Below are 131,660 nucleotides of genomic sequence, written 5' to 3'. Positions count from 1 at the left end.
AAACGCATATTTGTCCAATAAACAGCTCCTAACAACTGCTCGAGGACTAATTAGTCAAAATGGGAATTAATTAGTTTGATATACTCTGTGTTGTTGATGTTATATATACACCAATGAGACTTAGAGACAGGTGTAAAGTGAAAGTGACTTCGATTTGATTCATCACATAACATACAAAACCACATCATTTCAAACTAAAGTCTTTATTTGAGTTGAATGTTTCCTGTTAAAGCATTAGAAAGCAAGCAGCTTTTAATTAGCAAAGTGTAATCTGCTGTATTCCAGGAGAGACAGCATTAGACTGCTCCCCTGTTGCCCTCTGCCATGTTAACGGTAGTAAGTGTGAGGGTGCAGCTGACATTCTTGCCTCCATTGTTGAGCTGTCAGAGAGCTTTAGGCCTTTAAGCCCCTCGCAGAGACACAAACTTGGATGCATTCCTCTTGTGCCTTTTCCAGAGCGAAAAAGCAGCAAGGATATACAAAAATAAAAAAACTAAATCTGTGCCTTAAAATAAACACAGAAAGTAGTAATAGGTTAGAAATATGAAAATATAATGAAACACAATATGGTCTGTTATATTGGACCTCATGGTAAGCTATTTCCAAAGGAGCCATTTTGGCAGAATTAAATGACAAACTAGCTGAGTCTTTCCATGCAGACTCCAGCTAAAAAAAAAGAGTACGTAAAATATCCCGTTAAGATGCATACACATGTATGAGGTGGTCTAAAAAAACTAAAATACACATTCTTGGTTGCAGTGGTATAAGGAGAGTGAATAGTACGAATAAGAAATACAATCTGCTAGACATGTAGTCTATCACTTATTCTAGAGATGCTTAATTAATGTGCCTGCAAATTGTGCAGGCATATTGATTAGCATTAGAAATATAAACATTCTTGGAAGCTTTAAGAATATAATCAGCCATTGGGGTAAAGGTATCATGGCTAATAAGCAAAGCTTTGTGACCGGCTGAACTCTGAGAGCAATATTCTCCATTTCCAGCTTGGCTCTGTGTTTGCTAACATGGTAAACTGGGATTATTTTGTATGTAAGGAGATTGACGGTTGAAGCCCTCTGTATGTGTTTATGTGGTTGACTGTTGGTATACATGCATGTCTCATGGCTATCTCCGGTGTCTCCGGCGACTAGAACATGTGGTTTTGAAACTGTTGCATGCAATTCCCTTTGTCTTTCACCGAAGTAATGGCAACAATGTCAGCGTCACTGATAGATTCATCTTGTAACAAACATGAGATGATCACAAAAATATGAAAGATGAAGCTTTATCATAAAATGCCGCAATGCTCTCCCACATCAAATACATGTTGAGCAAGCACTGAGAAATATGTTACATTTTTGTTGTCACATGTATGGACAGAAAAGACACAGGTTGGGCATCAAACTGTTCGGGCTCATTGTAATTAACTTAAAACTATGCATACTGGTAACAATATTCTTATATTTTTTGTTATTTCTGAGCTTTAGGAACAATTGAGGAACTGAATTGCACATTTTAGGAATATTAGCTTTGTTATTTGCACTTAAAACACTTCCATATTTTATGTCTGCGTGCTGAACCTGGAGATCTGCATGCGCTTCTTTTAGTGTGAACTCATCTACTCAATTTCCTCTTAACACTTCCTCCTTTATCTCCAAAGAATGAGCCCAGCGACCAAATTACCCCAACAGATTGTAAACTGTGCCGCTTTGATTGAACTGTGAGCTTAATCTGAGCCTACATCTTCAATTGGGTGAAAAAGAGATGAGAGAGCTTAACTTTGGCTCACTCTGTCAGTCTAAAACAACTACCACTGTGTGTGACATTTCAAACACATATTTGAAAGTAAAATCAACGTAGAATTGATCTAGGTGTAACGTGTTGAGCTGGCTCTACATATCTGCCACAGGCCATTATCAACGCTTCGAAATGTAAGAAAACTTGTTCATTCAAAGAAAATTGCATCTTATTGGTTCAAATAGTGGATAAACAAATGGAAGCACATTTCTGCCACTAGAAAACATATTTATGAGCAAATAAGTCATAGTTGTGAGAAAAAAAGTCTTATTAATAAGAAAAAAAAGAGGAATGAATTGAACACTTTTTTCCAAGTGGCATTAATGGGCTTCCAATACTAACCGGAAATTCGGGAATTATGTTATTTTTTTCAGACCATGCTCTGTTTACTTTATTCCTTGAGAATTGTTGGATAATTTAACATTTACCATTTTTAAACCACGAAGAATTTCACACTTTTTACAGGTGGTAGATACAATCAGCGACGATGGTCGCACTATAAGACATTGCTTCATTTTAAAGGGTCGAACAAACATCTGCGACCAATGTGCTCAAATATTATGATGCTACTGGGAGGAATTTTTCGTCCTTTAATCGAACATTTTTCTTCATTTGCAGCCTGAGCTGCCAGTTCATCCCAACTTCTGAATACTTAAATCTTTGTTTTTCTTTTCATATACCAACAGTGATGAAACGGAAAAGACCCTATGCCTGTCACCACAGAAATGAGTGAGTCATCCTCTTTTCACTCAGTGAAGCTGGTGTCATTGGCCCATTCTCTGTCCGGGCTTGGGCTGGATGCTGCCAACGGAGGCGCTATCACCCCTCCTGACAATGACGAGCCGCCTGTTCCGGTACGGTCTCCTCACATCCTGAAGCTTTAACATCCTGCTGCAATATGTCAGCTCAGGTTTCCCCTCCCTGAGCCGACACACACGGAGCATTATCTAATTGTCATGCTCTTACATCATATACTCTCTAAATTCTCTACTTGTAACCTTCATTGCTGACCTCATTAATTCCCTGTGTGTGTTTGTGTAGGAGTCTGGCATCGATCTAGGCCCTGGGCTTTATTTTGCCGATGGCAAGAGAAAAGTGGACTACGTCCTGTGCTACAAATACAAAAAAAGGCGGGCGTCCAAGGCACGCCTTTCTGTTGTATCCAATGGGAGTATACCATTTCCGATAGCGGGCCGATGGGAAACGGAAGCAGAGTCTGGGGAGGCAGGTGCACCTGCAGGAGATGTGGAGGAGTCAAAGCTGTCCGAGGAGGAAAAGGCTGTAATGAGGGAGGAGTTTGAGGCAGGTTTACTGGATGCTGGACTACAGCTACAGCGCGATAAAGAGGTGTGTATCTGCTTTCACCATGATTACTTTTTCATCTGCTGTACACTCCTATAGACAGTTATGGGCCAGATTATAGGGCCTTATTAGAGAGTGATCCACTACTCGGAGGTGTGTGTGCTGACACTTGAATGCACATTAGGCGAGATTGGTAGGTTTCATTTTGATTGAATGGGTAGAAGGGGGGCACTCACTGTACACCCTGTGCTGTATCAGTATGTGTGTCTGTGTGTGGTAAAATACGATTTGGCTAACGTTTTGGGAGAAGAACAGTGAAGGAAACATTTGAATGTTTAGTGTTGCTGATGGTCATACGCTCAGTTGTGTTGTTTCCTGTGGGCTAAAACATGAGGGAGTTTTCCTCATAAAGTGCAGTTTATTTAGTCTTGTCTCACTTTGCGGCCAAACTGGAAATATTCTTCCTCATAGTGGTAAAAAAAATGCTGATTTTTGTTTTTATTTATATTTTTTCTTAACTTTAGCATTAACATTTTTTATAATTAGAATGAGAGTATTTTGACAGTAGTGCAGATTTAGATTTGAATGCTACCACCATATTAGACATTAGACATTAGAGGTGTAGCAGGAGTTGTTTTAACCTGTGCAGTTGTATCTGCCTTGCACTAAGCTTGTAAATCAGTGGTCTGGAAGAAGCTAATAAGCTAGTCACTGTTCACATGATCAAAATTGATAACTGGCTACATTATGGTGGCTTTCAGGTACCTATCCGAACATTATCTGCACTCATTTTCTATACTCTGGATGTTTGGGAGGTGCTGGGTTTGAAATAATGGGATTCAATACCAACTAGCCTCATTACAACACAAAGCAGCATAATTACAGGTTTAGGAAAAGCTCACCTGGCTGCCTCAGGACTAGCAGGGGCAATTACATGCAAAAGACAAAGGGAGTCAAGAAGACAGATACACAGTTAATCTGTCCAGATAGGCCTGTAATCCAAATCTAATTTGCCATGTACACAGTGGTTAAAGTTTAAAATATCATGATAATGTTAATGTGTGTGTTTACTTGCAGAGGGCAAATGGCCTAGGGTTTATTCGGCTGCATATCCCATGGCCAATACTCAGCCGAGAAGCCGAGCTTCAGAAGATCAAAGTTGCTGTGAAAAAGGTCGGCAGCCTTTTTTCACACCCTGGTCTTTAATATTCTATATTATACAATATTCTTTTCATATTTGCATGACATTAATTTGGGTGCACATTACAATCCCAGTTAAAGACTAATGAGTTGTATGTCAGAAAGCTGTGACATGACATGTATAGTAACAGATATGTGTATTGCGGTAAATACAACATAGTGTGACTGAGTAATTGATCCATGTATGTTTTCATTGAGCAGAAGTGTGAATTGCGGAAACGGATGGGCATTGCTGGAATATGGGATTCCATAATGGGCAAAGTCAACACACCGTTTCAACCGGACGTCCCTAACTTTGACATCCACAGAGACTCACAGACACGTGTCCACTTCAAAACCCTCAAACACCCTTTTATCAGAGACAAGCTCTACCTGTGAGTACCTGGACTGTGATGCTCACATGCACACATGTAGTGGAGTGGTATCGAAAAACTAACCCGCCTTAGGAGTCGCCCTTGGCCGGGGACACACATGCCTTTCAGTCCAGTCATCATCAGTGATTTAGATAACACCCTCATATCTAAATCACCTGCAGGCTGTGTGCTTTCATCATAACATGGTGGAGCTTTTACGAACATTTTTACTGTAGTAGTGTTAACTTTCTTAGGTTGACCAAAACTATTTAATTTAACAAACACACAAACAGAAAACACTTTCATTGGCAAATGTAAAAGAGCTAACAATGATCCCACTACAATCCATACATTTGGGGAACCGGTCTATTGTTAATATTGAACGGTTATTGTCATTTCTTGCAGGTACGACATCAAGTCAACCGAAACTGTATTTGATAATGCAACACGCAGCAGAATGGTGAGTCCAGAAACAAATATCTTCTCATTTTATATCGAGAGAAATATGTTGCGTATGTATTTGAGCTCACACACAATTTGGACTTTGCTTTGTTTGTGTCTAGGTCGCTGAAATTATTTCACGTATTACCTGCAGACAAACTTGCCAAACCACTGGTGAGGTCTAACTTGCTGTGGTGGTGTTATTATGTCAGATTTCATGTTTCCGTATGCTATCAGTCACAAAACTGAACGTGTCCATGACACTGTGTGGCATTTCCTCTTTGTGTCATAAGGCATCAACTCATTATTGGCTCGGGGTGTCTACGACTCTGCCTTCCCTCTGCATGATGTGAGTATAACAGGAGAAGAACCGTCACTGGACAATGTGAACATATATTTCTGTGTGCTACATCTGATGTAGGCTACATAGAGGACTTTGTTGGGTCATACAGGACAGGTTAGTCAATATATCTGCAGTATGGACGTTTATACAAGTGGGGGGAAAAGGAGAGAATCTGAATAATCGTAATAGAAAAATACTGTTCCCAGCCCTTAGCTGCCATTTTGATTATGCATAAAACATGGCATACTGTTAGGCAGTCTATCGCTCTATAAAGAGCTGGTAACTTTTTTTTTTCTTTAGGGGTCGTTCACAAGGAGAGGACGGAAAGATCAGCGAAATGACAGACAGGTGAGATGAGTGTTTTCAAACTACCCGTTTACTAATATTAGTGGAGTCATTGGAGGTGATGCCAGTCACTCTTTTAAGGCAGGAACAGATGACGCTATTAAAAGCCAGATTTTTGTCCTGATTTGGGCATGACAACTGATGATTAGTTTGTTCTGATGATGATAAAAGATGGTAATTCTGGTTCTGCTGCATAGATTTTGATGTTTTCAAAAAAAAGAAAAACTGTTCATTGTGGTCTGACATAGGACTCCAAACCTAAATCAGTGAAGCACAAATGTGTCTTCTCAAAGGAATGACATCTGAGTGTGCATTGTCAAATTAAATGTAATTGTAGATCTGGTTAAAATTGATATCAGCCCGGTTCCTTGTAAATATACAAAATTCAAAACTATGCTGTTTGTCCCAAAAACATTACATAGACACGACGTGTCAAATATTTGATTGTTAACTGTCATTAACTTGTGTTTTTCTCTCATGTCCTGTGCTCGGATGTCCTTCAGCTCCTTCATGAAGAATGGGCTAACTATGGAGTCATGCATAAATACCAGCCTGTGGACCTGATCAGGTACTAAGCAAAATGTGAATAAAAGTCAAAAATATGAATCTGTAAACCTGCGAATCCAGACAGCTAGTTGATACGATGGCTTTATTTGAACAGGAAGTACTTTGGAGAGCAGATTGGTTTGTATTTTGCCTGGCTGGGTGTTTACACTCAGCTCCTCATCCCTCCCTCTGTACTGGGCATCATTGTCTTCCTGTACGGCATATTCACTGTGGATGCCAATGTGCCAAGGTAAGCAGATAAAAAAACTCTTCATACTTGTGTATGATTATCAAAAGTACATTATATTGTCTATAGACATGTGTTTATATTATTTTCTTCGTGTTTTTCAGCCAGGAGACATGCGATGACAACCTGAACATCACCATGTGTCCACTGTGTGATGGAGTGTGTGACTACTGGCATCTGAGTACGGTGTGCTCACTGGCCCGAGCGACATACCTCTTTGACAATGGAGCCACTGTCCTCTTCGCCATTTTCATGTCTCTTTGGGGTAACTAAACATCCTAACACACTTTCCTGATCATGTTTACGAGGAGTGACAGTGAGAGTATGATTGGACACTATGAGAGTCACTGGTTCTAATCGCTGTATTTATAGGTATGTAGATATCAACATCATGCTGCTACCCTGCATGTTAATGTACGTTAGGTCAACTTTGAGGTGGCTCATGTTTGTGTGAATTCTAGTGGAGTGTATTTTCTGCATCTTCTTGTGTGTTTTTCATTTTAATATTTTAATATTGCTTCTCTGTATCGTCTTGTAGCTGCCTGTTTCCTTGAGCACTGGAAAAGGCGACAGATGTGTCTGAAACATATGTGGGACCTGACTAGCTTGGAGGATGAGGAGGTACCAAAATAGATTCAAGAATACTGTAATGAGCAATAAACACACACAGATTCATTTAGAATAGGTGCAGTCAGAGCCTTCACTTGCTTTGTCATGAATATGTATCCTTGTGTCTATCTTTCTGTTTGTTAAATGCCAAGTCAGTCAGAGTGAGAGTGTTAACCTCAAGGCCCGGGTCAATCATGACAACAGTTGTGGTTTGCCTTGCAGGTTATTATAACGTGTCAGAACTGTGCCCTCCCCCTAACACACACACATACACACATACACACATACACGTGGCCACCAATGCATTAACCCTTATCCCTGTAAGGGGCTGTAATGGTATTGGTCTGTTCTTAAAGCAGTGCACTTGCTGATGACACAGCAGGGTCACAACATAAACTCTCTCTCTCTCTCTCTGTGTCTCTGTTTTATGTATTTCTGTCTCTGATGCCTGAAGGAGCGAGTACAGGTGGGCAAGTTTCTGTACCTATTAAAGTACCCACAATCTGGTTTAAGAAGCTGTATTATATTTGTTTGTTTTTTTAGAAATTCCAAAAAATGTCAATGAGGAGACCCCGTTTACTCTTAACGGTGGTGAATAGTGTCTTCTAATGAGGAAACCGTAATCAACAACGTTTTTATGTGTTTGGACAGAATATCCAATCAAAATCAGTCTGCTCCTTTTGAAAATATTTTCAAGTTAAAGTCACTAAAAAAAACTTGAATCAGTCCCGGATCTAAAACTGCAAACTATCATGCAACAGCCATGAAACATGTCAGAGAATATAGCTGCGTTGAGTGGGTTTGTAGCTTTAGATTGATTTGGGACAGTAAAATGTGTAGCTGTAACTGGTGACAGGATCCCCCATACTGTGAAGTTGTGATATTAAGGATGTTTTTCTTGCCGTATGTGATCCCTTGTTTTAACATCTGCATGTGTTTAAACGTGTGCATGTGTGTGGTACAGGAGGAGCTGAGGCCTGAATATGAAGAAGTTCTACAGGAGAAGAAAGCTAAGATGAAAGCACAGTCTAAGAAGAAGGTATTGTGTCTGAGTGTGTGTTTTTGTGTGTTTCAGATACAATTGTATGATAGAACTGGTTGAAATTGACAGGTTTTTACTGACAGTTGTTTCTCACTCTGTTGCAGTTGACTCAAGCTGAGGATGGTGTGGATAGAGAAACAGACCAGATGCTGGCCTCGCAGGTATCACTGCACTGCTGTGATGGGACATTATGTGGACAGAGATGCTATTGGAGAGGGCAGGGCTGTTACTCTGAAGTGATTTACACTTGCTTCATAGCGAATGCTATCACAGATCTCACTTCTTCAATTATATAACACTCAGTGAAGGTAAACAACTTTAGCTATACATCAAATATTACAGCCTGTGTACGTTTTTTAGAGATAGAAGAGCTATTGCAGACTACCTCCGTCTGCCTGTATTTATGTTGTTGCACAAAAAGAAAACACCTCCACCTGTAGTGGGTGGTTGAGTCCAAAGCTGCTTACCTTCCTGAGATTAGCCCAGATTACTGATGGAAGCGAGAAAAGGGAGGAGGGAGAGGAAGAAGGGGAGGGTACTTCTGTCCTCTCAGATGGCAAACATGCTCCTGCCAGACAGAAAATATAACATGTGTGCAGGACATTCGCTCAGCATTACTGCACATCACATTCTACACATGCATTAAGCAATATACCATTGTGTGTGTGTGTGTGTGTGTGTGTGTGTGTTTTTGTCTGTGTGCCCAAGTAATATGCATGTTTTTCTTGACAGAGAGAACCAGAGTCACTGGACATTGAGGATCATCTGTCAGGTTATCTCATCAATGTGTCCACCTTACTACTCCTGGTACTGCATTTAAACTATTTTAATGCTTTCACATCACATTTTTCTTTTAATTTTTTTATGGACATACCAGGCATTCAACAGAAACCAGCAGATTTCCCTTCTGTTGTCATAATATCTGTGATTTTACCTATACATCATTTTCTATTTATCTATATAATGTCCTCACTGTTTCCCATATTGTATCCGTTAGTTTCTCATAAATCTAGTGTCAACAGTAGTGACCCTAAACTACAACTAGCAACATTGTTTTATTCTGGGAAACAATTCCAGACATTAAAAACCATTAAAACAAATATTAGATTGGAAAAAATAACTGAAAGATAAAACATTTATTAAAATAGATACAGAAAAGAAAAAAAGATATTTATACAAACCAATTATTAAAAATATAATATCATCATAAAGAATTGTCATTAAAGAAAGCAAATATTCTTCAACACCAGAGTCACTTTTTACTCGTGTGTGTGTTCAGATCTTCGTAACCTTCTCAGCTGTGTTTGGGGTGGCAGTTTATCGCATCTGCATGTTAAGCGTTTGGTCCGTGAACCCCGATCCTGAAGCCAAGGCCAGCGTGAGGATGACCGTCACCACCACAGGCATCGTCCTGAACATGCTGGTCGTTCTGGTGTTGGAGGAGGTCTATGGAGCGATCGCGGTGTGGCTGACTGAACTGGGTATAGCATTTAATGACGAGGACTCACAATGTTATACAACTTATGTTCCACTGGAGACAGAATGTGGCAACATATTGGTAGAGTTCAGTAGCATAAAAGGCCATGTTACTGATTTAGGAATCACCAGCCTCGTTGAAAGTCCCTCACTGTGATTGTAACATACTATTATGAGCAGGTCTGCTTAACGTGATGTGTTTACGTTTGTTGTGTCTTCTTCCCGATAGAACTTCCAAAAACAAAGGAAGAGTTTGAAGAGAAGCTGATCTTTAAGTCTTTCTTCCTCAAGTCCATGAACGCCTTTGCACCTATTTTCTATGTGGCCTTCTTCAAGGGCAGGTGTGTGTCTCTTTTAAAGTCTCACTTCCCTCCGTTGTCTTTCTTTACTTTTTATCATGTGACTTGGTCCTCTCTTCATTCAGGTTTAGTGGGCGGCCTGGCGATTATGTTTACGTCTTTGGAGACTACCGCATGGAGGAGGTGAGCTCAATTAAACACATTAGTGGTTGCTGTTTACGTCTAGGAAAGGTGCACCCATGACTTGTACACGTGTGTTTTTTTCTCTACAGTGTGCTCCGCCAGGCTGCCTCATCGAGTTGTGCATCCAGCTCAGCATGATCATGCTCGGAAAGCAGCTCATCCAAAACAATGTGTTCGAGGTTCTCATACCGTATGTATATACTGTACATATAAAGATATTGTTTGCTTCTACGAGCATACACTTCTCACAAAAGATTTACCAAAGTTCATATATTTGCTCTGACTCCATCCTCTGCTTCTTCTTTTTTTTTGCAGTAAGCTGAAAAAGATGTACAGAACAATACAGGAAGAAAAAGTAAAAAAAAGAGCGGCAGAAAAAGAGGAGAATAATACAGAAGAGAAGAGACCGAAGCAACAATTTGACAAAGATTTCGCTCTTGAGCCCTATGAAGGCGTGACCCCAGAGTACATGGAGATGAGTGAGTCTCTTTTAGTTTCACTCTATTATTTACTGAGCCACCCACTGCTGCATTCACTTGACATGATTGTTTAACTATGTGTGTGTATTGATATTTACAGTCATCCAGTATGGGTTCGTGTCTCTGTTCGTGGCCTCCTTCCCGCTGGCGCCAGCGTTCGCTCTGCTCAACAATGTCATTGAGATTCGCCTCGATGCTGCAAAATTTGTGACTGAGCTCCGACGGCCAGATCCTGTGAGGTGTAAAGACATAGGTACAGATGACACATGAGAGTGTGTCCACTCTGTCAGTCTCTGTGTGAATGTGAATCAAACTATCCTGGAGCTTTTAATCACTTTCTTTTCCTTTACTCCACCCTGTACCTTCGTTTTTTTTTGTCTTTTTGTCTCCATGTCTGTCTGTCTGTCACTTTTACACAAATACACACACACACACACACACACACACACACACACACACACACACACACACACACACACACACACACTTCCCTTTCCCTCTCTGTCTTTTTTCATGCACATGCTTTCTCCAGGGATTTGGTACAACATTCTCTGTGGAATCAGCAAGTTCTCTGTCATTACCAATGTAAGTGTGTGAATGAGTGAGTGAGTATATGTTTATTGTGCCTTTGACTTCTGGTTGAGTGTCCTACTAAAGTGAGGTGCACAACAATGTACTTCTTGGATCCTTACCATGTGTTTTCAACAAACTCTGTTTCTCACCAAAACACATTGTGTGTATCTTAACGTTAACAAATGTATTTCCTTTCTAGTTTTGGGAATAATTTGCTTGAATGAATTTACGTTCATGTTTCTAGCTGGCAGTGTTCTTCCCCTTTGCCTTTGTTGGTGCAATGGTACACTCATTTACACATTACCTAAGCCACCTGTCTGTCACTGGAGTCGGAGAAAACCGGTGGTAGGAATGTGTTTCACGTCACAAAAAGGGGACTACTCATAACTAGAGACCATCTTGCGATGGGATCCCACCAGCGGGGTAAGGGGGAGGGGCAAATAGACTTTTATCACAGCAGAAATGTTAGACTTGTCATAGGAGGAATGGAACAGGTTTATTTAATAACATTAGTGATGGCTTTAATCCACCTAGGGGAGGTCATGTGGTGCATGCTGGCTCACCGGAACAGCTTACCAGGACAGTTACTGTCAATTTAACATTAACAGTCATTTTCACCTGTACTTTTCTTACTATTGAGATGCCCCTCCCACTGTCCTCGCCAACCTCAGCAGGCCGCTGACTAGGGAGGGTCGTTGATTAAGCTCACTTGGGCCTTTCAGGCTATAAAAGCTGCAGGTGCTCATTGTCTCTCTCCCTTGCTGCAGTAGACATCCAACCAGCATAACAGTTGTTTGGTTTTGAACCTTCAACACCCCCACAGCACACACACCCATGCAGGCGTTGCCAATCTGCACACTCCATTGTTTATTTGAGTTACCCTTAGTTTAATACACTATGTTTGATTTTAGGTATGACTTTGTGAGGACTCCTTTTTTGACACATTTCCTGAACCAGTTTGTGACAATATGATATGTAAAAATGTCTGCTGTGAAAAACGTCTACGGCCCCTTCCTCACTTCCCACCCCCTTACTTCCAGTGCCCACGCTCGGACCAAGCCTATATTTAAACTCAACCCTCAGTTAGATTTCATCTACACATCTGCTCAAGATTCGTGACTGCATTTTGTACAGGTGCAATGCATTCACAGCCACAGAATTTGTCCACAGACATAGAAGTACCTGGCAAAGTACTCAAACCACCTCTGTGGTAGTTCCCGCTACAGTAGAGGTCTCCAGGACCGCACTATGCCACGATGACAGGGCTGAAAACAATACAAGCGCCGCAGTCACGGCTGGTCTGTCTCAATAATTCTGGGTACAACGTCATCTGGCTGAGGCTGTGAGCTGTTTCCTGTTGTATAAAACTGTTTATTTTGGTTCGATCTCTCAGTACAAAAGTATTATCAAAATTAATCTAGTTGTTGGAGGTAGATAATACTGATAATAATGTAAAAATATTTATATGAATAAAGTTTTGGCCTGAAGTTGAATAAAGTAGTTGATATAGCAGTAACTGGTACACAGTGATGTATCATAATACAGTGTTGCCATTTCCACTCCTTGTTTGTCTTCTCAGGCGTTTGTCATCTCCTTCACGTCAGAGTTTGTTCCACGCATGGTTTACCAGTACATGTACAGTGTAAATGGCACCATGAATGGCTACACAGAGCACTCACTGTCCTACTTTAATGTCAGCAACTTCTCCCCGGGCAGTGCGTCCACCACCACCCTCATCACCGGAGTCTCTATGTGCAGGTCAGAGTGACTCTTTTAACCCTGACCGACCTGGATTTTCCTTAAAATCCTCGAGGCCAGCGGCTTGACTCTTACTTTACCTAAATCCTAAACTTTTTTTTACTGTTTAGGTTTAGATTTTACTGAGGCAAATCTCCCTAAGAATTATAAAATGTTTCTCTTGTTGCGTTAACGTGTTCCTTCAGTTAGTCTAGATTCCTCCTTGCAAAGTTACTGTATGTGTTTTTTTAAGGTATAAGGACTACAGAGACCCACCTTGGGACCCAGATGCCTACACCTTCTCTAAACAGTACTGGTCGGTCCTGGCTGCAAAATTGGCCTTCGTCATATTCTTCCAGGTATGGATATAATGTTTACAATTGTGCTTATGTTAAAGTCCGTCTAAAAAGTGGTCTCAGATCAAGTTTTTCCCTCTCAAATCCATGTATACCATTGCACCCATTAGATATATAGCTATCTTTAATGGCAGGTGTGCACCCTATAGCAAAGGCCTTTTTTCTATCTTCACTCATTCTTCACCATTGTCTTGTTTTTATTGCTGGCACAGATATAATATTATAAACAAGGAGGTATGCACCAAACCAACTTTTACTCACCTTGATCCGATGCTTTCTTTTTTCCCAAATTCACCTGTATAGCTCACTGTGTGGAACTCAATGAGATCATTTTTACGTCAGCTACCATGAGGTCAGGGATTGCTAAGTCTGAAGCCTGCCATGACTAAATTAGTGTAATAAGGTCAATACCACCCCGATACCAAGCCAGTGGCACGGTGCATCACTGTAGACTGGCAGATCATAAAGACTGTTTTTCCTCCTCAGAAGCTAATTAAATCTATTATACTTAGAAATAAGTTTCCTATTATAAAAAAAGATGGTTTATTATGTAAATAGAGCAGCATTCACTCAAAGAATACTCTTTCATTGTGCTTATACATTGCAAGAAAAACGTTTAATTTCCCCTTTAGAACCTCGCCATGTTCCTCAGCATGTTGGTGGCCTGGATGATACCAGACGTACCGCGATCTCTGCGGGAACAGCTGAAGAAAGAGAACATGATGCTGATGGAGTTTCTGCTGAATCAAGACCAAGAAGCACGTGCCAAATCTCACTCCCCAAAACGCTCCATCCGCTGCTCTAACACCAACATAGACATTGTGGTGGAGGCACCACCGGAAGAAATAGAGGAGCAACAAGTGGAGGAGGAAAGCGTTGAGATCAATCTGGATGAACAGAGGAGGAGGAGTGACAGTGATCCAGAGGTTGGGAAGTCAATCGAAGAAGTTGAAGAAAATGGACAGGAAAAGGGAGGAGGAGATGGAGAGGATGAGGGTGGAGAGGTTGAAGGGGAAGAAAAGGAAAAAGATGGAGAAGTAAATAAAGAGGATGGAAAGGGAGATAACGAGCAAGAGGGAGGAGAAGAAAAAGAGGAAGTAGATCAAAGAAAAGAAGAAGAAAAGGAAGTTGATGATAAAGCAGTTGAGATGGAGGATTTTACTGTCGATCTGGACAAACTCATGAGCGAGCTGGGCCTGTTAGGTGAGAGGAGAAAACCTTATGTATCTGTTGTCTTCTTTTTTTGGTCGTGTTTGTGTCTAGAGATTCATTGTTCTTCTTCTTTCATTTCTTTTCACGTAGATGAAGAACTCCCATCGTGCGCAGCCAGAGATACAGAGTTTCCCCGCTCAGAGTCCAAACAGGAATACCAGAAAGACCAGGAGCCTCTGTCACATCCATCATCTCAAAGAAGCTCATCTCAGAGTCTGAAGGGCTCCAGAGCAGAAATGACATCAGATTGCGACACGAGGCTCTTCTCACTTATTGCTCCTCCTCCCAGAGAGCAAGGCTCAAGGGGAAAGGCCCGCTGTTCCACCCTGCCTTCCCGCCACAAAGGGCCTGATGCTTGCTACAGCCTGCCACGGCCAAGCCACTCCACCAGCCTCACGAGGTTCCGGCAGGCGCCAACACTTATTCCCCTGGTTCCTCTGGGCTCTTCATTATCAGCCTCATCCTCAACCAAACCGTTCCCTCATCCACACACACCTGTGTCACCATCATCTCCGCATCCCACACAGTCCCCATCAGCCCAACAGCCCGAAGCCCCCAGTGAACTATTCGCGCTGAAAGGCCCTCCGCCTCAGCAGCCACGCTCCAGGGGCAAAGCCCGGTGCTCCACCCTACCACCCCGACACAGAGCCCCTGGTCCTGAGGAGCCTTCCATCAAGCCTAGCCATTCCACCAGCTTTACAAAGCTGCACCCCACCTTCCCCCAGTGAACTGAAAAACGCCAGTATGAGGAGGAGCTGGAAGACAAGTGGACAAGGGACAAATTGTGGCAGAGGGAGGGGGAGGACTATCCAGATTAGCTTCTCCCGTCTGTGCCTGGAGACCTCCGTCAGACCTTCCTATTTGCATATATAATACTTGGGGTCTGAAGAGAGACCATCCAGATCGACTGAACGTCCATTTGATCCTCTTAATCTTCATGGAGATGTTTGTACCACTCAGTGGTTTAGGGGCTGACACTGACAAGGAGACTACTTGACAATTCAGAGAAAGACTCTGAAACTCTCCCTTCCATGCTCAAAAACTATACCACTTGAACTTCAACCTCTTCTTTTTCCGTATTTCTTTTGATTGTTTTTCATGGTTTGTTTTCACAGCTCAATAGCTACTGCTCCTCTGTTTATCACCCCCACACATGCAGCAGTGCTGCCTTTTAGACCAGACAGCTAGTATCAACACTTATGCTTGTAGCTCTACTGTTTATTTTGAGATGTTTTGATATATAAAAATGTAAAATTATAATAAAAGAAGGACATATTTTTGATATCTGCTTTTCTCTCTGAAATCTCAAGGTCATGGTTTGTCATGTTGCATTATTGCCACGAGAGCTTTGATTACTGACAGCAGGCGAAATTGGAAGTATTTTATTTTTTGCAGCTTATGTGAAGAATTTACACATATTCAGAGAATTTAAGAGATGCCAATTTACATCATTTATTTACAGAGAACGTAAGCTGAATAAAGTTCTCAATACGAGACTAACAGCAACACACCATTCATAACGTCACTAGTAAATCCTAATTTGGAGGCGATGACAGTCTATTGTGTTGTCTCTGTTGCCCCCCTCTGGTGTGTAGTGAAACACTGAGAATTTAATATGGATGCTCAGTGATGTGTTGCTTTACTTTTGTATCCCTCTTTCATTTTCAGTGTTCTCCTGCTTAAATATTAAAAAAAACACAATTACGAATTGTAATTAATCAGTAATATTTCCCCATAGAACCGGAAAATAGTTAAATGTAACCAAGGTTATTTTTTTTTTCATTGGTATGTTTATCCAGGCAGCTATTTATACAGAGTGGTGTTTCACTCTCTCTCTCTCTCTCTCTCTCTCTCTCTCTTTGTGCATGAAAGTTCCCTTTTCTCCTCACTCCATAACCTGCACTGGCTCCGCCCCTCCCCTGTCCCACCACTGAATGGGGCCTTTGTAGGGGCTTCCCAGCATTCCAAGGGGAATTATTGCAGGTGAGGGTATCTATCCCACACTTAAAAGACTGCTGCTACAAGAGCAAGTAAGGGCAGTCCAGCGATGAGCTTACTTTACCTTGAAGGACTTGCTGCAACATTGAGGGTGTGATCACAAGAGCAGACAGAGTGGGAGGGAAGGATCCCATTGTTTCTATCCAGGTGAGCGACCACCGGCATGCCGGCAAAAATCAACATGCTCACTGGAGCCTGTCGCCTCACACACCATGAGGTGCACTGTGTACAGATTAAGGGAAGCATGAGCTCATGAGTAAATATTTGCCTTTTTCTTTACTTTTTATGCTGTCTTTGAAGAATGGCTCCAGACAAGCTGCGAGAGTGAACATATGGGATCTATTAAGGGCTGTTATCTGATGTGGATTACATGAAGTGCAGTACATGAACTGTATAAGTCACAGACTGGCTTCCCACAGGCAGGTCCCTGTATACGTCTCACAGTGGGCATACTGAAGGTGAGTGTGTGTGTTTCAGTGTGTGCACATGGGCATGTGCATACATTTGTATTCTGTAAACATGCTACAAAGGACTGAATATTAAATCACTTTGTAAGTATGGAACTGGAGATTTTCAGTTTAGGTTTTCTTTCACACAATATAATTCACTTGAATGGACTTTGTCACACACACTCTGTCTGTGTCCACCATCTTCCTCAGCTTCCCTCTCTTCGGTTGGTGCTTAAAGACAAAACTGCCTGCAGGTATGTATGCTTGTTTTCTGATGCTGACTTATTAACTAACATTGAGGTTCAGGGACACACTGATATGAGTAATACAGCATCCCAGTGGTTAAATCTGGGCATCAGAGGAATTATGTAGAATTATTTATAACCTTGATTTCACATTTTGATGGTAGTTTTCTAACCGTTCAAATGACATGTTTTTATCTGCACTCTGTTATGGGCAGAGTCCAGAAAAAGGACTTTACTTCTCTTTTAATCTTTCTTCCTTTAAATTGCTCCTCACCCTTCTTTATCTTCCTTGCCCTTTGATATCTGTTGTACTCCATCTCCAAATTACTCACTTCCTTTGTGACTGCATGTCCTAAGTGTAAGTGTAAGTGTACTGAAAGAGACCAGAAGTGGCCACAGCTGAAAATTGGCGCTGTAGATTCAAGGCAAAGATAGTGGTGCACTTTTGGCTGTGAATCCACGTGGACCAGATCCCTACTGTAGCTATGTCCAGTTTATGAATGTGTTCATGAATGCACACTCCGGCTGACAATGTTGTATGCTATTTCCAATCCAGTCTTAATCGTTGACAATTCAAACATTTTTTGTAGTGAGTGAACTCATGTTCTCTCTTAGAAATGAGTGGACAACGCTTACTTTAATTATATTACATTGCAGAAAATGTGATTTCAAAACCTGAATATGAAACAATATATTAATCATGGTTCTGCAATTTATAGTATCTGTGGAGTGTATTCTGTGTTTTCCAGCAGCATGTTGCAGACAGTCAGTGAGTGGCTGTGGTGGGAGCGTCTGTGGCTGCCAGCAAACGTCTCCTGGTCTGATCTGGAAGACAGTGAAGGTCGCGTCTACGCTAAAGCCTCTCAACTTCACGCTGCTCTGCCCTGCGCCCTCTGCCTGCTCCTCGTCAGATACCTGTTTGAGAGGCGAGAATATGCAAGCGTATTGTTTCAGAGTACTGGGATTGTGTTGCAAATACTGTGTGGAGCAATGATGGAACTCTAAAGGCCAGACAATACAGGATGACATTTACTGTAATGTTGCTTGTGTGCTGTTGCAGGTACCTGGCCACACCACTGGCTAATGTTTGGGGAATCAGGGACAGTGTACGTCTGACAGCAGAGCCAAACCCCTTCCTAGAAAACTACTTCTGCAGCCAAGCAAGAGCTCCATTGCAGGTATGTTACAAGGAGCATTTCCCTGAAAAACATAGGTGCTTTGTTGTTCACATGCAGTAATCCTAATCAACAGTCACACATATGGTATATAAGATTTTGGTTACATGACTTTGTATGGTATTATCAATGAATGAAGTTGTTCTCTTGGTAAGGAAATAAAAGTCATCAGAGGGTAAATTTGAATGCTGGTATATAACACATTCTGTGCATCCTAGAGTGGAAAGAGTGTAACAGCTGAATTGTTTCCCTTGTGTCTCAGGCTGATGTGAGGTCTCTGTGTAAGAAGACCAGCTGGTCGGAAAGGAGAGTTCAAGTCTGGTTCAAGAGAAGGAGGAACCAGGAGCGTCCAGGGCTTCGCAAGAGGTTCTGCGAGGCCAGGTTTGTGTTTGATTGTGCACTGACATAAGAACAAGTGTCTATGTGTAAATATGTAACATTATCGTCATTGTCTGTCAACAGTTGGAGATGTGTGTTTTATTTGTTTGCATTTGTCTGCGGAGTCCTCGCTCTCTATGATGTAAGTAGCTTTGGCTCGTTCGTATGTTTTACCACTATTTCTATTAGAGGATTTGTCTCTTGTGTCAGTACATTTTTTTCCATCCTTTCCTGCTTTGGGATAGTTCTCTCTCTTTATTTTATCTTTCTGTCTCTCTATTCGCTCTGATTTCACTGTAATGTGCAGTCTGTGAACCTGCTTGTCTCTCTCCTTATCTCATATCTTTTTGTGCTTCAGGGTTATTCTCACACACTGACAGTTGACACGGGAGAGAATCATGCATGAGCTCGTTGGCTAACATTTACCCTTTTTCAAGGCTACCCCCCCCCTCACATTTATTCCCCTCTCTGTTTTTGTTGGCTGAAGAAACCTTGGCTTTATAATCTGAAGGAGGTTTGGGCAGGCTTCCCTAAACAGGTAAGTGTTGTTGCCATTGCCATTGCACAAGGGTGGCTTGTACAATATTACAGTATACAAACATCTAAGTGCGTGTGCTGTGTGTCCATGCAGTCCATGCTGCCGTCTCAGTACTTTTATTACCTCTTGGAAATGGGCTTCTACCTTTCCCTGCTCCTCAGCCTCACATTTGATGTGAAACGGAAGGTGAGCGAACGAAGTGAAGAACTGCACATGAACCAAACCATGTATTTCCGTTTAATGTTATTAAGATGCAAAACATTCTGGATGTCTTTGTGTCGTATGCACACTGCTGTATTTGTGTAGGACTTTAAAGAGCAGGTGATCCATCACATAGCCACACTGACTCTTCTGAGTTTCTCTTGGATTTCAAACTACATTCGTATTGGAACCCTTGTGATGGCAGTTCATGACTCTGCTGACATACTGCTAGAGGTCAGTGCTGGTTTTTACACATTTATCACTTGATTCAACTAAAACTCACTGGAAAACATGCCTTCAGCGACTTAACGACAGACCATAAACTATACCTTTTGAAAAGTGAACATGATTGTTTTCCCTGTTTTTATCTCACAGGGTGCAAAGGTTTTCAACTATGCCAAGAGGCACCAGACTGCTAATGCCATGTTTGTGGTGTTTACAGTTCTCTTCATGCTGACAAGACTTGTCATTTTTCCTTTCTGGTAAGTGTGGGAAATGGAAGGATGATGCATGGAGACGATCTTGGAGTAATGTGTTGAAAACATCATGTTTGCATATCTTCTACAGGCTGATCCACTGTACATGGGTGTACCCACTGGAGGAGTTTGCTCCTTTCTTTGGCTACTACTTCTTCAATGTGATGTTATTGGTTCTTCAGATACTGCACCTCTACTGGGCTGTTCTTATATCCCGGATGGCTTACAAGTTTATCTTTAGCAAGGTGTGTGTACAGGTGTTTCTATGTTTATAATCATTTATGTGAAGGAAATGCATGAATGTATGAGTCTTTTCAACCTCTTCTCTCTGGCTCATCTTCATCCTGTAGCTGGAAGGCGACGACAGGAGTGATGAAGAGGAGGATGACAGTGACTCACTGAAAGACAGACACCACAAACTGAGTCACATAAATGGCTCTGGAGCCAGAGGCAGGGCCAATGGTCACTGACACAGACAGACAGACAGAGAGAAAAGAGGAAAATGGACAGCAGGACTGATTGCTCCTCGACTCATTCATTCTCCGTTGCAGCAGTTTGAATCTAATTGCATACAAATAAAGAGTATTTAATTCAGCAGAATATGTCATTTCCAAAGAACTGTAAATGATTATACACACATAAACTGATTTCTGCATGGTTTTGGAATTCACTGAAATCAGAACATTTAACAATTTATTCTACTTCTTTTTAAATAGAGGGAGACTCCTTTCATATGTTTTGTTTTGTTTCATTTTTGTATGTTGTTGGAGATAGGTGATAATGATGACATGTTAATCCCACATGTTTGGGTATGTGCTTGTGTGGCGGGGCACATCAATGCAAAGCCAAAGCACAACAGCTCGTCCTGCTCGCATGGGACACAGAATGATCTCACTGGCTCTGGGTATCAGTTGTTGGACTAGCACGCCCTCTCGCGACAATACGCGACAACTGACAGAAGACGACTGGTCATCAGTTACCATAGAAACCACCATACACATGCTAATTCTACGTTCATTGGGGCAAACACCAAAAGTAGGTTAACGTATTATATTATTAGCATACGAATAGTTGTCAGCATTATTTTCCAGCATGACTCATTCGGGAAGTTATAGCTGCAAAGTGAAGACGGGAAACTGGTTTGAGGACGTGCTCTGCGAGGTTTGTTCAAAATATAGCTAGCTAATAGCTAATAGCTAGCTCTCAACTTTTAGCTAGCGTAGCTAACGTTTAATCTACGTAACATAACGCCACGTAACAGTCGTTCATCTCAGCTAACATCATAGTAATGCATCCACAGTGTGTCTACTTACAGGACAAAGAAGACCACGTGACACAGGCAACAATTACTTTGTATGTATTTATAAGCAACAATATAACATGAACAATGTTCTTTAAATACAACGTGCAGCCTTGTAGCCGTCGGGTGTATCGTAAGCTATTTGTTTGTTTGTATATGCAGGTTATTCAGTGATATATGTTGATGTTTTTCCAGGATGCAAAGAAAAAAGAGAGGGGTGAGCTTGTTGCCCAGAAAGTAGACTTCCTCAAAGAGAACATTTTGAGACCGGTAAAAATAATCTATGCTAATTATATACCACCTTCAATGACAACGATAATATCACAATGCTGGTGTGGATGCCAATGATAATGTTGTTTTGTTCACGTGTCTAGGTGAATCTCACTGTGACAGTTGATGGGAGATTGCACTTTGGGAATGTTGTGATGCTGGTGAACATGGGAGGAGAAAAGAGGGAGTGCAGTGCAGTGAGCATTAACGCAGACATTAACAGTGTGAGGAGGAGCCCTTCGCCTGGCATTCAGGCCCCATGTGAAGTCAGTGCAGGGAAAGGTATCCAGGCCTGCGTGCGCACCGCCTTCATCATCACCAGGTACACGCACAAAGACACTTACAACTACATCAACACACATGGCAATATGTTAACCCTCCCGTCAGTGTATGATGAGGCAGGTGCCGCTTGAAAGTTCGGCAGTAGTATATGCCATACGAAATCACAGACAGACAGTGGTGAGATGGTGACATCTGATGGCCGCTTTTGATATTACAGTATAAGAAAGTTACTCATGAAAACTAAAGAAAAACAATGAGTATGCAACTGTGTTCAGCCTAGATTTTTGATGAATTGACATGCTTACAACCAATTAAATATAAATCTATCTCACGAATAACACTCCCAGATGTAAACCTGTAATGCTGCTTCTCTGACTACAGTGTTGATGGCAGTCCTGAAGGGTCGACTCTGCATTTCGAGCAAAGTTTTGCTCTAAAAACAACAAGTGGCTTTGCTGGTGGTGTAAGTGAACTAACATTCACACACACACACACACACACACACACACACACACACACACACACACACACACACACACACACACACACACACACACACACACACGTACGTATTTAACTCACTTTGTGTTTACACATTTCTCTTCCTTTCTCTCCACAGCTTTACCTGACGAGTGACATGAAACGTCTTGAAAAGGTAGATTAATTTTTAACATTAATTAATTATTGAAGACCATTGAGTAGAATACATTACACTGAAAAAAGTGTAACAAAGCTGAGCTGCGGAAATCTTACGTGCATAAAGCGCAGAATGCAGCTGTTGTGTTTGTCCTTTTCACTGGATTTTCAGCCATTGTCAGTCTCATATTATTATGACTTCCTTTAAAGTGTGCCAAGAAGTCCAGGCTACAAGAAGTAACATTGGATGACAGCGGTTCCTTCATGTCGTGGTGGAAGATAGTCCACTTTGAACCACAGGAGAGGCTCGAATATGAAGGTCAGCCTGTTCCAGTAAGTATTTAATGGGTCTTCAAGGTTAACTATTACACCTGTTGCAACATCAGCATTTTGTGTTCTGTTAAATCTGTAGCTGAACTGTAACTTTCCTTTTCCTCTGTGGCATTGAGAATGTCCATGCAATTGTGATAATTTGTTCTACAGGCTAATGTGAGAGTGCTGATCAAACACTGCAAGACAAACCAGGCTCTTGCTGTGCTGGGACAACATGTCATTTGGTATTTTCCATTTTTAATTCTAAAAACAAACGCCTTCAATTTGATGTCGGATGTCAATTTGGAGGTCCACTGAAGAATTGGCACAAATCATATCTAAATATGTGAGATCCACAAAGGAGATACCAGAGCAAGAAAACTGCACTGTTAATGTAAGACAGCTAACTGTAGGTACAAGCAGACAGCCTGATAGGACTTGTGTTTTTACAGTGACATGAGAAACCTAACTCTGACCCAGTCAGTTGTAGCTCGAGACGAATCAGCTTTCTTAACCCAAACAAAATATTTTATACATCTTAACAAAAATAATCAGCCCTGTCAAAATGTAACAGAAACACACCATGTAGATTCACTTGGATCGAGCTGCAGTCAGCTTTTCACAGCTACTCAAAAGACGAGGACCTCCAATATGGCAGCTAAAAGTCATGTCACAATGCCTGCATGCCATCTGTGGTTGTGTATGTAACAGCTGTGTCTCTGCAGGACCCCGTACGACAACGAGTATGAGCTGACGGCTCACACCTTCCTCAACTCGTGCAGAGGCGAGGAGGACAACAACCACTGGATCCTGTGCACCTCTCGCTCTGAAGGGAAGGAGCTCGTAATTCTCAACCACCCGCAGCCAGCGGCCCACGACGAGGAGCTCACACAGGCAAACCCTGATATCTAAATCGACAGTAACACAATTCACTCTCATGCCACAAGTACAAATACGGCAGATAGATACCACATCGTTAATAACACCTAAAGAATTTTAAAATAAAGGTTGTTTTTGTTATGTTTGGGTCACTGATTTTTTTTCTTCTTCTACAAAGAGATTCCAGGATGAACTCCAACCAGCACATAAAGGTTATATGATACACATTAGCCAGCCAGGCCGACAGGAGGCATTGTAGAAACAACCATTTGATATGTTTCCTCAAACAACACTTCTATTGTTTTGGTTGGGCCGCAGCATAAGAAATGGACTGTGATATTTGACCGTTGGAGGATTTGGGTCAATTTCACATGCATTTGGAACTTCCACTGAAATAGATTTCATTGGAGATATTGATGAGATATGGGGATGAGGCACAGGCTCTGCCATGGTGAAAGGTGCAATGACTTAACAGGGTCTTAAAAAGGGTGAAAATATACTCACTATGTAGAATACTCTCTGACCAGAGTGAGTTCTGGCCTTGATTATATCCAGGGTTACAGGAAATAACAGTAAACAACAGGTGTGGGTTTCGGCTAAGCTTCTCAGGAAGGACAAGGGACCTTGAAACTCAAAAATCAGCACCCAAGATGTGTATTTACTGTCAGATCGGGGTGAGAACCCAACTCACAAGTCTTATTAGCTATTCCTGTCGGAGCCATTTCAGTATTGTGTTCATACTCTGTCTGTATACAAAGTAATAGAGAGGGAGCTTGTTTCCCCAAAAATTAGACTCTTTGGGAATGTTGTGATGCTGGTGAACATCTGAGGAGAAAAGAGGGAGTGCAGTGCAGTGAGCATTATCGCAGACTAACACTTTGAGGAGGATTCCTTCGCCTGGCACTCAAGCCCGATGTGAAGTCAGTGCAGGAAAAGGTATTCAGGCTTATGGTCCCATTGCACTTGACCTCACGTTTTCATGGAGCTACTGATTCACTCCGTTCAGTTGCACAATAGCCGGTGCTGTGCTGATAGTGTCACCTCCCTGGCATCCAGTAATCCAGACAGCATACTGTATGTCCACGTGGTGATGAAGACCACGTTTGGTCTGTCACAGGTTAAAATATAATTATTAAACTAGGAGGCTTCCTCAACAATAGATAACGCTCTCATTTATTACGGACTATCATCCAGGGTGCGTTCAAGTACAAACGTTTGGACCGATTTGCAACGATTTCGAACAAGCTGTTTCGTTTGAGCGCAACGTTTCGCGACAGCGTCTGAAATACGTTGTCACGATTACGCTTTCGATCTGGGTGTCATCCAAACACGATTTAAAGGAGACACCGTTGCAAACTAACAACCATTTGAAATAGCACATCCAACACACCGCTATCATCTCATTTCAAACGTTTTTTTTAAACGCGTTGATGGCGCTGAACGCGCCCCGCTCGCAGGTATCACGTTTCAGATGGAGACAACGTTACAACAGTGACCAGCCGATGCTTTAACAATACCGAAGCTCACTCTCAGCAGCCGACGCGCTGAAGAAAGGACGCTGGCACCACGCAAAGGTAACGTTGCGTTATAGTCCCCACATGGGGACGAAGACTAATTGCGTCCATGTTTCATTGTGTTGTGTCTGTAGGTTAAAATTGCACATCATAGTGATTTGTGTAATTCCAATATTTCATTCATTCAACTCATTTGGCCGCGTGTTTTTTTTTAATTTCTTTTTCTCTCACTGCGGTTTACAATTTGTGTAACGTGAAACGGTAACAGTGAAGCTAGCTGACTAACGTTACCAGGATCTAGTATCCAGTTGCGTTCTTATTTATACCCTGACTGGGAATAAGCGCATATAGGTGAACCTGTTAATATGTGATACAATCTAAGATTCAATATATTGGTAATAATGTATCTATATGTGTGGCCACATGATGATGAATTATAGCTACGTCTCCATGGCGTCTGGTCTGTCCTTTAATCAGTAATGTAATGAAAAGGCGTTAATAGTGAGATAAACACGATTTATCTTGGTAACGTTAATGGTACACACATATATAACAGTCAAACATGTATGATAATTCTTATTATAGATGATAGATATAGCCTATTATCAGTGAAGGCTTCTCTCAAGGTGTGTGGTTGCATTAGGTTGATGAATTAAAGGTTAATGTGCCGGCTGAAGAGGTATCTTATTCAGGGCTCCTAAGTAACGGTAGAAGGTATTTAACCTTTTTGAATTTTACCTACACTATCCCTGCGTATTGGGGGGGGGGGGGGGGGGGGGGGGGGGACTGCACTGATACAACGTTACATTTCACAGACATGTACTTTTAAATCCACTAATGTACGTGTATTTAACAGCTGTAGTTGCATTGCAAGTGTGTCTTACAAAACACATGATTAGCTTATGAAATATAATGTTTTGCTGGAGATGAAACCATCTCAAGTAGGTAAAACATATAAATACAACAGTATTATCCAACATTTGAATACCCTGAAAGCCACAATTCTGCCTGCATAATGATGTAGACATTTACTTATATTGGTTACATTGCTATTTTACCTAATTAAATAGTATTAATATTTAAAAAATACAGCCCACTGATGTGCTTCTTAGTTTATGTTAAACATTTTAGAAAATACAACTCACCAAGTGACTTCGTAATATATCAGAATAATAATTAATATCCCTGCTGTGGGACTAACAAAGGAGTATCTTATTTCATCTATTATCTTCGATTTATAAATCAGTACACTGATTTAATGAGGAAGATTGGTATTGATTTTGCTACTACGAAGGTATAAAGGACATTTTACAATGAAAAAAACAGATAAACCAAGAACTACTAACAATAACATTATGCAACTGATGTTATCAGTCAGTCCACGGTGACACGAGCTTATAGTTCATTATCAGAGTCAAGATGACCTGATTTTGGCAACCAGGAAGAACAATGTCCTTAAAGATCTTCTGTCATTAACAAACTACAGCGCATAGAATACATTACTAACAAACTACACTACTTTGCAAATCAATTGAACAGTGGGGGATACAATGTGGCTGAAAGAACCAGTTATTTATGTTAACTGCCAACTATATTCTGTGCCAGCTCTATTTAACTGGAGAACTACTTTAAAGGAAAATAACTACTAAACTAAACCTAAAATAACTGCTGCTGAACTAAATTACGTAGCTAGTGTGAACTTACCTGAAAATTACGGGCCTAAATTTAAAGTTAAGCACTTGAAATAACTCCCAAATATGAAGATCTACATACTGTTTCAAAGCTCTGCTGCAAAATAAATTCTGGTGGAGAAAAACTGAATCTCGGTGGAAAAATACTAGATCAAATTCCCAGGAGAAGAACACAACGTCTGGGTCCTCAACGGTAGCCTCGCCCTGGGCACGTGATGCAAGTTATCTGGAGCCGGGTGATACCCTCTTTTAATCAGCTATTTGCTCGTTGTGTTCTTATGGCTTCTGGAAAAATGGCAGAGGTTATAATTTTGGATTAGTTAAAGGCAGGTGCATCCTCTGCTCTCACATCTTTCTCGGCATTGTGACAATGCAGCGCAGCAGAGGATGTGTGCGCTGCTTTCTCTTGGGCCACCCACACCCCTTTGTGAGCCCTTTTCACAGCCTTGATACGGCTTGTTTAGTCAGGATTACTCCCAGATGTGCTTATTCCGGTAATGCCATGGTTCTGTGTGAGTCTCAAGTAGCTGCCTATCAGGTGTTTTAATACTTTACTCCTGCATAAGTCTTCTCATGCTGTGCTCAATGATGGGCTTGTTGGAACTACTTTGCTGCTTACTTACATGTTCTTATTGTGTTTTATTTGTTGCATTGTCTTACCAGACAATCATGGCAGTGAATGTCCCCGGACTCGTGACCGTGGTGGTTTTTTATATCGTCATCCTGGGAATTGGGATCTGGGCATCTCGAAAATCCAAGAAAGTGGAGAAGACATGTGCCGGCACTAAGAGCGAAGTTGCCATGGTTGGTGGCCGCAACATCAATGTCCTGGTCGGGGTTTTCACCATGACAGGTAGAACTTTTTCTGAGGGGTACTCGATGTACTTATTGTGTGTGCTCTAAGCTCCTCTCGCTGTGCTACGGTCTTTGCTTGACTATTTTCTTTGCTTTTCTTTCAGCAACATGGGTTGGAGGAGGTTACATTATGGGAACTGCTGAGGCTGTTTATTCTCCTTCTCAAGGTCTCATCTGGGCTATGGGGCCTCCTGCTTATGTTATCAATTTTGTTTTGGGTAAGCAGCTAAAACAAATGAAGCCTCTGTATGATAACACACAGCAGATGGAGAGGTGAAGGCTATTGTACTGACTTATTATACCGCTCCATTGTCTGACATTTTAACAAGGTTGTTTTCTTGTTCAGTAGCACCCTGTGGTTGTATTTACAGCCTCACACACTCATGTATCACATAATGTAATTCATCTTTTCAAAATCTTAACATGCTTATATTTAACTAGTCTTGTTGTGGCCTTTCACCTGTCTCAGCATGCATTGGACTGAATGCAGGGTAGACCCAAAGTCTGCCAATCCTTTCATTACGTACGAAAATGCAGATTTTGTGCCTGCTGTTGCACTCAAATACATCAAAACAGTCAACCAACATGGCTAATGAATAATCCACATACTGTATGTATTGCGCCAAAGTGTCCCTTTATTGAATTACTTTCCTTACACTGTCAGTATTAGCCATGTAAAAGACGGAAATGCAAGGGTACATGTGCAAGGGATTGTTTAGGTTAGCGACAGAAACTATGAAGCAGCAGATACTTTAACTTCATAAGTCATGGACACAGAGTTTAAGTTGTTCTAGCCAGAGAAGGGCACACATCGTACTTATCGATACTATTATGCAACAGCATTATTTTTCCCACCAAGGCTCTTTCATAGACCCTACAGCAGATTGCTGGTCTATCTGGGCCTACAGGCAGACATTCACACGTACATATTCACACCAACAGACAATTTTTAAATGTTCCGCTTTATCTAACCTGCTTGTTGGTGGACTGTGGGAGGGAACCCCCCACCCCCAACAAAGGGAGAATTTGTACACAGGCGTTTTCCGTCAGATCCAAACCCACGACTTTCTTGCTGTGAGGTGCACAAACATGCAGCATTTCTTTCATTGTTGACTATAAAAAGTTTCCAGTGGCCAGGGTGACCTCTACAATGAGAGTGAGAAAACCAGATAATATTCACATTTTAAGGATTTTTGCAGCTAAAAAAAAAGACTTAAATGATTTATCATTTGACTAATTGATCATTCCTGCTCTGCTTTGAATCATTAGAATATTTTTGTTTAGACAAAAAAGCATTTCAAGTTATATTTCACTTCAACAGTTGTTTTTTTATTTACTCTTTACTTCTTAAGGAGGATTGTTTTTTGCAAAACCTATGAGGTCTAAGCGCTACGTGACCATGTTGGATCCCTTTCAGCATCGCTATGGCAACATGTTCACTGCTACACTGCTGCTTCCTGCTTTGGTCAGTGATATTTTGTGGGTTGCCTGCATCCTTGCTGCTCTGGGTAAGTAACACTTCACGCAAACTTAACCCTATGATTCGGCCATAATCCATCACGTTGCCTATTTGTAGAGCATCTCTGATTTAATGTTCTGTATTACTTCCAGGAGGAACAATGAGCATCATTCTTGGGCTGTCGTCCACCATCTCCATCGTTATCTCTGCTGCTGTCTCCATCATCTACACGTTTTTGGGTGGCCTCTACTCTGTGGCATATACCGACATCATCCAGCTTTCCTTCATCTTTGTCAGCCTGGTGAGAAACGGAGAAATACAGAGCGAGTGACAGCATTGACTGAGAAGAGAGAGCGAGGAGGATGGAGGGAAGGCAACAGAAATAGTGAGACTCAAACCTCTGAACCACAAGCAGTTACCATACGTCTATGGAAACAGCAATCATGGCTAGAAGTAGAGATAACTCCAAATTGTCTTTTGAGAAGTATAAAACGACCAGAAATTAATAACAAAACAAAATGTTTTTAGAATATCTTTGATGATTTATTTCACAAAAATTGGGAAACAATGGAATCTATTCATCCAACATTTTCCCAAGTGCCCACAAATGTTACCAACACTGGAACAAAAAGGGGGGCTCTATGTACTATGCATATTGAACGTGTTTACAACCTCTACTTTTAACCTCTCTGTGTTCAGTAGCCTTTTTCATGCATTTATGTCCGTCTTTACAGCGTCTGGCTAGGATAAATGGTGTGATTTGGGCAATTGCCGGCGGGTTTTGGGGTTCAGAGTGAATGCATTCAAGTTGAAGAATGTTAAGAAATGTAAGTAATTCAAAAGCTGACCTGTCACCAGTTTTGCTATAACAGCTGTTTCTTTCTGTTTCAGTGGCTCTGTATTCCTTTTTTGTTGCTCAGCCCTGCAGTTACTGACATCTCGCACACAGTCCACTTCAACCAAACAATTGGAAATGGATCAGAGAGTTCGTGGATCGGAGAGTTGAAGCTGGAAGATGCAGGAAAATGGGCGGATGAGATGCTGTTATTGGTTAGAGTTTAAATTGTATTTTGTTTCACTGTGTGTGTGTGTGATTGCAGTGGAGTTACAGGATTGAAATAACACATCCATAGATCAGAAGTGAGTCAATCCGCATAGACCCCCATTTTAAAATAACCAACTTCAAAGCAAAAATATGTTTACGGCCTGGTACTAAAAAGGTTTTGTTCACAACTGTAGGGATGTGAATATACTGCATCTCTATTGTTGGCTTCCAATACATCCCTGAAAACCTGTAATTCATCAGTGTTCCCACAAATTTTGTCTGAATTTACCAAAATGTCTCAGAATATCAATATTTTTTTGTCAGAGTTATTTATTTGAAAAAGATAATCATTCAACCATATGACCTGTCGTGTCTTTGTGTGCAGCTAATAATATCAAAATGTTCTATTCAGGTGTCTTAGTAAGCCATGTCAATGTGAGTGCTTTTCCTCCTGTGACATGCCAAAATGTGTTCCGTGATAAAAGTCAATTGAAATAGCACTTTAGTTTCAAGTTCAAGATACCTTGAGCCATTGTAGCTGCTCCTCTTTTCTCACTGTTATTCTGTGAAATCATGTGGCGCTAACTAGACTTAGAATCAAGACTGAGAAAATAGAATTTAAGGCCACAATCATCCATCCATCTATTCACTGACAAAGCTTGTGGTTTTTGTGCGTGCATGTTTTAGGCTTTAGGGGGACTGGCCTATCAAGCTCTCTACCAGAGGATCCTCTCTGCAGCCTCCTCTGCTCAGGCTCAGGTCACCTGCTTTGCTGCTGCTGGGACAGTTTTAGTTATGGGACTCCCCTCAGTAATCATTGGAGCAGTGGCGGCCTCTGCAGGTATACATGAATGTTAACACTCAGCTGCGCACGCACAGTACACACACCAAGCATGCATATATTTGACATCGGACGACATGTTCAGTTAGGTCCCCAGTACCGTGGTTAATGGCATGGGATGACTTGCATGTGTGTGTGAAAATGATGGTGGGACTTTTGCCTGCTTTCAAATATTTTGCCTCCTTCTCCCCAGTGCTTAATTTTATTTTGATGCCATCACCATAATCTTAAAAGCTTCTTCCCCTGCCGTTATTCTTTTCCTCTCGACCCTGACTGTCTCTTTCTCTACCTCTATGTCTGCTCCTCTCTCTTCCTCTCCTGTTCTCTAAGACTGGAACCAGACAGCGTATGGTCTACCCCCTCCTTTTGAACGAGGGGAGGCAGGGAAGATCCTGCCACTGGCCCTGCACTACCTCACACCCACCTGGTTGTCAGTGTTAGGCATTGGTTCTGTGGCGGCAGCAGTTATGTCCTCCATGGACTCTGTGCTGCTGTCCTCAGCATCCATGTTTACACAAAACATATACAAGGCGACTTTCAGGAAGCAGGTGTGTGCGAGTGTGTGTGTGTGTGTGTGTGTTTGGTTGAGCATTATGCAAAGGACCTGCATTTTTACTGTCCCTCTCCTCGCTGTTCTTACAGGCCTCGGAGCGGGAGCTGCATCTGGTGATCCGTATTAGCGTTGTGCTGGTGGGCCTGGCTGGATCAGGCCTGGCCTTTGTTGAAGACAGTGTGTTCGGCCTCTGGCTGATAAGCGGGGACCTCCTCTACTGCGTGATCCTCCCGCAGCTCATATGCGTGCTGCACTTAGGCTGCGCTAATAGCTACGGCGCTATCAGCGGATATTTAGTAGGAATACTGCTGCGGGGGCTGAGCGGGGAGCCGCTGCTTGGGATCCCTCCTCTCATCCTGTACCCCGGCTGGAGGGAGGTGGACGGAGTTATCGTACAGTACTTCCCCTTCAGGACTCTTGCCATGCTGTCTTCTGTGATATGTGTTATTACAGTGTCCTGGCTGGTGGAGCTAGGCTTCTGTCGCCAACTAATTCCTCAGTCCTGGGATTTACTGGGGGTGTTTGAGGAGAAAAAAGAGGCAGAGAGGGAGCAAGTACCTGTTCCTGGTGAGGAAAAGAACTGTATCCTTAATACTAAACTCTAGGCTTAACTTAAGTACAACATCAGCCAAAGTATACTCAAACCTCTTTTTATGCAAATTCCTACCAACCTTCGTCTTTGCACATTTCTTACATGTACTGTATTACACGTGTTTAATACTGAATCATATGCTTTATATGCACCAAACTGACCAGCAGTATGTGGAGAGTGATTCAGGGAGGCATTGATGTATGCTGGTTGTCTTTTTTTAACAGAAGAGGATTAAGGCCACATATGACGACCTCAAGATTCTGATCTTAATGTCAGAAGTCTGTGTTTTTTTTCCACATCGTCCTAATCCTCTTTAAATGAACCTCTTTCCTCAATTGTCACTGGTTACACAAACATTTTTGTAGTTTTTTAATTAAATCGCCTCCACTCAAACCTTTTCTGTAAATTAAGCTCAACCCAGGTGGTGTTATTTAATTGTGAAATCATTGTCGTACTTTCTATGGAGTTCTGGCTCTTTGCATTGATCAAGCACTGAGGGGACAAAGCAATCCCATTTGTGATGCAATACTTGAGACGCTGAGGTTGAGTATTCCTCACAAACAAAGAAATCTAGCAGCAAGTGCCTGCTTCTTGAAGTATTTACTATTATTTTATGTTTTAAAGGGATCGTTATTGAAGGACCATCAAGATATAGAATTTTAACTGCTATTTTTTAGATGTTTTGTGATTGCAAGTGTTCATAAAAAAATGAAACCTTATCTGTTTATTATCTTTGAATCTGATGGAATATGTGTCTTTTAATGTGTATTTGTGTGTGTGAGTGAGGGAGAAGAACACAATGACAAGTTACTTGCTCTAAGTTACATTAATGTAGGCTACATATGATAGAGTGATAGAACTTTTGCTACATCACCTTTAAATGATAATGGACCGTTTGTCACTAACAACATTGAATTATACCCCCTTATTTGCCTTTGTTGCCTCTATAGCACGGTTTTGACTTGATGTTCCAGTGGTATTTGACATTTGCTCCAACAATACAGCTGCAATGCCACCTTTGTAGCAACAGAGGGCAGCACCTAAACACTGAAAGGACCTAACCAGAGTGAATCTCAGGAGATGCTGCTAACCACAACAAAAATCCCAAACTTCAGTTTTACAATAAATAAATAGATAAATTAAAAAAGCCAGTTGGTTCAGTGTCACTCATCTATGGTGGCGCGTGCTGCTTTTACAATTTTACACCGAGGGAAGATTTAGTTTGTTTCTTACACTCACTTTACCTCAACATCATATCAGAAGACTTTCCACGGCTCTCAGTTTTATGACTCAAATCAAATAAATGTATTACCTAACCCTAAACTAACGTTATTGTTATTTTCACGACATACATTATGCCTCAAGTAGAGCATATTCGCTCCTGTCACACTTTACTTACATCTTTGCACAAAGTATTTATCAGATTTAGTAATTAAAACGCATTATATTTAAATTACAGGACTCGGCTATTATAATGTTATTTATTTTCATTTTGTTTCTGGTAATATTTTAAACGAAAGCAATACGAGAAACATACTTTAAATGTTTTTAAATGCACTGATATTTCCCAATATAGAAGATCAAAGTTAGGGATATTCACCAAGTGATTTTATTTTAATGCTATTTGTTCTGATTATGTCATAGTGAGAATACCCCTTTAACTCACCCTTTTAAGTATTAAAAGTGGGTTGAAAAAAAAAGATCCACATAATACATTCAGGTGGGTTTCAAAAGTAAGGTGACACAATGTTTCAGTCTAACAAACAAAAGCTGATGTTATCTGAAATGAACAAAATAAAAGAATAGAAATACCTGTACTGGTTTCCTTATTGTCTCCAAATGCATTACAGACATTTCAAACGCCCACCGCACTCCGTCTCAATTCTTCAGCGGCTGCATCCTTCGGAGGACCCAGCCAGGCTGGACCGAAAATGAGACGGTCTGATCTACAGAGGACTTCCTGTTTGCGTCACCAGCTGTTCCCGCCCCCGCCCTTTGTTGCTCCCATCGCCGTTGCCTGCTCAACAGGATTATATACAGTACCCTACTGTGCAAAAGTTTTAGGCAGGTGTGAAAAAATGCTGTAAACTAAGAATACTTTGAAAAATATAAATAATAATTCTTTATTTTTTATCAATTTACAAAATCAAGATCGGAGATCAACCGAGGAGCCGAGGTAACTTACGCTTATCATCCTAAATTCAAAGTCTCCAGTATTGTTTTGTCTTTATGATTATTGAACTGTTAACATCTCAGATAATGTTTCACTTGGTCTGTTTTATTACATTAGGTTAATAATCTTGGCGGAGCTAACTCTGTAACGTTAGCTAGCTCGAGCTCAATTAGCCTTAGAAAGGCTAGCTAGCTAACAGCATAGCAAGTTAAGTTAACATAAATAAAGTTAATCACCAATTACAGTCTTGAAATGTAACGTTAGTAAGCTAACTTGTGTTTACTTGTGCTATTATGGAGAGGGGACCAGAAATCGCCGACGTATGTTCAAGACGATGAACAGTTGAGGTAACGCTAACAGTAACGTTATGTGTGTGTTATCCCAGGAGCAACATTAAAACCAGATCAAACTCATTTTAGTATTGAACGTTAGTCCGTATATGGTCCATTGTCTTAACTTCATTTCTTCACCTAACGTAATTGCTCACTCATCCTCCTTCTAACCATCCCCCCTCCTCTTCCTCTTCCTCACATATGTTGAGCATTCAGAGCCTCACCTTGTCACAAACCAGTAGTAACTAAAATAGATCGAGGGGCGATGCTGATGGAGGTGTGTGCTGAGGTTGGGAGGGGTAGTGGGAGAGCCCTGCTGTCGAGTGGCACCTCCTCTAGAAGTGTGTGTGTCTGTGTGAAAAAAGAGAGGAGACACCACACACCCGGAAAGAGAGCTGCAGAATACTAAACACTAAGGGGATCTCTCCCTCTTCGCTTTTCTTTTTATACACACCGACACGCTGAAATACTATGTGCGCTTCTTCATTTAATCAATCATCCAAAACAAGAATCAAACAATTAACAGAAACAGAGATAAAAACAATTCTTCCTGTGTTTACAAAAAGAAAAGGGATGATGCAGAGCAGGGAGGTGCGGGGGAAACCTGCAGTGCAACACAGTCTGAATTATTCATCGACGTCTGAGCGGGTCGCCTCAGTCGGAGAGACCTAGGGAAAGACAAACAGGGAGGTAGGGAGAGTAGAGAGAAAAGAGGAAGAGGGGATGGCCAGCAGAGGGGGAAAAAAGGAAATAGAAGAGGAAGTAGTTGGAGATTGAAGAAGAGAGAGGGAGGAAAGAGGAGCAACGGTAAGGATGGATAAGGGGGAGAGAAGAGAAGGAGTAAAAAGGAAGGAATGGATGAGAGGTGGAGGAGAGGAAAGAGAGGAGGAGAAGAAGAGGAAAAAAGGAAGGATGCAAGCAGGGAGGGAGAGCTGAGATGGAGAGAGAGGGATGGCGCAGTGGTCTGAACTCTGTGCTGCTCCCGACACTCAATTCACATCTGAGTCTGCTGCCATCACGCACACACACACACACACACACACACACACACATACACTACACTGGCACTTATGCACTCACCTAGTACACACTGTTAACACACTTGGATGCGGTAAAGGAGAAGAGAAAGGACTACTTTCTTTAAGGATGATGATACAAAAAAATCCTCCATATTGTTAGAGCACCAAGCCCAAAAGTCTAGTTGATGTAATCTTTACTTTACAGTGTTAGAAAAAACGGCTGCCCCATGTATGAAACAAGGCAATTGGCTTCAACTAGTGATTGATTATTTCTCGATTATCTCAATCATTGTTTTGGTCTATAAAACATCAGTTAACTGTAAAAAAAAAAAAGCCCATTAAAATGTGTAAAAACCAATATTTAGCTTGATCACGTACTTAATAGATTATCAAAATGCTAATAATTGTAGCTCAATCGATCAATCCCTCTATCTATGATTACATGTAGCTGATATTACTAAAGTGAGATGAAGCAGGCTCTTTGTTTTTTGTGAAATGAGAGGAAAGCACAGAACTACGTCTGCTCGCGTTCATCTCCGTCTGTGTGTCTGATGCACTGACGCAGTGTTTGACGTTGACATGTGCAGTTTGAGACTCTGGCAATAGATTATATTCAGCCAGACGACAGTACTGTCGTACTAAATACCGCTGGTTTCGATACGTTTGTGTTTCAGCACAGATTTGTTACCGGCTCAGGTGCTGAAAAGTGATTGACGGCAAAACGGCATCTTTGCTGCAAAGTGACCGACCTCGACATAATTTGACACGTTTTAAATCACAGTAGATGTAGAGCACAACGGCAGCGATGTACTGTACCGAGCAACATGCAAGTTAGGGAATTGGTTCAGGTGTGTGCTCTGATGTGACAAAGAAACATGGAAGTAAATGGCACATGTACTGTAACTGAACTTTGACACGTGTAACACTGTGTGTGTGTCTGAGAGTCTGTTGCAAGGCATTGATATGACATTCCTTCTGCATGCTATATCTATTTTGGTGTGTGTGTGTGTGTGTGTGTGTGAGAGATGCGTCAGGGACAAAGAGTTCACACTGCAGCAGTGCTGTCTCTCTCCTTTTTCCTCTCCACCTCCTCTCCCACATCCCTCCTTCCCTTCTTCCGCATCCTTCTCCATCTCTCTCTCTCTGCCTTTCGTTTCCTTCTCCTCAGATGATCTCTCAGTATTTTTCGGTCTGTCTGGGTGTACAGTGTACGTCTCTCTCTGTCTCTCTCTCTCTCTCAGTCTCACACACAGTTTGGGGCTAATACACTGTCTGTACATTTTGTGCTGCATGTTCCAGCCTGTTTGTATATGAAGCCTGTCGCTGTGTGAAGGGAAATGTGCTCGCATTGGAGTGTCTTTTATTTGTATAATTGTAGCATTTTAGGGTTTGTCTGTTGATCTCGCAGTATCACTATTTCGCTAAATATTTGAAGCTACCTTGCACAATGCATGCAGGTTTGTTTGTGTAGCTTTCTTATTTCCATGCTCTTAGACATCTGACGATTTGTATGCATACGAGTGTCCATCCCTTTCACCCCCGCTGTTCTCCCTCATCCCCTCATTTGACCTCTCTCTCTCTCTCTCTCTCTCTCTCCCTCCCTCTCTGTCGCTTGCCAGTACATGTCAGATCCTCCCACATTGTGTGTGTAGTTTCTGCCTGTGCATGTGAGTGAGACTGTACTGATGTCTGCTTGTGATGTACAGTGTAGGACTCTGCACAGTGTGTGTCAGAGAGAGTGTGTGTGGGTGAGTATAATCTCTAACCTTATCCGGATATAGAAATCATACAAAGTAGGGTTTTCTTTTGACTTGAATGTTTGTATGTCCATACACTGTTTTTTTGTTTTTTACAAGGCAATACAACTAGAGAAAGGGTGGAGGAGGGGCAGCTCATTTAGGATGTGTGTGTGTTGTTACAGAACAGCAGAATAAAGCAGGAAGTTCTGTTCCGGCACAAAGCTTTAAGGGTTCAGATTCTTGTACTGACAGTCGCTGGGAAGAGCCTTTCTGTTCAAAACCTATTGAGGCCTGAGGTCATTCAATGCTATCAACAAGTAACTAGTAAACTGTTAGTGTAAAGTGGTAGCTATAATTCAATGAATGTGATTCTGTGTGTGCAGTGTGCGTATTAAGTCTGTCGTCGTCTAAAGAAATTCCGTCGAAAATCGTACGATCTTGTCGACTGATCTTTTTGTTGATTCAAGCGATAAATCTGTAAAGCTGAGTTCCTCCCCAAAGAATGGCACGAAAGCACCATTGGAACCAGAACAGCCAGGGCCCATTGGTGACATATCACTGGTGTTGTGTTCATGATTCCTCTCCTCTCTCTCTCTTTTCCCATCCATCACTCCATCTCTGTTTTTATCCCCCTCAGCTAAACCTCTTCCTCCATGCCTACTTGTTTCCCTTCCCAGGCTGTCGTTACTAATAAGAATTTGTTCTTGAATGGGTCTGGCTTGTTAGGCAATGGTTGCATAAAAAATTAATAACATCCTTTTGCGCGACTGAATGTGTGTTTATGAACTTGATGCTCACTGTGATAATATAATGTCTTTCATATCAATGAAAGAGGGCTGTAATTCTGTAAATGACATGAGGATAAATGACACACACACACACACACACACCATTGGATCTGCCTTTGCTAAACGGTATAAAGGCCACAGGACATAGCTTTAAGACCACATATACTGAGGCTTATCTGAGAACACGTTCAGCAAAGATCCTTCGCTATTTAAGTTAAAACTATGATCCATCCATATGAGCATCACTAATCCGAACACTGCGGTAGCCACAGTATAGCGTGACAAATAAGTGCATAAGTCGTATTACACTAAACAGCCCCTGTGGAGTGTGTTTATTTACATGTGAGTGTGTGTGTGTGTGTGTGTGTTTCATATTAGCTGTTAAATGTGCCCGTGAAGCATGCAACCTCTATGTGTAATTACATGTATCAGACGACATCCTTGCATGTGTTGTGGCCCGCTCGCATCGCCTGCGTAAAAATGTTGCATGTTTGCGTGCACACGTCGCACACCCATGAGCGCACATGGACAGGCGCCTTACCAACGTGTGTGTGTGTGTGTGTGTGTGGCTCATTACAGCGGTGCGACTGGCAGGCAGTGAGATATGAATGTCCAATCTCTTCCCTCTGCCAAGCAGACCAGCCACAGTCTGTCACTTGGTGGCAGCGGATGATGCTCAATCAGTGGTCTCCCGCAGAGTGGAGAGAAGGATATACAGCGGCTGCCACATGTAAGGAGTCGGGTAGCATTTACTGTATATCGTTTAGGGTTACATGTAGATTTGCTTTTAGTTTATTTTGGCACAAAATGTATGAAAAAGCGCGGCGGCCAAAAACACCACATTTTCTTTTAAGAAAAAAGATGACAGGAGCTGTTTCCCCCTGCTTCCAGTCTTTATCTTAAGCTAAGCTAACCGTCTGTAGCTTCATATTTACAGTACAGATATGAGAAGGGTAGCGATCTTCTAAACTAACTCTCAGACAGAAAGTGCATTTCCCAAAATGCTCAACTACTCCTTTCAGGGATCCACACCGAAAATTAGGGAAAGTTTTAGCTGCGGGTGTTTAGCATGACCACTGCTCTTTGTAATATTATGTAAGCATAAAAAACATGTCCAAACTAGTTTCTATGCGAGACACATAATTCTAGTTGGTTCCTTCTTAAATCACATACCGATAACATTCAACTTCATAAAGGGTGTAGCTGACACAAAGCTAAGAAACAGAAAAACCTTACCACAGCTACTGAATTGGTCGGTTAGTGAAAGCCAACACTAGTCCAGACCACAACACAAACTCTGCCCTCCGTGTGAAAAGCAGCTGTGTCATTACAAAGCATGTCAAACCACTGGAACAACACTTTATATTTCATGCTCCAAATCCATTGTAAATTTCACTTTTCTTAATGTTTTTTCATTCAAGCTCCTCTTTTGATGTCAGCGAACAGGTTAAAGATTTGAATGTTGCTTGACAAATTTATTGCCCGCCCATGACCCCCGGACACACACACACACACGTGCACACACACACATACACAGAGTCAGTAACCATGAAATTGCATCAACTGCCAAGACAATCAGGGGTCATCTTGATGTTGAAAGGCTTCCATGGTTACTGGGCCTGCGGATGTGCCACAAGCACACAGATACAGATTACTTGAAATACCTCAAATATTTACCTAAAAAGCTTCATATTATGCTCATAAAATGCTTTTTGCTTGTTTTTTGTGGGTTTAAGATCTTAGTCCATGTCGGGCTGATTTGTAGAGGCTGTATTATTAATATACCTTAACATTGGAGATTAATATACGTCAATTGTCCCTGGACTGTATTTTGCAAGAGTAACTATTATTGGCTTGATGGTATCCTGATTTAACCAGGCCAGAAGCTGAGTGGGTACTGTGAGTTTATAGCCGGGGACGGCTGCATGCAGTCAATCTTCTGCCAGGCTAAAGGTCAACCAAACCAGACCATCCTTCCATCCATCAGTCCGTCACTTTCCGTCTCTCCCTGGCCTCTTGGTAAACTCGCAGGATGAGAACGTCAGCGTTCAGTGGCCTTTAAGGCCCATTGCCGCTCTGCTCAGAGGACCTTATAACACCTCGGTCAAAGGTCAGTGTGTGCGTTTTTGTTTGTGGGTGTGTACGGTGGGGGGAGGGCCGCACACACACACACACACACTGTGACCGCACCTGATGGTCATGCATCCGATCAATCATCTGTGTAGGTATATTGGTTATTCTAAGAAGGCAGATGAGGTCTATCCCGTGTGGTTAACCCGCTGTGTGCATGTGTGTGTGAGGGGTAAGGTGGAAGCGTTTCATAAATGTATTGATTGGATGAAGTGTAAACACAGAGGGGCTACTGCATTATGCATGGGCCAAGTGGGTTGTGTGTGCATTTATGCATGTGTGTGTGTAAGTGTGTCAGTGAACAAATACATGTGAGTATGATTGCATGTGTCTCTATGCATACGAGTGTGCATCTGTGTGTGTGTGTGTGTGTGTGTGTGTCTCAGCACATTTTGCACTTCTACTTCATGTTTTCTTACTCGAATGGTCTTCATTATTGTTACTGAGCTGGAGTAGCAGTTGCTCTTGATTTACATCACAGGTATGAATGTACACATGTCTCCAGATGTTCGGGCTGAAGGCGTGTTTGAAGCGTCAGGCCGTGTCTCCCGCCTGTGGCGTCTCAAGGACCTTCCTGAAAGCTCAGACTCTGCTGTTTGGAGGCTACAGGGACGCGCTGCACAATCACTCAAAAGACTTATTAATATTTCTTATAACAAAAATTAAAACAGTAGGGTAAATGATTAATAGTTTGTTAAATGTATTGTTTTCTCTTTTATATGCATGTTTACCCTACATTTCTATTTGGTCATTTCTATGGACACCTCTTCATCCCTATGTGTATTTTTGGGACTCATTCTTCTCTTTTGTTGAGCCTCCATATCTCTTTTTTGCAGGAGGGTGAGATGTGGTTCAGTGAGGAGCTGTTTGTAGATCACAAGTCTGCCAGTATGAGGCAGTTTCCTACAGAGTGCCATTCATTTACAGTCCTTCAAACAGGTACACGCTGTGCTTGCTGTTATTTACTGCCCTCTGCTGGACAGATACTGCAATTATAACACTGGAGAGGGGCCCGTTGAGCAAAGCATTACAGTAAAGTGAAATGTTGCAACTGTTGTCAACAAATCTCTCTGACATCCTTTGATGCAGATGCATAGAATTACTGATTTGGGGTTGGGATGAGTTGGGATGTCAGTTGGACTAAGTCATCCTCATGTTAAAGATGATATATTATGATAACATAATATTTAAGAAATGATCCAACATTTGTTTTACTTTGAAGTTCATTGATGGCCGCCTGGATATTCTGAACAATGAGAAGGAACCAGATGATCTCTTTGAGGAGGAGATCTTTAAGTGTGAAACAGCTGCAGGTGCGTGTATGTGTCTGTGCATATGTGTGTGTGTGTGTGTGATTTCACATTACTCACTTACCACATATCCTCTTGTGTTTCTGTATGTTTATAGGAAGAAGCAAATCCTATCAACAGTTAGTTGGCCATTTAAAGGTTACCATTCCTGTTTCCTATCCCTGTGTTTCAGAGCTGTGTCATAGGAAAATAGGACACGAGCAAAATCAGAATGAGGAGGTAGCTGAGGGGAACAAGTGAAATGCAGATAAATGAAGCAAGAGAAGAAGATGGGAAAGATAAGCAGGAGGAGAACATTAAAGAGGGGACTTTAAAACAAACGTATAAAACTGGATCCCCATCACCCCAACCCCATTGAGGACAATTTGAAACCCACAGCTTCTCCTGGGCCTCGGAGTCTCATCCTTGACCCTAAACCTCCAGCAGCTCAGGACAGAAGGAGTGAAGAAGTGGTAAAGAAAGAGCTGCAGGAGATGAGACAGACCCCCTCTCCTCCCAAGGTGCTACCTGCTCTAGCACGCTTCCAGTCTCAGCATAGCCGGGGCTTTCAGGTGAAGTCCAGGACCAAGGAGCTGGCTGAACCTGAGAGACTTTGCAACATGCAAAAGTCAATCAAAGTGAACTGAAGAAGCGATTTGAAGCTTAGAGGATAAGGCTGCTGACATTTTAGTTTTTCTTGTCCTGTCTGTCCCTTACATATTGTAAGGTGGGTCAAACATATACAGTCATTTCCTGAAACAGCTGGGCACTGCAGCTTTTAAGCAAATGTTATACAAACTGGACTAGAGGGTGTGTTCGTTGGGAACTATTATCAGCCACAGATTTGGTGCACTGGTGAGTATTTACAGCAGCTGGACGGTGGAGGTGGGATTGAGTCAAAATAAACCACAGTGTGTGTGTTCATTTTAATAAAGAAGCATTTAACACAGTGCGGCTGACTGATGTGTTTTCATGGCATTTGACATTAAGAAAAACATACGGCACATTGCCAAGATTTAGCAAGTATTTGAACAGATTTGTGTTTGTCTGAATATTGTATACTTGATGAAATAACATTAAGGCAATTAGGCAGCATGGTTGAATTAAATAATGTATGTTTTGCATATTGGCTACTGTATGATGGCCCATTCATCACTGACATCTGAATATTTGTCTGCTAGTGTAATTGTGAGAGAAATGCTCCATCAGCTAAAACTGACAAATATGGATAATTATTGCATTATTGGTAAGCCGTCACATAGAATCTGAATAACTTAAAACCCAATAAAGTAAACATTTTGAACATCTAACATCCGTTCAATGACTTCAATGAACCAGGACAAGGGAGAGAAAGGGGTGTGCACATTCCTGATTTATTAACAACACCTTGTGTACAATACATACTGATTTAATTTGTATTTATTTTAGAAATTGAACTTCTCAGAGCTTGACATAAAAGTTCATTACAGTCATTATCAGTGTTATAATTAATATCCTTCAGTACTGGAAATCGTGTAAAACCATTTATTTTATATATAAATAAACAGAACACACAGTAGAGTAAAAATATAGTGACCCCTGTACAATATTTTCTACTGTTTATCTTTTTCTTTTGAGCAAAGTTTATCCGATTTAAACAGTTTCTCAACTGCTGCTGGGAAATAATGATAATGTGTGTTTGTGTACACTTGGTGGGGTGAGGTGGAGGGTGGAGGGAGGATAAAAAGAGGGTGCAGTGCAGTGACATGATCCTCATCTGGGCAAATTAGTTTGTTTATCTTGGTGATTTGGGTTAAATTAAACTCTAACTCACAGCCTCTAAGACAGTGGTTCTCAACCTGAGGCTTTGGAACCAAGATAAATCTGAGAAGTCAGAAGAAGAAAAACATTTCTGTTACACAAAACCATGTTTATTTTTTCAGACTTTTCCTTTGTGAGACACTGAAAAGGTTTCCTTCAGCAAGCACACAAAAACCTCACAAAGAAAGGACACTCATGCTCTCAGTAAGGCCGATACCTGTGATGAGGGCTTACAAGTCAGCGGTCGTACACAGGAAAGGTTGGGAACCACTTCTCTGAGAGATCCACTCTTAAAATCTTTGGACAAATAAGCAAACCTGTAATTGTGTTTAGACGGTGACAACCTTCCATTATTCTCTCCACCAGACTTGAGCGTGTAGGAGATCATGCATTAGGTCCTGTGTGCATGCGTGCTTGTATCTGTTTGTCCGTCCACCAAATCTCGCACACACTGGACCCCTCAGCCTAATATGTTTTGTGTTCATTTGTGAGTATATGTTTTAGGACCTCACATAGTTACAGTGATTCACAATTTTTGAAAAAAACTATTTTATTGACTGTTTTATACCATCATTGACGGCTGACACCTCACTTAACCGGCCACAAGGGGCTGCAAGTGATCAATGATTGCTTCAGAAGCAAACAGCATTTTCCACAAATCAGCTAGTTCCAAAAACAGGCCTCACTTTTGCAGGTCACATTTTGGCTTTTGTTTATCTAATTTTGAACTGGAGCATCTGCAGATTAATTCCATACCACACGTTATACACTATGATCCAATAAAGTTAGGCACTATACAAGATGAATAAGTCCCCATTTTTTTAAAGTTTTTATCTTTGACACCATCGTGACTCTGAGGGAGCCGAGAAGGACAAGTGAGTGAGAGTCAACTCTACTTTGTTTGGGAGAGGGAGACACACCAGGCGGAGATTTGAATTCTGCTGAATGCATTTTTCTAGTTGTGTATGTGTTTGATGGTGCCTGAAATGCATACAAATAAGAGGTTTTCTACACACTGACTACAGACTATTATTATTACTTTCATCTTCCTCTCTCCCCGCTGCTCTGCAGGAAGGTGATGTCGAGTTTGTGGTATTGCGATCTATCTATGATAAGCACAGAACTGAAAGTGATATCATATAATAATAAGCTGTAACTGGGGGTAAAAATAAATGCATGTCTCCCTCTAGTGGTGGATTTGCTCATTAAAGACAGCCTTTTCCTTCCTTTGGAGACGAACACACTTTAGAAATAGCTGAAAAAAGTGTCACTAGCATACAATCTATGATCAGTCTAGACGTTGACGAGGATGGTGGATTGTAGACAAAAGACTTATTTAAAATATGGCATGGATTTACTGAATTTAATTAGTTCCATTAATTTGGAACTTACCACGACTCTCTGTTTAATGGTTATTGAAAACTTTTTATTGTTAGACCCCTGAAGGCATCATTTTACCACTTGATTCAGTCTCTTCGAAATCAGGGATCCACTCTGGAGATTACCAACTTGCTGAAATTGTCAGGTTAGTAGTTTATCTGATTTAAATGACATTTTCCATATTGTATTATTTATACATTTTGTTGTAAAGTGGTGTATGTACACTTTGGATACACATGGATGGCAGGTAAATTCATTTCAAAACAATATAGGCTATAAAATAGCATGACATGTTTATGTAGCGTTTTTTTACAATTAATTACCTATTAATGTTGCTAATTTAGTGTTTGGACAGCAACTCCATATAAGTATGTAAGTCATACAGTGTGTAAAGTGTGGAGACACACTGAATAGTGAGACTTTTCATTTGAGCCAATTAAGGCATCTGATGAATTGACGAATGCTAGTTAAGCACACCTGGATAGGAAAAAGACATGAACTGGAGAAAAGAGTTTTGTGAATGTAACTCCATTTGCAAATGGATGAAATATATCTTTAACTTGGTTGGTAAGTAGTTTCTGGAACCCCTGAGTCGTTACTACACTTTATCTCACTGCTCGTCTTCACTAAGCCTGATCTAGATACTTTTGAACCAACCTGTATCTGTAATATATAATTGAAAAATATTAATTTGATAAACCAACACTTTTTGTATATAAAATATATTACACGACGTAATTAAATGAGACAGCAGGCACACAGCTAAAATAAACTAGACCTGCTAAAAGGTCAACTAGCTTAGCTAGCAGAGCAGCAGCAGCTGCCATCTTTGCTTTGAAAAAGAATTAAAGAAGCACAATTCCTATTTCTAATTTGGCTTTCCAGTTCACAATTCTTCTTGGTGGTCTGTATCTTCTCACCTCTGTCTCTCCTCCACAACCCTCTTTCTTCCCTGTTGTTTGGACGGCATGAGGGAAACCCTTCTCAACTACACATGTGAGAGGCGCAGCGAGTACATCAGTGATGGTGGAGCTTGTGTCTCGGCCTTCCTGCACTGCTGCGAGGAGATGAAAGCCCAGCGAGCTGACAGGAAGGAGGATAGCCTCCTACTGGCTCGCAGGAAGAGACGGGGACAGGGGATGTTGTGAAGCTCTGAGTGGTTACTATTCATGGTCATACTGAATGAAAATAGTAACATTTTATTGACACTTGTAATGGTAAAAGATATTTTAGTATCATGGGAAGTTTTGAAAGATGTTGTACAACTGATGGGAAAAGTACAGAGACACAGACAAAGAAACAAAAAAGAACACAGCAGTCCTGCAGAGGTATTTAATTAGTTCATGAAACCAGTGTCCTGACTTCAAGGTTGATCACATGCACCCACCCGAGAGGGAGAAACAGAAACACATTGTTCCCAGACTCGATATGACAGTCTAAGAAGAACCTTGAAAATGTAACTGACTCTCTGTTGAACGGATACCTACATGAACCAGATAAATCCAGATCAGAGCATTTTCCACAGACTACTGAAAACGTAGCTGTTGGTTTTTCCTTCCCTCTTGCAAGCGAATAAACGGAACAAGACAACTTTGAATCTTTGAAGACTTTATTGATTTGTGAATGACACTCTCTTCTCCCGATTCACATAGAAATCTTCCATCACACACTTTAGGTGAGGCGGATGACAACAGTTAGATGAACAGTAATGAAATAGTTTCTCGCACCAACGAGAAACCTGGCAGTTCACTGGCATTAGTCTGTCAAAAACTCACAGTGAGGATTCAGTGACTAACATCTCTAAACCTCTCCCATCCTTTACACCCCTCTCCCTCTCTCTTTCTCATTCATCTCTTGTTTTTTTGTTTTTATCCCTCTCACCTTAAAGGAATCTGGGTTGGCGATCCGTTAGAGGTAATTGTCTGGAAGAAATTCTTCGTTAATCTTAAGCTGCCGTACTTTGCTGTCCGTGGAGAGCAGGTGGAAGTTCAGGCAATCCACAACTACAGCGACGATCCTGCCACCGTAAGCCTGTGGTCCTCTGCTCTGGTGTTTCATGCCGGAGCCAATTAGACCAAGATATTGTTCTCTAAGCGATTTCAAACAAAAGTGCAAAAACAACAGTAAATATTGACAAGTGGCACTCAAAATAAAGGGGCAAGTTTACTATTCAAAATACTTTGGCTCTTCATTTGACACAGAAGTTGACAAATCCAGTTTGCATTTCTAGCCACTGGCAGATTTGGTCAACTGTAATTAAATACCTAATTAAGCTAATATTAGCTCTGTGAGTTGGTTGAAGAGGATATTGTATTGCAATGTAGAGCTAGTTAGTCCTTGTATTATAAGTATGGAAAGGAAAAATGTTCAATCAGACTTGTTTCGTTCTAATATACACATGTATGTATACATGTTTATACTCTAATAGCTTGGCTGCTTAGCTTAGCTATATTTGTAATGTAAAACTGTCTTCGGTAATGTTTGCTGGGGTTGCTGGAGTTCACCAAAAATAATAAACAGCTGCACAGAGTGGCTTAAGTTACCAAAAACACCTTCCGTCTGGAAATACAACGTATTATTTCTTAGGTAATGAGAGTAATGTTTCTGTAGGTAGTGTTACACGGACATGCTGGCTATTGCAGTTTACGTTAGAGCAGATAGACACAACGTTTAATCCATTCCTTATATCTTTGCTCTTGTGTTTTTAGTTTTAGAATGGCTGAAAAAAACAATTTGAATACTGCTTCAGCAGGTGGAACGACCTGTCGGCTCTTATTACAGGTGCTGAAACAAAATACCAAGTGCTGTTCAAGGGGAGGGGGTTTATCGAATGGTTAATTGTGCTAAAATGACTCTTTCGAAGCATGTGACACATTCAAAATGACAACATTTGCTGCCAACCCTTAGTTTAGCATTTCCATGCAGCATTAAAGCCACACTCATGCAACTACAGACCACAGAAAAGGTCAACCATTTACTTTCCTTTTGTTAATAAAGGCCTTTGAAGAAGCCAGACCTGTTGTGACACCTCCCAGCCTTTCTTTGATTGTCAAACCTTGCTATGCATTACATTTACCCACCGAAATATGAACGTGATGCAGCCTACACATGAATGCATCATTAATCATAATGCATGTATAATGTGCATTATTCTGAAATGGGCTATTCTGCAAAATGAGTAGGCCTACTTTGTGAGTATTTTTGATGCAGACACTTCCTATTTTTAATGAAGTCAAATTTGAAAGCATGACTTTGAATAATAACATGACATTTATACACTGTAGCATCGCATTTCCACGGCTGCCCAGGGACACACAGGTGGGGTTGTGCGGTGTTACTACCCGGCGTCTCCTTTGGGGTGTAGTGGGATTTGGGAATCCCTGGGTCTGAATCCAGTCCGGGTTTTCCGCCCTGCTCCCGGCCACCTTATCCGTAGCACTATGTGTCTCTGTGTGAGAGAAGCCGACTCTTGTTTACAGCAGAGATTCCACGGAGGAGCGCGGACCCACAGCCTGCGTTAACTGAGGGCGAACCGTAGGATTTCAGCTTCTGGATATACACGCAGCGGGAGTTTCTGTTGACTCTATTTTTATGAGGATAAGGACCAAACGCGAAACATACGCAAAGGGCAACTCCTTGTGGACACATTCTCCCTCCCAACCCCAGCTGAGGTCGTCTAGCAGGAGAGCTGGAGACCCATTCTCTTGCGTGGCACAAGTCTGGTGTTTTCTTTCAGCTGCAAATCCCGACTGACGGCAGAGATAAGTCCGACCCGAGGAGCTGGAAAATTGGGTTATAAAGCGACTTCTCACCGACGGCCAGGACTGCTTTGTGGGGATCGAGAGCCTGTGCTGGTTAAATGGCATAAGCAAAAAAATAAATAAGGGAAAAAAGGGGTTTCATTCATTTTTCAACCTCGCAGCCACCACCCCTGTGGATCTGGACGTGTTTTCTGCCCCATTCCTCCCCTCATACACAATCACGGGGGATCCTTGTTAGCGACTGGCGTTAATTTATTATGGTGGGAAAGGATCCCAATAATAACATTTAGTCTGATATTTGTTATATTGTTATTACCAGGCCTGATCGCACTGTACGCGCACTGCTGTTTTCAAGAGATGGAGACTGAAGATGGGGATTACCATCATTTATCCAGTAAAATCACTGGCTTGTGTGCCATAACAGCCGACGTCAAAGTATCCTGTGATTGGCAAAAATAGCAGACTGTTTTGTTTTTATTTTTTTCTTCAAAGGAATATCTTATCAAAGCGATTTTGTACACATTTATATTTTTCAGAGTAAATCCTGGAAGCCACGCATTTGCAGGCTACCATAGAGTAGCCCTTTAGGGCTACAGACATTTGTTTCCCCTCTTTTTCATATTCCTTTTTGAAGAGCTGGTGTGTATATTTTTCATTATTTTATTTCCATCCCTGCCTTTTTATTTTTTATTTTTTGAGAGGAGAATAATGTTAAAGAACATGAGATCTGACACACGGATGGGTAGCCCGACCTTGTTTTGGGGTCTGATGCTCTCTGTCTCTACTATCTGCATCTGGTCCACACATGGAGAGAGTAAGTCTTTTTTGTTATAATATTTTGTTAAAGTTTATTCGTGACACAGGGGCTGGCCTTAATACATAATGTGCTTTTTCTGACTCAGTTCAACCTCTTGTAAAGCAGTCTTTTGCTGACTAGTGGGATAAGTAATGGGTTACACTGTGTTTATTAAAACAAAAATAAGAGGAACACCTTCTCTTTTTTTTTACCTCAGGTCTTATACTCAATACTACAAACCTAATGAGCATATAGTTTACCGACGTGCGCCTTTTTACTTGCATATTAGCGGAGGACCATGTGGTAAAGCTGCCCGTCAGTAGGTTAACGCGTTCAAGCAACATCTGCCTTATTGTGCGCAATATCGCCTCATTTGATGAAGCGGTTGTTGTTTATCTAGAAACAGGTAGAGATATAGACACACGTCGCCGTAATCTTCACGTCAGACATTCAGAGAGCAGAGGATGAATCTAGGGACCAGAGCTGAAGGTTACTACGACCATGTGGCCATTTTGCATTTCGTGGTGTGGCGTCGCTGCGCATGAAAATCCTAAATCAGACACAGACCTTTGCTTCTTAAAATGCCATACATAAAAAAAACAACAACAACAACAACATGCAAACAACATATTAAAGGCGTACTTCAGCCGACTATGTTCATAAACAGTCGCCGTGATTAAACATAGCTTATTGTCGGAAGTAATGATGTTGTCCAAACCCCCTTCTCATTAAACTACATAGGCAACTACTCTGTGTGAAGCTATGTGTCGCGTTAATGAATGCAAGCCTTAACATACAGGAGCTCCATAGGCGCGTTTCCTATCCAGTCCGAACATCATGTTTTCACATGAAAAATGGCATTGTTTGAAAGAAAAACATGACATTTTAGTCTTGATACAACAGAGACACTTAGTGAAAAACAACACCAGAGGAGTAGGTGAATATTTGTTATTTTATTTTCTCTGTTAAGATTTCAGTTTGAGTGCTTTATGTACTTTACCAACCAATAACAGACTTGCACTGGTTATTTCTCATGGAATCCCCTAAAATATAGGCGCTTTTCAAAGTACTTTCTGTGTAGTCATGTTAAATGTCCTACACGTTTACCCATTTCAGTGCCCTTGCTGTAATTTCAATGTTTTGTTTTATGGCTTCAAATGTAGAATCTGCTCATCAATGCTTCAGCGAGCATCTAATCTAAAGCAATTTTAAGTAATCTTATCTAATATAGCAGCTGGAATCAAGGGGGCTTTTCTTTTGCCAATACTATAATAGAACGGCTGGGAATTAACGATTCATTGCTCAGCATATAGAGGCATATACAGCGTTTAAAAAAAAGTAACTGCTTAGTGATGATGTGAACTATTAGGCTTTTCAGATGAATCTCTCTAAATACCATGTTGGGCAAAGATAATACCAAACTAATCTGTCTTTTAAAAACGATTTAGCCAATTTTGGTATAACGTCTGTCAATAATAAAGAACATGTTTAGACTACTTCCACTTTAAAAACTTCTTCAAAGTCACATTCCCTTTGATGCAAGAGAAGTTTAATGTGTTTATTTCAATTTACAGTCATCGGACTGCTGCTCAGTAAACATCAAGACCCCTCCAGTTGCACCGGTCCACCTTGAGCCCAGAGATTGTGTGTCTGCGTAACTTGGGTGGCATGATTTGTTTTTGTGTATGTGTGTGTGCGTGTGTGTGTGTTTAGGGTATTGCGTCACTTCCGTACTAATTTGCCTGTTTCCTGAGAGGACATGTGGGATGGTGGAGACAACTTGACATGGGAAGGAGACATGTAGACTGACCTCTATTAGCATTCAAAGAGAAGAAAAAACTGTTTTTGTCCTATTAACCAGTGTTCCGACCACAGCCATGTGGGGGTGCGTTTCTGTGCACCCTCCTGAGTTAGTGAGACACCCATGAACGCAGCAGGGGCCTGGGAGACAAGTGGTTTCCCTCAGATCTTGATGCTTTGTGGTGTATAATACATCTGGCTTTTCAGAACAAAGCATTCATAGACAAAGACTGTGGTGAATATCAAGACAGGGATGGGTCTTACCAGTTTATTGCCCGGGGATGATGCTTACTTCACTGGGCTGCAGAGAGTCAGAATATATCTATCATCACTTAGTGGAAAAACACAGATATCCAAGAGCTCCATTAGGGGTTGCAAACTTTTTTTTCCTTCTCTTATTCGTTTGAATAATCTGTCCACACCAATAATATCTAATTAAGATCCCTCTTAACTCTCACCACAGTAAACTTTCCATGCCGTGGCTTCCAAGTGTATGCAGCAAACAAGTCTCTAAAAGGGAGAGAGCGCGAGGTAGATAGAGACTCGATGTTTGGAAATGTGCAAAAATACACTTGCAAGAGAAACAGACTTGGTTTTGTTGATTGGAAGAGTAGAGAGTTTGTGAACTGTTTTATTGGCTTTTGCTGTTCATACGGAGCGGTCTCCTGTACAGACCGATGCGCTCAACTTCATCACTTGGCACCACTACTATTAGGGTTATAAATAGATATGTCACCAACAACATTGGCGCAGGGGTTGTGTGAGTACAGGCACCCTCTGTGCCGTTCCATGAGGGCACACCAGTGTTCTTGTTTAGTTATTTATGAAGGGACATGTTGCTCCGGAAAACTTGAATGGCGGCATAAATAATCAAACGTCAGCAAGCATTGTGCTTGACAGGCTTCCCTCCCGCCGCTCCATTTGAGGTATAGCATGTTGCAGTACTCTCCTTATTGTGCTTTTTTTTTTAATTAAACAAATTGCACATGTAAAAGTTCACAAACAAATTAGAAACTGCAATATTGAAACAATATTCAAATACATTCAAACTAACGTGCCAGAGGGGCAAGTGGCTCAGATATGACTGCTGTAACTCTACTCCAAGGTGCCCCACTCCATCTTGTGACCGGGTCTACACGGTTACATGCACTCCCCCCACCCCTCCACCATGCGTTCCCTTCCCCTATTCCTGGCTTGGCTGGATGCAGGAATGCCTTGTATCCCCCCACCCCCCCTGCCAAGTGTAGTGAGTGTTCATAGCCCTATGGTGTGTGTACTAGTTTGTTTGTGTGCATGCATGTGAGTTTATTGTGCAGCTCTCTGTGTGTACTGCAGCAGGACTCAGCGTGACAGCCTGAGTCAGTGGCGTGCCCCTGTGTAAGGATGTGAAAGTGTGTCACTGGGCTAGTTTGTGAGAGTGCAGTCAAATGCTGTCCTGCAGCTCCTCCAGGCTGCCAGCTGAGGTTTACAATGCTTAATTAAACACTTTATTTCAAGTGGCCTGCTTTGGATTTGCTCAAACGCAGTCTCCGGCCAACCGCACATACATCATCATAGGCTGCCGATTTATTGGCCCGTGGAGCATTGTAGAATTTACGAGATGATTGCAAATGTTAGCTCTTCCAATGGATGGCACTTGGTGTATCAGTTGAAAGCTGTTCATCAAGAACTGAATGTGGATCTGTCCCGAGTGGAGAATTCATCAGCCAAAGATTAATCTCAGAGGTGTCTTCAGAATCTCGGCGAGAAACCTCTTCATTGTTTCATGTTGTCGTTGTTTCAATCGTTAGGTCATCACTTGGTTGTTTGTGTTTAATGAAGAATAAAGGAAGACTGTAAACGCTGAGGTGCAAGTTGTATTTGTATATGCATGTGATTTTCAGCATAGGTGCATGAAATATAGCAATACACTGTCATAAAGGGCTATAGCTTCAGATGAAATCTATTAATTAGGAGAACGCCTGAAATGATGCTTTATTATTCACTTTACTTTGTTTTCTTTTATGGATTTCATTCTTATACACCAGAGAGGCCATGTAGTGAACCTGGCAGAAACTTGTGTTTCTATTCACAAACAGCTGCATCACAAGCAGTGGTATGAAAAATAATTTTGGGGTGACTCCAAGAAAGGATTTTATGCTACAACGTCCCCGAGAAAGTAATACATTTATCACCACTTAAACTTAATTGATAAAGTTCCTCAATTTCCCTTCTCTTATTTTGTAAGCTTCCTGCAGCGTCCATATATCCTTGCAGACATTAACCCTAAATACAAATTACTGAGATGTGGAAAATGTGGTTGTTATAATGAATATGTTTTACTGTTCATATACAGTATAGAGTATGTTGCCTCCTGCCCTCCACCCTTATTTTGGGAGAGGGAGGGAGTCTTTGCGTGACATTTGTTGTGATGGAGAGTGTAATGTTACTGTTTGGGGTTTTGGTGAAATCTGAGCCACAGTGTTTGAAGTATGGTCCACTGAGGGGAAGTGGCCCACCAGACCGCTGGTCAGATGACTTCCAGTGTGCTGGGGATTAGGGCCAGTTGATGTGACAGGTGTGAGGGGATATGACCGCACAGTGACCAGCTCCCCTCACTGCAACAACTACAACTGGATTTTAGTGGGAAATTTATGGTTATGGTTTCAGTGAGTTAAATCTTTATAACATTTGTTCATGCTATATATGCATCTATGTGCACCTCTCATAAGTAGAAGAAGATGCTTTGTGATTGCCTATGGACTAGATCTAAATGTTGAATTGAAAAATAAAATCTAATAAAAATTAAAACAATGTACATTTTACCCTTTTATTATGCATATAATAAAAAAATCTTTCTCACAATTAGTACTGACTTTGATATATTGTTTAAGAAGGATGATGTCAAACATAAGATAACACATTTTAACATCTTCTTTCATACAAGATGCATATTTTTAAAATATTTCCTAAACCAGACATTTTCAATTTTTGGGTGCGTTTGCAGCCATGTTGGGGTCACACAACATGCAGACAGTGTGGCATTTTCAAAACTCATAAAGCTGTATTTGTTTGATATGGTTTTAATTGGATAGTTTTTTTTAAATATAGCATATTGTAAATATCTCGGTGGAGCTCTCTCAATACTATACTCAAATTCTAAAATATAAAAAATAATAGTGGTTTTACTAACTTCTCCAGTAGAAGTACTTAATATTTGCAGGCCCCAGTGTGATACTTTATCGTTTTTCGACATAATCAAAAAATAATATAGTTACTCGCATAATACCTCTTCAACTCTTCAGAGGAATCGTCCTGATAACCTTCATAGAGTTTACAGCTGGATTCAGTTTCCCCACAATGCTAAGTGAGTCTCTGGCCTTTTGATAAACATTACGACATGTGGTCTGAAAGTCATTTTTCTGCCAGCCAAAACTATGATTTAGTTTATTTACATATATGGTGTTTACTGAATCTGAATCACAGTTTATGTGAAGTTAAGATAAACAGTGACCATTAGCCTTGGCTTGATTTGACTGACTTAGGGTCATGTTTTAGTGTGTGCGTGTGTGCGTGTGTGTGTGCATACGCAGGTGTGCATGTGTGATGATATTTCCCTGGAGGGCCAGGGCAAGGTTTATCAATCATAAACATGAGCCGACGGATCGCATTACGCTGTGGAGATATGTGTGTTTACTCAGCAGTGTGAAGAGCAAAGAGAGACAGGCGGGAGAGACAGATAGACACATGTATGCTGGCATATCCCTCTTTGTGGACACTGCTGCTCAAAGTTTCACATCACTTCTTGGCCATTATTATATGTCGGCGCTTTCCTATTTTTTCCACCACTTCTTCCTGTTTATGTAACAATAAATAAAGGGGTTTGGTATCCACATTTGATTCATGCATTGTTGTCTTCACGACAAATGGATTGACTGGAAAGGATCGGAGAAGCCTGGAGGCTTAGGCTACATCCACACAAATAAGTATCCTTTAGTTTTGAGGCAACATCCTACTCAATCCTTTTCCAAGGAAGTGATTGGCATTCCTGGTACTTAACATGTCTAATGAGTAGAACAAGGGAATCACAAAGAGGAGGTGTTTCTTTCATTCTGCTTTCCTTTGCTCTATTCTTCTCTCTTTCTATTCAGCAGTTTTTTGTATAAATCAATTAGTGGTAGTGGTAAAAGACACAGGAATATTTGACACCCAGAAATACATTTAATGCATTTAGCAGTTTCTGTTGGTTGTGTTTTTACACCAGTAAGATGGCCTCGGATAGAAACGCATGGCAGAAACTTTATCTCTCTTTCGTCACAGTGTCTTTTCGCTCCCCCTCCCATTCTCCGGCCAGACGCCCCCTGATTTTATTAATGCCCTCATCAGGAAGTGGGGCCTAGAGTCTCTCTTTACTAACAAACAAATTAGTCTTTGTATTGGAGTGGCTCCACCCCTCCTCCCTCTCTCTCCGGCTGCTGGAGAAGCTGGGAGAAAATTCTCAATGAAACAAAGAAGACATGCAGTTCGATGGCTCACAAGTGGAGCCCAGGGGCATTGGTGTTGATTGGAGAAAGTAAATACTATTTTCTTGTGGAGTAATCGTTTCCGTTCTAAATTTGGAGAAGTGAAAGACCCTGACAGGACCAAATATAGCCCACTCACGCACATAAACAATGCAGCTTCTATTTTTGGCAGAATAGTCTGAACAAAGAACCTCAAGTTGCCTTTTTTGTTAAGTTAATTTACTCACAGGGACATTTTGAGAGCACTTACACATCATATGGTTGAATAAATGCCGAGGAGAGGTCACTTATGTCATTTTTTAAATCTCTACAACCATTTTAGAAAGACATCTGGTGGCACAGTATTTATTTTAGGACTAGAAACAGTTCAGCTCTTTGCGTTATCCCTAGTGATTTGACAAGGATCAGAGACTCCCATTGAAAACAAGCCTGTTTGTCTCTTGGACAGGCCGCTGTGACAGTGTCTCTCACTGCGATGGCGTCCTAAGCCTCTGTAAGAACATAACAGGTTTAACCAAGGAGCTCATATGTCAAGGCATTTCCTGTGCCGACTGTTGAACCTTCTTTTAGACAGTTCAAAATATTATGCAACCTGTTAGCTTCAGTGCCAATTCTGTAACTATGTAAATCATCTATTGTTCATAAATAGTTAATGCAATGCATGTATGTATAAGGGAGTTTAGAGATTTTTATCTGTTAAGTTTTAAAGAAAAACTTTTCAGCTCAGTGGCATTTGAGCAGTGATTCTTAAACAGGAGTAGGCTTGAACCTCAGGAGGTACAGTTGCTTGGAGGTATGTGGAAAGATTGCATAGCGGCTCCACTAAGAATTTGAATCACTAATTGAAAATATATCTCCACATATTGAGTGAGCTGTAACACCTGTGTTGCAATTGAGAGTGCAAAACTCGTTAACAAGCAAGTGAGGTGCACGTGACTGGCTCGGGCGGACGTGTGGGCGGGACCTCGAGATCGCCGCTCCGCCGCTGGCCGTTAATGACGTCAGAAACTCAAAATGGCGAAAGTGTATACGTCGTCTACGTTACAGTCAACTAGGGTTAATACAGGTAGGTGTATAATGGCTAAATATTTAAAATAGTTAGCTAAAAGTAAAGGTTTATTAGTTAAAATATTTAAAGTTAGCTAAAAATAATGGTTAAACCGGTCAGCGTTACCTAAAAGTAAATAGTTCCCGTTAACTCAAAATATTGTTACAGTTAACAGTTAACTTAGTGAAAAATAATTGCTAAAAATGGCTGGTTAGCAAACAATAATGTATAAATGATTAAAACTCCTAATGTTCCCACTCCAAGAGGTACGAATGCATACAGCATGAAAGCAATTCATAAAACTTATTTGCAACATGACAGTGGTGTCGATGACGCGGCACTAGATCTCACTTCCTTAGACAAGGCTGTGAAGGTATATCAGACAAAAAACGGTAATGGAACCACTGCATTAACACACAATAACATTATGAGAATATCATCTACCATTAATTCCCAGGTGTAGTAATTGATATGCACGATTAGAGGGAGAGTTGATTGTCATCAATAATAAATGGTGTCTTTGTCGTTAGTGTGTGTGTGTGTGTGTGTGTGTGTGTGTGTGTGTGTGTGTGTGGTGTTTGAGAGCGCTCCAGGCACTGGTTTCAAGTGTTGTTTTCCGAGGACAGAGTTATGGCTTATTCAAAGGCTGGGGTTATCTGAGGTGACAGACATAACATTTTACAGGGAAAGGTTTGCTTTTGATGTGATGGATACAGATACAGAGGGTGTATCAACGTGTTAACCTGTGAACATCCACGTGAAACTAAATAACAAGTCACCTCTATTAAAGATCTCTTTTACCTCAGCTAACCCTGATGACACGTCTCTTTTATGCTATGATAAACATGACTGAGGGAAGACAAACTTCTTTTATACAGTGTAGCTTGAAATATGATTTCCTAGCACAGCACACACTGTCTTTTTCAGAGCTCTGTACGTATGACATGTTGCCAGCAAAGTACCAGCCTCACCATCTTGACTAACAGGATTATATGCCTCAAGAAGATTATTATAATACAAATATTTTGGCAAAAGTAAGCTGCATGAAGTATTGCTGTATTTGCTACCAAACATTTCTGTTAAATTCATTTCTGATACAACAGAAAATAAATGTTGTCTTTCTCTGTCTATTCCAGTCTGTGGTCCCAGTATCGACATCCGAAATGACATCAGCGAGTTCAGGCGGCTGGAGAACTGTACGGTGGTGGAGGGCTACCTGCAGATTCTCCTCATCAACGACAAGACCAACAACATCCACCAGGAGGCCTTTCGCTCCCTTAGTTTTCCAAAGCTGACCGTCATCACTGACTACCTGCTGCTGTTTCGTGTCTCGGGCCTGGACAGCCTCAGCATGCTCTTCCCCAACCTGAGTGTCATACGTGGGCGCAATCTCTTCTACAACTATGCCCTGGTGATCTACGAGATGACCAGCCTGAAGGACATCGGCCTGTACAACCTAAGGAACATCACCCGGGGAGCCATGCGGATCGAAAAGAACCCTGAGCTCTGCTACCTGGACTCAGTGGACTGGTCTCTTATTATGGATGCTGAGTTCAACAACGTTATCAATGGGAATAAGAAGGCAGAGGAGTGTGACAATGTCTGCCCAGGCATCATGGAGGATAACCCTCTTTGTCAGAGGACGTCATTCAATGACAACTACGACTACCGCTGTTGGACATCCAGCCAGTGCCAGAAAGGTAACCTGAATTCTGTTCTGTTCTTGTTTTATACTTTATCCCAGCACATGATGTTGAGAAAGAACAAAGCAGCTTTAAATGTTATGTTTGCTAAATGCATTTTGATTTTGTACGGCGGTGTGCAACATTTTGGGATACAAGTACAGTAAATGTGGATGTTACTTTGATCAATGTAGGTGGTTTCCAGTCTTATAAACATTCTGAAATTGTGCATTTTTTCACTGGCGAACAAATCCCATGAATCTATGCAGTGTTTTTCCTTCATTTCCGTCAGGCTGCAGGATTGTCCACGGGCCAGTGCAAACATTTCCTCTCTGTTCATTATGGAGACCTTGTCTTTAGATCAGGCTATTTGTGGAGTGAAGGATGGCTGCAATATAGAGCACCGGGTATTAGAAAGGCATACTCAGTTGAGGTTAACGTTGCTCTGCCAAGAAATGAGCTAGTCTACCTGTCTGGACCATGTCAGTTAAATATTTGCCTTAGGGACTTTTTGCAATTTATGAAAAGGGGTATATTGAAGAATTTGGGGGAGGGTCATCCTTGTATAACTTCGGCCCGCGGTAGGGTCATGCATTTTTAAAAACAGTTCAGAGGAGGGTCATATCATCTATCTATATTCGCACAGCTCTCACGGCGAGTGAAGCAGCTTGTAGCATCATTGCATATCTTCACCGCTCTTACTCTCTCAGATTACAGACTGAGAGACAGCTTGTGCATTTTGATTAGAAATTGGGACGATCAGCTGTCTCATGTCTCTTCAAAACTACTGTAGCAGGCAGTTCAAGCCTTTTTTAAATGTACTCCTGCAGCCTGTTTGACACAGACAGACTAAGCTGAGCTATTGGTGAAATGTTCAGTTCTTCCTTACATAAAATCCAACTATTTTTTAAATATCATGTTTCTTTAGCTGTATTGCCTTTCGTGCAGCTATTATGAAGATATCCAGCCCCTAGTTGTTTCGTTAGGCCATCTATGCTTTGTTTTTTAACATTTCTCCAAGGGTGAAGAGGGTTTGCAGAGGTTGTTTTGATCAGTGTCGAATTCCTTCACAGACTGATTTACAGATAAATGTTTTTTTGGTGAAAAGGAATATATAAACCTAGACCTTTTGGCATAGAATACCTGTTTCAGACAGCTGCTGCGGGCCATTTTCTCTGTCCTATTATCATCTGTCTGAAATAATGGTGGGAAAATGTTCCTAAAGCCCTTTTCAATTACAGACCTGTGTATAGCTCCCATGGTCAGTTGGGAGTCTTAAGCACCACCCTCCTTCACCCCTGGGGACCCTCAGAACAAATAGTGGAAATCAAGCTTGTGTCCTTTCCCTGGTGATAACGTCCCTCTCTATAGAAAAGCTATGGTGTTTATTGTTATGTCCCCGTTTATTCTTGCTTGCACTGACCTGTCTGAGCTCCCCGCGTGTTGTTATCGATTCCTTGATCCATAAACAGTTGGCTACGTGAATTGTAGAAATAGTTTTCTGTTTTATATACATATCTTCAAAAATGTTCTCATTTTCTCATTTTCTCATTTTGCTTTATTTACTAAACGCTACATTGTGAATGACCTTCCAGTCACGTCCGCTCTTCCCGCACTAGATGTAGTGTTTTGCAGACTGTTGTTCTCACATGCCGGACTTCAGAGGCAGAGCAGGAGTATTGTTTGAACCAGTTCACTCCTCTGTGAGGCCCAGGCCGAGGTCAGGGTAAATGCATTCATCTGGAGGGCCCTGAGGTCTCATGGCTGCAGATAAAGGCTCCGGGGAGCAACACAGTGGGAAAAAAAGGAGGAGTTACTGATGCAATAATAGAACAGAATAAAGCTAGAGCAAGTCTATGAGGTCTGTAAATATTCCAGGCTTCATGCAAAGATAACATTTCTCACCCTGTCTTTGGCTTGATGTGTCTACCTCTCTCCTTCCTGCTTAAGATTCCTCTCTCCTCCCTCCACCCCTCTGCATAATTGTCTTGTTTTTCTCCAGTACAGATGTTCCTTCAAGGGCATTCAGTGGTTTTATAGTCAATATGGCCCGGTCTCCTCTTTAATTACACTACATGAGGAGGGAGCGCTGTCTGCCTAGCACACTACTTTAGCCTCCGGGCCTTAAGTGCTTCACAGGGCAACAACAAAACTCCTCTTTCCACATGACGCCTACCAGATACTTTTTTCCCACAACAGTTTTGGGTGTATTAGATGTATATATATATATATATATATATATGATGCTGGACAGAAAAAAACAACTGAAAGGTTAATTCTGTGCATGTGGCTGGATGCAAGTGAGTGGGAGTGACTGTGTAGGGAGCGGAGGTTCTGGGTGCTTTTTAGTGGCAGGCAGTGATGTGAAGAGAGGCCCTGACTGAGGAGCCATGCGCAGAAGGAGGGTGCACTGAGGGGAAATGTCAGACAAATGTCAAGTATACAAGCTCAACAGCAAGCTCTCACTAAAGCGCAGTGCTTGGTGGGTTGAAAATGTGCCCGTCACTCCCCCTTTTCTGTCCCTCCTCCCCCCCATGCTTCCTCCTAAATCCTCCCTATATACTCTGCTGCTGCGCTTTCCCCGCTTCGTACCACGTCTGTCTGTTTCTTCCTCACTAACGTTCTCCACTTCGCTTAGCCTCAGCCTTGATCTGAACTCCGTTTATCCTTGTCAGTTTTTCTGCTGGTGTTTCCTCAATTTTCACCTCACTCTTTTCTGCAGGGCTTATCAGGGGCTGTTAACAGCTCTGGCTGTCAGATATGTCTGCTCTGTTTACTTGTCAGGAGACACTCTCTCATCACTGCAGCGGTCACAGCCAACTGGCTTGTTTGGCCAAGCCGTGGATCCTTTGACATAGCACACTGTTTGCTTTGAGTTTTGGGGGATCCCGTGACTGAAAACTGGCCTGCTTCAAATAGCCCTCTCAGGTCTCCGTGTCTGTGTTTTCTGCAGACAGGCCTGCCTTCTGCCCCTGAACCCGAGCCAAAGCCAGATAGACAAGAGGCTTTAAAATTAGGGAGACGAGCAGGAAACCATGCTGCTGTGTCCATGCCCAGTCTCAGGGCAGGTTAGTCTTCATAGCTCCACGAGGAGGCACACACTTTCACACATGGTAGTCCTCACATAGCTCACATGTCTTCTTATGTTATAGAATACTAACTTACAGTGGGTTGTCTGATTTTAAGGAATATTTCGTGCTGAATATTGTATTTCGATATCAATAGAAAATGTCAGAAGATAAGTCTGACTGTGAATGTTTAATGAATCAAAAAATTCCAAATACTGAAACTGCCTTTTTGATAGAAAGCAAAACTGGGTTGGAATTGGTGCAGTGTCAGTTTGAATTCTAGCGTCTGAGCTATAGTGATGTAAGGTGAAATTTGACGTAAGGAGACCTGCTGTTCTGTTGTGCCACAGACAGTCTGTGCTCTGTGTATCCTTGTAGTGAATCCAGAAGAAATGCAGCAAAGCACTGGCCCGGAAGTCTTTTGCATTTGATAATATGTTTACTCCCTCCTTGCCAGAGACCCACTTGATATCGCTGGTCTGAGTGCTCTGACCTAAGGCCACTTCACAGTAGGATGAAACAGTGTGTTTTAAAGTATGTCTATATTGTTTTAAAGAATGAGCTATGGCAGGCTTTGGCTACGCAGACAATACCCGGATCAATTGTTGGTTTTACTCTTTACTCCAGATTTATTGACAATAAGAAAAATACACAATCTCACAAGACTTATCTTTTAAAACAGCAGAGTTACATCCATCTAATTGTTAACAGCATTTTCATTTTATTCTATTTTCACTGTTGGTTGTTTTCCTGGTTCTCTGTGCTAATTGATTAATTCAGAATGTTATTGACAAGAACATGATTTAACCAGAAAACAGAATGCAAATCCTCCTTTCCCCTCAGAGGCTTTTGTAAATTTATTCCTGGAGCTACCACTTAGCTCATGCTTTTTGTTGTCAAGATTAGTTGCAGAAAGATCGCACTGAGTAGAAATTAGGCCCCGTTTGTGCTGGCTAAGAGCTAGATTTATTGATACTTAAGAAATAAGGCATGTATGTTAAGTGTGGTGGAATGAGTCTGCCCCTTTAAGTATACAAGGTAGAAATTCCTGATGGCTTACTCATTGCAGTTGTGAGGGGATAGAGAGGGGGAAATACACAGCACAGGCTGTATGTGCAGACTACATGTGCAGGGCCATACAGAGACTATTTGTTGGCAATAAGACGGAGCTAAACTGATGGTGGGGATGATATTGATGTAGGTCTATGTTGTGTTTGATTGAGGTGACTGTGCACCAAGGCGGGCCGAGTTCTTGTGATCATCTGTCAGTCGTTCTTTGTTTAACCAACATCCAACAGCAGACACACGGAAGCTTTTAAATATTGAATGGCTTTTCTGAAGCTTATCAAAGTCCTGTGGTCATAGGGACAGGATGCAGGAAAGGGCTCAAATTCCAGTCTTGACAGTCCGGTGCTTTGCTGGGCCCACATTCGGCACCATGACTCAGTACTCGTACATCTGATGTTTCCACCCAGCACGAGCCGCTCGCCTGCGCTCTGCTCCATTTTGTACAGAGCTTAGGCAGCGTGCCAGTGTTAGTGCCAGAGAGATGGCACTCATGTCGATCAGGCTCATTCATTCCTGCCCTCCCACAACCACCAGACTAAAGATGGAATAATCACATCCATCATGTTCCCCACTAGCATGCTCATATTTTCTTTCTGTTCACCGGGTCGTCGGTGTGGATCCCGGCGTCCTGGGAAAGGAGAAACTGGGCCTGTGCTTCTTAACTGCCCGACATGTCAACACTTTATACGTTAGTGTAGACGCGGACCTTGTAGGGAACTGCAGGAGGTTGAATTCAACATGTGAGACACAGTCATCCTGTTCAGTTAACTCTGGTTTGTTTGCGCGCACGCCCTTGTCTCTGATATTTCCCCGGAGGACTGGGAACTATTGATTTAGTGTTACAACTCCATGGTGTCATTGAAATAAATACATTAGAGAAAGCAGACAAAGCTCCCTTCACGGCAGCCTTCGCTCTCTTTGTGCTCTTAGACGCTTATGTCTTTATAAACAGTGGTCCAAGGGCAAGAGAAGCGACAACAGGCTGTAAATAGGGTTCTTTGTGTTTGTGTGTCAGAGAAAGAGCATGGACACAACAGCTTCTATTGTTATTCCTTAACTGCTGCTCCTTCAGCTGCGGTATACCGTACCTCAATGGGGAAATGTCTGACATCTTATCTATTCATTAATTATTGACTGCCAGTATATTGCCTACACGTGTTGATAGTGAAGTGGAAAGTAACAACAACTTTGCTAGTAAATCTAAAATTAGCAAACACTATTTACAGTAGCAAAGGTCGTTATAATAGCAAACAGGCTGTAATGTTCGTGTCTAAGCTATATCAGCAAATTATATTAGCGTTTTATAAAAGAATACATTTTTTTTTAAATATTTTGGTGCTTATTTTCTTGCAGGGATTTCTCAGTACAGTATCTCATATCTGTACAGTAAATATGAAGCTACTATATAAAACCACAATTCAGTTTTTGCATGAACAGATATACAAAGGGTTAGTTCTTGAGCTTAGAGGTGCTGATTGTTACGTTTGGCCAGAGCCATGCTAGCTGTTTCCCCCTGTTACCAGTCTTAATGCTAAGCTAAGCTAACTGCCGTTGGCTTCATATTTAACGGACAGATATGATAATGGTATCAAGGTTCTTATTTAACTCTCTGCAAGAGCATGAATAAATATGTTACAAATATGTTAATAGTGAGTAATACATTTTAGTACTCATGGTACTCATGAAAACTTTAAAGGGTGTTTCATAGTTGATAGCCATGTCAGCAAATTTGAGTTTGTGGGAACACCTGCGAACAACAGGCAATAGACTTTTTTCCCATTGCCAGTAGACGCGTATGCCTTTCTGTTTTTCTTATTCTGGTGTGTCATGTTCAACATCACATCAACGCTGGAAAACAGGGTTAGTAAACAGAGAACAGCAGCATGGAGGCCAGTGAAAATGTTGGTTACTTATTTTGGTAAGTATCTGTTAACTATTCAGTCTCTATTTAAACTTGGTGCAGACTAATTTGGAACGACGTTCGGGCGCAGCTTTGACAGAATTTCTGGCTAAGATGACAAAGAAAGGGGCTGGAATTAGCGTGTCCACCCGAGTGTCATGTTTCTATCACTGCCGAGCGGAGCTGGAGCCGATAAATACCCATGACTACTGTAGAGTTACTTGTCCCAGGAATGAATGCTGATTGTAACCTTTCCCACTAAAGACAAAAACCAGATGTTAGGGGCTTAATTCAGTTTTTCTTTTCATCTATCGAAGATTTAATAGCATATTAATTACAACCATTAGCTGTCAATTCTAATGTGAACAGAAAATACAAAAATAATGCATTTGTGATCGCTTTGTGTGTGTGTGTGTGTGTGTGTGTGTGTGTGTGTTTTCTCTCTCGGTACATTCCATCTACATCCCTGCACCCTCCGTCGTCCGTCTGTTTTCCTGGCCTTTGCCACATTTTCTCCCATCTAGGTCACATTCATAAATTGAAATCTTGGGGAAGTGTTACCAGCCGATGTTATTACATTCACCCAAAACAGAACCTTTCTTCACTCAGTACCTCGAACCTTAGCCCTCGTAAAGCAAGGGGAAAAACTCTGTTTGGTTACAAATAGTTTTTGTGCTCGATTGGTTTTATTGGTTGCCTTTGGACTTTTGAGAGGCCTGGAGCACGAGTGGCAAGTGTGATTGGTCAGAATGGAATTCTTTTGCTTCTCGCTTGAATTTGTTTTGACTTCCTCCCAAATGCAAAATTGTTACATATTAAATTTGCCTCACTGCTTGAGTAGAGTGTGGTGAAATTCATGAAAAGCCACAGACACGTGTCGACTGCTGTTGCTAACTTTTAATGTCAACACAGCAGTGTCTTTCCCATAGTTGCATAGTTTCAATTTGATTATTGCAAGTTAGCAAAGTTCATTCATGATGACATAGTAATACAGTGTGTTATTGTCCATGTATGAACAGCAGGGCTTATTGTCTGTTGATGGCCGGCGCCGTGAGTTTATCCGACTCCTGTCCACTGTGGCCTACAAAGGACTCTTCTCAAAGCACTGACAGATTGGCCTCTTTTCCCAGGTTTCCTCTTAATAGCCTTGATTGACTAAAATAGGATCCGTGTTTCAAGCTGCTAGCCTCCAAATACACTGACTGACACACCTGCACACAGACACTCATGCACACACACACATACGCTCCATCTCCTCACGTGCCATCACCCTTCGTTTACAAATTTCCCTCAACTTATGCCAAGGCTGTGTGTGCCCGCTGTGACTGTGCCTGCTGTGTTGGTCTTTGTGTGTGTTTCTGTGTGAATGTATGTGCCAGCCCAGTGTGTAGTGCGTCTCCAGCCTGCTTGATGCCTATTTGAGCCACCCAGTGCCTCTGGTGATAGGCTGCCTGCTGCCTTCTGGCTGTACAGCTCGGAAGCTGTGACTCATCCTTTGCTCTCACCACTCATTCATAAATCCGCGTGAATAGTATAACTTCCTCTCACAGAGCCGGGGGTGAGAGGTTCCCTTCACTCGTGCTCTCAATGGCAGGAAGGATGAGGTCTGTCTCCGCCTTTTAGTGACGCCTCTCAGGGAGGACGAGTGCCCACGGCCGCTGTCTGTGCCTGCCCTTGGCGCCTGATCCGTGCCTCTGTCTGCCTGCCTGCATGCCCCGGCTCTATCCCTCCATATATTGCAGGCCAGACCAGCCGTTTACTCACTACGGGGCTGGCTTGGCATTGCTTCCTGGGAGATAATGTGCCATGCCTGCAAGTAAGCTCTGAGAGGATGGGTTGATTCCACAGTGGAAAAAAAACTGATCTCCTGCTGACTATTCTCTCCTGCAGAGGTGAGGATGTACGCTGGCATACTGCAGAGAGATGAGAGTATCATGCTTTGCCAGAATAGTTAGTCAGGTTCACTGAGGTCATAGAAACACTGCTCCTCTGTTTTTTTCCCCTGTTGTGTGTGTGTGTGTGTGTGTGTGTGTGTGTGTGTGTGTGTGTGTGTGTGTGTGTGTGTGTGTGTGGTAAGTAGGCGGGGTGGGGGTGGGGATCCGATCTACTCTCTCAACCCTTTCCTCCACACATGGCTGAAATGTGTGTGTCTCTTTGAAAACAGATCCACTTCCCAGGGGCATGTCAGTGTATGTCGATGTGGGATGCATCTTGTTTAAAAGCTTTGTGAACAATAGGTACCACATAAGCTGGCAGGTACACACACACTTTGAATAGGGATACATCTTATAATCAAATCTAGAAAAGTTATTGTACAATAAGTAAAGAACAGTTATTGTATTCTGCAGCTGCTTAGCTCAGGATGCATCATGAATCTAATGGGTGTGTTATGTGTGTGTGTGTACTATCTATAAAAGAGCTATCATGCAGGCCTCAGCGTGCCAGCAGTGTTTTGCCGTCTGTTCTTTTTTTGAGCATGTGCACAGTGAGGAGATAAGAGAACATCATACAATTACAAAGGTAATCTTATGAATTACACAGCTAAATGAAAGGCTTGGGCCAACAACACACAAGTTTTGATCATGTCAACTTTTCACAAATCGTCCCCCGTATATCTTTCAGTGTCAACAATCCATAAAGCAGCCTGGCCTGTCTTTTGTCATTAATCTGTTTTCTGTCAATGACCTTGACCTTGACCATGCCTGCCCCCCCCCCCCCTCTCTTCAGCTTGTTTTGGTGGGATCCCCAGGGCCTAGTGCAGTTGTCAGCGCACAGCCTAATGGGCACAGGTGGCTGGGGCTCCTCAGCCTTCTCCAGCCCTCTTGGCATGACTCCCTTGGCAGAACGTCAGCTCCTTGGCCTGCCGCCTCAAAGGGCCACTCAAACACAGCAATCACTAGTTGGTGCTTTGTCAGCATTGGGGTGGCCCAGGATGAAATATGGCTCTCAACTTTGAAATATGGCTCCTTCTGTAGAGAAATCCAGCAGCGTGTGGAGCGCCGCAGACGAGCTATGGAGTGACAGAATTCAGTGCATTTATTCATCCTGTAGACGCGGATGCAAACACACTTTTATTCATGTTGACTCTCAAAGTGATGACATGTTGCTGGGTCACCCCTGGTTCCCTCATCACGGGCCACATCGGAGCATAGTCCGAGAAGGGATAGCGTGGGCTGGGGGGGGGGGGGGGGGGGGGTGTTCGGTTGAGGAGAAACCGTACAGCTGTACTGCACTAGGCAGCAGTCAGACAGCGGCTTGTTACTGTGTCAGATAAATATAGAGGTCTCTGGAGCTCCCCACTGCAGCTCTATCTCTGCCTGCTGCTTGGGGGGAAGGAAAGGCCGCGTCACCTGGGAGCTGCCACTATCCTCATTCATCCTCGCTAAATTGGCTTTAGACTCGCAGGACTTTAAAGCTTATTGTGACTCTATGGTGGCAGATAGGGTAAGGTAAGTTGACAGTACAATTTTGTCACTGTTTTCCTGTAACCCAACAGGACACCTGCATGACAACACAGTGCTGACCCATACTGAGATCATCTGAGAGATTTGTCATGTAGGCTGGGGATGTGATAAGAATAATGAACATGACTTATATAAAGCAATATTGCAACTGTATGCAAAGTACCATATCAAATAATGTATCATTTGTCATTGCGGAGCACCACAAATGAAATTCCTTGATTGTCTTTATTCTTAAAAAGTAATTTGACAACTCAATGTCCCGCTGTGAGTTTTTTGTGAGGTTTTCAACCATATTACATTATCGTCATCAGCTAGAAAAAGCTAAGTGGACTTACAGAACTGATATGGGATTGCTTGTTATTTGGTTGAATCAACCCTTCAACTACAATTTTATTGGAATCATCCATTTGGACAATAGATGTTTTTAAAACAATAACATAATTCGATAATAAACTCTGATTACAACACACACACAGAAGGAGAGTGACTTCATATTCTGCTCAGGTGGACATTATTCCACTATATTTATTTACATGGCAAATAGCTGCTACAGTATATTGGTGCTCTGAATATCTTATTGAGAACCTTTAACTATGATAAATGATAATATTGCATATTATCTTAGCCCTGATTTAAGCCTGCTGGATGTGTGCGTGAGGATCTTCTGCTCAATGATGAGCTTGCTTACCGATGTAAGGAACCCATTGACCCCGACTCTTTGTTTGTGTGTGTGTTTCGATACTATGCATCTTCCTATGGCAGCCCGGCTCCTCAGGCCTGCTGCTGATAGAGCACAGTGGATGCTTGATGGAGGTGGAGGTGCATTAGCACTCCTTTCATCTAATCCGTCCTCTTGTGTCTGATGAGAGCGCATTTGTTGATAAGCGTCCAGCAGGCCTTTTTGAAGTCCCAGTCTGGACTCGTCCACCTTCAGTTCAAACGTCCCCCCCACACACACCACACCACCCACTTCCATTAATGCATCAATTACAGGGCTTGCAGGGCTTGTTTGCACTTGAGTGTGCGTCAGGAATCGCCTCTCTCTCTGTCTCTCTCTCTCTTTCTCTCTGTGGCTGCCTGATAAACATGACAGACACTAGCCCACGGCGTGCATGTAAACACCGCCCATTCTCATTCATATTTTATAACTCACACTTATTTACTCAGCGTGCCTTTCCTCTCTAATGGCCGCCAGCTTGCTTTGGCTTTTGTTCTGTTACACCTCTCTGTTTAACTGTGATGTGGTTTGGAACTGCCATGACTTGCTGTTGATGACTAAGTCAAAATCCACCAGCCCACCAAATACACTTATGTGTTTGCTGTGTTGTGGTCCGTGTCCCGGCCCTTCCCAGCAGTGAGACACTGTTCGGTCCCATATGTAGTGTTGTGAGCACTTTTCCAGACCAGACATGTACTTGCTTGTAAAAAGCTTGTTTTTTTGCATTCCACCTACCTCCCTGCATAATATATGGTATTATCTTCCAACCCTTTTCTTTCCATCTCCCTTCCTCCGCCTGTGTGTGGGGTAATGACAAAGATGCTCCTATTTAGGAAAACCCCTTGAACTTCATCCTGCTTTGACTTTCTCTGTGTTTTTCCCAGCCCGTAATGGATGGACCACAACATTTTTGTTTATCTGTTGTTTATGCTTGTAGCTACAGTATGGACGTACATCAAAAACATCAGATTCAATTTAAAAACAGTAGCGTGTCCTTCTTTCTGTACATGGAAATAGCCTAATGTAAAGAGAAGAGCCACATTCCTTCCTACATTAGTGCAAGCCTGTCTCTGTTTTCCTACGTTACAGTGAACCAAACTAACAAGTCTTTTGTTACTTCTCTTTGGTTCCTGATGTTTCTATTGCCTCATTTCCACTGCATGGTTTGGCTTGACTGGACTCAACTCACCTTTGGTACGAGGTCCTTTTTCCTCTTTCATTTTTCACTGCGGATAGTACCCCCTCATTGTAGGTGTAGTTTCAGCTGATTGCCATAGCGAAACTGCGTGAAACTACTGATATCATCTTCAACACACCACTCCAGACAAGTAAACAGAACGGCGGAACGTCTGCACTCACAGTCAATTGTATTGTGTAGTTTTGCTGGCTGGCGTTTTCAAAATCTGGGTCGAGAACAAAAAACATTGTGGTCGCTAATGACAGTAACTTGGCTATTCTAAAAATGGTGGGTTTGTGCAGGATGTCCCGTGTAGCGCTAGTGACGATTGTTTTTGACCAGTGTTTTAACTCCACCTTCAAGTAACCACTTAGCCCGCTTGGAACCTCGACTGAGGTGGTACCAATGAAAGTAACAACTCCTATCCACAACTATTGCTATTGGAAAACAAAAAAGAGGAAGTTCAGTTGAGTAGAGACATGCCGTACCATGAAGTGGAAATGTTGCATATGACGGCAACACTTTGTACCGTTTGTATGTTTCTGTACAGGGTGTGGTGCTATTTTCTTTTCTTCTTTGTCTCCTTTTCAATGCAGCAAAATACCTAACGTTCTGTTTAGAAATAATAGAATAGCTGAATCTGAATGGTTGTTGTGAAACATCTACATTCCAGACATGCTTTTGACATTTTTTTGTTTATAAGGCTTTATCCAAATCGGATTGGAGGTCATAACTCGGTTTGAGAGCTCAAACACAAAAGAACAGTTTTCACCATGTTGTCACGCCAACTTTTTAATGGTCTAAGATTACATTTATTTCCATTTACTACAGATGTGTGTCATCCTGAAAATGAATCGGGGACAGGGAGGTGTGTGAGAGGGGATGTGTGTCACTGCCCTCCGGCATGTGTATGGCATGTACTGTATATACTGTATGTACTCTATGTATGTGTATGTATGTGTGCATGTCTACAACCGGCTGAAGCACAAAGTAGCTTTTGTTCAAGGGACTGTAGCATTGTGACGCCAATGTTTTTGCTCTGCGTATGCAAGTCATTCATCCGCACTGTAGAGTACAATTTCCTTGGGCTGAAATTTATACATGTAGGGATATTTTACCCCCCTTTCTTCTGTTTCATGCCATTTTACAAACGAGTGGCTAATTTTGTTTACATCAGAGTCGTTAGGGAGTGCGATCAGCTTGCCAGCAAGCCAGTGGTCCAAGCCCAAATACCATCTGCATTGTGCCACACAAATGGACAATTGTAACAAATGGTTATCATTATATTAAACTTGTACAAAAAACAACAACAACACTTCCACCCACTTCATTATTTATTTTTTTAAGTGCGTGTATGTACACTTATTCTGTGCTACTCTCTTAAATTACTGTTTGTGCTGAAACAAGGGGTTTCTCACAGATATAGATCATCTTTAGCAACCACACACAAAAGTTCAAGTCTATATAACAATTGAACATGTGTGCTTGCATGTATTGAAACAGACATATAAACACAATTGAGCTGTCCATATAACAATCTTTAAGAGTTTTGGATATGTGTGGCACTTAAGTTTCCAGCATGGTTAACATTGATGGAGGGTGAGCCAGTGACAGTTAAGTACACAGATGGTTTCGCTTGAGGCTAAACAGAGACATCCAAAAACCTGATACTTCCTCTTTTAGTAGTGTACTGGCCTGCCCAAAAATTGAAAGATTGCGCATTTGCTACACTGTGCTAATGTACCATTCATAGTCCTTGACCTGTTTTTATCCCCCCTGTTTTGTAGATTCTGTACCTAATTGATTTTAGAGAGTAGTATCATATAACTGGATAATACAGTATGTACTTTCTACTACTTTCTAATAACTCATCGGTTTATTTAGTTTAATAAAATGAACCTTACATGAATGCACCACCTTAAGCCACTTACTTGACTTTGTTGACAAGTGTCAGGTTACGCAATGGCTGTGCAAAATATTAGAAGGGTCTGACATCCTGTGTATACAATGGAGCAAATGAAGCCAAACGTCTGTTTTTGGTCTCAATCCTTCCATTTTGTCTGTGACATCATGCCAAATTAGCTATCATTTCGAGCTCATTGCCAGGTTTACTATCAATTAAACCTGAACTGGCCGTAGCCTACTTCCGTGACACACCATGACTTTGTGCATGAGAACAATAGAAAGAGAGACTGCGGGAGTGAAAAGAGCGTGAGACAGACTCAGAATCCATAACTCATCTTCAACTACAGCAATGAGAGCGGTGGGTTCAATGGGGGGACTTATTTGGATCATTATGGGTTATGGCCGAGTCCACTAGGAGATGTCTTTCTAAAGAAAAATACAGGAAAGATTCATCATGATAAACTGTGATCTCTGAATGCAAGAACCAGCATGCCTACTCCATTGGTCTAGCACCATAACTGCCCTTGTCAAAGCAACACATACCTGGTTAGTGGCTAGCTACAGACACAAAATAGCAAAAAATGGGTAGTGGGTAATGGCAAATGGCACTTCCAGTCCTTGGTCAGAGGTTACCTAGGGAGGCGTGGTCTTACCATACCATACCTCTTCCTCCTACGCAAGTCCACTCGAAAAATGTCTTTGATTATACATTGGACATTGCGTATGCTGACGACATAGGACTGTCTCGGGCCATTCCCTTAACCGATATTCAAAGTGACCACATGTGGACGAGTCGATGTGAGCTACTGGGATGGCACCAGTGGCATGACTGGCACATAGAGCACACACTAGCCTTTTGTGATTTTTAATCGGATTAGATAGATGTAAATATTAAAGAAATTGTTTCCTTCCAGCATGTAAATATGTGCTCTGCCCTATGTGCTCTTTGGTGTGGCCGTGGAGACAGACACCTCTAGATTCTGCGTGTCACTTTGTGCCCTGCGGGTGTCAAACATTGCTGCACATAAGCATGTGTTTAAACTCTTGGCTCTGGTACAGCGGGAGGAAGCGGCCTCTTAGGGCACAGCAAAGTAAAGCAGCGCCGCTGCCTCTTTTTTTAAGTGCAGTGACGGAGACGCAGCCCCTGATTTATGAAGTGAGTATGAGCTGGGCAGGTCATGTCCTGCCAGAGAGGCCGGAAGAGTGAAAAGGGATTGAGACTAAAAGAGACAAGTGAAGGTTCTCATATCCCCACCCAGCAGTGAGGTCACATCCATATTGACATCTCTATTAGACAAAGTGAAGATCAAACAAGTCTGTCAACCTCATGGTCCCAGAAATACACCCAGACCTCTGATCTATAGGCCAAATGATAAACGTTTCCTTCAGCTAATCACCACCAGCCAATCCCGCCCGAAACAGTGACCAGGGAAGGAACGGAAACGCACATATAAAGAAATCAAAATACCGGCTAGAAGATAATATGAATACATTTTATGTATAGAATGCTTTTCAGGGTACTCAAAGACACTTGACTGAAGTTAAATCCTTATTGAAAAAACACACAAAAAATATATAACACACAACATTAATCACACATTAAAAGCAGTTCTATAAAGGTGAGTTTCGATTTGTGAAAATGTGAAAATCTGTTGGCGTTATTTGTTTTTTTGTGTAGATGTGTCTGTTTTATTTGTGTGTAGAATTTTGAGTTTGACTCACTGAACTGTGGAATAGGGCTTTTGTGCGAGGGTGACACATAGAGACGCCAATGAAAAGCATCTCAGTCTCTGTCGTGTTCTGTAATTGCAACAGAGGCATTGTGCTGGGAAGTCTGTGACATTATTTCTTTCATTCTCCTTTCATTTTTTTCTGTCAACTAAGTGACACACCCATTCCAGGAATCTCTGGGGGTTTTACTGACTTTAACTTTCTCATGTGAATACTTACCCTCTAAATGGCCCAAATTAGGGTTATCGTACTGCGGATTGATTCAGGATATTGGCGACAGGCCACTGTGGGGATGGTCTGCAGCGTGGCATTTTTCTGACATAGCTCAATGGAGGAGGTCTCGCATGTCTGCCGTTGTGGTGGAGAAGGCTGAGTCTGTGTGTGTGTGTGTGTGTTAGGAGGTGGGAGGAGGAGGGGCCTGTAGAAACAACGGCGACTGCTCTCGGGTCTGTCGCCTGTTCCATGCCTCTTGGCAGTAAACTTGATCAGCGAAGAAAAATACACACTCTGCCTTTACAATGCAGGCCTTTGTCTCTGGTCGGCATCGGAACCGTCAACCATTTTGGAAATAGTTTCCAGCTTATTAAAATGCTTCCAGACCGTGACTGTTGAACCAGTGAGTTTTCCAGTTAATTGCTTGGCATCCTTCCCCATCTTAGGTCTGTCATGGGCATCCTGAGAGAGTAAAGGCTTTCTGATTGGAATTACAAAGCTGAGGCTGGTGTTGTCATCCTTTCAAATGGAGCAGGGCATCGCTGATCTCAGACAACAGCAGCACATGTGCTTTATTGTTTCAAGTTGCTCTACCGTTCAGTTTTTCCCCCTCATGTCTCAATCCTCCTGCCGCCATGTCTTTGAACTGTGAAGATTATGTTAGTTCAAGTGTGGCCTCATACCCTCATCAGTGCCCAGTGCCATTGTTCTGTCGAACTAAGCTGCGCTACTCAGCAGAAATGAATTAGCCTTTTTGTGCCAGTGGCCTCTTACAAATGGCCATTTATTGTCTTTTAGTTTAGTTTGGACTCTTTATCTAAGTCCGTTAAATCACAGACTCAATTAGGCAATGCAGTGATTCTAGAGTCATTGCACTTGCAGTTAATATTGGACACTCAGCATCTGACACGGGGCTACTCGTATTAGCACTAAAGCCAAGATAGCTCCTCATTGTTTCCTAAATTGACAGTGGAATTGAGGTTACATTGAGAAAGTAATTTGATTTCTGTGTTAGAATATTGGCACAGTAGTGTTTTATTTAATCCGAGTATCGGTTATCATTGCTGCCATCACTTCTGAATTGATCTCTTAGAGGTAATAGGTGCATGGCCCCCATGTTATTGGATCTAGTGCCTTTCATTGCTCTTCTGGGCAGCCTTTACTTGTTGCTAACTGCTCCTCTCTCTTATGTGTGTTTGTGACCACAGGCTGAAGGACCATAAATCTGCTAATTGAGTTTTTCTAATGTGTGCTGCTCCGTTAAATCCATAGAAGTAAATGTCTGGACCAGGAATAAACAAGAGCATGTGGATGTTATTGAAAAGAAATGCCTCTCCTTTGATTTCGTTGTCTTTATTGTCTGTCAGTCCAGAGGAATATTCTGTCTTGCCTGGTCACTAGTGGCTTCTGATGCCCTGCAATCTATGACCTCAGCAGTAGCTCTGATTTCTGATAGACCTCATATTCTTTTACAGATTTACAAACAAAGAAAAATCAACGTATTGTATATGGAACAACATTTTGGCAATCTTCCCCATATCTATGTCTGCTCTGAAACGTTTTACCCCCTCAGCCAGGGTTACTTAAGGTCCGTCTTGTGGCCAGTCTCCCTGATGGCATTCTTGTTACATACCGGAGAGAAAGATAAGGAGAGGAGAGAAACAACAGTAATGAGGAACGGGGGATGCCAAAGAGGACAGAGAATGTGCAGATTTTATTAAACGAGCTAATTCTTATTGACTCAGGCTTACTGCGTCTTACATATTGTCACAGTGTCGGTGATGTCATGTCTGCCTCATGAAATTGTCTGTTGTTCTTCATGCCCCGTATACGCATTCGTTAAAGCTTGTGTAACACACAGACAGTGCTCTGTTTTAAATGCTTTTGTAGGGCACAGCATGTGGGGGGTTTGTCTGACCCTCTCAGGGAGAACTGGAAGAATGCCTATTGTTTCCTCATCACTTGTTTTGTCTGATAAACTATCGACAAATTATATAGCTGAAAGCTGTCAACAATAAATCACCAAATCACCTCACCGTTCTCATACAACTCCCATCCCATACACTTTCTTCCTCATTCGTCCTCCTCCTTCCTGGTCTCTTCCTCCTTCTCATCGTCTTGCTGATCTTCACTCAAACAGCTGGTGAGCTGGAAGACGTCCTCTCAGCCTGTGGGCACTGTTGGCCTGCTTATTCAGGATAAATAAAAATGCCTTGGTCTGAACAGGGAGTACATAAAAGACAATAGTCTTTGCTGTCAGTACAGTTCATTTCCACAGTTACAAAAGGATAACACGGGTGCCTTTATGTAATGTTACAGACATAACCCCTGTCCCTCATTTCTCAATCCACCGCCTCTCAGCTTGTTCAGGCCTGTGGCAGCTCAACTGCCTAGCTTTCCTCCATGTAACCCCCATTCACTGGATCAGCATAGTTAAACAATGTAAGCCAGCGTGCCTACTGGATGACTCAATACTCTTTCCTTGGGTTATTTTTCTCCAGTGTACCATCAAGTGGAAAGTATGGATGAGTCCTCAAAGGCTATCATGTTGAGTTTTCATTGTAGTCACCAGAGCTTTGTGAGGCTTTGTAACAGCAGATGTCTGGAATTTACCACCATGGACCAGACTAGTGAGAATGTAAGGTAACACAGCTTTTGTTCAGTTGTTGTGCCACTTTCAGCCCATATTCCTCAGCATGTTTTTGTGAGGTTACCTGAGGCAATCAAGAGTCACACAGCTCAAATAAAGAATGCATGACGTTAAGTGATCCGCTGAAACGTCACTTGCACTCAGCTCAGCTTCTCCTGAATGCAGAGTTTAGCCTCTAAGACCCCAACAAATCAGGGTATTTTTAGAAAATTCCACTCCTTCTTATTCCTCTTAATAGTGATTAGTCAGTGACGACACATCTATGTTTTTTTCCTAACTTAAATAGCAGTATTGAGCTGTATAGTAAAAGGAAGTGTTAGGTTGCCTCGCAGGGACTGCACAATCTGCATAGGCATGCTGTTCAGTGGTGTCACTTTTCCTCTAAATTAAATGTTGTCTTTTCTCATATTCACTGCCGACGTCGCATTGCCCCAAGTTTGGACTGGGTCCATTTCAGCACATCAGGCGCAGGGTGTGTGGGCTTGGCTTAGAGCTATATGTGCTGCTGCTGATTTCTATATGACGTCGTGCCGTGGGAATAGTCCAGCTGTAATGTCGTCGTTGCTCTTGGCATGGCCACCTACATTCTTCCCTAACCCCAGAGATATATGATCATGTTCTTTGGATGTCATGCCACTACGGCATCTTCTTCTGGGCTACTCACTGTCTCTCTGAGTCAGTGCCAGGTTGCCTGCATTTCTGCTGTTTCCTCCAGTGTAAATAAGAATTAATAGATGTGGATTTCTCTATCTCTCACATGCCCCACACTCCAGGTTTAATTGCTGGGTCTGTTTCATCACAGGATATGATTAATGGGCTGGAATTTAGCTCCACTTGCGGGTCAGGCGCAATTAATTATTCCACAAATTTCCACAAATGTTTGGACTGTTGAACCCTTTGAAGTCTCTGCTGGGTTGATGAGAAGCTTTTCCATTCTCCTTGTGATCCGAGGATAAGTGGGATGGATGCCTTGGAACCATTTGCCTTGTTTAAATCTGTAACTGGATTAGAGGTACCCTCCGGAGAAAGGTGCCATTATGATACAGCACTGCTGCACAGCAACACATGCCGGAAAAAAACCCCTGCCTGCACAGCTCTCCCACACCGTCTGCATGCTGATGTTTTTGGACAGCAGCGAATCTCCCAGATGTGTGGGTAAGGCCATGTATCACGGCTCGACACCTGTGGCTCCTTTGACACAGGTGTTCATTGCAACGCACTCCTACTGTGTGTTTTTATCTCATAGTGTGACCACTTCACAGCCTTATCCCCCTGCAGAGAGAAGAAGGAGGAGGGGAGAATGTGTGTGTATGACAGAGACAGGGAGTGAGAAAGACAGAGAGGTGTGTGTCTCTTCACTGAGCTCAGAGTCCTTTGGGCCTTCCCTGACAGCTGCAGCAATCTGAGAGCTCGAGGTAGAGTTGTGGTTGCCTAACGTGGGGGCTCACCTCTGAGGAGAGGGGAGAGCACTAGACCAGACGCTGCCATGTGTCCATCTGAGTAAGTGGGGTTAAGAGCCCGCTGCCATGTTCCATTATGAGCTTCATTTAGAGCAGGAGACAGTGAGAGCACAGGGGCAAGTCGCCTATCAAGCACGGTCCAAACTTTGTAGTTGTTTCTGTAAACGTGCATGCATGCAGGCACACACACTTACACAGTTGAACAAAATGACCCTGCCCTAGCACACATTGTTCTCTCCTGTGCACTAGGCAGATCCCCGAGCTATCAGAGACAATTAATGTAGTCATTAATCTCGCAGAACTATATGGTTAACACCAGAGGAAATGTAGGCCCGGGGGGGGGGGGGAGTACACTGATGAGGGAGGTCTAACAAACTCTATCCCACTGAGTGAACCTGTTCTTTGCCAACTTTAAATGACAAGAGTGGAGAGGAAAAGGAAGTACTGAGACAGAAACACACACACACACACACACACACACTCACACTGCAGGATGCACTCACACTCACTGTTTACGAATGGCTCCCACCTGTCACACCTCAGTGCTGCAGTGTAGGAACATACTCTATACAATACTCAACAATGATCATTGACAATGACAATGTTCAGGTTTTAAAGTTTAACAAATGCTCTTTGGTTTTGATTTGATTCATTCAAGAATCTGCAAGGTACAGCATGTTAAAATTAAACCACTTAATTATTGACAAAATAACACAAAATGAAATTTAACAAAAAACTAATATCCATATCAAAATACAACATTACCAAATTAATTAATGACCCAGAAACCTTTCTAGCTCAGGCAAACGTTCAGCATAGATGTGTGATGAGGATGAATGTGTTTGTTTTGATCCCCTGTTTTCATGGAGGAAGCCAAGCAAAGGTTCTTTGCTGTTGTTGTGATTACATTTTGGCGGTTGGTGCAACAGATGGGAGGGGTGACTGGAGGTTGGAGTGCATTTGCTGCTCCCTCCCTCAAGTGGGTGAGTGTGTGCGCAAGGTGCTCTCTAGTCTGTCTTTAGGCAGACAGACAGCTGGTCAAAAAGGCTTAGGAGAGCAGTGGGCAGTCTGGGCTCTAACTTAAGCACATTAGGCCCTCTTTACTCCTCATTGGTCAACTGCCCAAGTTCAAAACTATTTTGATAATATTGTGGCAGGGTCACCAGGTTCACTTGTCCAAACGATGAGGGAAATCTTTCTGCGATGCGTGAAGGCAACAGATACTACAAAGAGATCAGAAAGCAGTCACGTTTTCGTGTTTTGCCAAAGTGTTTTGGAGTCTGCGTGTGTGCGTTGTTGTGATTGAGTGTGATGATGTGTGCTGTGAGGGCAGGGGCCCCCTCTGCCTGCCCCTGTGTATGTGTAGTTGTGTCGTGTAGCACGTACGCTCATGGAATGCAGGACCAATCTCCTGCTTCCCTCGTGGCGGGTGGAGCCAGCAGAACGGGTACCAGGAGGGTGCAGGGGCGACACAGGAATCAATGGAATGTGCTCTGCAGTCAGTATTTGTGCGTCTGTGTTTGTGAGACCAATAGAGAGAGATTTAATTTTACAGGCAAACCCACTTTTTTTGTTTTACCTTTGAGACATTCCTCCTAGCACTTTTTAGTCTAGCGTAGCCAAACAGACAACTCAGCTCAGCATCAGGATCTCATTTATTAGCTCACGTAGAGCTGGGCAAAAATTCAAAATTATATTTCACGCCTTTCAATGGTATCATATTGTGATGAAGTCATATATCGAGATATCGTCATAGACAATTATGTCATCTAAATTGATAACAACAAGCACACTCTAACTCAAAATTCTTAGAAAATAGGAATACCCACTTGTAGATAAATCAAACTATTGACTATACCTGAAACTATTATTTTCATTTCGCACTTATAAAATGAAAAAATACAAAAAATACAAAAAATGTGTCAAGTATTTAACTCACTCAGGAGTATACAAAAAAGTTTATTTCATATGTTTATATATATTCAATTACCAGACAACATGCTATATCAATATATCTATATCCTTATCGAGTGATAAAATGACCTGCATTAGGATAGAAGGTTTTGGCTATATCACCTAGCCCTATGCTAACTCACAGTAATACAGCACCGACCATGGCTGTCTTTGTTAGTCTGCTCTGTACAGAGAGAACACAACTCAACATTTTATTACACAAGGAACAGAGGAGAATATTGACTTACCCAAAGGTCTGATTTTATTCCAAGTAACCTGTTTATTCATTCTGATATGACAGTGATGTAACCCTGACTGGTGAAGTGATTTACTCTTATTGCTGTCTCCTTTGCTCCTGTATCACTTCTCTTTAAATACAAGCCAGCAGCCATTGGTCAACCAGATAGTGCTATTTTATTTGAACACTGGCCCTACTGTGGGTGCCAGGAATGCCTCAGAGTTATTTGAGCGAAGGCACATAATTATACCAATACACTGACTGTGATGTTTGCTGTGAAATACTGGTGTTAAACTGTGCTTGCTCTAATCAAAGCTGATCTCAATTTCTGTTTTTGGGGTCTGGATGGTGCTCTCCTTCCTTCCCATCCTCTCCTCCTCCCTCTGTGTCAAACAGACTCATTCAGGCACCTGGTCAAAGCACACATATGCTGACGTCACTCGGGCTGCTTGTGGGCTGACGTCGGTGTTCAAACTCAAGGAATATCCGAGCGGCGAATGGGCCCCAGTCAGTGTGGCTGCCTGGTAGCTGTCCACAATGGCTCCTGTTAAGACCTCATGTCCCACAACCGCAAACAGCACTTGTGTGTGTGTGTGTGCGCGTGTTTGCGAGAGCAGTTTTGTCATCTCTGAGAATACTCCGTATCCATTCACTGTGGAAGAGGCACGGCTGTCGGATGATAGGGCCAGAGCTAACTAGATTAGCAGCTGTCTATAGCCTCTATTGTCTCTTGCGTCAGGTCCAGAGGCTGTCTAAGAAATAAGGACAACAAGCAGTCATAGTGAGAGAAGCAAAGAGACTGCAAAGTAATGGACAGACGTACAAGTTTCTCCGTCTTTTGAACTTATTCTGGTGGAAAATAGCGAGGGCCTTCTCCCCTATCTTCCTTCGCCTAGTCTCCACCTTTACATCTGTGAGAGCTCAGCCGGATTGATGATGTGTCATTGAATCCTCTAGTGGATCAATGGGCTTGTAGCCCACTGGGGGCCTGCCACTGGCAATCCATCATCGGGGGTCACAACACATTTAGCCTTGTCTCACAAGCACTCATTGTCATTCAAGTGCCATGGTCAAGCAGGGGGAGGAGGAGAGCAGTGTTAAGTTATGTTAGTTGGCTGCCTCAGAGCTGCGTGATTTAATGTTTGAAGCCTCTGATGAGGCTGCGACCTTAGCCTGTCAGAAGAATGCTGTCTACCTTTAACACTTCACCCCATGAGTCACCCACGCAGCTTGACCTGGGTCAATGAAATATGTATGTCCACAGATAGTTCCAGAGACAGATTCAGTAACCACACTTATTTTATCTGACCTAGGTTTGCGTTCCACTATGTGCAAATGTGCATGTTTTTGTTGTTTTATTTTTTAATCTAAAGGAGCAAAATGATAATTCTCTTGAATTCACTTTTCATCACAACAATTCACTCTATTATGACAGTCCATTTCAAAGGTGAATGTGAATTAGTTCTTGTCCTTGTCATAGTGGAGTAAAGTAGCTGTCTCCTAAATGACAGCATAGCTATGCAGCAGCAGAACATTCACTGGGTCCAGGCTGCCACCTTTCAGTCGGGCTGCTGTCTGTCCTTCCTCTCACATCTGGATCCAATAGAAGCGGCTTCCTTCTCTGAAGGAGGGACACATATAAATAGCCAGGCAGCCGTAACCACACTATGCAGCACAGCCTGCATGTTGGTTCATTCGTTTGCCGCTGTCCCTCTTTTGCACTGCCAGCTCAGATATGGCGTATGATGTCGCCGTTCCCCTGCAAGTACCCCACCCCCGTGTCCCTCAACCCCACCTCTGATCCTCCGGTCCCTGGGCTTTGGTGTGTTAACGCACGTCCACACAGCTCCGTGTCCATCTGTGGAAAGTTTGAGTGGAGTGGGGCCAGGATTGAAACATAGACAGGCAGAGGGTGGGTGGTGGGTGGGTGGGCTGAAGGTGGCCTGCGTGGGCTGAAGCCTGTGGGCTAAGGAGGGGAAATGCAATATCCTGGTTACAGCTGAACAACAAAATATGCTGCTTTTATGAGATGTAAATGCACAGTAACAGTTCCATTACTAGAATACAGATTATATAACCAGATCATACCGTTTCCTTTACAGGAAACGGTACGCTATATATATATATATATATATAGTTAAGTCCGGTGTCCTCATTTAGATGTATGATGTAGAAACAAGAGACATGTCATTTGAGAGGAGCTGTATGCAGCAAAGAGTAAACTATGTGGTTGACTCTTTCTCTCGTATCCCGAGACTGACCCTTGTCACTATGTCTGCCTATTTGTGTGTGTGTCTGTGTGTGTTTGTGCATGCCATTGACTAAACACATGCCCCTTTTGTGTGGCACATGTGCATGTCCTACCACAGAAGTCCAGCCCCACCCTCCCAAATTAAAACTTATTCCAGCAAGAGGTGGGTCTGTTCGGCTTCGCTGCGGCCTCTCGATCTTTCCTTCCTTTCGTGTCCTCTCGTCTGCTTGGGGCTGCAGCAGCAGGAGAGGAGAGGGGAGGAGGAGAGGGATGGATGGAGAAGGGGGGGGGGGGGGGGGGGGGCAGCTAAAGCTCTTGCTTGAGTGAGTTTTAATTTGTGTGCTTACAGCAGAAAAAAGCAGAGCAAAGCAAAGCAGCATAGTGGGAACAGATGCATTAGCACTGATGCACTCATTCACCTCAGACTAGATACACACACATCCTCCACACAAATGTGCACACACACACACACACACACAGAGAGAGAGACACAGTGACACTTATTATTGCACCCTGTGGTGTTGTCTGAATGGTTCTGGCTCTGAAGTCTTTGTTTTTTCCTCCGAACCAAAGCCTGGTGTGCAGTCACTGTCTGATTGATCAGTTTATAAAACTCTGTGGCAGACTGGAATGAGCTGCTCAGGGACACAATCTATTTGCTCTTCCTCAGTTTGTCGCTTTTGTCGCCTCTAACATAGATCGCCTGTCCTGCGCAAATACCACCTTGCAAAATGTTTGGGTAAAAAAAAGACGAACGTCTCTCCTTATTTCGGGACTACAAAGAGAGACAAGAGAGGGGGAAAAAAGCAAACGTTATAGCAATGAATGCTTTGAAAGCCTCGATAGTCTGCATGTGTGTGCGTGTGATGTGGTAAAACTGCAGAAACATGAAGGATGTGTTCCAGGGATGGAACTTGAGAATGTCCCCGTTCCCCTCTCGCTGGCCTCTGAGGAGGAGCCACCAGCGCTCGCTCCTGCCCCCGCTCTGCTCTGCGCCTGCCTTCCCCTGTCAGACGCATAGCTTCAGTTTCCCTCCCAAGCCATGAGGGTATCAGGTTTGTTGTGGAGGGGAGGGGGCAGGAGGAAGAGGGACAGGGATGAGGCAGGCTGGCATATGTGAGGAGGAGAATTAGGAGGACAAATCTCTTCGCCGGTGCGGGATGGAAACGGTTAGCCAGACAGAGAAGGGTGCATGAAGAGATGGTATAGGGAGGGGCAAAAATAGAACAAACAAGTCCCTCCTAGCCCGTTACTGCCCCTGACCCCTCATCCTTAAATTCCGTGCCAGCAGCTGGAGTTGTGAAGCGGCCATTTTATGAATGAGGGTGGGAAGGAGAGAGCAAGAGACCGAGAGGACTAAGGAAGAAGAGAGAGCGAGAGGGGAGGCGGGTCAGGTTGTGTGTTGTGTATGTGTGTGAGTGGGTGAGACGCGGCTCATAGGCGCTTGTGGTGGAGTTGGTTATGTGTGTGTGTGTGTGTGTGTGTGTGTGTGTGTGTGTGTGTGTGTGTGTGTGTGAGAGTGAGTGACTGTTCAGGCTGAGGAGGAGCCTGGGGTAGGCCCACACACATACACTCTTGCCTCTTCACAGGCTTTGTGTGTTTGTGTTTTGTTCATGCCTCTGCTGAGACACTGTGCAGTCTGGAACAAAGGCCCAATTTGGGCTTTGCTTCCGCCTGAGGCTGCTCGCTTAGCAGCTACAGCAGATCAGTCATCACAATGAGGAATAACAGGCACACCTCAACACTTCCACAAAGTCTTCACCAGCTTCAGTGAAGAGAGACTTCCTGCATTTGAGTTGCATTTGTTTATCTGTGTGGTGTGAATTGTCTGTAAACATCATTTTTTATGCTCCCCCTGTTGTCCCAGTCGCACCATGAAATCTACCCCTCTGGTATTTTCCCAGGGGCTCACCAGTCAAGCGCACACTAGTTTATTTGCACTATTATTTCAGTTAAGTCTTCCAGTAAATACAAACAACAATTTTTCTCTTCCAGGTTGTTTCCTTCCCTTGGAGGGTGGTATACACATTTATTCATGTTTATTCTCAAAACAGTTTGAGAGATCTTTTCTTTATTGGTAGCAGAGACCGTACTTATTTTTAATTGTGTGAGGAAGCATTTCCTTTCGGTTTCTCGCTCTCTGTTTCAAGAAAATTGTATCCAGCACAGATCCTTTTATGATTAAAAAATAAAATAAAATGTTATTGTCTTTGAGGTCACAGAGAGTGTTCTCCTTTCCTGAGGCAGTATATTACATGGACCCTCATGACATGAGGCGTTGGAGCTGCCAAGATGTATTGATCCCTCGCTCACATCGCTAGCCGACTTGTGTCTACCCTTAAACCGCCGACACATTGTGTCGGCCACTGTCCTCGTGTCTCTGCAGGGAGTTAGGGGCGTTCAGCTCCGTTTGATGCATAATGGGACCGGGGGGGGGGGGGGGGGGGGGTCTTGTGTCAAGGGAGAGGTGTTGAACATTCAGGCCTGCTCCACCCTTTCATTTGAATTTCCCCTAGCACTGTAGTGCTATCCAAATAACTTATGGCCATTGGTGAATAAGCCGACAGGACCTTTGTGAAGGCAGCGAGGCAGACAATAATTGCCACTGGGAGACCGGAAGGGGATGAAAGTTTGGTTCAGCTTGTTTCTATATTGGCAGTAATTTGGTTTAGTTGTTTTGCTTGGCGGCTATTCAAAGCATATCCCCTTATTTCTGCTCTGTAAACTATACATTATTTATATTTAGCACATCAAGAACAAGACGGAAATTGGTTTCTTATGTATTATCAATTAATAATCTATTGTCTATATTTATAAGGGCCAGTGAGCCTACGTCAGTGAGGTCAGGGATAGTGCAACTTCATCCATACAGCCGAAGGTAGCAGATGCCATTAGCCGGTCAGTCAGTCAGTCAGTCAGTGCTGGTCGTGTAGCGCTGCAGGTAATGAGAGCTGACACAGAGTGACAGTGCAGACAGGGGGACACGCTGTCACTGCCGCTCAGGGGCACAAGGACGTCCTCTGGTGTTGTTTACTCCTCACTGTGTATATTAATTCTGCTGATCCCTGCCTGCCTCAAGAGCTGCTGCGCTTGAGTCCGCTTGTCACTGTTCTTGTTTCAGGTCTCAGTCTTAAAAGAAATGGTGCTACTGTAAGGCTTAAAAGTAGTCCTGCGTCCAAGACAGATTGAGAACACAGTGTAAGAGCTGGATGAGCTCATTGGCTCGAAAGACAACTCTGTTAACTTGTGTTTTTGCACCTTGGGGACAGGCGATGCAGTAATAACATGCTTCAGGTGTGCCTGGTGTTGCCTTCATGCAGCAGGAATGTGCTCCTGCAGGCGCAATTGGGCTGGGAAGAAATAGTGGAATGTGCCTTTCATCTGGAGGGCGGTCTGGTTTTGCCACAGACTCTCTGATGTAGTTTTGAAACAATTTGCCAATTAGTATATTTAGATTGAAAAAAAGTCAGTCATCAACAATTCTGATAATCAATTAATCATTTAAATAATTTATAAATAATAATAATAAATAATAATAAATATTATTTGAAATTCTAAATGTTTGGGATTTGGAAGATGTCATCTCTTAGAACTTGTAATTGACATTTTAAATTTCTTGAACTTTTGTAAATAAAATGATAAATCAATTAACTGCCATGGGAAACATGTTAACTCCTTATTTATTGGATTTAATTTCATAATAAATTCCTAGAAAGCAGTCTGGAAAGAACTGTGTAATATTGTACTATTATAAGGAAATAGGAATGTTTTATGCATAACATTCATTGATTATTCATTTACTATTGGGAACTTTGTTGTTCATATATTTTGAAAATGTAGGCTTGGCTGTAGAGAGATTTATCTTTCACATTCAGCTGAACTAAAATGCACTCTTGGTTATATTAATAATTGGAAGTACTTGTTTGGAAGTGTACCATTGAACATTGTCTCTATTTCCCCTATAAATTGTACAAATGATAGAGTCTTTACCTGTAAAATAAAGTGTTAGCCTCAAAGAATGAACTGATTACTCAGTAATGATAAGACTCACTAGTTGCATCTCTTCTGTGATGTATTGTGTTCACTTGCTCACTCCCCACATCCTTCCTTGAGGTACCAAATAGACAACAGAGGTGGGCCACCACATGATTGCTGCTGCCTCTTTGCCAGCCTTTTTACAACCCCTTGTTGTCTGAGAGCTCAGCAAAGTACAGTGAGGCCCTGCAGCAGTGGGCTAGTTAGGATAGCAACAGACAGTATAGGACACACACACACAGACACAACTCCTCTGAGAGGGGCCAGGGTAGAGTAATAGTAGCTCTAATCAAACCACCACAAGACATAGCAATGCTTGGAAATTTGGCCCTGGCAAAGGGCCTGGAGCCAAAGCCAGCACTTTGATGGCTTTCTTTTGAATGGTAGCTAAAGGATAAGGTCTCCTGTTTCCTGTGTTTACTCCGTCTCCCTGTATGTGTGTGATTGATGGCTCATTGATTGAGCAGCGTGATCCCATTCCCTCTCTGCCAGCTATCCGTCCCCTTGCTCTCTGAAGCCAGCCAGCCCAGCATCGGCTGTTCAAAAGTATGTGAGTTTGTGCACATTCATGTTTCTCATGCTGGAGGAAATCACTGATCTAGCAGGTGTGGAGCCTCCTCTCACTCTGGCACCTTTTCAGGGACTCATTGTTCAAAAGTAAGGATTAGATAATGTGTAACTCACAGCACCTGCATGCTCAGTTAATATTTAACAGCAGCTCATGTCGTGTAGTTAAGATAACAATGTATTAAAAGTTTAAATGTTAAAAAAAGGTCTTTGTATCATCATCTTTCTAAGTTTAGGTGCTGTTAGATACTTGAATCGCCAGTATCCCCTCTTGCTGAGAGAGCAGCAGCAGTGCTACCGTGGAACAGTAAATATAGCCTTCGGTCTTCCATTTGTTACAGTTTATGATGTGCAATTTGGTCGTCCTCAGTGTACTCTTTTTGCAGGTATGTCAGACGCACTGAGTGAAGTCTTTAGGACGGCGTAAAACAGGTGTAGAGTAATTTGTTAGGGAAAACCCTTGGGCTGAATGTCAATAAATCTGAAATATTTTTATGAGCAAAAGATGAGGCTGTGAGAAAAGATGTATTGCTGTACTAATCACTTTTAACACTGACTTTGTTCACATTGATTATTCATCAACAGTTGATGAGATGCCATACGTAACAAGGGGGAAAAAGGCCTTTCTTCTCCCATGGCTTCGGCCCCCTGTTGGTGCTCTAATACTGTTGCAGCCCGGTCCGTTGAGCTGTGGGAGGTCTGTAACGACAGAAAGACAAAGACATATTTTTCTGAGCGGGGGACTCCAAAGTGGGATGCAGTGTTGCGTGGCCCCCGTCTATGTCCCAACTGAAGGAGAAAGTTGTCCGTCGCCTTGAGAGCAGAGAAAGAGATGGGGGGGGGGGGGGGGGGGGGCTAAATCCCACTGTTTTCAAACTGTCTTCATGCTTCCCCTGACTGTGAGTGTGCCACAGCATTTCACAATGGAGGCCATTATTTGTTTGGGGGAGGAAGCGTGGGTATTTTGTTTCAATCATTTCTTGAAGTCTAATGTTTGACACCGTGGGGGCGGAGCACTTCCTGTGGTTGGAGGCAGGCTGGTTCTCTGTGCCATTTTCCCTGCTTCTCTGCTGGCATCTGTCCTGTCTGCCCTCTGTGCCATCCTTTTTTAAATGCTTAAATTTACTGGATGTTGACACTTGTGGAGTTTTTTTTTTTTAATGATGAGGATGCAGCATTTTGGATCATCTTCATTGTGGGACAAACTAGATGGAAGGGAGTTTAAAAGCTACTGAGCTCTGTCATGCTGGCCTGGGCTAAAGTTGGTTTAATGTCTAATCTTTGTAGAGTCCACGCAGAGTAGAGCAGATCCTTCTGCCTCAGTGCCAGCAAACCCCTCCGCTCTGTCCATACTCCCCACTGCAGCCCCATTGATTCCGCCTGCGGCGCTATGATGACATTTTACCTTTCCTATGTGCACTGACTCCTCCTTAATCCGACTAAGAGCTAAACTCTCGTGGAGGGATGTGATCCTGGACTGAACATTGCGTCTGATTGTGGCAGAGCAGAGGAAGGTCAGCTGACTGGCTGACTTACAGACACTTTTTTCCCCCTCCTTCCCTCCCTCCATTCTTCACCTCCACCCTAATCAGACATCAGACATGTTACACCTGTCTGGCACAGGGATCGATCCCAGTCATTAAGACCTCTCCAAACAGCCACATGCCTTCGCTACAAGTCTGTTTCAATACACTGGATAAAGATGTGGGATTTCTGTTTTTCTTCCAGCACATCTTTTATATATTAAGCAATTATTTCTCAATATGCCTCCTCCTAGGGTTTCTTTCTCTCTGTGTATCTTTCTCTCCTTCCCCGTGAGCATCCTTTTGTTTCATTACTGGAGACATATCACAGTGCAGCCCAGCTGGTAATTTAGTGAGCTGTCTGCTTGTGAAAATGTCAAACCAGGACTTTCACAATAATAGCATGATGTGCCAACCAAAACTCCACATTTTGCCTGTGTTAATTAAGTAAGGCCTTCCTGAAAGAAATGACAGCATATGTGAAGTGTGTTTATTTTTGTGTGTGTGTGTGTGTGTGTGTGTGTGTGTGTGTGTGTGTGTGTGTGAGCGCATGGCTGTCTTGTAGTTATTTCGTTCTTCGTTTGTTTTCTTGCTACTTCCTTCCCTCTCTCTTCCCTCCTTCTGTACAAGAGTGGCCATGAAAGCTGCTGAGGTCCCTAAAAGGGGCACATGAAGCTGAGTGTGTGTGTGTGTGTGTGTGTGATGGAGAGAGAGAGAAAGAGAGCAATGCGACCTGGTTGAGTGGAGAGGAGGAGAAGTCGGGGGAAGAACTGAACTCTCCGCCCACCCTGAAAAACAGGAGGTGAAACATGGGGCTAGAACCATGATGTCACTGGCAGCCAATAGGAAGTATGGGCTAGAGACTGTTTAAGGCAGTTGTCAGCTGTCCTGCTCCATCCACATCGGCTGCCCACTTCTGCTGTTGGAACAATAAGGCTAGGCACGGCTTTATCCGTAGTCTGCCCCATCTAAGGCCTTTGGCCTCTAGCCTCTGACCTTTGACCCACATGGTTGTCCTGGGCCCATATAGTCAAACGTGCTACTTCCTGTCCCCCACGCTCTTGAGTCCAGCTCTCTGCAGTTTATACTGCTGCTGATTTGCCAGAAACACCCTTTCTCTAAACTAAATATGGTCGAGATTAGAGTCTGCAGTCTGTCATTCCCATGGATTCCACTGGATCATGACTGTATTGCTTGTGTTTGAGTTCACAAGTGATAGTTAGACTTGCGTCATGGTAAAATCTGATTAACGCAGAAACTTAAGTTGAAACTGAGGTCCTGTTTCTGTGCTGAGCCTGTGAGTGAAACTCACTGAAGGTGACGCAACCTCCAATTTGTTCAGAGACTTGTAAACAGTGGTGTTTTTTTTACTGCATGGGCTTTGTGCAACTGCCATATTTGGTGCTGTTGTTACTGTTTAATGAACTGTGATGGCTTTTTCGTGTAATTGGTGCCTTTACATTTACATGGTAAGCCACACCGGGTGCTTGATTGTCACCTATAATCACTTAGAATAAAGGAGATGTTTAATGAAATATAGCTCCTACTTTAGGTATACAGGCACACTCTTTGATGTAAAAGGATCAAGTGCAAACCAGCCCATTGTTAAATTCTGCCAAACATTTCCCATCAATGGCCCTCTTTGGTCTTATCAGTGTGCAAACATGACATACAGTCTGCAGTAAGTGCCTTCCTTTATTCTTCTGTGTTGTTCTGCTGTTTATGAAGTAGCTGCAAGCTTTTAACTCCCTGTGCAGATAGGAAATTGGCAAAACAAGCATGAGGTTTATAATGAAAAGCTAACCCCCTGAAAGGTCTCTTTCATGTGAAATGAAGCTTTGTATACGAGAGATACTGGATCAATACGATACCGTTTTACTGTGATACCATCTGGGACTGTTGTATCTTATCAGACCATTACACTTGAAAGGACTAGCCTAAAGTCTCAGCGCAGGCTATCCAGTTGGAGAGAATAGTCTCAGTGTCCCCGTCGTAACAGATGTTAACTCTGGGCACAACTGTCCGTGCTGAACCCGCAGCGTGTCCTTTTAAAAAAAGCAAGTGCAGCCTCACAAAAAGGATACTGTGTGTATCCTCAAGAAACTTACTGTGAAACTGAAATTAAGTTGAGGAAAAAGGAAACCCTAAATCCAGATGTCATATTTAAAGTGGCTAATAGGACTGTACAGAACGTCAGGCTCCACTGAGGTGGCAGACACTGAGGCGTATATCCCAAAGAGAAGAGGGAGATGTACTGGAGAAATGGGCTGAGCTACAGCATTTCACCGCAGTCTGTCTGAGTGAGCCAACAACCACCCACTGTCATCTGAAAGACAAGACTGCAGTCAGACATACAGACAGAGGTTGCAATGTAAGCTATGTATACAGTTTGGTTACATGATCCTAAATATGACCCCCCATGTACACACACACATGCAAACAAACACCAATCCTTACACACACACACACATAAAATGTAACCAAACTGAACTGTAATTTCAGGATTTGCAGTCCACTGGCTCTCAGCTCAATAATCGACTGATGGCCTTCTCAGTGTTTGCAAAGTACTCAATTTTAACCTGGTAGGAATGCTCGCAATGAACACAAACTTTTATCCCCATCAGCTCTTTAGCTCAAGGCAAATGTTGCTATGCTTAATCAGGATTAGGGCCTCCTTAAAGTCGATGTGAAATTAAGATGTGTCATTTTGAATCCAGACGTCGTGCCAGCAGGGAGAATGTATGCCGAACACCGTGCCAGGACGAAGTCTGGGCACCGTGTGGTGCAAAGCTGCAGATGGTCATCTACAGAAATAGGCCTTGGCTTCAGCACCACTACCATTCTGATGCTGTGATGATGATGATGATAGGCTGAACCTAGTTTTTGTACCTAACTATAACCCAAGGAATCTCTGACTGTCTGTCTCTCAGTCTGCATGTGGGTATGTCCTTCGCATATCTCGAGAACCGTTCATCCGATCCACTTCACAGTTCACGGCTGTATTGCTTGGGACTCAAGAACGTACAGTGTCACAGTTGGTGCAATATGGACACGCGACACGTTCAATATTAATAAACTTTGAAGAATCAAGTGAAGAGCGCTCTGTGCAGCAGCAGTGGCAGTGTTTCAGGGCTCTGCGGACTGAGTCAAGCATGTTGTCGGTAGTGGCCGTTTAAAGGCCACAGCTCATTGAATTTGCAGTTTACTTTTGGATGCTGGATATACTAACGTTACAACTGAACAATTTTTCACTTCCCTGGGATCAACAAGCGATGCGGGCGAGCAGTTCTTGAGAACGCTGCAAGCAACAGTTCTGGGGGCCAAGCAGTTTGCTCGCTTGGAAACAGTCACGTGTGCTAGCAGAAATCCCAGAAGCAATGTTTTATTTTTCATTCTATGGCAAAGACGTGACTCGCCCTACTCTGCCTCTGATTGGTTTACCCTAACTCTAACTAATCTCCTCATGCCTAAACATAACCATCCCAATGCCGGAGGGAAACAAATGTGGCCTACTGCGACTGCACTATAGAGTAAACATGTTAAACAAAGTACTGTGGTTGCTTGCAACATTTCAGAGTCATATAAAGACAAGGCATTTATTGAAGTGCTGTGTTAATTGTGTTGAGAATCAACATATGGCTGGAGGTTCTCTCTGGGTAGCTGCCTGTCTGGGGACAGGTGGGTACACAGCCAGGTGTTGGACTGAGCCTGCAAACATCCTGCGTCTGAGCCAAATGAAGCAGTAACTCGTTCATTTTATGTGTACAGCTTGTACAGTGTTGCGTTGTAAAGCTTGTGTGTGATGGATACAGTTTGTACCAGGGAGAGGCAACTTTAGGCAAGTGTGCCACCATTGGCACGCGGTAGCTTAACCAATGGCACACTAGCAATAAGTGTTCAAGAGAGTTTCTTTAAAATGTTGAAGTATTCTCTCATCTGCATGCCAAATTACCTCTTTCTCAGCCATTTATGGCTGCTAGTTATTAACGATTTTTCCCCCACCCTCATTCTGAGGAGACCTGCCCTTCTCTGCCTCTGATTGGCTATTACTCGTTGCTCTCCTTGCAGAAGTCGTTATGTTTATTGCTGATGAACAAGGTTGGTAGGTTAATGATTTCATCTCAGATGTGGATGTTTTGATCTTTATGGCAGCCGTCTTGAATATTCCTTTCATATATAATACAATGATTATGGGAGTAAAATGTTGCTGTTTTTTTAAATGTTGCCATGCACATTGCCTACATGGATGGGACAAAATGTACAGATCTGTTGGAGGTATAAATATTGATGTGCTGTCATAATAAAACATAATATTAACCTTAACGTTGACATGGCAAACTGATTAAAAGGAAAATAAAAAAATGGCACCTCACATCAAAAAGGTTGCCGATCCCTGGTTTATACACAATAACCAAGCATTAGTCTTCTGTAATTGTCTTCATGGGTGTCTCCACTACATCCACAAGAGGGATTAGAGTGTGATGTGTACGAGGCTGAAAGGATGTGATGGCTTGACACGCTCTCACTAACCCCAACCAGTCACCCAGCTAGCAAAACAGCCAGCCAACACATCTCGCCAGCCAGGCAGTACGGCACTGCCAGGAAACACACTGTATTTAATGAAGCAGATCTGGGAAGTCAGGTATTTTTAGAAGCCACTTTTAGTGAGCGGAAACACCTCAGACTCTGTGAAAAAGCAGCATTGCCTGAGTTCTCCCCGAAGTTGCCTTTCCAATACTAATGCCTATCTTAGCATCTTATTTAGCTATACAGCGTGTCACCTTCGGTGCCTGCAACAGATTTCTGTTAATGTCATTTTTTGTGCTCAACCAGAGGGGTGAAAACAACAAAAACATTAAACTGGCAGATACATTTCTTTCAAATGACCAAATCCGCTTCAGAAATGCAGCGGGTGATGCGTCTACTTGCCATTCATTGGGTAATAAGAGTCACAGAGCAGGCATCTCTGTAATGATATTTGATTTGGACTTGTTGCTCAAAGTGGAGCTGAAATGACTCTGTGCTGTAAATTTGTATGATGGCTTAGTGGGCCAGTTTTAAATCTCTTCAAGTAATGACAGAATAAGTTGGAGAGTTGCCTGTTTTAGTGAGCAATATTGCAGCAGAGGCCATTCTTTATGCTACAAATATGACTCTGGGGGAGCTTCTGTAGAGGGATGAACTGGGATTCTGGGACTTTGGGATTACTAGAAGTCCATCCTACAGGGATTCAGAAATTCAGCCTGGGCTTAGTTATAGGGTTTGATCCCATTGATCAGCTCTACACATGAACATTTAGATTCCTTGTGATGTTGCTCCTTTTTAAAGGGACTCAAATGGGTTTATTTGCCCTCTGTTATGACTCTTCATGCCACATTTCTTTCGATGTTTCTTTACATGAATTCAGTGCATTTGTTTATATTATTTAATTGCAGATTACTATTTTGACATTTCAGAAAATAGTGAAAATTGCTCATTGCAATTTATTGCTTGTTTTATCCAACCAGCAATCCAAATTCCAAGGATATTTACTCTACTAAGATATATGTCAAAGATAAACATCAAATCTGAGCGGTTAGAACTAGTTCATATTTAACATTTTTGCCAGAAAAATTACATACTATTGGAACAATATTAGAATAGTATTTAATTTGTTTTCTGTCAACCATCTAATCAAACAATCAATCAATTCTTTAGGCTTTGATTACAATTGCCTCAAGAATTACTAGAATGAGTTAATAGGTTATGGTGTTTAGATACCTCAGTAGTGTGGTTAATATTGAGAGCTTGAGCTTTAGACTGCTACTACTTAATTACTTGCTATCAATAATGCCAAATAATATGAGAATATTCATATACTTTTTGTTTGTTAATGTTTTGGTAACTGTTTTAACGTGCCTTTAATAGCTTTCAGACCATTCACTACCGCTTAAGTAATAAAAACACAAAGTGTTTTCACATGTGACGTTGCTGCATACTTGTGTCAATTACCAACGAAGCAACAACAACAACAACAACAGCTGCAGACTTGGCCGAGGCCTGAGGGTAGAAGAGAAGGGTGTGCGTGTGTGTGTGTGTGTGTGTGTGTGTGTTGTTGTGACTGGATGCGATTGAGGGGGAAATGCCACGCATGCCTGAACACACTGACCAGCACATAGTTGTGTGAAAAACACATTGATGGTCTTTAGTGGGCATGGGAGTGGAAGAGACCCAGAAACACTGGGACCGGAGAGGAATGGGCTCACACACACCTTTGTGCACAGGACTGAACAGAGATTTAGCCAAGCTTTCCTGAGCCAGCTGTCTGCACGAGAAAATCATCATGACGCTGTGCAGTGTTCCCCCTTCTGAAAAACACCCTCTGATCAGCAGAAAGGTCGCTCTCGCCCAACATGCGCAGCCAGACACACTCTGTTTGAAAAGGTGAAAAACACCACTTTAGATTAGATCAGTCCATCCCGGCACTTGAGACTCTATTGCTGTGGAGGTAAGACAGCGCTGGAATCTCTGATGCGGTTTGCCTTTGGCTGGAAGTGGAGTTAGCATCCTCTCTCTGGCCGTCCTGGCTGATGTGGTTTAAACAAGTGTCTGTAGTGATCCGCTGAGGGCTCCCAGGGAGGATCGGGTTGCCGGATGAGGATGTGGCCTGATGGAGCTCAGGGAGCTGGGGGGGGTCGGCCTGCGATCCGGGCTGCAGCACCGCTGATGGGCCTTCCGTGTGCTACTGTGCGCCTGTTCTGCTACCTTACTGTCTGCTACTGCTGTCAGCTCTGGTAACCTGAGCTCACCGGCCCTGACTCTGCACAGAGTGGGAGGCTTTGCATCCCCACACTGCAGTGGATTACTGTAGTGTGCAGTAAAGTGAATACTTCGGTATGTAATTGAGGTGATGTAGAGATAAATTGAATCATGTCCTAATGGAGCTATGGCCCCGTTTACATTATGGAGCAAGAGCAGGCGGTGTGATTGACACTTAATGTGCAGCTACATACAGTGACCTCCATCAAAATCACGTAGTCAAAGCAAAGCATGTGATGGTTATGTTCTTATTTTCCTGTGCACACTTTAAAAAGAATGCACAGCTTTATCTTAACCATATTTATACTGCATTTAATGAAACTGTCTTTGAAATCACACTCGGTAGATACATAGTATTTCCTGAAGAACACCTTTCTTTTTCATCCGAGCCCCCGAGTCATATTTGCTTTTTTAGCTGAAATTCCATTTATGGGTCAGCACTATTTACAGGAATAATTGTACTTAGGCTTGTTGTTGAGTAAGCTACGTATGCTCAGGTTTCCCCTGAACTTATTTTTTCCCCCGAAACTGTGGAAAAGCCATGCTTAATCACTATGGTTACGACTCCCCCTCCGAATGACTGCTCAAGAGAGGACTTGTTTACCATCTCTGCTCCAGACTCAATAACATGTCAATCATCAGGGTTAGAACCTCCCCTGCCCACCTGCTATTGGTCCAGCAGATAGCTCCCAGTTTAACCCCCACCTTCACCCTCCCAGACACCCTCCTCCATGTCGTCCCTCCCCTTGAGCCCCACTGTGAATAATGAATGATTTCCCAACTGTCTGCCACGCTTCCTACTTATCGTCAATGACGCAGGGAAAACATACTACGCTTTGATATGTTACAAATAACTATTTCATCTTTTATTAGATCATTTTTTACGTTTCACTGGCTGACACCTCTGATTGGTTTGGGTAAATTATACCAGTTTACAAAACTCCTTTTACTTTCACACAATACTTCATCTTCAGAGGTGGCAGTGTCCTGCTGGCAGTAAAAGTGTCCCCAGCCTCCCAATGTAAACAGTGTAGTAGTCACGAACACAGCGTGCTCTCTAGCAAACGGGACATGACTTGCATTCACATGAGGAGCATTGCTGCAATCCTGCAATCCTCTCAAGCACTAACGTCCTTATTCGATAAAGAAGTAATGCTTTTTGAGAATCCAACTTTGAACCCCCTCACCCATCTTCCTATCACACACACACACACACACATCTACACACCCCCACCCTTCTCCAGGCAGACAGGCAGTGTTGAAATCTAGCCCTCTTGTTATCAGATTGAAGCAGCCTTTTTTTTTGTCAATGCAGACTGTGGGGAAAGAGGAGGGGTAAGCCATGGTTGACGAGCTTTGGGTTCCTGAACCCCCCTTGCATGCTGTGCTTTAAGAAGGCAAGGCCATCCTGACGGAGGATTAACTGATGCTTGCTATCTGATGCTTGCCGCCTCTTGCTCTGATGCAGTCCCATATATTCTTTTTGGGGTCCAGAACTGTTACTTACATCCTTGCATGTTTTTTTTTTGTTCTTTTAATCTTCATCTATATGTTCCTCTTTTCTTATCTCACATTACACCTCCATAATTCTGTTTGCTGCCAAAATAGCCCCCCCATCTCAGGTTTCCGTAGAAAATCCTGATGTTGTTATTGTGTCGTTGCAGCGGAACGAGAACAACATTCTCCCCCTTAATTCCCTTGCGGTCTGAAACATACTGCAGATTCTTCACATAGTCTAGCGACTGGAGGATACCTTTTAGAACAAAAAACAAACAGTGCATAGTACCGTGATGCCTCTTACTCACACTGCTGCTGTATTTAATGGCGGTTGTAAGGCTGCATGAGCGGCTCAGAAGGAGTCTCCTCATTGCCTCGTTTACTATTGATGAAATGGACCTGGCCTCTCCATGTGTCGTAGTGCTCTGGCGAACAGCAGGGGCAGGCTGGTGGTTGGCTATGGTGTCTGACCTGACTGCTCAGGGAAAGAGAAGGAGGGAGGGGGGTGGTGTAACTACAGTACGAGAGGAACAACATCGTAAACCTCCCTACCCCCACTTCCGGCAGTGTGACTAATTTCACTCTGCAGCCACTGATTATTTTCATAAGTTTTTGTATCTACAGTTTGTTCTCTGCAACAGTTGCTTTATGTGATACAGTGTGTACTTAAAAAAGGTAAAATCCCAGCCTGCTGATGCTTTTAATTTGTTCCTGCTCATATCAAACATCCACTCAGGGGACTACAAGAATGATAATAGGAGCCCCTTGTTATGTAGTCCCTTTCCTTTGATGTAGTGGAAACCCACAATGCCCTGCATAGCTATGTGTTGAGAGCAGCAGTGTGGAAATAGCGCCGCATTAGGAGCATCTATAAATGGAGGTGGATACCACGGGTTGTTTGGTCACACAGTGAAACCAGGTTGACTTATATGGATTTATGGCAGCAGCTCCCCCCCCCCCCCTCCGCTTTCTCCTGGCAGAAGGTATGCATGTTTCAAATTTCTCTTCATTGAGAAATCTGTTTAAAATGATGCTGAACTGAAGGGGACCTCCTCCAATGAGGCTCATCAGGGTTTGCCTTGGCTGCCCCCTTTTGGTGGGATTCCAAGAAAATTAGCCCTCTTTGATGTTTCTCACTCTGCAAATGTGCAACACTGATGACAGCATCATATTTCCTCTCAAATCACTGCTGTCATGTGACATCTTGTGTTTATTGGCGTTTGATGCTGTAGTTTTAAAGAAGAACTATGCTGTTTGTCTTGGACCAGAGCCAGAATGGTTAGATACACTATTCATGAAGTATCACAGAGCCAGTCAACTCCTGGTGTGACAGAGCATATATATAGTGTGAGTGCGAAGCTATACATAGCACAGGAAAGGCCATATAGGTATATACTCTTCTTCTTCTTACTCATTTCATCATGAAAATATTCTTATCAGGAGACAATTATTGGAGATTTCTGTGGTACTGCTTTGTATTGAACAATACAGATGTTGCATCAGGTTAACTCAATGAGATAAGATTTTGTTAAAGAAATAGTGTTCTCTTTTTTTCAGACCATTTGAGTGTTCGAGTAACTGTCAGGAGTGCGAATGATCATTCCCCTTCCCTTGTGAAGCAAAAGCGGAGTTGGCACTTTGGGAGTATGAGTTTGCTCTGCAGCATTACTGTAGTGCACCATCACGTTCTTTATCTACAGATGTTTTTGTGAAGCAACATGAAATATTCATCAAGAGAGGATTAGCTCAGCAGCCGGCTTCATTTTCTTGACTGATTCACAAAGCGAACCACTGATGCTCCGACACCCGCGTTTAATTTCAAAGCAAATAAACAAGTGGAGCTGCTTTTCCTCTCCGCTCTCTGGCACACACACACATATTCACATACTAACATGTGCACACAGGAGTACACTCATTCTTCATTATGTGTACTCCTGTAAAAGTATCTGTTTTGGGGATGGCTGAAATAATGACTCTCGTGGCAATAAAGTAATATGTGTAGTGTCACATAATAACACACATAAAAGAGAGTGGTGAAATGTGTGTTTTAGTGTACTTCTGTCTGAGCTTGTCTGAGCGTGTCTGACTGTGTGTGTGTGTGTGTGTGTGTGTGTGTGCGCGCACATTTCCTTCCAGCCCTGGCTTTGCACCAAGAGGCGGTTGCTAAGGAACCAGGACTTTGCTGCCTGCACAATTTATAATATACAAAAAAAGGCTGTTTTTTTTTAACAAATGATCATAGATTTCTTATTTGTTACACATTTCCCCCTAAGAAACCTGAACCTTTGACTCAGTCTCTCCCAGAGCCGTGCTTTATGCAGACAGAGAAACAATCATTAGCAGAAAGCCCTTTGTCAACCCTTTCTTTTACAATCATTCACACACATTCACATAAACACATCCAGGTGCTCTTTCTATGGAGTGGACTCATCTGAAACTAGGACACTCAAGATTAGTTAGCATTGGGAATCATCTGATTCCTACCCTTACATCTGCTTTTCCAGAAGTGCTACTTTCTAAATAGTTTACAGCATTGAAAGCAAACCTTCCGTTTGCCATTTTCATCTCATTTGTAATTTAAGTGTAAAGCTGAGCAGATTACCATGAGTGGTTTGTAAATCTACCAACAAGCACTGGCCTAATTGTTATCCTTATTACCTGAATGAGTAACTTTAATCCTTTCTGTGTTAAAGTTTGGATTTTGAAAGACTTATTCTCATAGAGTTAAAGGATGATATATTAATGGTCATTTTATAAACTCTGTTCTATAAATCTGTCAAACTGTAATGATTCCCTCTCTGTCAAATGTCTGTCTCAAGCAATGGGAAACTGCTGCGTGTTATTGATAACATATTGTTATGGGCTTTGGTTTCTCAGTGATGCTCAGTAAACAGTGAGGACCTTCTATCATTCATGTTGCTCAAGCTTAATTTAAATCACCCCACACAATAATTATTCTGTCGATTTTTTTTTCTTCTTTCTCACAGCCTGGAAGGATGTTCAGACTATTGTATAAGACTGCATTAGTTTTAACTACATGTACCTAATAAACTGGCAACTGTATACTGTGTATATAAACACGTTTTGTGTATGCACACACTTGAGTCCCTACTCCTTTTGAACCTTTCTGGCCTGTTACCATGCTGATAATAACAATAACAGATCTTTATCATCATCAATTCTTAAGTTATTCTACATTTTGTACATGACATCTTTATCACAATCTGTGCTTTAGTTTTGTACCTTTCTGAGCTTTACCATCCTTGACTTTGTTGTATTAGTGCCCAGCTGTGCAGACTGTTTACTCCCAATCAAAACTGACTCTTCCCCCCGTCTTTCTCTGTTTCCTCCAGTATGCCCCAAACACTGCAAGCTTTCCTGTACAGACCAGGGGGAGTGTTGTCACAGCCAGTGCCTGGGCAGCTGTACTGAACCGAACAACGACATGGCCTGCTCTGGCTGCCTCCACTACTACCACGAGGGTCACTGTGTGCCGGACTGTCCCCCAGACACTTACAAGTTTGAGGGCTGGCGCTGCATCACCATGGACCTGTGCTCCCAAGTGCACCTGCTTGGCGATACTGGCTTTGTCATCCACGGGGGAGAGTGTATGCCCGACTGCCCCTCTGGCTTCACACGCAATGAGACAAATCGGTAAAGACATACCCTTCAATTCTAGTTAAGGTCCTGATGATTTGGAAATGCCATGCCAGTTGACACACTGAATGTACAACAAAATAGGAAGAGCTCCTTAAAACATTTTGCGTTTGATTTGTCAAGTATTCTTGAGTATTCTTGTTTAATGTTCCATATTTTAATTTGTACGGGATCATAACCATAACTTATTCACAGAGAGAGCCAGAGGTCTTAATGTTACTTCCTCACTAGTTTTTCTGTGAAGCAGTGTGGTTTCTCTTCATTATTCACAGACACTAAAGCTGCTGGTGTGTTCACTGTACTTTTGCATAATTAATTAATTTGCATAAAATATCCTTGAGCTAAGCTTCACCTGGCTCTTCACAGGTTCCTTTCTTAAAGTAGGACTCAAAGCTAGAAGTGCTAAAGGTTAAGAGCATGTCGGACTATTAATGATTCAAGTTTAGACTTCCCAGACTGTTTAGAAAGAGTGAAAGGTGCTCAACATAGTGCCTTGTTTTCTACACTCCCCACTAGTAGATTTGACAGATTAATACTTAAAGGTTTTAAGGAGAGTCCACTTTAAATATCCACTTGACATTTTCTTTGTTTGACATTCACCTTAAACAACAAAACTTCTCTGTATGCAACTTTCCTCCCTGTTTTGTCTCGTCAATTCCCAAACTTTCCATGCCGACTCTCTGCTGCTGTATTTTTTGGCCATATCGCTGCCGTTTTATCTCTGAGGTCTATACAGTGAGTCACTCTCACAAAGTTCAGATGAGGGCCCATAAAAGATGAAACTCTCCGTGTGAGAGGTGACCTTGTATCATGGAGTGAAATTAGTTGCCTGAATCATTTGGAATGCTTAGGAGACAGGGAGTGGACCGTTTCAGGGTGAGGTAGAAAAGTTCATATAAGATTTTGTTCATTCTCTGACACGTCTTGCTTTTTTTCCCATGTCTCTTTCTTCTCTTTCTCTCCTTCCCTGTGCTTCTGCTGTCAACAGTATGTTATGCAATGCCTGCAATGGCCCGTGTGATAAACCCTGCACATCGCCTGTCATCGACTCTGTGGATGCTGCCCAGTCCCTGAAGGACTGCACCGTCATCGAAGGCAACCTGAACATCAACATCCGCAGTGGAAGTGAGTGCAGCTACACAGAAGCACAGTGCTTTTAACGCCACATATTCTGTAATGTTGCAGTGTAACTGAGTGTAGTAGACTATGCTACGCTACACTAGCTAACATCACATTAAATATTTAATTTGGTGTCAATCTGTCGTACAGTACGCTATATAAATCCTTCACTGACTCCATTATACTGACTTTACTACACTTTGATTCACTTGACTGCCCAGCAAATGTTATGATTACAGAGACAGATAATGTTAAAGGCCTGGTGGTCTAAGCTGCTGGGATTCACAGTGAGGGCCACAAAATCAACATTACATCTGCTTCCTGCACTCTAACCCAATTATCACATTATGCTATCATGCTGTGTATTTGCTCAGTTGACAGGGCGGCTCACAATCTAATCTTTACATATGATAACACGTATACAACTTAAAGTAGTGTTCATTAGGATATTTCGGTTAAGAGCTAGTATGGGTGGCATAGTAGCCGCAGCTGAGATCCCTGTGGAAATGTTTTCATCTTCTGCTTTGTCTCTGTGTCTGTGTGTGTTCATCCCCTGTCCCCAGATAACATAGCGTCTGAGCTGGAGAGCTTCTTGGGATTGATTCAGAAAGTGACGGGCTATGTGAAGATTCGTCACTCCCACGCACTTGGCTCGCTGTCCTTCCTCAAGAGCCTGCGTTACATCAATGGGCAGCAACTCATCGACAAGTATGTCTGCGCTCTTTGTCTGCCCTGTTTTGTCTGTGAATGTGTGCATGCTTGTCTGCGGTGACTGGGGGAATTAGAGGACATGAGCGGCCCCGCAGCCCAGCAGGGAGGTTGCCACCAACGTATCATTGAAGTGACTTCCTGTTGAACGAGTGTCTTCCCTGGATGGTGGATGTACATTAATGCACATATAACATTGTCTAGTATATTGTAGAATCATTTAAAAAATGTGTCATGCAGACAGGCCAGATAAATGAGTGTGGTTACAAAGCTACATGGATAGGCTCAGGTCCATTAAACTGTGATATCAGCAACAGCTTTAGATATGAGGGAAGGCTTTTATTGGTTATGGCCAAAGGGGTCATGGGAAATCCTGTCGCCCTTCTTGTTGTCGTTTCTCCCAGGGTAAAGTTTCACTCAGAGGAATGTTGTTGAGGATGGCAGACATTCCTTTCGCTCTGGAGGTGTTCAGCTGCGTTACTGACTAACTTTAGCTCAGCGTGTTAGCATTACTGTGTTTCTGTCCTCCTCTGTATGAACCCAGGCTGTCAAACAGACACACAAACCTGACCTCATGTGGCGTTCACCTATTCAAGTGCTTAACGCTGCCACAAGGTGGCAAAGAAAAAGCTAAACCACATTTCTGACAACTTCAGCTTCCATGAAACACATTCACTTACACAGATTTTCTTTGTTGATCAATATGGGCTGGCTGTAACCTTCTCTTGATCTCCTTCCATTATCAGCATGTATTCGTTCTCCGTTATCGACAACCAGCACCTGCAGTACCTGTGGAACTGGACTCAACACAACCTGACTATTGGCAATGGACGTCTCTTCTTCCGTCTGAACCCCAAACTCTGCATGTCTGAGATTCACAAGATGTGGGAGAAGACAGGCATTGCTGTGAAGCCAGAGGAGGGAGATTTCCGTAACAACGGCGAACGGGCCAGCTGTGAGTACATTCACATTGACTTCGACACATTGGTCGACCTTTTTGTTGTGAGTGATTTGCAGTCATCCGGTGTGTAGGGACATTAAAAAAGTAATGATAGATTGTCTTAATATTGTATGTGTCTCATTGCGCGTCCTGCTCTGTCGCAACAGGTGAAAGTCATATCTTGAAGTTCAAGTCCAACATCACATTAAGCCACACGATCAAGCTGGCATGGGAGCGCTACCGGCCGTCGGACTACAGAGACCTGATCAGCTTCATAGTCTACTACAAGGAGTCGTGAGTACTCAGGACACAAACAACTCGTTATCTTTATAACACCTTATCATTTAAAATAAATGCTACAGTGAGGCAGAGTGGGTATGGATGAAGTGTCTTTTTTTTTTTTTTTTTACAACAACATATTCTATTTCGGCCATTCAAGTCAGAACATAATCTTTTAACACAGGATTCCCCTTAAAATCAGAGCTATTCTATGTAAAAGTAAATCCTAAATGATCATATCTGTCTGGTTACGGATGACCAGCAGAAGAATTCCTCTGTTGCAAAACAAGCTGAACCAAATTTACATCATCATATTCACATCCATGTCTGCTGTTTGTGTGACTTCTGGGTTTGATTAACTGTCAGATGTTCGAATTGAACTTGTACAAAGCAAAACAAGTGGCTGCCTTTAAGGTAGGTAAGCAATAAGAAAATGTATAGTATACTTTGAACAATTGTTGGAGGAAATATGCAAAACCATTCGCAAAGATTAATCATATCTTCAAACGTGACCTAGAATGTGTTTTATTTTCATACCAACAATCAATTTTGATAGTAGATGTTATTTTTTGGAAATTGGGAACATGTCGTTTTTAAGTAAAACTATGTTTTGTGTCTTTGCCAGCCTGTTCAAGAACATCACAGGCTTTGACGGGCAGGATGGCTGTGGCTCAAACAGCTGGCACATGGTGGATGTGGACTTCCCTCAGGATAAAAACGATGACCCTAAAGTCAGTCTTCAACAACTCAAGCCCTGGACCCAGTATGCTATTTTTGTAAAGGCCATTACCCTGCAGGTGGAGGACAAACACATTACTGGCGCAAAAAGTGATATCATCTACATTCGCACACGCTCATCGCGTAAGTCTGACCATCAGCCTGTTGGCACCAAAACTGTAGTTGTTGATTATATCTAATGCTGTTTGTAAATTATTTGTGATTCAAATGCAACCTTCTCAGTAATTACTGTAAAACATGTTAATGTTGCATGCTGTCTTTGGCCCTATTGCAGTGCCGTCTATGCCCAAAGACGCCCGTGCATATGCCAACTCCTCAACCAGGCTAATGGTGAAGTGGTCACCTCCAGCCTTTCCCAACGGCAATCTCACGTACTACCTGGTCCGCTGGCAGCAGCAGCCTGAGGACAGGGAGCTCTACCAACATAACTACTGCTCCAAAGGTAAGCAATACTCATTCTATAAAACAATAAACATCTTTTTATCTTACTGTTACTATAACCACAACTTTTTGGGAAATACATTTAATTTCTTTCTTGCCAAGGGTTAATTGAGAGGATTGATATCACTCTAATGTCTGTATGTTAAATATGCAGCTATAGCCAGCAGCTAGTTAGCTTAGTTTAGCATAAAGACTAGAAAGAAAGGGAAACGTTGTTTATTTTACCCTTAGATTTTTGTACACATGAAAAGAACAACATAGAATGTTAATTAGTGAGATAAGCTAACTATCTCCTGGCTGTAGCTTCATCTTTATGTCCAGACATGAGAGTGATATTCGAAGATGAATATTCTCATCTTACTCTCAGCAAATAACTGAATGTGTATTTCCTAAAATGTTAAACTATTCCTTTAATTTTGACACATAAATCAGAATATATCAAAAAATATCAGCAGCTGCTCTGATAATGCAGATGGATTTCCTATTGCTAAACACTCTTGTTTTCTCCTAAAACAGAGCTGAAGATCCCGATCCGTATCCCAGCCACAGGCTTCACGGACATGGAGGACAACACCAAGTCAGACCTGGCAGGGGCAGAGAAGGGCCAATGCTGTGCTTGCCAGAAGACGCCTGAGGAGAAAGACAGGGAGAAGGATGACCGGGTCTTTTTAAAAATCTTCGAGAACTTCCTTCACAATGCCATCTTTCTGCCGAGGTAAAGTAAGCCACAGATATAGTGACGACTAAAACTGTTTCCAGCTACTGCTCTGGGGCCTCCTTTCATTCTGTGGAGACGGCGATCAAAGAGCTGAATTTGTTTGCCTTGACGGGTCAAAATGAGGAATGAGGTGGCGGCCCGGGCGTTACGGCTCCTCAGTGGCGCTGACAGGATCCGAGCATGGGGGCGTAGCTGGACCTGACGGGTGCTGAGCCGGCCCGCTGGGCTCGGCCCTTTTGTCAGGCGGTGCAGATGAGGAGGCATGCTGAGTAGGATCCAAAGCCTTCTTAGGGCTCTTGTGGCTTTATGTTGCCATGGCAACGGTGGCATGGGGGGGGGGGGGGGGGGGGATGTTAGGACCAAGGAGGTAGCAATTTAGGCAACACAAACAAACCCAGGAGAGAGATGTGATTAAGGAGTCTAAAGGGCCTAGTTTGGCTGCACACCCGTGGCTGCTTATGCTTTTGTTCCCCACAATAGGGACTGACATCTGTGTTGTGTTATCATTTAGCTTAGCTCGTGGCTAAGGATGTTTCGCTGTTTTCAAGGACTCTCACTCTGCTCTCCTCCCACACTCCCTTTTGTTCTCATATAGACAGTCACAAACAACCTATGCGTTTGTGAATTGGTGCCGTAACACTGCATCTCCAACATCCATCACGGTAAAATACAGAGACCTTTGATAAACTTGTTGCTTCCCAGCAAGAACACTCAGCAGGTATCTTATAAATCCATACTGTAGCTTTAAACGATGCCACTGAGCCTCCAAAGTTCATTCATTCAAACAGCGTTACGGTGCCCTTCTCTTTTCCTTCGCAACGCTCTTGCGGAATTGGATCGATGTGTTTGGAGGAAGAATAATAAAACAGCTTTTCGTTGTAATTGAACTCATATATGCCTCCCCCTCCCCTCCCCTTCCTTCTCTCTCTGGCTGTGTTGATTTGTTATAGTATAGCTGTCTAGGAAACAAACGGATGGCAGGTCCCAGGCCTGCAGGGAAGGGTTCAAGCTGTGTATGCACAGACTCTCCACTGTAACAGAGCCAGCATTATACCAAACCACTCCAGGGAAAGGGCTAGAAAATCGGGGAGTTTTTTTTCAAAGGTTCAGGGTTTAGACCCAGGGTGAGGGGAAAGAGGGTGGGTGAAAACAGAAACAGAAAGAAGAGGAAATGTTTTCCATTCTGTCCCCCTCCACCCGGCACTCCACTCTCCTCCTCCCCTTGCACACTCTCTTTGTCAGGGACTTGTGTTTTTTCTCTCTCTCTCTTTTTTCTTTCTGGAGTGGGACAGCTGCCAGGAAATGTACAGTGAATCCATCTGGAATTTAAATGAATTAGGGAAGAGCCCCATCAGCGCTAGACAAACAGCAAGTAAAGGAAGGCAGACTTATTCAGTGGAGGAGAGGGAGGATTGCTGCACAAAGAGGATGGCTGCCAGTGTCTGTTTAGGAGACCTTGTGGTACGATCCAAAAGCTGACTGGAGCATTTATTTACTGTAATTACTCCCTGTTGAGACTAATGATGAATACATAAAAGATAAATTGATAAGGACTGCCTGGAAGTTACCTCTTCTTTTGTGCAGAGATGTTCAGCCTGCAGTATGAGCCTTACACGCTACAGGCTTGATGTGTAGTCAAGACTTTACTCTCTGGATTCCATTGCTTGCGTAAAGGTAAATCTTTTTTTGCGGGTGAGGTGACGTCAGGACACTAACTGTAGTAACTCACTAGTTATAAGGTCATGCTTCAGTCAGCTGAGGAGCCTTCTCACAGTGTTAAGACTGACCTGCTTAACTTGTCACTCTCATTGCGCATTCAGAAATTGGATCCCTCAAGTTGTCTTTCCTCTGGCCTCTCAGTGTGGTCTATCCGTCTTTCTGCCTCTTGTTCAATCACTTCTGTTACAGAATAGTTTAAGATTTACTTGTGCAAATCTGCATCTCTCAATCCAGAACTCTCTTGTGAGTTTTCATATATTTGTTATGTATTTTTAGCAGTTTTTTGAGTGCTGGACTTTGGATTGTACTGCAACAGTTCTAACTGTCAGAGAGGAATGTTGACATGTCAGTGCGACTGGTCTTTCCCACGGGTCTGTCTGTGTCTGTACACTCCTTGTGTAGGTGTATGTCTGCTCAGACACAAAAGATGCTTGACTGTAGCTTTTTCTCAGTTAGGTCTCTGAGTTTACTCCCTCACTTTATTACTTGTGGTAGAGCTGAAACGATTTGTCAACAGAAAAATATTCAGCAGCTATTTTAATAAGCAAATTATTACTTTAAGCTATTTTTTTAAAGCAAAAATGTAAAACAATCTCATCTTTAAGCTTCCTAATTGTGCTGATTTGAAGCTTTTCTTTGTCTGGTTTGATAGTAAATTGAATATTTTGGGAGTTCTGGAATGTTGGTCGGACAATACAAGCACCTTTTAGACATCACCTTGGTTGAAGGAAATCGTGATTATTCACATTAGATGGACTAAATAATGAATCAATTAATTGAGGACAAATCGTCAGATTGATGAATACTTAAAATAATTGTTGGTTGCAGTCTTAATTCCCAGTATACCTTTTGAATCATGTCTGAGCTGTTTCACATGCTGTGATACAAAACCTAGCCACCTGTTCACGCTGTCCTCATTACATTTCCAAACAGCCCCTGAACATTTATCACCTTGCGAGAGCGCTGTAAAGGTGTCACCTGCTGTCGATACAGCTTTCATTTTCCAACTCAACCCTTTCCTTCGTCCGTCTGTCTCAGCTGACTACCCTGTAGGTTTCATAGGAAACTACTGTAGGCTAGGTGCCCTCTGGCGTCTGTTGTGCCTCTGCTGCAGCTACAGTCACAGCTGTCAGCCCCTGCATGTCCAGCTCCAGGCGGCTCCACGGCTTATCATCTGCACTATGAGACCACATGTCCATTCACTGCAATGCCCTTAGTTTGGGTGCAGAAACCTTTTTTGGGTTCAGAATGTCACAAAGATATAAGCCATATTTTCTGTCTCGTCAGCTTTTTTTTTCTGACAGTGGAACAATCTCTATGTGTCTTTGTCTCTTTCTCTGTGTGTCCACCTCGCTATGATCTGTCAGATCTCATCCTTCGACACAGCTCCACAGGGAGTGTTATGCAGCATCCGTACACATGGTGGACACATGCACACATACAAATTCGCACTTACTCTACCCGGTTCAACAAGAAGCTTCAGCTTTTTCTTTTGGGAGTTATAAATATACAATTATTTGTAATGAAAGGATTTCCAGAACAAACTATATCCCTTCTGTCTTTTATTATAATAACAGCAGTAATTATACTTGAATCAATTTTCTTACAGCTGTTTCATCCTCTGTATTTCAGACCTCCAGATCGTCGACGTAGAGATGTTTTTGGTTTGGCGAACAACACACTGCTCCATGACGGTGTTGGCAGGGGGAACACCACCCTTGGTCTAGGGGATAACAGTACAGATGGCATTCCTCCCATCAGGGAGTACCCCTTCTCAGAGGACAAGAGCCACGCAGAATATTTAGAGATCCCCAACCTGCAACCCTTCACTGTCTACCGCATTGACATCCATGCATGTAACAAGGAGGTTGGGCGCTGCAGCGCTGGAGCCTTCGTCTTCTCCAGGACCAAACCGGCAGGTAAGGAAGTGACCCTGGATACAACCTATGATAGAAATATGACACAGTGGGCTGTAACACCTGATCTTACAGTGCATTGTAGACACAAGCTTGTTGTGTGTGTGTGTTTCCCAGTCAAAGCAGATGACATCCCTGAAAAGGTGATCTATGAGAGGAGTGACAAGGTTGAGGGTTGTGTGATGCTGCACTGGCCAGAGCCCGTCATGCCCAACGGTCTCATCCTGATGTATGAGATCAAGTTCCGTCTGGGGACAGAGGTGAGCCAGGCTGGGTATAACTGAAGATCCCCTCAGACATGTTTAAAGACATATCTAAATGATCCCTGCACAAATCTTTCCACCTTCAGCAGATTCTAGTGTCAAACTCTGCACATACATCATTCATTCTGCACAGTGCACAGTCAAACATCCAAGTGAAGTAACAGCAGTCAAGACACATTTTTGAGTGGCGCAAGTCCCCATAATGGCCGAACATACATTTTTAAACAGAATGCACAATACTCAGGTTTACCAACCTGATCGTTCACAGTAACCACCATGTGTTTTTTTCTTCTTCATTTTAGCCTGAGAAACATGAGTGCGTGTCACGGCAGCAGTACCGCGAGCACCAAGGAGCCCGGCTGACCAACCTGGGCTCAGGGAATTACTCTGCTCGCGTGCGCGCTACTTCACTAGCAGGAAACGGCTCCTGGACCGAGAGCGTGTTCTTCTACGTGCCTCCACCCAAACGTAAAACTACATGTCTCGCACATTAAATACTGTTTATAGAACAAAAACGTGACTTTTAAAGTAGATAAGAAATGACACCTTTAGTCAGTGCTGATCCATTTTTTTTCTTCTGTTCTGTCTGGCAGGAGACGATGTTGTTACGTTCTACTTGGTCATCATAATTCCCATTATAGTGACACTTTTCATTGCCGGCCTCACCACGATCGTCTTCTTTGTGAACAAAAAGAGGCAAGTATCTTCATGGACTTGCTTTCCACATTGCCGGGCAAAGTCTCCTGATATTGTTGTTCTACCTCGCTATGCTCATGAAACCTAATGACTAGTGTAATGTCAATTAGAGTTCACAGGTGTTGTTTTCATTTACATTCCCCTGTGATAAAGAGTTCTGAAAGAGAATTACATGTCACACCCACAGTCAGAGCTGCCTGCTGACTAACGTAGCTGTCTTTGTGTTAATAGGAATAGCGACAGATTGGGGAATGGAGTCCTTTATGCGTCTGTCAACCCTGAGTACTTCAGTGCTGCAGAAAGTAAGGATGTGCAATATCTTGTACATTTTTTCACTGTTAAGTTTTGCTGTGCGTGCATGTTTTTGACCCGCCGTCTGCTATGTTGTGCCAGTGTACGTCCCAGATGAGTGGGAGGTGGCCAGAGAGAAGATCACAATGCACAAGGAGCTGGGCCAGGGCTCCTTCGGCATGGTGTACGAAGGCCTCGCCAAGGGAGTGGTCAAGGACGAACCGGAGACACGCGTGGCCATCAAGACGGTCAATGAGTCGGCCAGCATGAGGGAGCGCATTGAGTTTTTGAATGAAGCCTCTGTCATGAAGGAATTCAACTGTCACCATGTGGTAAGAGCGACACGGCCTGAGCTGAGCGAGAAAAAAAAAACCCAACACATCGTTTTATTGAACCCAATTTCAAGAAAGTGCTCTTGATTATCTTTTCCTAATTAATCTGCATGGATGCAGAGGAAAAGGTGTCAGCAGGTCACAAGCACTGAGTACACTGTGCTTTACTTTACTCATGCAGCTACAGCCTGAGGCAGGGTTTAGCCTCCTGGAGATTGTGTAGATTCTCTCATCAGCGTGATCACAGCCTCATTAACTACGTTAAACGGATGTTTTAATGATTTTCCTGAGGAAAGCTGCTGTTACAACCTTTTTATTAAGTCTGGCTGCTAAAAAGCCAAACACTCCATTATTAATTTCAATTTGTATGAGTAAATAGATTTTTTTACTTTCTTCAAAGCAAGTTAAAGAGAAACAGTTTTTTTTCAACATGAATATAAGATATGAAACATGAACAGTTGAACAATGTTTGCTCGCAAGCTAGAGTGCAGCTGAAGACATTTTAAGTCATCTTTTACTATTTACCAACACTTTTTATTTGTTTCTTTTGCAGTTAGTATACAACAAATCAAACATTTTATACTAACAGGAAATTATACGATACCATCAAAACTCACTTTACACCCACTTCCAATAAATGTTGTTTGAAAAATTGTAGTAGTAATCTCATTTATTTTATGAGGTAATCCTGGAGCTTTTTCACCACCATCTGTAGTTAAATATATCCCAGCTGTGATCATCTCCTGCATTTCTTTTGTGCATTGCATTGCGAGAGAATCTTGTCCATCAACAACACACTCAAAAATGAAGTATTTTTAGTATGATTACTGAAGTATACTTTATCTTTTCCCGTATTAATACACTACATATTCAAATGTAGAATGGATTTGGGACTTTGGGCCCATCATACCTGACCTGTGCTGTATTGTGATTGGTGTAGGTGCGGCTGCTGGGTGTAGTCTCTCAGGGACAGCCAACCTTGGTGATTATGGAGCTGATGACCCGTGGAGATCTCAAGAGCCACCTGCGCTCTATGCGCAAAGAAGTAAGCAGCTTTTCCTCGCACACACACACACACACACACACACACATTTCAGCTCAATGTCAGAGCTCTTACTTAAATAGGCGATGGTATGAATTGTCACATACACACAACCTGTCCCCCTTTTTCTCCGACACCCACGTGCACATTTCCTTACACAGCATCCATCCCTCACTTTATAATGCTGAGCTGTAACCACTGTCCAGTGTTGTGGCTGACTGTACAGTGTTGTTTCACTCCTCACTCTCTCGCCTCATCCCCAGAACTCCACCAGCCAGGTCCTACCCCCGCTCAAAAAGATGATCCAGATGGCTGGGGAAATTGCAGACGGCATGTCGTACCTAAATGCCAACAAATTTGTCCACAGAGATCTGGCTGCCAGGAACTGCATGGTAGCGGAGGACTTCACTGTGAAGATTGGAGGTAAGTCAAGTTAATACTATGCCTTCAGCCTGCCCTGGTTGCTCAATGCTGAACTGGCCTCGAAAATAAATGCTTGTATTTCTCTGAGTGCCTGAGGCAGTGGAGTCTTAATGTTGATGGACGGAGGGAGGGAGGGAGAGAGGGAGGAGGTGAGGGAATGGATGAGCTCTCAGGAGCTCCCTCTCTCACACAGAATGAGTGATATTTAGTGGCTTTACCAATGTTTTAATTTTTTTTCTTCAGATTTTGGCATGACCAGAGATATTTATGAGACGGATTACTACCGAAAAGGAGGGAAGGGCCTGCTGCCTGTCCGCTGGATGTCTCCAGAGTCGCTGAAAGATGGCGTGTTCACTACAATGTCTGATGTTTGGTATGAGAACTCTCTTACTCTCTTACATACACTCACAAGCCTGCATTGTGCATGCATAAACCTGCCCTAATCCAGGGGGCTTGCAGAGTATTCCAGAAATGTCTACAAATGACTGTGGAATCACTAAAATATTTCATGCTGTGGTGTCAAAACTATAAAATGTATGTATGTGTATGTGTATGTATATGTATATGTGTGTATATATATACACACACACTTCACTTAAGCGTTTGAACATGCATTTCCTGCCCTCAATCCTCTCTGTGGCTGCTGTGACAGCTAGCAAAACCATCGCAATCTTTTGGTTTCCAGCTGGCTCCAGATGAGTGTGGAACAAGATACATCTGTATTCTTTTACTGACACCTTTTTTATTCCAGCTTGCAGAGAACTCTCAGTTTACAGTCCTGCCACATTTTTCTATCTGGAGCAATATTGTTTTACAAAAATACAAGTGTTTACTAGCTCCCTTGCAATTTTTTGTTTCCCAACTCAAAATGTCCCACGGGTCAGTCCATAAGAGTGGGCTTAAACTGCTCCAGATGTTCTCAAATGATGGGTTGCAGTGCCAGCACAAACCCACCTCCACATTTGCGTTCTCTATCTTCCTCTTTGATGTTGTGCGGGTGAAGTTTAGCGTAAGACCAAGCCATTATGGGCTCCTTAGGAATCCACGAGTAGGTGACTTTTATTTTGTTGATCGAGAAAAGCTGTGTGAATGTGGCTTTGTCTGTCAGCACAAGACTGTTGCAGCCACTTATCTGCAGTGTCGTAATAAAAGACTGCTGAACGTAAACTGAACTCATGCCAGTTCTGAAATAGCAGGAGTGAAAAAATATCGTGCTTTTTTTAGTCAAGATAAGAATTGTCTTCATGAGTGGTTCCATAGCAATATAATTGCAATGTAGCTTGAGGTTAAACTGAGGTGACGTTCACTGTACTGTGAATACTTTATACTGAGGCTGGTCCATTTTGATTCAGTGACCGGCACGCTGATACACAGCTTACATTACCCTCAATTCTTAATTAAGGGCTGCCAGGTTTTAGGTTTAATATGATGTAGACAACATAAGGAGATGTGTTTGCTGTGTGCTGCTTCTCTCATATCGTTCTCCAACATACTCTGCTCAGTACATGTTGTCAGGTTACTCCTGCGCTGACCATTGTATTTTAGTTAACAGGTTACTTATACTCCAGATAACGTAGGGATTTAAAGTTGCCACTTAGGTACAGAAATCCACAAAATGCTGAGCATGACACAAAATGTTAATAATACATTTCAATTCAATACAAGTTAATGATACTATTTACATCAAAAGTATCTTGAAGCTGAATTAATAGGTTTTATTTGGCTACTTTGGGGCGGTGGAGCAAAGTGTAAACACAACACTGACATAATCGAATGATAATCGAATGATTCTCTGTGGTTTCGTTGCTAGAAGTGTCATCTCTCACACTACACATAGTCATTTGACCCAGTGTTAATATAAAAATAGTGATTAGGGCAGCTTTAAAGGTTCATACCCGTGTTTATTTTTCTTTTTATTAGTTAATCAACCAAAAATCCCACAAAGACTACAAATGTAGTCTTCACTTAAACCATAACGTAGAATGTAAATCAATAAAAGCAGACATTATATTCACTGTAATGGATTACCTAAGCTTTTTTGTGAAACAAAAATAAACCATTGGCTTCCTGAAAAGTGGGAAAACCACAGTTGAAAAGCATGCTTTGAAAGATGGTTCGCACTAATGGAAGGTAACTGTACATGCTTTGTATTAAAAGGGAAAGTGAAGACTACTTGTACTCACTTAATTGATGATGTTTTGGTCCTCAGACCTTCATCAGGTACAATTCAATGAATCACCTAATGAAGGTCTGATTGGCCCAAAACTCCTTTGATGAAGTGAGTACAGTGTGCATGATCTGTGTCTTTACAGGAATGTAAATAAATACTATAAAATTCTTATTTCAATTCTTACCGCAGGTCATTTGGTGTTGTGCTGTGGGAGATCGCCACTTTAGCAGAACAGCCTTACCAGGGCATGTCCAATGAACAAGTGCTGCGCTTCGTCATGGAGGGAGGACTCTTGGACAAACCTGACAACTGCCCTGACATGCTGTAAGTCTCATGGTATCTGTGATCAATAACTATGTGAGGTTAATGTTACATCACCCTTGAAGGGCCTCGCACAGCCTTCAGACCCATTAGCATTTTGTCCAGCGTCTATTTTAAGTTGTGGTTTGAAGACTGTAAGGTATCATGTGGTGTGTATGCTTAGGTAGAGCCAAGATGAGGGTTGACATTAACGTCACTGGTTAAATGTGGTCTGTTGACGAACACGGCCCTGGTGGTCAGCTGGCAGTGAGAAGCCTCCTCACCCGTCCACCTCGGCCCATAGAAGGGACGCCGCGACTCGTGGGTGGCATGAGGAGGGAGATGATGTCTGTCTGTCAGCAAAGGGAGTGGGAGAGACGGAGACATAATTCATTAATGAATCATCTTGGCTGTGAGAGGAGAGAAATCACAGCACAGCCTGCTTGTCAGCATGCAGCGCTGCATGTATGCATTTCTCTCCTCTCCCACTCTGACCTCAATAAGAAGGCATTCTGCTTTCTCCCCTCCCACTCTCCATGGCTGACCTCACCTTCGAAAGAGAGTGCGAGTAGAAAAAAAGAGGGCCCAATGTTGTGCAGACACAAACCTCTGGTTTCTATGGCAGCCTGACTGTTTTGTCCTGATTACAGGAGTGTGTGGATTGTGTTACAAAGGTGGTGATGGTGACGGGGTTAGCCTCCTGGTCGGGGAGCAACACAACAGGGATTTCAGGCCTTTTGCCGCTGGTCGCCTTCAATGTAGTGACTTAATGGAGAGTTCCAGAAGACTGCTGAAGTGTAGTGAAGCCAGACGTCCATACAAAGACTGACTATAAAGATACAAGAGGAGAAAGCGGGCAGGATAACAGACACAAGAGATGAGTCATATTTTGGAGAGCCTTGAATGTGTCCTCCTTGTACGGTCTTTCCCATGGTCAGGTAGCTGTGGGTCACTGATTGGATGTCCCATGTTTCTGTCTAGAGTTTCCTATGGACAAAAGGGCATTCTCTCTCGCAGGGTTGGGCCAAAATGAAATCCAGACTCCGTGATTATATTAAACAACATCATTTATTTTGGAATGTGTAGTATCGCTCACAGTAAGTACTATGATGCATCAAGTTTTCGCCACATGGGGATGTTGCAGTTCTGAAGTGTTGCAGTTCTGTTGCAGGAGATTATTAAACATTTAACATAGATGTTTGGAGACCGTTCTGTACTCCACTTGGCCTGAAAGTGTGTCTGTTTCTGATTTTATTTGAGTGTTTCAAGATCTCTTTTTGTACATTTTTTTTTAGGCTGGTGAAATTTCTTCTGTGTCTAGACTGGTGCACATTCTTTTATAAAAGCATGACCGCTGCCAAATTTTATTTTGAAAGCACATTTTTTCACTATTTGACCTTGATAAGTTCTTTCATGCAAACGTGGGTTTGGACATCTTAACGTCAACTTTAAGACACTTGCTGCACTGCTGAAAAACAAGCCAGAGTCGCACCCCCTGCTGAGTATGAGGCGAGGCGCGTGCTCCATGGGCGCGTGCTTAGGGAAAGTTCTACCCATAATTCCTATGTGCAGAGGGGAGCTGGCACCCAGCTGCAGAGACCGTTGTAGGCTGCAAAGAGACTACTGGAAGAGAAAGAAAACAAGAGAGAGGGAACAGCAAGAGCGGAGGAGAGAAGACTGAGGTGTTTGTCAGCAGGCCTTGGAGAGTATTCTTAGCTTGTTTGTGTATAATTGAAGTTGTGGTGTGTGGTGAAGCACCACACAAAACTGTAATATTTCTCTCTTTTATGATGTTGTTTTGACAGTCCCAAAGCTCGGCTGCTGGCCTGGCACAGTAACCTTACGTATAATTTACTGTGCTGCTGAGTACATGCGACATCACTGATCCTACTGTACGTGTTGTAATGTAGCAGTAAATATAACACATCTACATTTTGAATATCTCATCTGAACTGGCATGTTCACTAAGAGCACCTGTCAACACCAAAACTGTATGAAATTGATCAGCAAGTCCAAGAGATAGAGGCCGGTAAAGGTGGTTTCACATCATTTTTAGTGTATATGAGCCGTTTCCGTCAGGCTAAAGGTACAAACAGTTCATTACATTCACGCCCACTAATATAGGAATACTATACAATTATCAAACAAAAAATGTGTGGATGTAACACTTTTTAAAATAATATTTTGTCTGTTTTACTGTTTTGAAAAGCACAGAATGGGTTTAATCAAAGCATCTGGTCTATCAGACATTTACTGGAGTCGTAATCCAGTGAGTAGCAGTACAATGTATTCATCTAGCTTACAGTACGATATACTGTACTGTCGACAAAGTTTGTTTTTCAAGATCAATATATAGTGAACTCAGCTTTAACTTCAGTGCCTCCTGCCACCTGCTGGTGAGAAATGGGAAGTCTTCCTACTCTGACGTTTTAGAGGGTACATTCATGTTTTTTCCAAGTCTATCTCAACACAACACTCACATGCCCATCAGTACTTTGAAAGAGTTGATCTTCCCTCCTGTCCTCCTGGGTGTGAAGTAGCACAATTACACTCTCAGATGGTGGACAATATCCACAGTTCTCATTTTGTGCAGACAAAGCTTATATGAGGCTAAAACGACGCATCAGTCAAAGTGAGTTAATTTAAGTTGGTGTCTTCCAAAATGTCTTTTTCGAGAAAAAAAAATCCTGAAGTTCATAGTGCAAAAACTATGTATTAGACTTTAAAAAAAACAAAAATCACAAAAGATCAACCGTACATTGCTGACCCTTTTGTGCATCACTTGTAGGTTTGAGCTGATGAGGATGTGCTGGCAGTATAATCCCAAGATGCGTCCGTCCTTCCTGGAGATCATCAGCAGCATCAAAGATGAACTGGATCCTCCCTTCAGGGAAATGAGCTTCTTCTACAGCGAGGAGAACAAGCCGCCGGACACCGAGGAGCTGGACATGGAGGTAGAAAACATGGAGAACATTCCACTGGACCCTGCATCCACCAGGCAGCCCTCTGCTGCTTCTGCTGCTGCTGCTGCTGCTGCTGCTGCTGCCGCCAATGCGCCTTCGTCAGGGTGCACAGGAGGCACGCCGCCTCCTACTACCCAGCAGTTATCCCCCATGCAAGGCCCGAGTACTCCATTATTGGGACCCATGTCTCCCTCTTCCCCGGGCCCGGTTGCCTCAGCCTTGGCGTCTCCAGGCCAAGCCTTGGACAAGCACTCAGGACATGTTTCGGCCAACGGGCCTGTGGTGCTACTACGGCCCAACTTTGACGAGATGCAGCCCTATGCACACATGAATGGGGGCAGAAAGAACGAACGGGCGTTACCACTGCCCCAGTCGTCGGCCTGCTGATATCAGACCAGCCCCTCCTTCTCCTCCTCTTTTTACACAGGGTAACACAAACCTTTCCTCCATCTCTTAAGGAGGGATGGATGAGGTAAGAAATGACTCTCTTCTACTGTGTGCCAGTAGATGGTCTCTCCACTTCTTTAAGGTCAAACATAAACTCTAAAAACTGAGAAAAAGTAGAGAAACCTGCTAAAGCATTTAGGAGTTTGGCGGCTCAGACTCGACACTGGGGAACTCCTTCCTGTGCCGCCTGTATTTCAGTCGTTGTTACATAAGTCCTTCGAGAAGGAAAACAATACAGGCATGTATCCTGACATGCAGATTTAGACATCAAATTTATGAAAATCTTTTTTTAGCATATCTGCCAGCAAATCCAACAGAAGAGCACTTTTTTTCCTGATGATTTCAGAGAGGATGTTGTGGATATCTGAGTGTGTATTTATACAAAACACGTGATTCTCTCTATAATATGGCTCCATTTCTAAAAGACTTTCCATCGAAATGACTTTGTTTGCATGAGCAGGTCGGCTCATGTCACCTGAGGATGCCTCAATTAGAAAGTTTGTACTAAGATCATTGTTTCTTTTTCCTGTTGATATCTCAATGATCTCGTCAGGAGCGGGTCAAAATGGAAGAGGAGGGCCTATTGTGTATCTGCCAAACTATTGCCAAATCAAGCTTTTTTCTTCAGTTTATAAAGGTCTCCCTTCTTGTTTAAGGCGGTGTTTCAGAGTTGGGACTGTCTGGTAAACAACACCAGAACTTTTTGCTGGTTTTCAGACTCCATGCTTATCTTGAGTACTAGCTGCTCCTGGACCAGCTGCGTGTGTGGGGGTTATCACAGGACAGAATTCAGTGGTACTGTTGAGAAAGGCTGCATTCACTCCTGCAGTCAAACGTTTCTCGGTATATGCAGCATCTGCATTGGGGGCGGAATAAATCTAGCGAGCCTTGAGATACTTGGAGGAGAAACGTGTGACTAGATTTCTTCTAAGTGAATTGCATAAAGAGAGGCCAACACAAAAGCAGGGCCTCTTTTAATCAAATTTAAAGTTCATGTTTTTCAATTGACACAATACTGGTAAAAAAGAATCTGAAAATGATTATTTAATCCAAACAGGATAATGTGATTATATCTATTAAGTTGAAACAATTAAAAACCTGCAACCAATTTGGTAATTGATTTAAATCATTTTTTAAACAAACATGGACAGATTTTATTGGTTCTCCAGCTCCTCACGTGTAATAATTTGCTGCTTTTCTTTTTTGGTAAACTGGATTTGTTTGGGTTTTCCCCTTCATCCCTTGAACAGCTGGGGAAAGAACACGCATCGCTTAAATCAGCCAACTCTGAATCACAGCCTCAGTCTGTCTTTGTTTTAGTAAAAACAAAATCTAAACAAAGCATCACAAGTTTCACACTGCAAGTTACTGAACTTCATAATCAAGGGATACGGCTCTGCCTCCACTTCATATATTCAAACCTCATCTGACATCTTGTAAACTGTGCATTTCATGTGGGAGGTGAACTTCGTTCTCTCTGATACTGCTGTTCAAATTAAATGGCACCAAATAATTTAGTAATACAAACAGAGTCGAAGACCAGAGACCGAAAATGAGAAGGCATTGGATCAGTCTTTAGTAGCCTAGAGACGACTTTTAAATCACAGCAGGTCTCTTTTAGAATATTCATTAGTTTCTCTACATTTCAAACACATATAAAGATCTTACGGTTGTATTTTAGACTGCAGGATCATTTTTATACACATCATTGGTTTTGTCACTTTTTTAAACCTTTTTACAGTTCAAAATGTATGCCTCTATGTCTGTACAGAACAAAGCTGCTATTTTATTCTTTTCTCTTTTGGATGTTATATATATGTATATATATATATATATATATCCTTCAGGTTTGGTATTTTATGGTCTCCACTACAGTCCATTTCTTTATATCTTCAAACTGTTTAAAAAAATAAAAAACAAAAATAAAAAAATAAGATGATTTAAATACAAAAGCATTTTTTTTCTGTTACCCCAAAAGTTTTTCTGTAACACTATATTTTGTTCATTGCCTTTTATTTTTATGAAATCTTTCCTCCTGTATTTGTTTCATGGATGTCTATATTATTATTAATATTATTATTATTTGGAATGGACACCGTAGCTCGATGTGTGAGCGTGTACTTTCTGCACCCTTTTTGTACTTGTTGTCTAGCACTGCGCCTAGCATTGCCCTCTAGGTGCAACTCAATCTCAGGTCAAAGTAAAGGCTTTGCTTTCTCCACACATTCTCATGATCGTCCTCTACTTGTCTCCACGTGTACCTCCCCCATTCTCCCCCCCCCCCCCCCCCCCCATCATGTTTTGTTGAGTCCAGTAGTGTCCTCTCTCTCTCCCCTCAGTGCCTCCTTTTGAAGTCAGTGCACGAGATATTTACACCAGATCTGGTATTTTAACCCATCCATTTCTTGCCTCCCCTTGAATCAATAGGGCTGAATGGGTTGTCTTATTTGCCTTAAATATGCCAACCATATTTCAAAATCAGATTTTCTTTCTCCCTTTTTTTTTTATTACATCAACACTCACAAGCGCAATATAACGCCACTTCTGCTGATGTTACTTTATCAAAGTGAAAACCAATCTTATTGTTTGTCTCCATGATCACTGCTTCTGAAAACCAAATAATGGATGGATTAAAGTCCAGGGAAGGGAACACATTTCACCGTCATGAATGGAAAAGGCTCTTAAATGGAGGCTGAATAGTGAAAGTGTTTTGAAGGATTTCTCCTAGTCTTTTTTTTAAATGTTGCCTTGTGATTTTTCCCCCCTCTCTTTGAAGTTTTTTTTTCTCTGTAGGAGTGTTATTTATTAATTTTTTTATTTTCCTTTTGTGATATCAGTTTAAATCACTGTATAAATGCCCCATGATTCAGTATAAAGTTGGATTTTTTTTTTGTATGTATTTTCTTTGGTGTCATGACCAGTTTTTTTTTTTTTTTTCCTTCAAGTATATATCTACCTCACTCTTTTTGAATGAACGTGTATGGAAAACAAGTACATCTCACTTTCATCAGTTTGTATAGAAACCTCATCATCTGGATAAAACCCACGGGGATCTAGATAAACCTCACAAAGCCAACTTGGACAGGAGATGGAATATCTGTGTTGCGAGTTCAGTCCACCGATTTTAGGCCCAGTGGTTTACAAAAAGTAAGTGTGTACCTCTGAGAATACATGAGAGGACTTCAGTACAGTGCGCTTTATTTCTCCGCAGAATCAGTTTAAATTGTTGTTGGGTATTTCACATAATTATGTCAACCTACACTTTAAATTTGACTGGATACAGTGTAAAAAGTCTGAGCGCAGGTGCAGTTTAAGAGACCAGGGCACAACATCAACATCAAATATCCCATCTCCACTGACTACCAACATATTTTCACAACCTTAAATCCTCAAAAGACAGAAACCTTCATTTTTTCATCTAAAATGCATTTATAATAGAAGTCGGAACGGTTATCATGGGGAATATTTAAAAAGGGCAAAAAATGTTTTATTGATCTCCAAGAAAAACAATGTGTTTGCTGCAAGGTAACAGCACAACTCAAACATCCAAATGTCATCCACACTCTCAAAAATGATCTTCTGTTATGTATATGGATCAGTGCTGTGAATGTAACAAGAAGCATAGAGATAGCAGCGACTCCACCTACATGTTTCTATCTTCAGAGAAAATGGAGAATTTCAATCATTTGTCAGTCAATGTTACGTCCTTTTTTTTTTTTACATTGTAAACTCTTTGTTTTTAAGTGCACACCATCACTTCCCCTGTCCAAGTCTATTTTCTGTGCAGAATGCCATGGGATTAGAGCTCTAGTCATTTCCACCAGTTTCTGACTTTTTGATCATTACAATGCCTCCCTGGCCTATTTCTACTGCTACTTACACTAATGCTGCTGGTTAAAACAGTCACCTCAGTGGATCTTATATTGTCATCAAACATGTTAGGTGTGAAGGTGGCAAAGAAGCTTTTACATCTCAAAACTTCTCATAAAAACTTCACTTCTACTCCCAGCGGCTACTTGGAGAGTGCTGTCTCAGTGCAAGGGCTTCTGGGCTGGAGACATACGGTAATTTGAAAATACATGTTGGAATTAAAACCCAGCAGCAATAAACTTAATGGGATTATAGATATCATATTGTGAAATCTGGGTCCTGAATTTAGTTTCTTCTCAAGCATTTTATCTGTGCATGATTTTAAGAGAATCAAAGGGTAAAGTATTTTTGGTTGAAAAACTGATTGCTGCTGAATATCACATTGGTACAGAAATCACCACTGACAAGCAAACAGCTTGTGTAGTTACTTTACATATCTGTGCATTTATGTTTTTCCATTTGGATGTATGTAATGATAAAATACAAATGTTTCAGTTCTGGGGGTAGACATTACATTGACCTGTTGACCTGTGGAATTACTGGTTAACATTAGATCATAAATACAGCATTTAAATCAACATGTGGACATGTATGGGACAGGGCTGTTGTGTAGATTACGGGTAGTCATGGTTAAGAGTAAACGACATGATTAGATAGGTCTAGGTTTACAGCTTCACACTAGTTGCTTTTTTGCATTACCAGATTTCAGTGTAAACAGTAACTAACTGAAAAAACATTCAACTTAGTCATCTTTGTCATTTTTATTCTTCTGAATGCAAACCTCGGGTTTATGGAGGATGCGTCAGTGCATTCAAACTGCAATAATAAGTTTGAGGTTTATCATTATCATGCCTCTGTTTTTATGATTTGCATTCCTATACCTTCTGAGGGGGCCTTGATTTATTATTTTATTACAATACTTTCACAAAAGCTGTGTTCATTACCTGATTGGGGAAATAATCAAAAAAAACTTCTCTAGACTGTCCTTTTTCAAGCTCTGTATCTGAGGCCTCAAACGTTTTTTTCACACCTATAACTGAGACGGGGTTTTGACATGCCATCTCCAAATGTGTATCTGAGAATTTCTTGTATTTTCTTTTTTTTTCTGAAATTTTGAATAAATAAATGAATGAGAACTTTTACTGTTTGTTCCATTTAATTCCCTCCCAGGCCACGGTTGCCAATCCACATCATTCAGTGATAAGTCTGTGTTGTGTGAGATGTCTTCATTAGGAGATCTACCTCGCTTTGACCGCTGGCTTGAGGAAGTCTCGCTGTCATCCTCTCTTCATGCTGATTCTAAAGGGTCCTCCAGCTGGTCCAGCATGGTGTGAATGAGGCTCTGCAGCAGAGGTACCAGTCTGTCAGCTGAGGTCAGGCTGCCAGATGAGGGCACATGGATGAGGGCTGCTCTCCTCTGACCGTGATACAGTGAGCAGTAATAAGCAAAATCACACAGGTACCTGAGAGGAGGGCGGAAAGCATTATCTCATATTGCTGAGTGTCTGTCATAACTTCAGGAGCAGACGCCTACCTGCCAGCATCTCTGGAATAAACGACATCTGCCCCTGCTTGTCGGAACTCTTTGGCGACAGCTCTCATGTTAACAACTGAGTCCAGTTTCTCTGGTCCTCCTTCCACACAGCAGTGACTGTCAGGACAGAAGCCGCATACATCTTTGTCTCTGTATCCACTGTTCTTCCCTGTTTGCTCCAAAAAGACGACACTGGAACCTCTGGCTACGCCCAGGTGTACTGCAAACTGGGACCACACAAACACAGAGGGTAATGTGAGATATTCACCTTCTCATAATCAGTGCGCAATTCTGCATTTCAACAGTTAGTATCTCCACCAGGGCCGTAGATACCATTCGGGATGCTGAGGTCATGACCCCTGTAGTTTTTCTGGGAATTTGGAGATTTTTACCAACTGTTTACAAATAAAAACTAACAGGTGAGAGGAACTATCACAGTATTACCTTTGGGTGAAGAGTTTGCCAAATCTCAGCAATGATTTGCAGAGTCTTAACATAACTCACTGGCACCTCCTTGATGGAAACATCAGTCTGCTCTCCCAATCCGACCAACTTCAAGCCCTTAAATAAAGACATATTAGACATGTAACAATAATGGGTAGGCTAGATAATTTTTTTTTACAAACATTGCCTGGGCTGCTTTCCAGCTGGGGTTCAATAAGAACTGTCGAAAAGGTCCAAAGCCTAATAGATGGGAGTTAAATCAACGCCGGTTTGAAGAGTTCGTGTATTCATGAGTTAACACTTACTACTTTACCTGTAACCACCACGATTTCTTTTCCATTCATGACGCAGTAAAAACGACACAGTCAGTAAGGCAAGATAGTTGACACGCACACTTTAATATCAGGAGACTGAAAAACAACACGGCTTATTTCAGCTCCCGCAGCTCTGTTTTTGTCCGCTTAGTGGGGCTGTTCCCCGGCATATAAAGGATAAGAAGCCCATGTGGACGTGATGTATTCAGGTGAATTCTGAATTATTAGGCTACAATTACCAAAACACCTTTGATGTGTTCTGTTATTTGCATTCTTTTTTTATTAGCATTAGGCTACACTGTAACAAAATGCAGAGACAAAACATGAATAGGCCTACAGTAGGCTACATTACGTATAAAACATATTTATATTAAATGTCAGTAAAGAGAAACTATAGCCTCCAAGAAAATCGTTTAGAACCGTGTCCTTTTTCCGTTTCTCCATCTCTTCATTTTATTTTACTACATGACATAATTTTAGCATCAAGCTTAATTTTTTTGTTTTGTTTTTTAGTTCCAATCGCACAGTTGTTTTCGCCACATCCTTGGTTTAGTCTGTTGTTTTGAGATTAGAAGGATAATATTTCAGACAGCCCTTAAACGCAACATAACATCTGCCAGGGACACGGACGCGCTTGGGGCGATCCTGTGAGGCAGGACCCGCCCTCATCCTCCTCCTCCTCCTGCTGCTGCACTTGTCAAAGGGCACTGATCGCAAATTACATCACAGTCGTGCCCACAGACGCACACGTAAATGACACCGGGACAACCTGTCTGCTAGAGTATTAGGATTTTTTAAAATTCACTTTTTCTAATTAGATGCCACAATGTTGCCTTTCAAAAGAACTTTTGAGAGCGACAAACAGCAGCTGCAGGAGCTCAACAGCAGACTCGTCCAGTATCTTTCCAGAACGAAGCAGCTGGAGCAGGAAAATGCGTGTCTTATTACTGAAATAAATAAACTTAGACAGGGGAAGACGGCGGAATGGGAGCCGAAGTACAAGGGTGAGATGCGGGAGCTGAGGAGAATGGTGGGTCTGCTGTCGTTTGAGAAGTCCCAGGCCGAGATGGAGAGGGAGAAGCTATGGCGGGAGTTGCAGATGGTCCAGTCTCTGTGCAGCGAGCAGACCGGGGTGTGCAGGGACATCAGTGGCGAGCTGAAAGACTACGAGAAGGAGCTCCAGCACGCTCACAAGGCCAACGGTGAACTCCAGCAGCGTTTATTTCAACTGGAGAACGAGTATAAATGCATGGAGGATGTGCACAGACAAGACAAGGATCGTCTGCGGCGTCAGGTGGAGTCCCGGGTGGCACCCATCATTACGCAAACTTATCGCGGGCCTCCGGTGGCCTCCATGGAGGAGGTGCAGGAGTATGCCCGCGGTCTGTCCGATGGGTGGATTGAGACCTATGAAATGTACCAGCTGAAGGTGGAAGATATGGAGCAGTCGGTTAAAGGCGACCAGGCGAGGCTGAGTGATCTGCAGAGGGAGAAGACGCTGTATGCCTCGGAGTTGGGCAAATTACGCACAGAGGCGGAAAAACAAGGTCAGATTCAATCCCATCTTGAAGAACAACTGATGCACATGCAGGAGAAATTCCGGGTGGACTTCAGTGAATATCAGGTGAGGAAAAGTCCAATATAAGCTAATAAGAGTAGGACAGCTAATATTGATATTTAAGAGGGACTGAAGTGAAGCCAGAGTTTAGGAGATGTAAGTCCCAACATCCATGTTATAAATAATATACAATTTTCAAAATATACAGGCAGAATAATCTTCCATTTATCACACTGAGCCATGAAGGAGGGGGAGGCTGCTCCCTCTTGTCCCTGCCACACCCACTTTGCTTAAAGGCAGCTGTAGCTATCAGAGGCTGATTGTTAAGGCGAAACAATAGTCCTTCACAATCTAGGCTGAAATGTCTCTCCTTAAAGACTATGAATCTGGCTTCAGTCCTTTCTAAAATTATACACATGCAGTAGATGTTGGCTCTGAAATGAATGCAACTCTCCCCATCCTCAATACATAATGACATTACCAACATGAGGTGTTGCCAGACAAGTTTGCGTGCCACATTTGACCTCAGTATAAAAGGATTGAGTAGCTTAATCAGCTATAACAACGTTGTACCTCCACAGTACTGTTGTAGCTGTTAGATTACACCAGCCACTTAAACCAATTAGCTGTCAGACTGACAAATCCTTATTAGCCTCCTAAAGATGGCGCCCTTAGCAGGTCAGTCAATTACAAACGAATGCGCGGTAGGGATGTTTTTAATATTGGAACAAAAAACACATTTCACACAGTTACAGTAAACCCCTGTGGTAAAATATAAGTGAGAATGACGTCTGTCTAAGTATATCACATGCTATTGAAAAAGGCTCATGCACAGATTTACAGAAGCAGTCACTGGATTAAGTCATTAAGTGGTCCAAATGATAAGTGCAGTCTGTTAGTGGGATCAGACTTGATTTTGACTACAAATGTTCAGCCAGTTCATCGCCTTTCTGCATTAGTAGTAAACACAAATACTATTTGGGGACTCAAAACAGAGAAAACACAGATTTACAAAGTGAACAAAACTGTAGGCTGCAGTACAATAACGTGGTCACACACTTGGGTTGTTAACAAGGCATCGGAGTTATTACAGTATTTTCAGTTAAATAGCAGGGGGGAAAAAAGTATACATACCCAATGGACAGACCACAAGCTGGTGCTGTGTCTATGTGAAACTAACTATGTGCAGAGTAAAAACGTATTCTTTTTATTTTTCTTTCTTCCCTCCAGATGATTATTGAGCAGCTGGAGCACGACAGGAATATGATGGCTGACGCTATTGCAGAAAAGATGCGAGAACATCAGCACCTCCTCCAGGTGAAGATGGATCTGGGCATGGAGGTGGCTTCCTACAGGTGATGAGCTTATTTAGTTTGTCAGTTGTCCAATCATAACACATTCTTTTTATGTTGTCACTTTTAATAAAATGTACTTTTTCACAGTAAACATTTTTGACTTGTCATCGTTGAAAACGCACAAGTGTCACTAATAACATTAACAATCGCTGCACTCCATTCAAGAGTCCCAGTAAGACATGAAAGTGAAGCTTTGCAATGGAATTCTGCCCCCTTTCATTTTATTATTTACACCTGTAGCTTTTCCTACTATGACATGTCTGTGTGGGGAAGCACAATGTCAACACATCCGCGTCATTGTAAGACGCTCAGAGAAAATCCCACAGGAGCTTAATGACGTAGTGTAAAGACGGGAAAAAAACACACGGGGTGGAAGGAAGTGGAGGTGGATGGGTCAAACAAACCAGGTGTTTGAGACTGGTATTTAGAAGTGATTTTTGTGATGTTTTCCATACTTAAATACTTTTTATTAAGTTTCCGTAGTTAATTTCAGCACAACCATGATATTTTCCTTAGCCTAACTCAGCGGTTTTGTTGCTTAAACCTAGGTAAGTGTTTTAGTTTGAATTCACAACAGTGAGACTGTGCACCAAGGGGTCTGGCAAAGCGTCGTTATGTTACGAATTGTAATGAATACATTCTGAAATGTCTGGCTTTCAGTAAAAAGCTTTTCGTGAATGAAGAAAGTCAGCTAAAATAGCTACATCCTCTCTTTTCAGCGATATTGTAATGCTTTGAGAAGAGATTACTGGACAAACCTGCCCCACACACACACACTGCCTAAAGCTACTCTTAGTGTAATTAGTGATTTCATTAAACACAGAAGCAATCTGCTGTTTCCTTCCTGTTGGTTTAGCACCAAGTCATCTGAACTTCACTTGGATAAACTCAAAGTATCAGCTCACATACAGTATACCATCTTATGATCACTACATGTAATACACATGCATTTTTTTAAAAAGTTTAAACTTTTGCTGTGGTTTATTTTAAGTGTTTATAGTGTGTTAAATATATCTGCCATTTCATATCCTGTAATAACACGGCATGTCTTCATGCTCCTAACATAGCCAGATCACACAGGGTCACATACTAACAGACTATTTTTACTGAAAGGTATTTATAAAGCAGTTAATAAGCATACTGTATTTTCATGTCTGAAGGTCCTTGTAACATAACGTCTTACCTCATATCACATCATTTTATTTTTAAACAGTTTGAAGTTTTTCAGAGATACATTTTTTTAATTACTATTAAGCCAATTCCGCGGAAGTTCTTGAGAAGACTATTTGCTCCAGTTTGTCTCTATGTGGTAGATTCTCCGCTGGCACCTCTGGTGTGTTTTGAATTTTTGGAATAGACAGAATATTTTCGCAGAGACGCGGCAGCGGCATTTGTTTTTGTGTGTGTCACAAGTCAGCTTTTGCTCTGGGATTCATAGGGAAGTGTGGACAGCCCTGCGTTGTAACAGTTATTTTTAGGTCAGTCTTTGGGAAGGCAGTCTCCGGAGAGGTTGTTCCTTTTTGAGGCACGCTGGTTTGCTGTTTTGTGTTTGTTGAAGCATGGCCAAGGAAAGGTGAGCCGCTAAAGTTAATTCTTTATTAGCCTACATGACACAGTTAAGTTTTAGATGATTACTACCCTATATGGCCTGGTGATGGGTTCATACTGTCTTGTAAGCCTTTTGCGTTTAGTTTGAAGGGGTTGAGATGGCAGAGCTGAATGATGTACACCGTCTAGTGAGGTATTTGTCTTTGATCTTTTCTTTACTATATATGGTAAAAAATAATTATGTTGAAATAGGAAAATAACCAGTGATTTTATAATAGTCTTCAAATATATTTTGTCTTGTCTCTTGTTCTGTTCAGGGCTCTCCTGGAAGGGGAGAGAGTGGATCTGCAAGATGCTCATAGGAGGGTGACCCAACATCAAAGAGAAAGAATAATAGGTACTGTATTTGAAATGATTCATTGTTGTAACATGAAGTGTAAATTGTAGAACTAGTTTTACAGTTTGATATTTAGCAGATAGTCAGATGAGAAGATCGATATGATGTTTCCATCTCTTGCCAAGAAAGCTAATAAGCTCATTTCGCAAAATGTCGAACTATTCATTTAAGTATCTACCTAATTATTAATTTTCTGTCTCAGATATAAGGATGCCTGTCAAGCCCTACACTCCAAGAGCTTCCACTTTAACCACCAGACAACATATGGATATCAGGTACACGCCACCGACTTCACACCTGAGAAGATCCCCTGTGCCTCCCTCTGGGTCCATAAGTCCCTCGAGGATCATTCCAATTTCAGTTGCAGGCAGAGCTCGGCATCAGAGTCCTGCATCCAGAAGGGATATGATCTCATTCACCAAAGCTCGGGCTGCCACCTCTGCCCCTGCTGCCGCCACCGCCAAAGATAAACAAACAGGCCAGAGTGAATACCAAACCAGACAACATGTACAGAAAACAGCACCAGAGGAGAAAATTGTGAAGATGAAACAGGTCTCTCGGGTAGAGAACCAAGTCAGTCCCATCAAGTCATCCGCTACTGAGACCAGGTCAGTGAAAGTGGTGTCACCACCAATGATGAGCCTGAGCAGGAAAACTGAGACAGAAAGCAAAAGGCAAGTGTCAGATGAACAAGAGAAAGATAGTGTTTATGGTGGGGAGTTCAAAGATGAAGGAAAAACAGAGCCTACGATGGGCACAAGTGAGAAAAAGATATTAGATTCTGTGTCTGTAGAGGAGATCATCGAGAAAGCGATGAGACCAGGAGGTTTGGAAGCTATGGTTTGCTCCTCGGGGGATCCAAAGGTAATGTATCACGTGGAGAAAACTGAGCAAGAGGATGGAACGATTAAGACGGAGTTCGTGTTGGAGTCCAAAATGGAGGAAGAGCTAGATTTATCTGAGGACTCTGCACTGGAAGAACTACTGAGCCATGGGCTTAAGAAGGTGTCACTGGAAGACATCAAGTACACAGCAACAGGAAGCATGATCAAGAACCTGCTAAGTGGCCTGCAGGTAAGCGAGAACCTGGAAAATAAGTCTATCAATGTGGAAATCATCGAGGAACCGATGGAGTCTTACATTGATGAAGAGTTTGAGCCTGAGCAGAAATCCAGATCTGTTTTTTACGAGCCGTCCTCAACACATTTCCAAATCGAGGAGCTAGAAAATATCCCTCATGGTGCTCAAGTTCAGAGGAGTGATGGTGATGCCATGAAAACCTCCATGACAGATACAGACCATCGCAAGGGTGGATCTGTACAAGTCCAAGAGGTTTCTAGAGAGAGTGAATCTTCATATTTCTCCCATGACCAAGAGCCTGACGAGTATTTCGTCTCCACGCCAGATGATCATCTTTCTGAAACCGAGGAGGGTGGTGGCATCGCCTCATATGGCCATTATGGTATCGTCGATGACCTGTCAGATGAGCGGTATTATCAAGATGAAGGTCTTCTCTCGAAAAGGGTGATTGTAGAGGAAAGTGAAGAGTACAAGTCAGGTGATCACTCGTTCGTCAAGGAGAGTTTCCCAGAGTGCATCATTGAAGAGGAGGTTTGCGTCTCCCCTATAGTGCAGGAGTCGATGCTCGAGTTCCTGAGGGAGGACTCTTTGGAGCCCAAAGAGCAACTGAAGGGAGCTTTAGAGAAGCTACAAGGCTCAGTGTCGGGTCCACTGAGGGAGGAGTTGGCCTTCCTCACAAAAGTGAGTAGTGATGGTTCACAGGCTTACAATGTCAAAAAAGTGCAGCAGTCGAGTGACAACGGCACCATGACTATAGTTGCAGAGCTGAACGTCTCTCAAAGTCTGGAAGACTCAGGGCTGCTGGAGGCAGGAGATGATCTATCTGAAGAGCAGATCATGGCAGCGCTCAGATCCTCTGAGAAAGCCTTCCAGGGCGGCGCAGGAGGAGGATACAGCTTCAGAGTCTCCAAAGAAGAGGATGTTGTGCACGGTGAAGAGTTTGAAGGCTTCACTAAAGAAGAAGGGTCTGCATCTGAAATCACTGAGAGGCAGATACAACTGGGGCCATCAGAGAAGTCCTTCACCTTTCAGATGGACGTACATGGCAGCCATGCGGAGCCCTCAGAGCAAGAGCTGCAATCTCACACCTTGGAAACCCCAATTAAGATTTCTCAAGAGAAAAGAGTTGCAACGGTTTACCTTGACACTCCAACATATGAATAAGAAAGAATTCGGTCTGAAATATTTTCACGGCCAAGTGCTTGCCAAGGTTACTTGTTAAAGTGCACATTACAGAAGCTGTTCTGAGGCAGCAGTCCACACACACACACACACACACACACACACACACACACGGTTTGCAGTCACTAATAATGCTGTAAGCAGTAAAACATTATATATCTAATTGATTTTAGTGCGCTCTTTTGCTGAACCTACTGAAAGTGTGTCACCTAAAACTTGGCCTACCTAACATGAGGCAAGCTAAATTGAGTTATTCAGTTAACACTTTGTTGTGGTATTAATTGTGGCAGTACTGCTATTGGAACACTGAGTGAAAACTAAAATGGGCTATTTTAAGTTAGGATTGCGCTGGAATGTGTGTAACCTTTTTAAAGCTTACAGTTTATCTTAAAAGAGGTTAGTTTATTCTCTTTAGATTTCTCTATTTTTGTACTAACCTGTGCATCTTAAACAGCCCATTCTGCAATCATCACATCACGTGTTACAAGCCAACATATGACAGTTGGAGTTATGATGTGCTGTGAACTGTTCA

The 131,660-nt window shown here is 42.4% G+C and overlaps 7 protein-coding genes across 7 annotated transcripts; 6 read left to right on the top strand and 1 right to left on the bottom strand.

Annotated features, from left to right (window-relative positions):
- Positions 1-2,504: 2,504 nt before the first annotated feature.
- ano2a (anoctamin 2a) lies at positions 2,505-15,268 on the top strand (the record flags this gene model as incomplete). Its single annotated transcript, XM_079162265.1, has 26 exons — positions 2,505-2,651; positions 2,839-3,144; positions 4,177-4,272; positions 4,501-4,673; positions 5,058-5,112; positions 5,216-5,267; positions 5,387-5,442; positions 5,737-5,784; positions 6,285-6,349; positions 6,443-6,577; positions 6,679-6,839; positions 7,113-7,195; positions 8,148-8,222; positions 8,330-8,386; positions 8,958-9,032; positions 9,505-9,706; positions 9,931-10,042; positions 10,126-10,183; positions 10,273-10,373; positions 10,499-10,662; positions 10,763-10,915; positions 11,195-11,247; positions 12,815-12,993; positions 13,226-13,331; positions 13,961-14,531; positions 14,631-15,268. 26 exons carry the CDS (start codon positions 2,505-2,507, stop codon positions 15,266-15,268), a joined length of 3,921 nt encoding a protein of 1,306 aa, XP_079018391.1.
- A 2,717-nt stretch (positions 15,269-17,985) lies between these two features.
- Positions 17,986-20,470, top strand: cers3b (ceramide synthase 3b; the record flags this gene model as incomplete). The annotated part of the gene is made up of 10 exons (XM_079162534.1): positions 17,986-18,158; positions 18,293-18,410; positions 18,670-18,788; positions 18,870-18,927; positions 19,273-19,323; positions 19,417-19,509; positions 19,630-19,758; positions 19,900-20,006; positions 20,092-20,245; positions 20,351-20,470. The coding sequence occupies 10 exons, from the start codon at positions 17,986-17,988 to the stop codon at positions 20,468-20,470; spliced, it is 1,122 nt and encodes a 373-aa protein (XP_079018660.1).
- Positions 20,471-21,092: 622 nt separating this feature from the next.
- cfap161 (cilia and flagella associated protein 161) lies at positions 21,093-23,712 on the top strand (the record flags this gene model as incomplete). The annotated part of the gene is made up of 8 exons (XM_079163509.1): positions 21,093-21,161; positions 21,496-21,570; positions 21,675-21,892; positions 22,234-22,315; positions 22,472-22,507; positions 22,699-22,821; positions 22,972-23,045; positions 23,526-23,712. 8 exons carry the CDS (start codon positions 21,093-21,095, stop codon positions 23,710-23,712), a joined length of 864 nt encoding a protein of 287 aa, XP_079019635.1.
- A 3,841-nt stretch (positions 23,713-27,553) lies between these two features.
- LOC306698291 (high-affinity choline transporter 1-like) lies at positions 27,554-32,242 on the top strand (the record flags this gene model as incomplete). The annotated part of the gene is made up of 8 exons (XM_079162536.1): positions 27,554-27,737; positions 27,844-27,957; positions 29,092-29,247; positions 29,351-29,499; positions 30,090-30,248; positions 30,931-31,084; positions 31,415-31,632; positions 31,727-32,242. The coding sequence occupies 8 exons, from the start codon at positions 27,554-27,556 to the stop codon at positions 32,240-32,242; spliced, it is 1,650 nt and encodes a 549-aa protein (XP_079018662.1).
- Positions 32,243-49,330: 17,088 nt separating this feature from the next.
- Positions 49,331-118,676, top strand: igf1ra (insulin-like growth factor 1a receptor). Its single transcript, XM_079163651.1, has 21 exons — positions 49,331-49,454; positions 57,923-58,486; positions 100,038-100,338; positions 101,330-101,466; positions 102,024-102,168; positions 102,915-103,123; positions 103,276-103,402; positions 104,013-104,248; positions 104,400-104,567; positions 105,083-105,281; positions 108,636-108,922; positions 109,037-109,179; positions 109,485-109,650; positions 109,776-109,878; positions 110,110-110,180; positions 110,272-110,501; positions 111,442-111,546; positions 111,807-111,966; positions 112,210-112,339; positions 114,326-114,460; positions 117,225-118,676. Exons 1-21 carry the CDS (start codon positions 49,349-49,351, stop codon positions 117,784-117,786), a joined length of 4,284 nt encoding a protein of 1,427 aa, XP_079019777.1. The 5' UTR covers positions 49,331-49,348; the 3' UTR covers positions 117,787-118,676.
- A 4,328-nt stretch (positions 118,677-123,004) lies between these two features.
- Positions 123,005-124,038, bottom strand: pgpep1l (pyroglutamyl-peptidase I like; the record flags this gene model as incomplete). The annotated part of the gene is made up of 5 exons (XM_079163508.1): positions 123,005-123,179; positions 123,251-123,477; positions 123,695-123,811; positions 123,882-123,934; positions 124,008-124,038. 5 exons carry the CDS (start codon positions 124,036-124,038, stop codon positions 123,005-123,007), a joined length of 603 nt encoding a protein of 200 aa, XP_079019634.1.
- Positions 124,039-124,752: 714 nt separating this feature from the next.
- Positions 124,753-131,119, top strand: synm (synemin, intermediate filament protein). Its single transcript, XM_079163095.1, has 4 exons — positions 124,753-125,632; positions 126,797-126,921; positions 128,787-128,866; positions 129,069-131,119. The coding sequence occupies exons 1-4, from the start codon at positions 124,835-124,837 to the stop codon at positions 131,108-131,110; spliced, it is 3,045 nt and encodes a 1,014-aa protein (XP_079019221.1). The 5' UTR covers positions 124,753-124,834; the 3' UTR covers positions 131,111-131,119.
- The last annotated feature ends 541 nt before the right edge of the window (positions 131,120-131,660 follow it).

The sequence above is a fragment of the Pholis gunnellus genome (assembly GCF_910591455.1).
Source record: "Pholis gunnellus genome assembly, chromosome: 7".
NCBI lineage: Eukaryota > Metazoa > Chordata > Actinopteri > Perciformes > Pholidae > Pholis > Pholis gunnellus.
The sequence above is the reverse complement of the archived record's forward strand: the minus strand, read 5'-3'. Positions and strand labels throughout refer to the sequence as shown.

Excerpts from the sequence above, each read along its gene's own strand:
- igf1ra (XM_079163651.1), top strand. The coding sequence starts at position 49,349 with ATGTTAAAGAACATGAGATCTGACACACGGATGGGTAGCCCGACCTTG. Across the intron at positions 110,181-110,271 it reads GTACTTCAGTGCTGCAGAAA|TGTACGTCCCAGATGAGTGG; the intron begins GTAAGGATGTGC and ends ATGTTGTGCCAG. Across the intron at positions 111,967-112,209 it reads CTTCACTGTGAAGATTGGAG|ATTTTGGCATGACCAGAGAT; the intron begins GTAAGTCAAGTT and ends TTTTTTCTTCAG.
- synm (XM_079163095.1), top strand. The coding sequence starts at position 124,835 with ATGTTGCCTTTCAAAAGAACTTTTGAGAGCGACAAACAGCAGCTGCAG. Across the intron at positions 126,922-128,786 it reads ATGGAGGTGGCTTCCTACAG|GGCTCTCCTGGAAGGGGAGA; the intron begins GTGATGAGCTTA and ends TGTTCTGTTCAG. Across the intron at positions 128,867-129,068 it reads TCAAAGAGAAAGAATAATAG|ATATAAGGATGCCTGTCAAG; the intron begins GTACTGTATTTG and ends TTTCTGTCTCAG.